We start from the raw sequence: 106,753 nt of genomic DNA on the forward strand, positions 1-106,753 counted from the left end.
AAATGTTAGAAGTCCAATCTTCCATTTTCTCGAAAATGATGGAATGGTTTGTAGGTTGAAGAGCTCAAAAAGATCGGGTGTCATCCTTAGTTTCGAGGTTTTCAACTATGGAGAAAGAAAGTAAAAATTGTCTATTACCATTGCAAATAAACTTGCTTCATATTTTATTAGAATTAATTAGGACTTTTTAGTTTATTCTTATTTGATATTTTCTATATGATTAGCATTTTTCCTTCTATATTTCTTTCCATTGTTAGATTTCTCGGATCTATTTATTAGGTCTTTTGATGTATCCAACCGTGAGATATGATTATTCAATACAAATTCAACAACTAAATATTATACAAAACTAAAACTTATTTTCTTGCATATTTCTCGCAATAATTTGTATGTTTTTGAAGTATAAGAGTTGAATCTTTTAATCATATTCAAAAAAGAAATTAAAACTATCTTTGTCAAGACGTCAAAAAGTTAGCTTGATCTTTGAAAACATGGATAAACAAATAGATAAGAAAGCAAATATTTTAGAGGCGAAAGAGATGTTCGTGGACTTAATGTTTAAAAAAATAATAAAGAAAAAAGAAAAGAAAAGATCCAAATCAAATTGTTATCAAATGATAAATTTATACAGAGAGAAAAGCATTCTTGTTTTTGAAGACCTTTTCCTAAGTAAGAAGGTTTGAAATGGGAAGCGAAGGAAATGGGTGAAGTATAATTAAGAAGAATATATGATTAAAGAGGAGAGGAGGGCAAAAAGAGAATGAAGGGTATTTCTTTAATTGCAAGAAGATCACGTGACTGTCACTTTCTAAAGTGATTTTGGATATAAAAAGAAATACATAATTATATATATATATAAATAAAACTACTAAATGTGGCTTTAACCATGCAGCTGCAGGCCACACTGTGGGAAAGAAACAATAAATTAAAATCTCCTAAACTCTTCAAAAAAAAGAAAAAGAAAAAGAAAGAAGAAGAAAAAGCATTTATGAGATATGATAAAAGTTGATATAAGGTTTATGAATTTCGAGCGGGAGAATCTCCATTTAAAATATAATTTATCTTTTTAGTATAAATAAGATTCGAGAGAAGGGAATTAAACTTTTTGATATTCAAATAATGCTAGTAATAATTAGTTAAACTTTTTGTTTATCTTAATAAAGACGTATTTTTAAATACTATTAATTAGTTTTTATTTGAATTAATTATTTTAATTTTATAATGATAGCAAAGTATGATATATAACTCTAAAAACTGTGTTAATTATTGTTCACACATAAACACATGTACGGAAGTAGTGAAATATAAAAATAAAACAAAACTTTATCCTTATGCATGTTTATACTGACTTTCTAAATACTATTGATAAAAACAAAAGAGCTATTTAACCTACTGAGTATTATAATAGCTAATTTAATTTTATATCCTTTTAAAAAGTGTATATGTGTGTATATATATATATATATATATATATATATATATATATTTTCATTCACAATTATTGAATAGAGGGGGACCTTCATCTTAGCTCCAAAGAAACTGGGATACAATATAATCATATTAAGAAAAAAACCCCATTTGTGTGCTAACAAAATTGAGAGAAGCACTTCAAGAGAAGGGAGAATTAATATATATTTCTAGAAATGAAAATTGAAGTCATGACAATAATAATAATATATTTTTAATAGCTCTAGCTCTGAGAAACATAAACAAAATTAAACAGAACTGAGCTAATATAAACTTGATTTTGTCAAACCCCCATTCTTTATTCCATCGCTGTACACAAAAACTTGGAAAAAGAAAAAAAAACAGAAGAAAAAACAAACCCATTCATCATATATGGATGCTGTCTGTTCTTCATGATCATAAATTCATAATGGATATATATAAATATATATATATATTATATATATATATATATATATATCAACGATATTCATGGCCAAGTCGAAGCTCCAAGTCGAGTTCTTCATTGTTCCAGACACCTCTGTTTTGATCAATTTGAAGGCTGAGATTAGCTCCGAGGAGTTCTTGATTAACGACGGCGGGGGATGTGATCTGTGGATGAATAGGGAAGTTAGTGGCGGCTGTGTCGAAGTACATCCGGTAAGAGGGGGGAGGGGGGTGGTGGTAATAAGAAGGCGTTGTTGGTTGAGTTGGAATAATAGGAGGGAAAAATTGGTCATGATTAGAATGAGTTGAAGAAGAGGAATGAATAAAATTACGATGTTTGGCTTTGGCTCGGTCTTTGCGATGGATGTTCATATGACCACCAAGAGCTTGAGCATTAGTGAACCCACGCTTACAAAATGTGCACTCGTAAGGACGTTTTGTTGGGTCATTTTCATTGTCGTCGTCTTTGAGATGAATATGATGATCTTGTGGTTCATATTCATCACTTGAACTGTCCCAACTCCCCTGTTTTCCAAAATCCATGCAGAAACCAAAAAAAAAAAAAAAAAAAAAAAAATTAAAAAAAAAGGAAAAAAGAAAAAAAAAAAAGTATAATAATGTGTGTGTGTTTTGTGGTTTTGTTTTGATGCGAAATATTTAAAAAGGTGTGTTTGGTTTGTGTAGAGAAGAAATCGAAAGAAAGGAATAAGGTGGTAAAAGGAATACTTAGAAAGTGGAGATTTTATACAGAAAGCAAAAAGTGGAAGGACGTAAAATGACAAACACAAAACATCTGTAAATTTCCATTGTGGCATTTATGGATGTTAGTGAAAGAGGCTTATATGGGATTTCAGTTTGTCTATGGAAGAAAAGAAACCAATTTATTATTGTTTTTCTTTGTTTGATGATGATGATGATGAGCCGGCTGGTGTGTTTGAAGAGAGAGAGAGAGAGAGAGAGAGAGAGAGAGATAGTAAACAATAAATGTGTAAGAAGAGATCATTAAAAAAGGGAGTCAGATTAAGAGGAAAAAGAATTGAATGAGGGATTGGAAAAAATGTGAAGAGTGGGAAGGAACGTGGGCCAATATGATAGATTATTATTTTGGGGTTTTGAGCTGGTCACAGTGAAGGTCACGAGAGATACCCCTTCTAAACAGCAATCCCTTACTCTCTTTCATCTTTTACATGTGATTATAATACTCGCAATTAAGGCCCATACCAATCTCCCTATCTCCCTCCATTCCAAAATCCAAAATATATAACAACAACAACACTATTCAACTACACTTTCCGCCCCCCCTTCTACCGCACACCTCACTAAACTCCTTCCTAATAATATATATGAATCTCCATCCATCCATCCATCCATCCATCCATTCACCTCCTACATATGTCCTTAAATGGTGCAGAAATTTTACTAATTAATTGACTTTGTTGCATTGCATTTATGGGTTTGCAAGTTAATGAGAAAGGATGTAGGATATGTAGAATGTAGAATGTAGGATGTAGGATGTAGGGTAGTTAGAATCTTGTTAGTTGGGATTGTTTATTGTGGGAGGGGGTTTTTTACTTTTTTTTTTTAATTAACTTTTTTCATTCATCTAGGTGATATGTTGTCCAAAGTAACAAATTCTTAATCTCAATATGCATCCTTGTTATACATATGCACATTGGATTTGAGGTTGTTGTATACATTTAATCACTTGTAACTCCTCCCTTCAAATGTGGTGTTGACTTTCTTTCTCATTTATAAGTTCAAGTTCAACCAGATTAAACTTAGAATATTGCTCACTAATCCACTTCGAAAATAGATTCAGATCGAGGTCTAATCAATCTTGGCAATTAACTCCCCATGAGTAGATATAACGAAAATCCGATCAAACAACTAATTAATTGATATTTGTCGTTAAAAAAGGATAGATATTCATACCTTCCCCGATTGGACTTCTTCCTCTCGGGTTGGATCTTGAAAGGAGCAAATACGAATCGAGTCGAAGTTCCTGGACCGTCAGTTTGGATCGGAATAGAGGGACGAAGCGTGAACCTACCTAAAGGAAAAAGACTCGAAAAATAGGGAGTACAATGGTGTTTAAATTTTGCGCCTAGGAGAGTTTTTTACATCAATATTTAAAAAAAGAATTGTCAATCATCCATCAGATATAAAATTGAATGTTTTGTCTTACAAGACTATAAATTTTTTTATTGGGTTCATTAAGTCATGAATTTTAAAAATGGTGAATATATATGGTGATGAATTATTAGATACAAAATTAAAAATTAAAAAATATATTTATATAAAATCGAAACTTTACAAACCCGTTTATTCGATAATTTTTAAAGTTTAGGAATAAAATACATACAAATCTTACTTTTAGATGGGATAAACTTGTTGAAATGTTAAAATCCAAATAAATACTCATTAGAAAGTTCGTAGGATTAAATATACAAGGTAAAATTTTTTTTTGGGTCAACCAAGTTTTGACCTTTTGGTCAATAATGATATCTCAATCAACAGTGTTATATTCCAACTGTTTAAGTTAACTATTAGATTGAAAAATAGATTATTTAAATTAAGAAAATGGACTTGGCCAATATATATTTATAAGAGTATTTTTAACAACGATATAATATTCTTTATATTTTACTTTCAAAACTATCAAAAACAAAATTTTCTTATATATATTGATAGGCACCTATCTTATTTTATGATCAAAGTAGAACTTTGTTTCCATTCATGAATATGAGCATAACTCAATATTGACATAAAGTGCATATATTTTCGATCAATGATAATTTAAAAGTTTGAATGTTTCCCTCCATATCGTTGAACTAACATTAAATAAAAAAAGAAAAAAGAAAAAAAAAAGAAGAAGGTAATTGTGGAGTTGATGTTGATGTTAGAGGAAGTAATTAATAGTTTGAGAAAATTGAAGGAGGAATAGGTCAAGGGAAGAAAAAGGATTCCAAAGGGAAACATCCATTAATGTAATAAATAAAAAGGTAGAGGTAAGCTTCCATCAATGTGTTTTTAGAATGGGAGCGTGGGGTCTACAAAGAAAGGGGAGCAGTTTAAAAGAGAATAACATGATTGTAACTTACCTATTATTTAATTATGCCAAAAATATAATATCAAATATCAAATAAAAATAAAATACCTTACCTTACCTTACCATATGTCTTCTTTCATTGCTCTTTTCTAATTTTGTTATTATTATTTTTCTATTTAATTAATTCTCCTATGTTAGACGGCTAAAACGCGTTTGGACTTCCACATGCAATTCCCCCTTTAAATGGCTAAATTTGTCTTCTTTTGTTTCCGTATTTTCATACTACGATACAAACCTAATTTTGTCTTAAAATACCATATTATTAATTTTTATTTTTTAAATTGTATTTTATCCGTACAATGACTCCAACTTTTTTTTTTATTCAGTTAAATATAATACTCAATTTAATTACTATATTGAGTGACTTTATCCGATATGTATTAGGATAGACACATACTATATGAAAATTATTTGTAGTTCTTTGTGATGTTATAGTTGATAAATATCACTAGGGTCTTGTCAAAGTTGTGTCCATATCTTAGAGAGTCTTTTAATAACGTTGTTCATATTCTCATCACTCAATCGCAAAATTTAGTTTGAAAATCACCTCAACTTGGATTCTATTTTTGTTTCACGATTCTTGTATGTTAGTCCTTTTTAATATGTGTGACTAAATCTACTAATAAAGTTTTTTAAACAAACATTTTTTAAAATAGCAAAATATTAAAACTATTTACAAAACATAACAAAATTCATCAAATTCTCTATGGTTCCTTCGAAATTTTTGTTCTATTTTGTAAATAATTTAATTTTGTGTACTATTTAAAACAATTTTTATATTTTAAATGACAATTTTTTTTTAAAGAAATTGAATTATTGAACTATTTACAAAATATAGCAAAATCAATCTATAGTCTATCTAAGTTCTTTTTGCTATATTTTATTTATAGTTTCAATATTTTGTCATTCATTTATTTGGAAGAGTTAAGAAAGCTTCCAATTTTATTTTGCGGAAAAAGGAAAAAAGGAAAAGAAAAGAAAAAGAAAAAGAAAAAAGAGAGTGGGATAATGGGCCTGTTTGAAAGAAAAAGATACGGCCCAGTAAACTAAAAAATGTATGGCCCAAAAAAGATACAATTCATTGGGCTTCCATTAACCTGGTGTTGTACGAGGACTATAGCACTTTATGGTGGGGTTATGATTAACGTTTTAAAAAAGTCAAACGTATATCAATGTATTTTCTACATTTCCTCAAAAACATATTCACGATTAAAAGGCTTAAACATATGTTAAATTACAAAATACACACAAAAATTATGGTAGTGGTGTGGAATGAAAACTTGAACTCAAACTCAACCACACCACATTGATTTAGATATCCTTGCCCATATAGTTCAAGTTCTTAATTGTATAATAGCTCAAAGATAATAATAATAATAAAAAAAAAGTTCAAAACTTTTTACGATAAACTATAGTAAATTTAGATTTTGAGAGAGAGAGAATGAAAGTAGGGATTAAGAGTAGGAGAGAGAGGGTAAAAGGCAATGGATGGTGATGTGTTTCCTTTATGCCATTCTCCATTACTATTTCACTTTCACCAAAATACACATTTTATTGATCACTCCCTCTCCTTTCCTTCCCTTTTGTCCATTCCTCCACTTGTCTCTTCTCTTTTCACCCATTCTCTCTTTTCTATCAATATTATTATTATTATTATTATTATTATTATTATTATTATTATTATTTTCATTTTTAATAAATATTTTAATATTTGGTCATGCCTCTCTCTCTCTCTCTCTCTCTCTCTCTCTCTCTATATATATATATATATATATATATATATATATATATATATATATATATATATGTATGTATATATATATATATATATAACTATACATCTACATCACATTATTTGAAACCCTACCCACTACACTATCCTATCATGTTTCACTAATTAACTTAACGTTGCTTTTGTAATATACCTATCTCTAGTTCTACTCTCTATACCTTCCACAGTTTAAATATAATTACTTACTTTTTTTTAGAAACACTTTTAATTCTCTTTTACACTTCTTTGAAAGAAAAACGAAAAATTGTTTCTTATACATTGATATAATGTCCTTACACCACTTAGTATACAGATACACTTATTACTTTACCTAATTTAATGCTATCATATATATATATAATATTAGTAACAATCCGTAATTAAAAATAAAAAGTTTTAATTCTTTTTTCTTTGATAGTTATGCATTCATTCAAGGCCACAGATCAAGAGCATTAAAAGTCAACTCTTCAATACAATAATCTATTATTGTACATTATTGTTTTGTAGTTAAATCATAAATCATATATAATAGTGGGATTATTGATATTAGTTAATTGGCTGTTATTATATATCTTTTGTCACCTCCTTAATAACTCTCTAATCCAACAAAGATTCACCTTTCATTTTCTGAATTCCATTAAGGTATGTTGCTTATTTAATCAAGAGAGCTATAGAAATCATATTAATTAGTTAGTTTTTTTGGTCAATATATTAACATAGATTCGCCTCCTTTTGTTGGACATCCAAGAAATTCATCCACAATTTTGAGTCCTAAGGCTATCTTTATCGTTTTGTTTGACATTTATCCATAAAAATAAAGCTTTACTTTAAAAGTAAGATATGCCCTAAGTTGGTACATCATAATTAGCACACTAAGGATACAATTAACAAACTAAATTACATTAAAAAAAAAAAAGCTTAGAAAATTTGAAATTTATCGTATGTCGTTAATTACATATTCACCGTAAGATGATAAGACATTCATTTAACATTTCAACGATTTGTAGTTTGGTCCTCATCAACCGTACATATTGTTAAACTAAAAAAAAAGAATTCACGTTTTTTATTGTTGTAATGTCTTAAATTTTTTATATTTAACCCTTTAAATAACCAAACGTGAGGTTTTCCTAAACAATACCAAAAACCTAATTTGTATTCATATGTTAATTTACGTTACTTACGATTTTGAATATCTCAGACTTTATAACAAATATTTGTAATATTTTGTCTGGGTTTAATAAGCTTTTATCTCTCCCATATATTAATAATTTGGATTCTGAAGCATCGTTTTTCGAATGATTACTTATAAAATGATAGAGACATTACATTACACCACTTTGACATGCGACATAAAATAATTAGATTAAAGAAGAACAAACCCTGAGTATTGATAATATATACGTATGATTCTTAAAACAAGCTAAGTGATTTGAATAATAAAATTGAAAAAAGAAAGAAAAGAAAAGAAAAGAAAAGTAAGAAGAGTTATATTTAAATTTATGATGAGATTTGAATTGATGATGACGTAAATGAAGAAGAATAATTTGTGGAAGCAGAGAGTGAAAGAGATGGCAGAAGGTGGTTTCTATTCCCAGTTCTGATGCATTTACTTCATTCACTTTATAAATGTGTGAGCAACTTCAAATCCAATACACAAACTAACAACTTCATTTATTGCCCTTTTTGCCTTTTCAACTCAATACTTTTTCTCATCATCATCTCACATACTTCCTTCCCATAACACCGATCAAAACAAACAAATCTATTTATAATCTACACTTCCTTCTATCTATTTAAACCCTAAACTTATATATATATATATTTGATTTTATCTATTGGGTTTTAAATTTATGGAAGTTACTTTTGGAAATAAAAATAAATTGAAAGTTTTGAATTTAAACGACAGGTTAGAAAATGTAAATAAAATAGGGTATATTAATGGAAAGATTGATTAAAAATGTCAAAGTGTTGTATTTGGGTTTGGTAACCCTAACCCTAATGTTAAGTCAAGTGATGCTGCAATTGCAATTAATGAGGAACTTATATTACCAATGAGCGCTCTTCTGATATGTATCTAAATCAAATAATTCATCCACAATCTTTTCCATTAAAAATGAAAAATTGCTCACTTTCAAAGATAGAAATTATATGGGATTTGTCTTTAAATTAATTCACAATAAAAGTACCTAATATATATATCTTTTAAACATTAGGAAGTCTTTTAATCTATCTAACATAAATGCACTACATAAATCACTAGTTATTAAAAATAATAATCAAGTGAGACTATGTTACATACTCTGAAAATAGTAGTTTTTCAATCTTCCTCATACTTGTTATAGTTATAAAACTGATTTGAACATGCATTCACATAGCTGTAGTTTGTTTAGAAGCTAGGTCAAATTATATGTATTGGCAAGACTTAAGTTATACATTAGATATACATATAAAATGGAATTCATGTGTCTAATAATATATAGGACCATCAACTTTCAACCTAAGGAAACTTAAACGAAAATACACTTCAAAGACAAAAATTATAAATATTTAACCTAAAATTTAAACAAGACATACATTGTTGTTCGCTTCTCTTTCTTCAAAGCTTAAGAAACCAATCAAAACAAACTAAGAGGTTTTCAAGTGGATCGTCGTTATCTAAGTTAATACTACTCGTGAATGGACAAAACCCAAAGTTAAAAAACTGTAATTAAAAGAGAAAAAGAAATTAAAAATATGAATAATGGATTATTATGAAGGGGAAGAAAAGTAGAGAGTAGCGATAGGTATAAAAATTAAATTTTATAGTTGTAGAGATATAAATTGAAGAGGGATCAGTTGATTTAATTTATAGTAATAGTAGATTGGTAATTGGGTGTGGTGTTGTAAGAGAGAAATGAAATAATGGAGAGTGTTGAGGATGAGAAAAGGGAATTGAAAATTGAAAGAAGAGGGTATCACAGTTAGTCTGAAATACTTTGGACAGACCAAAGCATTTCCATCTAAATATGGAAAACCCATCATACCATTTGACGCCCAGACATTGTCGGGAACATGCAAAACCAAAACACACACACAAACACACAAACATTTTCTTTTTCTTTCTTCTTTTCTTTCTTTTTTGGAAATATAATTAAAGCATCCTATGAACAAACACACAAACAAACCTCTAATTTTCTTTAACCCCTCTTCCTAATTCCACACTTCACTTCCCATGCAATTTCACACTTCAATCAACCTCCTCATTTCAAAACCACACTGTCATTACTTTAACAATATTATCCAAAATTTTTGTTTTGTTTTTTTAATTTTAATTTTAAAGTAGGTTTCATACCAATTGAGATATTGTCTTTTTTTCTTACTATTAGAATGCCTTGCATTTGTTAATTGGTACTTCCAATAATTGATCATGGGGCATGTTTTGAGTTTAGGGTTTAGAGAGGTGTGATATATGTATATAAATATCCTACTAATTGCCCATGAACATTGCCAATACACTATAAATTAATCACTATGTTTACAATTTTCTTTCTCTTTCGACTTCATGATTAACCATCCACTTTTAATTTCCACCCAATAATTCAGAACCTTGGTCACATTTTCAATTAGCGTAGTTGTTAAGAAAAGCGAAGTTAGTCAAATATAAACCACATATATCTCCATATATTATCCAAAATCTTCAAGATCTAGACGATATCATTAAGGTTTTGTGATTGATGGGTATGTAACGATAAGATATAACATAAAAAAGAATGACTCCTTAAAAAACATTAAAATGAGTGATAAAGAGAGAAAGGGAAAGAAGTAAACTACACACACTATATATGCATTAAATATAATGTGAGAATTTAATCACATTTCTTCTCATTTTCTTGGAACTAAATCAAGAAACTAACACACAAGTTTGATTAGAAAAGAAATTAAATCCTTTTTCAAATCAGACAGAAAAAAAGAAGATAAAGTTACCAATGAAATTAAAACATACAAATAGTGAAAGATAGAAACAATAATGTCTTAAGCTTGGTTTTAAAACATTACAAAAATATAACAACAGATGATGGTGAGTAAATTTTTTGAAGAACATGTTACAGGGGTCAAATATCATCACCGAAAAATCCCACATCTTGATCTCTAAGTCGAGTACCCTAATCGAAGCTCCAAATCAATATCCATCTTGGAGTCGTTAAGTACATTGGTAGAAGAAGTAGTACTAATTTCAATATCCAACCCAATATTGAATTTCTCACCCTTCTTCCAATGACCTCTCTCAAACATATTAGGTTTCGCGGCAATCTCGGCCGTCATGGACGACAACTTCAAATCCGAAGCTTTCCGACCGACGAATGTGACTTCGTCGTAAGACGAGATATTAGGGTTAGGGTTAGGGTTATGGAGAAGGTTAAGGTTGAGATTAGTGAACTGACCATCAGCTGGAGGAGAATAAAGCAAGGCTCTATCTCTCCTATGAACATTCATATGACCACCAAGAGCTTGAGCTGATCTAAATTCCCTTTTGCAAAAGTTGCAAGTGTAACTCCTTGGAGGCCATGAAATCCCATTGATGAAATCTTCCTCGGTCGCCGCCCGACACACCTTGTTCCTCTGGCTTTTCACGCTGGGGTTGGCTCCTCCACCAATCGTCGACGTGTTCATTGATGTTAAACTTGTACGATACACCGTGCGTAAACAGTTCTTCTCCATGGATGATGCTTTAGAAAAAGTAACAAAAAAGAAAAGAAAAGATTCAAAGTGATAGCTAGTAGTGTTGACAATGAGAGATAGAAAGTGGGAAAAAGGAGTAGTTGAAGAAATAGATTTAATTAGTTATATTGTCTATATGGAGAAGAGTGAAATAATGTTTAAGACTTAAAGAGAGAGAGGAAGAGAAAAGGGGAGAAGGCCCTGAAAATGTCCTTCATGTGTTTAGGTTTATGAGATGTTTATTTTAGGGAAGAGAGAGTAATGGGGTTTGCCATTTATGGGAATTTGGGTTTATGATATATTCTTTTATTATATTACACCTCCCCTTCTCTTAAATTTATATAACACTGTTTTGGTGTTGTGTTTTTGTTGGTTTTTGTGTCATCATTCACATTTTGTTGTATACATGGACTGCTCAATTATGTTCATTCTTTCAATCACCATTTTGCTTCTCTTCATGTTATCAGATGTCTGAGCCAAACACTACACTTCTATCATTGAATTTTCCTTCTCATTTGGTGTTTTGTTTAATTTCTTCTACTTCTTTATTTAAAGGTTAAATTTTCTCTCCTTTGTACTTGTCTTTTGAGTTCCTCTCTAGCTAACTTGTCTTTTGTATTGACTTATATCCATAACCATTTCTTTCCTAATTAATGTAAAAGATCGGAAGTTAGAGAAACTCTTAGGCGATTTTAGATTTTACTGCAATGTTCATCCTAAATTAACTGCATTCTTCTATATTAACAATCCGTGTCTTGGTGTTTTGGAACCACATAAAATTCTCATATCAAATGAGATAAAATTGATTTCACTTTTATATCCAAATCATTTTTTCATAACCCATATGTGGAACTTTGTTTGTACCTAACAAAATGATAGGTTTTCATATCACATTTAAAATTAGAAAACAATATACAAAGAGGTTGTTTGATTTAAGTTTCAATTCACCTGAGATGCTAATTGTTTCCTGAAGTGTTAGAATAGGACTTTATTTTTATTTTTTTTAATTTTTCAATATGTTATACCCCTAATTATTTATGACAAAAATAAATTATTATGTACTAAGTCAATCCATGGCGTCTTATAGGTAGTAGATTTTTATGGAATCCGAACTCTCATATTTATAATGTAATATTTCTATGAAAAAATACCTAAGAAATTGGATATTTAAAAGTACTTTTATGTTTGGGATAAATAAAAATCATTTGGGCCAGGAATGATTGACATTGGACTTCTTTCTCGGACAGAGAGAGTCCATTCACTATTCAAGGGTTTGATCTAAAAATGAAATGAAATTCATCACCATTTTCAAAATTTAAGCATTTACAGGCTAAATTCTATCTTATGTTTTTCATATTCAGCTAAACAATCAGTATTAATTAAAGGGTAATAATAATTGATAGTAATTTAGGAATAAATAATTAAATTGATAGCAAACTTTTAAAAATTTGCAAACTTCGATCATTAAAGAAAAAACTAATCTAATCAAGTGAGATCATGATCTTATGCATTATGGTTGATTTGGATGATTTCACACTGATTTATGACTTTAAGCAAAATCAAAGTCCGATCAAACTTTCGAAACCTAAAATTTTAGAACAAAATTAATACAAAGATTGAACTCAATCTTGTACTCAATACAAAAAATCCACACAAATAGTAACATAAGGTAGATTTTTGAAGCTATGAAATCAGTTGTTAAGGGTGGCCGAAGCACCACCATCGTTATTATTATGAGCAGCAGAAATTTGAAGCCTGAGAAATTCCAACTCCATCTCTAATTCAAAGTTCCTCCTCCTCTCATTCTCCAATTCCCTCGTCATCTTCTCCATCAATCTCCCCATTTGCTCCTCTCTGCTCATCTCTCCCCCTTTCTCCCCTTCCATCAATTCTATCAAACTCCCCACCGCCCTCCTCTGCTCATCTAAACTCTTTTTCAGCGCCATCAATCCTCCCACTATTGATTCTCTGTCAACAACCTCCTCCTCCCCTCCACCCCCGCCGCCGCCGCCCCTTTCATTCCCCACTGGTGAACTCAGATCCGACAGCCCTGAACAGCACTCGCTCGAATCCCCTGAACCCTTCTCCTCCATGATCGAACATTCTTCCCCTGGAAAAACTGGGTCTAGCTCTAACCCATCCTCGTTGAAATTCCACCCACTTATCCTCCTCTGTTTTATAATCTCTTTCTCTAATTCTTCTTCCTCTTCTTCCTCGGTTTTCATCGATGGCAATCGCTGTAATTTTCCCAATTTGAATCGCTCTTCAACGCTCGGCAATCCTTGTAATATAGTTTTTACGAGAAGATCAGGCCCCTTGCTATTTTTGAAGAATGGATGTTTGAGCAATTTCTCGGCGCAGGGTCTTCTCGATGGCTCCGGATCTAGGCAAGACGCTACCAATTCCTTAAACCCTTTTGAGAATTTGTTCTTGTTTTTGCTGTTATGGTGATTTTCGTAATCGGAAAATCGAAACCTCCGCGTGATTTTCAGAAGCAGGGATTTGGAAGGAGGGAGATGAGACAGGGGAGGTCGTCCATGGGCTAATTCCAACGCCGTGATTCCAAAAGACCATATATCTGCTTTTAAACTATACCCATTGTGCGAGTGAATCACCTCCGGTGCCATCCAATACGGCGTTCCGGCGACTTCCTTCAGCATCATAGACGTCGATAATGGAGAAATCGACACCCCCTGTTTTGAATTCGACTCGAAAATAGACGTGGAAACTCCAAAATCAGCAAGCTTGATCGACCCATTTGAGTCTATCAGAATGTTGCCGGCTTTAATATCGCGGTGGAGATGACCTTGGTCGTGGAGGTAAGAAAGTGCGTGTAGAATTTCTCGAAGAACAATGGCAATGCAGGGCTCCGGCAAGCCATCGGGAAACGAAGACGTAATAATGGACTGTAAAGATCCAGCGGACATGAACGGCATGACGACCCAAAGACGACGATCGACGGTGAAAGAACAATGAGCATTTAGAATGTTGGGGTGAGAGAGAAGTGAGAGAATTTTGGCTTCTCTTCGGATGTCATCGAAATCCGCTCGTGATCGATCGAGGTCAATGGCTTTAATGGCCACAACTACAGAGTTCATAGGAATGCAGATGGCTTTGTACACGACGGCGCTGACACCGACACCAATTTCGTCGATGATTTTGTAAGAGGTGGAATCAAGAGGGAATTGGGGCCGTTTGGAATCATCGTGGTCGTCGGTGAGCTTCATGACAAGCTCACCGGACTGGACTCGCCGAAGGGAATTAAGACGAGAAAGTTTCATGGCGAAAAATGGGATGTGGATGAGAGAGTTAGAAGGTTTAGAAGGGGATAAGTAAGGGAAAGAAAGTGAGAGTTTTGAGCAGTTTTCTTGTGAAAGGTTAGAGGGGGAAGGTGGAGTTTTTAAAAATGGAGATGAAGCATGTGAAACCTTCAACAATAAATTTACTTCCTTTTTTGAGAGGGCATTGTTAATGGTGGATTTTATTTCAAATATTAATTCATGTGGGCAACAAATTTAGTGTTGATTATTAGCTCATGAACACCAAATTTAGTATTGTGTGCTAAAGAAATCCACTAATTATGTTCCTTTTTTCTTTCAAGTTCAACCATACAACACATTTTTGTGTCAAAGTTATATAATTTTGTACCATCAATTGACTTATGTTTAAAGTTAGCCAAGCAGTTGATTGAATTGAAATTATGAACAATCTTAGATTGATCAATATTTAAAAAGATGTATGGCTAGGATTTTCAATATATACCATGCTACTTAAGCTTTCATATTCTCCATCATTTCCATCAATTACGTAGAGTTTGTATGAGTTAAACAATTATGTATTAAATTTTGTTTAATTATAAAAACAATATTTTACGTAAAGATTATATCGACCGTTGACATTGATATAAGCCTTTATAGATATAGAAAGGATATGAAAAATTCCTATATTTTTGTAAATATTATGATTCATTATTCTATATTTGAAAATGTTATCGCGTGCCTTTTCTTTTTTTTTAGTTGAACAACATATACAAAAGTTGGGAATTTCAATAATATGACACAAACGAGCAAAATTATTCTTCAAAACGAAAAAAGCAAAACCAATATAAAAAAGAAAAAGTTGAAAGATTTGGAAAGTTCGAAATGTAAAGTAGAAGTTTGACTTTTGAACATTATGACCTACAATTTCAATTCCTTTTGTATATATAATAGAAAGCATATGCAACATGAGTTTTGACTAATAGCTTAGTTAATCTAAAGTTTTTGATCAATTTTTAATCATCGAATTTGAAGGTTGGTTGGAAATATCAATTTAAGTGTTTCATTTCGAAACATTTTAAAACATTTTGGAAGTTAATCACATATATTATTAACTCATTTGTAGAAGAATATTTTTTTTGATTTTAAATAGATAATAATGTCATTGAAAACAAAGAAACTTATTCCCTTTCCATCACATTGGGTTAATAACTTAAGCAAGATCCTACTTGTCCTCCATTGAACATTACACAAACAAAATAGACAGAAAATACAAAAATAGCAACACAACCAATGAGGATCCTAAAGTGACTTTAAATGGAATGCAGGCTTTATCAGTTCTTAAAACCATGGCCTCAATGATAGGGAAACTCATCAACAATGTATAGAAGCAAAGAAAAAGCTGCCCAAATGTTTCCTCCCAATCTTCAAGACTCCCTACAATTCTCCCGAATCCAATTGCGAAGGCAACGAGATTCAAGACGACGAGGCCCACCATTGGAGCAAGAAATAGGATTGAAGCTTGAAAATCATACACGTCCATATCGTACCTCTTCATTTGGTCATCATCTATCCCTTTGTTTGTTGGAACAAAGCTAACATTTCTTACCCCAATTTTGTCCATCAAAACATCTAAACTTCCATAGGAACGAGCTGTGATTCCCTTCATCATCCATATCCTCTGTTCGTTTAGCCATTTTTTAACTGAGCCTCCGGAAATTAGAACCTCGTGCAAGTGAAAGAATGATGCTGAGATGAAGATGAAGCAATATACTACGAAGAAGGGACTTGAAACCTGCAGGTGCCACCAAGTGTGTGATAAATTAACAAACTCACTCAAGATTACGTTCAAACAAAAACTTACAGAGTTTAGAAAGATAAACACAGACATTAAAACCAAAGACTAAACTTGTAATCTAACATTTACTATATCCAAACTTCAACTAGATCTAAAATAACAATCACACTATTAGGATTAATATGAGCATGTAATTTATGCAAGGAGGTTCCACCTTTAACCTCTTTGTCGAGAATACACATACTTATAATATCTCCGATGATATATATGTATATGCATTAGAATATGTTTGAATTATACTCCCACTTACACAAAAAACTTGAAGAATGGTAGCCTTAATTTAATTAGGTGATGCAAAAAAAAGGGAGGTTAGAAGGGGATATATATCATATATATATATACGTATACCTCGGGGAAAATAGGTATCCCATGGAGCAAACAGAGGGGAGGGATGGTAGCTAAGATCCATATGGAGAATGAACAAAGAGGATAAAAGGCAAGTTCAGCATAGCACATTCTCTGCAACAGACTCATCATCGATCTTTGACCCCCGTAAAACAGAGGGCAAAATCTCGAAAGGGCGACTTCGAACAACCCAGAGCTCCATCTTGTTCCTTGAAACAACACCTGGTTTAGACTTGTAGTCCCACTCCCTAAGAACTGTGGCCTCTCTGGATTGCTAAACACCGATTTCCACCCTTGACTATGTAAAACCAAACTTGTCAAGAAATCCTCCACCAATGAATCGTAGAGAAACCCAACTTGTGAATTGAATCCTATATATATTTATATATTATTTCACAATAACAAAACTGAGTGCCTCCAAATAATTAAAGTTGTGACCTTTTGACCCCATTTACTTCCATTTTCGTAGGTGCATGAAGCTAAATGTTGAGCCTCTTCCACTGCAAAATCTCTTGATCTGTTATTCTCTTTCATGGATTCGATGAACTTCTCGAAATCTTGAATATGCTTTGAAGAATCCTTATCTGAGACATTCATGATTAAAATTAAACATTAACTAGATTTTAAATGGTTAAACAAATGATGAATAATGATTTTAAATATTAACACATTTGTGAAGTTGATCATTTCAGAAATTACCATCAGAATATATGTTTCAAAGACAACTATAAACATACATAAAATTGAAAGTCTTTTAGGTGGTTTCAAATTAAGCATAGCTAGTTAGAGGTTCAAATCACACTCTTCGCTATTCAACTCACAAAGATAGAATTAGGTGGTGGTGAAGACTTGTCAATTATCAGGTGACTTTTCTATCATAATTCAAAAATGAAAAACACTGCCCCATATAATAATAGTTTCTGGTTTTTTAAATTCTGTTTTTAAATTTTTGTTTATTAAAAACAAAAACAATTCTTCCTTTACATTTTCAGTTTTCTTTCCTAATCTAAAAACCAAAGTTATTGTTTTAAAAAAAGAAAAAAGAAAAAAGAAAAAGTGATTTAGATATTTAGCTCAATTGCATAAACACTGGTGCCAACTTGAAATTCACTAAAGTTTTTTTACATATAAATATAAATAAAATGTAGGTACCATGTGGGGAAATTCCGAACAAGGAAAGCCTCTTGATGTAAAAGCATGTGCCGGAGAGAATAGGACCCTGAAGATTGTTCATGCCGGACCATTCCACCTGCAACACACATCAATAAATTCCTACCACTACCAACATGGACCCATATAGATATATATAGATGGCAGTCTAAACGCCGGCCGAGATTGATATGATTTACTATTAGTATACGTTAGCAATAGATCGAGGAGAAAACAATCTTATAATTATTAGAATCAAAAGTAGGCCTTTTTTTTTTTCCTTTGTAGGTGTGTGTACCGTGAAGAAAGATCTGAGTTGGCTGTCGTAGATGTCGTTTCTGGTGACATTGTAGAACTTTTGAGGGAACTGAACGAAAGAGAGAGAGTTGGAGAAATGGGGATGAAGATGAAAGTGCATCGCTTGACGGGCTGAAGTTGAGTCATTGCAGTACATGTCGCAATCCAACACTAATATGTATGGTGAATTGCTCATCGCTCCTGACACTCGCAGCTGCAAATTAACATTTAATGTATATTTCTAAAATTCTAAAATTTAACATTGCGATGAAGCAACAATCTATGATCTTTCATTTCTTTGAAAAAATATAGGAAAATCTCACAATGTTTATAGATAAAAATCAACTTAACAAAAAGAGAAACTGAAGATATATAAAAGAGAAGGAGGTGACATACAAGAACATTAAGGGCCCCAGCCTTGAAATGGTGTGGATGTGAAGGTTTTTTCTCACGAGATACGTACACAAGTAGAGGTAGTTCTATTTCATTTCTTGATTTCACTTCACCTTCATCATCATTATTACACCTTATTCTATTTCATTTCTTGATTTCACTTCACCTTCATCATCATTATTACACCTTATTATCTGAAAAAAGAATACGATAACATTTTTAAACTAAAATAAACTAAAATATTTACGATACATAACAAATTTTGAATTTTATCTATGATAGAAATCAATAAACTTTTAATAATTTCTATCAATAATATCATTAAGAAGTATATCAATATCTATTATCGATAGAACATGAAATTGTTATATTTTATAAATAGTTTGTGAAATTTGTCATTTTTATAACTTTCTTTTCTAACTTTTTTATTATTTGATTTTTTTTAGTTTTTTTCTTTTTTAGTTATTCGCTAAATTTTATATATATTTTTACATGTACTCCTAATGAACTTTTGTAGAATGAACAACTTAGTCTCTAATGCACTACAAATCATTTTTACTTCAACTTTAGTTTGTAACGATTTCATCTTTGAACTTTTAATTTTGTAACAATCTACTTATGTTGCTTTAAAATTTACAACAATTTAGTTTCTGCATTACAATTTGAGTGCGAAAATTTAGTGAGATTTTTTAAAACACATGGACTCCATAATTTTATAAAATTCGATGCCTACATCTAAAATTCAAAAAATTGAATCAAATTTTGATAAATTTTGTTTATATTATGACTCGATTATTACAAATTTTGAAATACGAAAACTAAATTATTGTATATAACTAAATTAATATGAAATTAAAAATACATTGACTAAATCCTTGCAACTCAAAGTTCAAAACCTAAATTATTACATTTATCGTTCTTTTATCTTCGATATTTTAATCTTTCAGAATGTTGGTACTTTTTAAGGAATATCATACCTTAGAAAGTATAAGAGGTTTTATATTGGAATGAGGGTTGTCTCATATTGTTTTGAGGCCTTACATCTCGTCTCTCTATGAAAAAACGCTTCGTTCAAACCTGGACTAATGCAGGGTGATCAACGCGAGACCTAATGGCGGCTTCCCCAGCCCACTTTTTCGTTCCATCCCTAATCCCATCCTTAAATTCTTCATATTTTTCTCTCTGCCATTACACAAAATCATAATCACAATCAATAATATTAGTTCCCTTTTATTTTTAAGAGACACAAATATTTTATAATTAAATATATCACCACAATTAGCTTCTGCTCCATAAATCCATCATCCCTCGAAATATCATGGCGGTGATCCTCTCGGGCAGGCGAGAAATAAGCCTGGGGACATGGCTGTGTAATTCCATACTTTCTGCAGAAGGGAACCCACCAGCGTGAAAACCGTCGCGCTTCTCTGACCCCATGTAGAGTGAGCGGAGAGCCAGCGTCGTCGGAAAAGTAAATGTGAAGTTTATCGGGTGGGTAGTCCAAAGTCATGGCCGAAATCAGAGTGTTCATGACTTCGAGAGTGGGCTCCTTCTCCGGGTCGGCAGTGCAAATAAAAACGTCTATGGCGGGAGGCGGGAGCTGCGGCCTCAGTTTCTCCGGGGGAAGTAGGATATGTTTGGGAATTTGGGGGCGCCATCGAGAGGCTCGGCCAAGTAGCCAAATGAAAGCAAGAAGAAGCTCAGAAGTGAAAACCAAAAGCCATGGAAAGAAGTACTGTTTGGATTGTTGATTTAGGAAGAAAAAGGAAAGTCTGTAGAAAATCAAGAGAAGCAGAGCAATGGAGTGAAGCAGAATTTGGGCTCTGTTTATTAGAGTTTGAAGTGGTCGGACATGGCTAACATACACACCTTGCCATGCTTCTGAATCCATTCTGTTTTCTTTTTCATACGTAACCCAGTCGGGTAGAAAGGGTTTATTTATGCTTCTTTCTTCTTTTTTTTTTTTTTGGCCTTTTGAGTCAAACAAAAAACTAGGTAGTGGAGTGTAGAATCTCAACTTCATAGTTTTGAGATTGATTAACTTTTTCTAGTAAATTAAGTTCAATTAAAGTGATTAAAGGTTGTTTGGAATTGATTTTTGATGGGGCTAATTAATTAAAATTAAATTACTTTTAATTTGCTATTGTCAAAATCATCAACATCACCTTTGTTCACTAGTTATGAATGTGAAGAAGAATTCTCGATATGATTAAGACTCGTTAGCTACATTGGGAACAAGGAAGAGAATTTAAAATTGGATACAATGTCTTGTAAGATAGTCTAACTAGTCAAACTCATTAAAATACTATTACAACCCCCACAGAGGATAATATTCATACAAACTATTCCTTCTACACCTCACACAACCTCTAAAATTAACTATGTAAATTAATTTCATCAAGAAATTATACGTCATATAAATTAACAAAATATTAATAATCCACGTATCTTAATTTTACTCAAATATTTTCATGCAACTATCTATTGTTTTTTATAGATGTTTTTGAGGAAATTATAAAAAATTCAAAAAATAAATTTATATTAAGAAGTAAGTATTTTATTATTTTTAAATAAGTAAACATGTCTATTGTTTTGATAAAATTTATATTAATGACATATTTGACAATTATTTTTTATATTTTGTCAATTTTTCTACATGTAATAAGTAAACTCCTCGTATTGATATAAAAATCTATGAATTAAATGTGAAAATATCTTACAGAGGAAAAGAAAGCACAACAATAGTAATGGTAATAAATAAAAAATGTCATACTTTGAAAATTCTTTGGTTAGGCCAATATAATAATAGTTGAAAAATAAGAATGAGTTTCAAGCAAAGTAAAATGACGGTTACCGAAAATCGGTAAAGACTTCTTAAATGGAAAGAAGAGTCTTTACATAATTGATTTGTCATCGTTAGGAAATGACAAATTAGTAGAACTTTTTTCTTAAAAAGAAAAGAATAGTAGATTACTTTTTAAATAAGAGATTACTAAAGAAAATAACTTGAAATTTATTTAAAGTGACCATGTTCTTTCAAACCCTGCTCGTAAACTAAAAAAAAACTCCAATAATCTTTTGACTGACTTTTTTCAAAATAATATTATTTAAATAATTATTATCAAAATAGTGTGGTGAAGAATATTGTAAAAAATAGGTGGAAAAGTCGTATGTGTACCAATATACAAATACCTTAAATTGCGGACTGAGTATACGACTTAACATTGAAGTTGTGTATTGTACTTGATACACAACTAGCTTATATAACTCGGCACATCTACGATTGGCTTGAAAATCAAGACTGTCATGTTGTTCAACATATTGCACGAAGTTGTGGATTGGGTATGCATCAATGCCAAGTCGTATGTCAGTCCATGAGTCAAAAGCGAAGTCGTGTATCGTGTAGACAGTTTTATTCGCTTCAAAACCTACTCCATTCTGCCATTTTACTATCCCCTTGCCTCCTTCTCTAACAACAGAAAAAAAAAACCCATCCCCTTTACTGTCGCGACCGCCGTCTTCAGCTCTACCACCGCCAAAGTCGTGTATGTATTGGTTGTTTAAGTTTGGGCCAGCTTGATGTATTTATAAATTAATTGTTTTATAATTTTCTATAATAAAATATTTGAACTATTTATAATTTATTACTTTTTATTTTAATTATATGGAGATGAAGTAGCGTCATATTCTATCTTAATAGTTAATGGTTAACAAATATGTGTTTTAACATATTGACACATATTTGACCGACTGATGCACACGTAGGTAACAAGTTATTATACAAATAATTACTACATATTTTTGTTGTTGTCTACTTATATACGTTTTTAACATATTAATTGTACAGATTACACTCATGATATATTATGACATTATTGCTTGATTGATGTTATAGTATGGTCTAGAAGTTTGGACTTACTTTGGCCCTCTGATATGTTTCCATATCGTAGAATAACATTTACTAGATTGTGTGTTGCGAAGGTTTGTGATATATGGCAAATTGTACCATGCATCATTGAACTAAACACGATCAAAATTGACGTATGCTACATGATGGATATATCACGATTTGACACACACATCATGATCATTGTGCACAAAAAGAAGCAACACCTGACCCAATTATATTGTATGACTATTTTTCTTGGTATAATTCAATTATGAGAGACGGTTTATCACACATGACGATACTTGAAATTATTTTGCATGATGTGAATTTTAATATGATATGTTTTAAAGTATATGATAGGAACACTATTTAATGATTCAATGCAATTGCGGCAACCTTATGGACAATTTGGTTGGAAAGAAACAACCAAATCTTCAATGCAAAGTCCTCCACACATTTTGGAATAACTGGGAGAATATCTCCAACCTGATTGGCATATGGTCATCCAGAAGCCCTTTTTTCAAAAACTACACTCAAAGTACTATAGCTCTCAACCTCAATGTCTTCTCTAACTAAACTTGTTGCCAGGCTATCCTCCATCCTTTTGTAACTTCGGTTTGGACTTCTGTTATTAATGAAATATTGTTATGGTTGTTCCTTTAACCATAACAAAGTATCTTTCTCTAAAACAAAAAAAGAGTTTATACAAGTACTCGGATGAACACAATTTAAGAGATTTAACTTCAATGTGTGATCAAATCTTGATAAATGTAGAACGTATTATTTAGCAGGCAAGATGACTTTTGTTGACATGGGTCGAACATGTATTCGACGTAGATGATAATGACAGACGAGGATGGTGCAGAGAGAGATGTGGATCGTGCTTAAATTAAATTTGTATTTCAAAATTTTAATTTATACAAACTTCAATTTTTAATAAAAAAATGATAGAAATTTACATTATTCTTTAAACCAAAACCATAGTTCATATCAGAAACTTAAGAAAAAAAATAACAAAATTAGAGGAATAGTATATTTCCTGCTAGAAAGAAAACGGTTAGAAGCTTAAAAGAAGAAAAGAACCAAATAGAAAGAATATATTCATTCTGTCTTTTTCTGGTTGCTTATTCGCTCTTATCAAACAAGAATGATATCCTTCTTGGTCATGTCCCTCTCAATGTTGGTTGCCATTCAATTTCCTTTTCCTACTCCATTTTTCATTCAAATGTGGATGGTGAAGGGAAAAAAAATAAGCATGTCATTTAGAAAAGAACATGCATTAGTACTTCAATTTAATAATTAAAACAATTAAACGAAATATCAAAGTCATGTCCATGTTTTGATCATAACATTTGACCTTTCTTTGACCTTTCTTCAGTCACGCAGTTAGGCTGTGACTAGATTAAAGAAAAGGAAGTTGTGTATCATATACATAACTATCCTTCCCAACAACTACACCCTACTTTTTTACAATAGTTTCAACTTTAACTATTCATTTTTATTTATTCTTTTATGGCTACCATATTTTTCTAAGTTTGACAAAAAAGATATCATTCTTAAAATCACTTTAATACTCCAAATGTCTTTAGGCCTTCAAAGTCGCATAGCCATTTATATTCAATATTCTTTTAAATTTTGCTAGTTTTATAAAATTATAAGCATCGGTGGAAAGATCACAACAAAATGAACAAAACGTATTGCCTTTTGAAAAAACAAAAGTATGATTTGACTAAGAAAACACGATGTTAAATCTAATGTTATAATTATAATATATCTGACAAGATGATAGTTATGAAAACATGTAGAAAAATAATGATACAATAATAGTTGTTAATATAGTTCGGTACAAAATCGCCTACAACTGAGACAGTGTGTTTGATGGAATGAAACTTTATTACATAAAGAGTTTCGAAATTAAAACAAAACTACTTATATGACAAACTCTTATTTAGTGACTCTTGTATATAGCTTTCTCTTCAAAGTTTCAACTTAGGCTCCTCCTAAATTTGAGCTTCCCTTACTTCCACAATAATGCTTTTCTAAGTGTTTTTGTATAAGATCTCAATACAACATGCATAGGCTCCTCCTAAGAGTGAAATCCCCTCACATTCCCTATATTTAAGCTAGCTCCCCCTAAATACAATATCAATATCGAACTCCTCCCGAGAGGTGCTATTGAACCAATAGTCTTAGCGACAAGCAGTTCAAAGATTTTCACTATCAATACATGGAGGTTGAAACTTAAATAAACCCTAAGCTCAAAAAGTTCAAGCACACCCCTTTCTAATAAGATAGCTAAACCCTAAATGAATAAGGAGAGCACATATAAAATATGGCTTGCTTAGAATAAAGAAAGGAACACGAAACAAGATCCAACAAAATTTGCAAAATAATCTTTCACATATGGAAAGAATATTTTGTTGAACGTATTGCTTGACGATCATCCCAAAGCCGTTACCAATATCTTTGACATGTTGTCCGATGTAATGCTCAATTTTATCTTTAATAAACTTGAACAACCAAAACAGTAGCACCTTATATTCCATTCGAACTCAGATAATGGTAAATATAATCAGACCCTTGGAGCAAACCAAACTACAACAGGTGGGAACTAAATTAGTTGATTATTCTAAGGTTTGAAACATCCGTGTGAGTCAAAGAATGCTTATCTTAATACGTACCTGCAGATCATAATATATTATAATATATTTCAACCTGAGTCAAAGACTGCTTATTTTAATACGTAACTGCAGATAATATATTATAATACATATAGGACTGCGTTTATTTACGTAATCTACGAAGGATTGTGAATTGGGAATGGACGGCCAAGCCAGCCAGCCACCGCTAAAGTCCACAACGTGGGCTGCCAAAGATGCCAACTTGCAATTTTCGGATAGGGTTTTGAAACTCACAAATGTTGGCTATAAAATGGCACATTCCATTGCTTATAAAATACCCAAATCAAAATTAAAAGGACAGAAAGAGTCTTCCATACCATACACATATCTACCCAACCTTCAACATGGCTGAAGAATCTGCTCAAAGTAAGTCCATTATATATATTCACCCTACCAACTTGCTTTTAATTTTTCGAAAGTATTTGTTCCAAAGTAGTTTCAATTTCAAAACAATCTTCTTTTTTAGAAACTAGTTTCGATTAAATACATGGGTTGTAAACTAACATGAAATTTGATCAACTATCACAAGTATTGGAAGTAAAATCAATTCAATACACACACAAAAACTATACCCCTATACCTGTTTATATTAATTTTATCAATTATCCCAACTATTTTATGTTCTATAGGATTTGCCTTTATTCAATTTGATGTTTGTATATCTTGTGTTTGTTTATTTATGTAATTTCGAGTTATTTTTTATGGAAGGTATACTTTGGTTGGAATTTAGATCGTATATTTTTGCATAATTTAATATATAATCAATATATAATTCTTAAATAGGAAAAACTCGATGGCCAGAGCTTGTGTTTGTAGAATTTTCTACTGCTGCTAGGATAATAGAAAAAGAGAATCCCGATGTGAAGGCCATCAAAATTCTAGCTGATAGTCCCAGAATTGAGAATTTTGATCCTAGTCGAGTTTGGGTTGATTGCAATGTAGAAGACAGGGTTGTTAAAGTGCCCAGCGTCGGTTAAAGATTGGATGGTGTTTATAAGGTCAATGATATGTATAAAGTCTATATGCATTATGTCCAGGTGAATTATATGCTTAATTAAGTCATTCCAATATTGTACTAATAAGTGGTATTTTTACCATTTCAACTCTCATTCAAGTGTGTTTATTTGTAATAAATTGTTGAGTTAATTGTTCCAATAAACATCAACAAAGACCTATCTTTAGATATTGCTCCTGCAAGTGTTATAATCTTAATGTAAATTGTGGGCATCTCATCTGATCTTTTCGGTACCCACAAACAGAATTTAAATCCTAAAGGATTTTCTCTCATCTCTTCCATTTCTTTCTTTCAACTCATCGGAGATAAAAAGTTCACTTCAAAGATGCTTTCTCAACGGCTTTACCGACCTCGTCACCGGCAGAACACGAGGCATCGGGTTAACGACTTTACTTCCCTTTCACTATCTAACACACACACAATGACAAAAATTCTCACTTCCCAGTTCCCACCTTCGGGTTTTTTCCTCTCTCAAGGCAAAGGCAGTAACAGATGATGGAGATGGAGAGAGAAAAAAGTTAAATATAAAATAAAAACATAAAAGAAAATGACTTAGTTCCCATCTTACAAAAATTTAAGTTTTCTTTTTTTATTATCTAATAGTATATCTCATAATATTATTCTCTAATTATCTGTATAAATTAGAAAGAAACCATATTTTTATTGGTTTATAACTTGACTTTACAACCGAGTTTCAAAGCCTAAGAATGGAAGAAAGGGGGAAGGGATAGAGAAGAAGATAAAGAAAAATAAGAAGAAAAAAACTAATAGCAAGAATACCCTAAATTTGACGGTTTAATGGGGAATAAAAATTTCTTTTTTCTAGTCTGTATTAAAACTATAACAGCCAAAGCCATCAAATCTCTAATTTACTGATCTCCGACAAGAGTCCATGGTCCTTCAGATTTGTAAGTTTACGGTAAGGAAGAGAGGTTAAGGGCAAAAATTCATGAGGAAGAAAAACAGCTATATGGAAATGGAGATTGAGAAAGGAATCAAGAAAGAAAGGCCCAAAAAAAATAGAGAGACAGAAGAGAAAAAGAACAAAGAACGATTAGGATATGAAGGAAAAATAAGTGAAATTTGAAATTTGAATGAAGGAAAAAGTCAAGAAGGAAGAAGAAAGATAATACAATTTTATACCAAAAAAAGAAAAAATGAAACGTGGCTCGGTGACACCAAGTGTGACCCAAGTTTTGCTCTTTTGAAAAAGAACCATAATTAGGTGCAACTTAAATTCTTATTTATAAAAGAACACAAAAGAGACTTCATCAAACTTTTTTTTTTTAAACAAAGAAGAAACATAATTTTTAGTAGAGACAGTGAAATACTCATTTTGTTCACAATCTTAAAATACCACTTCTCTTTCGATTTTTGGATTTCTGTGTTTTTCTTTCATATATATATTCAAAACATCACATACCAAAAATAATATGAAGTCATTTTTCTTTGACATTTTACCCAACTTATATTCATGCTGAAAAAAACACGAAAAAGTGTATCAACACGAGTGGTGATATTAGCTAGAAAGTCGAATGGATTATGGATATATGACAAACTAAATTACCGTTTGAGTAACAAAAAAACTGCATGCAACAACTCAATCAACTTGTTTAATTGTTTTGGTCATATCTTTGTTTTTTAAATTTGGTTTTAGCTAAATAAGCACTCATTTTTACATGCATTTTTGTGTTCTATCTAACCATAATCGTAAACGGAGTAAAAACACAAACAATCATTAACTTTAATACTCCAAAAATGTAAAATGTTTATCCTTGGACATCGTAAAAGCCATTTGATTTGTATTGAATTCTGTTAAATTATGCTCTTTTTATAAGCTTTGCTTCTAAGACAACGCTAATGTAGGGAAAGTTTTGTCAGACTTAATTCAAAATTTTAATTTATACAAAACTTCAATTTTTAATAAAAAATTATAGGAAATTGGATTTTCCTTTAAACCAAAGCCATCCTATTAGGGTCTGTTTGTTAATGTTCCTATTCTCAGTTTCTTGTTTCTTATTTCCCGTTTCTTCTGTTTTTAGAAAACAGAATAAACAAGTAATGCGTTTGATAACGGTTTCTATTTCTTGTTTCTTGAAAAAAAAAAAGAAACTGAAAAAAAAATGTGTTTGATAACTGTTTATTGTTTACTGATTTTCTTCTAGATTTATTTTTTATTTTTCACATCTACTTCAATTAAATATTAAACAAAAATATATGTCTATTCATCAAACATAAAAAATAAAATTATCAAAAGTTTATTCATTTAATACAAAAAAATATCAATGCATGAATAAAAATAATAACATAAGCATAAAATTGTATTTATCCTTCAAATGTTGCCAAATTTGATTGGCAATATCATCCCTTACTCGGGCCATTTCTCTTAGATGATGTCGATTCACTTCTTAATCCATCAATTTCAACAATGTCATCGTTATTTCGTGACATCTAGAATTTAATATTAATTTTAAAGTAAGTTCTTATGTCTTCAATATTCATAATTGAAAGAAACAAAACAAAATTTAACCTTTAACTCTACTATCTATGATGCTTTAGAGAAAAACCCACAACGAAAACTCAGATTTGCACAAAGCGGAAGACGAAAACTATGGATCTGACGAAGAGGAACAATCAGGCAAAAACTATGGATTTGACGAAGAGAAACAGTCCAACGAAGAGGAAGAGTTCGGGTTGTCGAGGAAGACGATGAGAGGTGAAGAGGAAAACGATGAGTGAAAGAGGAAGAGGATGATTATTTGGGGAAGACGATGGAGAAAGGAAAAAGAAACCAATTAATAAAAATAATTAAGAAAAAGAAAAAAGAAGCAAATAAAAATAATTGAGAAAAATGAAAAGGAAACCAATAAAAATAATTGAAAAAGGAAAATGAACCAATAAAAATAATTGAGAAAAAGGAAAAGAAAAGAAATAAAAATAATTGAGAAAAATGAAAAGGAAACCAATAAAAATAATGAAGAAAAAGAAAAAAAATCAATAAAAATAATGAAGAAAAAGAAAAAAACCAATAAAAATAATGGAGAAAAATGAAAAGAAATAAAAATAATTGAGAGAAAGGGAAAAAAACAAATAGAAATAAATTGAGAAAAATGAAACCAATAGAAGTAATTGAGAAACGGAGCGGAAGAAACTATTTTATCAAACACCTCTATTTCTTAAAAAATGGAAACAAAAACAGAAAACAGGGAACAAAAACGTTATCAAACTTACCAAACGAGTCCTTATAGAAACTTAATGGAGAAAAATAACAAAATTAGAGAAGTAATCTATTTTCTGTCGGAAAAAAAACCTTTAGAAGCTTAAAAGATGAAAAGAACAAAATAGAAAGAATATATTCATTTGTCTTTTTCTAGTTGCTTATTCGCTCTTATCAAACAAAAATGATATCCCTTTTGATCATGTTTGTCTGAATGTTGGTTGCCATTCAATTTCCTTTTCCTACTCCATTTTGATTTAAATGTGGATGGTGAAAGGAAAAACATAAACATGTCGAACATGCATTACTTCAATTTAATAATTAAAAAAATTAACAAAATATCATGGTCGTGTACTGCATACCATTTAACCAGCTAGACTATGACTCGATCAAAGGAAGGAAGTGGTATACCAAGTACATGACTCTCCTTCACAACAAGTGTACACCCTACTTTTGACTATAGTTTCAACTTTAACCCTTTTTTTTTCATTTCTTTTGTTTATTCTTCTATAACTATCATGTTTTTCTCCTTAGTTTGAAAAATAGAAACATCATTCTTGAAATCGATACTCTCCAAAAGTGAAATATCTATAGGCTTAAAAGTCGCAAAGCCTTTTATTTCTAATATTCTTTTAAATTTTGCTAGTTTTATAAAATTATAAGCATCCGTACAAAGATCACAACAAAATGAATAAAATGAATAAGAAAGCACCATATAAATATGACATGGTTTGGAAAAATATTTTAGGAAACATATCCGGGTGGAGAAACAACATCCAACGGAATCTATAAAATAATCTTTCATATATGGAAATAACATTTTATTGCAGCCCAATGATCATCCCAAAACTGTTACCAATGTCTTTGACAACATGTCGTCGGACATTGATGCTCAATTTTACCTTTAATAAACTTAAACAACCGAAACAGTAGCACTTTATATTCCATTCGAACTCAAATAAATGGTAAATATAATCAGACCCTTCGAGCAAACCAAACTACAGCAGGTGGGAACTAACATAGTTAAGTATTCTAAGGCTTGAAACGTCCCTGAGTCGAAGAATGCTTATTTTAATACGTACCTGCAGATCACAATATATTATATAATATGTTTAAACCTTATAGGACAGTGCGTTAATTTACGTAATGTACGGAAGGAATGTGAATTGGGAATCGACGACCAGCCACCACTAAAGTCCACAACGTGGGCTGGCAAAGATGCCAAGGAATTTTCTGATGAGGGTTTTGTGAGTTTGGCTATAAAATGGACATTCCATTGCCTATAAAATACCCAAATCAAAATTTTTGAAAAGGGAAACTGCCAATTTGACCTTAGGACAAGCCTAAGACCAAACTAGAATATTATTAAAGAAGGGCTAGAGAAAAGCCCAAACACTAATTACATAGTGCATTAAGATTAAGAGCTATGGTAGATGCTGAATAATTTTTAAAAGTAGGATCCCTACTACTCCAATTTCCTATGAGAATTTTGCAATCTTCCCATAAATTAATAATAGTTTTTTGATAACTTAAATTATCAAAAGTTCTATTATTTCTCTCTGACCAGATGCACCAAAGGACAGCGATCACACCGCAATTAACGATCTTGTGCTTCGGGAGGGACTGATTTAGGGAGAGGAAGAAGGAGATCAACGCTTCAAAATCATCGGAAAAATGGGCGAAGTTGAGAGCTTGCTGGAGCAGAGACCACAGGGGTTTCACCATATCGCATTGAAGGAACAGGTGAGCTCCCGATTCACTATCTTTTTTGCAGAGGACGCACCAATTTGGTTGAAGAGCCAAATTTGGCATTCTTTGCTGGATAACTTCCGATGTGTTTAGCTTTCTTTGAATCAGGCACCACATGAAGAATTTTATCTTCATAGGAATGAAAGATTTCCAAATAAGATCCAGCAGCTTAGATAGAGGAGACGCTACCGAAAGCTCCGGCTGGTGGGAGATACAGCGTTTTGCAGAGGCGATAGAGAAAGATTTCTTGCTGTCGGGAATCCAGGTAGGTTTGCTTGAACCTCTGTTTGTTCTAGGAACTGGAAGATTCCCTAAAATTCTCTGCCAAGTACTTAATTCTCTATCATTCAAATTTCTTCGAAAAGCAATTTCCCATTGATTGTTAATTGAGTTCCACACATCTTTGATTGAGGATTCTTTGTCGATAGAGAGAGCAAATAGTCTGGGATAGGCAGTAGATAGACAGCCTTCTGTAGACCAGTTAGAAAACCAGAATGAAATTTGATCTCCATTTTTTAAATCCCAACCTTGATTTCTTTTGAACCATTCACTGTTGTTAATGATAGATCGCCACGGGGCTTTAGAGGAACTAGAGGAAATATTTGAAGGTAAGTCCCCAGGGTGTTTACTTTGATATTTTAGCTGGATTAGTTTCCTCCAAAGGGAATTAGGCTCCGAATGGTAACGCCAAAGCCACTTCGGTAATAGAGCTTGATTTGTAATTTGGAGTCTCGAAATGCCCAGCCCACCCTCTTCTTTAGGCTTTGTAACTATTGACCATTTGATTAGGTGAGACCCTTTTGGATTGCAGCTACCTTTCCAAAGGAATCTTCTCCAAAGTTTTTCAATGTTCTTATACGTGGAGAGAGGAGCTTGAAAAACAGAAAGCTGATAGATCGGAATACTAGTGAGAGTAGACTTGATTAGCGTGAGTCTTCCACCTTTTGAGATGTGCGCGTATTTCCAGTTGCTAAGTTTTTTATGAATTCTGTCCTCAATATTCCTCCAGAAAGGTTTGGATTTTGGGTTTCCACCGAGAGGGACTCCTAAGTAGGATAGCGGAAGCGACTGGCAAGGAATATCCCAAGAAGAAGCACAATCCAAAGCTCTAGGCCAAGGGACATTAACTGGAACCATTGCTGACTTAGACAAATTGATTTTGAGCCCCGAGGCCTTTTCGAACAAAGAAATAGCCATTCTAAGATTGTTCAGATAAAAGGCATTATCTTCAACAAAAAGAAGAATGTCATCAGCGAAGAGGATATGAGATATGTTGCAATCCTTTCCAAGGCACACACCTTTGATGGCACCAGTGGACTCCAAATGGCTCAAGAGTCTACTAAGATAGTCCATAGCTATAACGAAAAGGAAAGGGGAGAGAGGATCACCTTGTCTTAGTCCCCTATTTGCCTTAATTCTCCCTTGGGGCTTTCCATTGACTATGATGGAATAGGTTACATTGCTTATGCAGCCTCTAATCCACTGCCTCCAGGAAGGAGGGTAATTCTTTTTCTTAAGAACGAAATCAATGAAATCCCAGCTCAGATTATCAAAAGCCTTTTCAATATCCAGCTTCAAGATAAATCCTTTGATTTTTTTCACTTTCCAATAGTCTAAAGCTTCATTTGCCATTAAGATGGCATCTGTGATTTGACGATTTTTGATAAAAGCCAGTTGATTACCTGAGATAGTATCAGGAAGGGTGAGCTTTAACTTGTTGGAAAGAGTCTTAGCAATAATCTTGTAGATAGATGTTGTTAGGCTGATAGGTCTGAAGTCCTTTGGATGAGAATAATTCTTCTTCTTTGCAATTAACGCTATGAAAGTGTTGTTCATATTCTTATTGATCACTCCCTTCTCGTAGAAATCCTTGAAAATGGCTAGAATGTCCTCTTTTAGAAGTTTCCAATAGGACTTAAAGAAGGAAATTGGGAATCCGTCTGGACCAGGGGCCTTATTTCCTTCAAAGGAGTTGATGACCCCTTTTATTTCTTCCTCCAAGAAGGGGGCACAAAGAGGGGACCACTCCGAGTAATCAATTGGCTTCCATTTGAGGTTATCAATGAAGAGGGGATTGGTTTTGGTTGAACTCCTGTAGAGCTTTGTAAAATAATTGACAAAGGCGAGGGAAATGCTAATGTTTGTATTCTGATTGGAGCCATCTTCGTCCTGAATTTCGTGAATTATATTTCTCTTCTGTCTGGAAGAACAAATTCGGTGAAAGAAGGCAAAATTTTCGTCTCCCTCTTTAAGCCAAATCTTTTTTGCTCTTTGGAACTAGAATTGAGATTCCTTAAGAGTAAGATCATTCAGCTCAGCTTTTAGAGCAAGTCTTCGATCACTGTCCTCCTGACACAACAGGGTGTCCAGTTCCTTCTTATCAATGGCATCCACTTCCTTGATTATGTTTTCTTTAGCAGAAGAGATGGAATGAAATTTCTCTTTTTGCCAAGGTTTGATGAAATTAGCTAAGGACTTGAGCCTTTGAATGAAAGCAAAACCGGGATGGCCCTCTTGGGCTGATAATTCCCACCATCTTTCCATATTTCTTTTGAATTCAGGGTCGTTTAAGACTATGGAGTTTAATCTAAATGGAGCAGGGCCCCAACTCACAGTGGGGGATGAATCTTCACAGACTAAAGGAAAGTGGTCCGAGGTAGGTCGAGGAAGAGTTCTAGTGATATGAGGGTTGAAGAGGACTTCCCAATTAGGATTGTATAGGAATCTGTCAAGACGGGAAAAGGTTGGAGGAATTCTCAAGTTGGACCAAGTGTATCTGTTGTTGGACAGGGGAGGGTCAATCAGGGAATTGATTGATATGAAGTTGTTAAGCATGTTGGAACTATGAGTAGAGGAAGTGACTGCTGTTGATTCCTCTCTCATTCTGATTGCATTCAGATCTCCCCCTAATATCCAAGGAAAAGAATTAAGGTGAAGGAGATTATGTAAATCAGTCCAGAAATTTAATCTTTCCCTTCTTTGGACCGGACCATATAAGCCTGTTAACCACCATGAATTATTAGAGGACAGAAAGTTTGCAGTAAGGCTGAACATCCCTTCCTCTTGACTCAAAAGAGAATGATGAAGATCATCCCATAAAATCAGAATCCCTCCTGAACTGTCTATAGCATTTTTCACAATCCACTTTATGCTGTTTGAAGGCCAAAGTGACTTAACAATTTTCTTATTTATGAATTTGAGCCTCGTTTCAGTGAGGATCACAAAGTCGGGGGAATAGGAAATTAAAGTATTTTTTATTAAGGCTCTTTTTGAAGGAGAGCCTAAACCTCTTACATTCCAAGTAAGAAGCTTCATTTTACATTTGATGTCCCCGGAGCCCCATCCCCCTTTGGATCTAACCTGTCACCCAATTGAGAATACAAGGCATTTGTGGAAGTTGTTGCACCCGAGCTGTCTGAGTCTATTGAGAGTTTCAACCCATTTTCCTTTAGCCAAGCAACCAGTTGATTTTTGAAGACTTCTGAATTTGAATCCTTCTCAGTGTCTTCCTTTTTTCTATAGTAGTGTCTTCTTCGATGAGAGTGTTTTTGCTTTCTATGGTTGACTTCCGGAGGGGACTTTGGTTTCTCTGGATCTGTCATCTTCAATTCAGGTGTCTCTGGAACCATCTCTGTGTTCGTGATGTCTATGACTTCTGCATTGTCAGAGCTGTGGTGATCTTCGAAGGATTTACTCGGATCTAAAACTGGTAGATTTCCCAGGTCCACTGTGAGAGAGAGACCTTTTTTAGAAGCATTCATATCATGAGCTATAATTTTAAGAGGTTGAGTGTTAGAAGCATCTTGGCCCTGATTGGCTCTTGATTTAGGCGGAGTAATTGTTGATTTCTTCTTAACACTTCTCTCTTTGCTGACTCTTTGTTTTTTCTCCGGGGAGCTAACAGAAGGGGAATGATTGGCTGGAGCAGAGTTCGGATTAAAAAAATTGGTTTTATTACCGGGGGAATTAAAGGATACTTTTCTTTTTGGCTTATCCAAAATAAATGCAGGAGTTAGTTGGGATGGAATGTCAACCTTCTGCTTCCCTTTATCCAAAGAGCAATCATTTGATATCCTATATGAAATCTTTCCCTTCGATTTAATAGCCGTTGCATGCAAACTGTTATCATTAACTACCTCTTCATTTAAAGAAGGTGGCGACGTGGCATCTCTGGCAGGTTTAATAATGACTGATTTTAATGTAGATGGCTGCTCCGGTGATATGCTTTTACGGCTGCCGGAGAAGGTGTTCTGAAGATCCGGTGAAATGGCCTCCATGCCATCGAACAGGAATTGCTCTGAATCGGGATTGAATTCATCGAAAGAAGCCGCAGCTTGCCTCTTGAAGGTACCGTGCAATCTAACATTCCTTTCCATTAGCCATTTTCCTTCTGAGTGAGTGATAGTTTGAACAACAAATTTGTTACCTTCTTGATCGAAGATCTTCACATAAGCTGGTAAAAAGCCTGAATAGTTGTATCTAATTTTTAATTTAGCTTCAATCAGGTTGCTTGCTGTCTTTGTTTCCTCGGCTACTTTAATCAAACCTCCACATGCTTTCCCGATTTGTTGAAAGGTCTTCATGTTCCATAAGTTAAGAGGAATTCCCCTGAAGGTTGTCCACCCCCCATAGCTAGGAATGAGTTTTGGAGAGGCATGGGAAGCAGGATTCCATTTTTCAAACCTGACCGTGTACTTCCCAACGGTTGTCCACCCTCTGTTTTGACAGAGAAGATTCGCTGGTACATTTGAGTTGAAGTGCACCAGGGCCTTTTCAGCATGGAAAGCGTTGTAGGTAAAAGATTCCTCGATTTGCTTCCTCAAATTTTGAAGGATTTTGTACCAGTCATCATGAAAAAAACGTCTTACTAACACCACTGTATTTTCTAGTGAGACAGGGGATGGGAAGTTGCGTGGGCTGTTACCTGAAGAATGGCTTGAATCACTTGAATCACTTGATGCATAAGATTCACTTGAGTCGCTTGAAATGGAAGGTCTTCCTTCAGTGACTGCTTTGGCATATGAACGTTTGTGGTAATCGATGGGAGATGAAGAGTGGATTTCAGGGCTGCTTCTTGGTAAGAATGATGGTCTTATCTTTGCTTTTGTTTCTACTTTTGGAGTGATCATTGATAAAAAGGAAACCCACCCACTTTTCTCCGGACCTTCCGGAACTAGGATGCAAGATTTTCTATTTTTGTTATCCACTCTGAAAATTTCTGCAATACATCCTTTACCATTTCTTGTTTTCCTAATCCAGATGCAATGCTCGGAATCACGATTTTCAAGGAAGAAGCGATTCGAGCTTGGAGTTTCAATCAGTGATTTAAGAGTGCTTCTTATCCAATCTAAATCTCTTGGGGAAACTTCAATGGAAAAGGCTTTGTGAGCTCCTGTTTCGGTAAGCCAATAATGAGTGTGTTTTGCATACTTGTCAAGGAGAAGGACAAATTCTTTTCTTTCTATTTTGCAGGATCTAGGAAGTGATTTGAAGTAGGCCATTTTTTGTGAAGTTGTAGGTAGAAGACAAAAAGGGTAAGTGAATAAAGTTGAAAAGAACTGGTGTTGAAGGGGACCTTTTAACGGCAAAAAGGAGGAAGTATTTGGATTTAATGCAACTGTTGTGATCAGGTGGGATTGAATTAAATTGGCAAGCCGCCATTTTGAGTGGTAGTAGCAGGTGACTCTGTAAATTCCGGCAAGGGTAGTAGCTGTTGGTGATGGTGAAAAGGAAGAGGAGAGAGAACGGAGGAGAGCATCTCTCTTCTTTTACCCAAATCAAAATTAAAAGGACAGAAAGAGTCTTCCATACCATACACACATACACTCAACCTTCAACATGGCTGAAGAATGTTCTCAAAGTAAGTGCATTATATATATTCACCCTACCAACTTGCTTTTAATTTTTCAAAAATATTTGTTCCAAAGTAGTTTCAATTTCAAAACAATCTTCTTTTTGAGAAACTAGATTAGATTAAATATATGGTTTGTAAACTAACATGAAATTTGATCAACTATCTCAAGTATTGGAAGTCGAATCAATTCAATACACACACAAAAACAATACCCCTATACCTGTTTATATTAATTTTATCAATTATCACAACTATTTTATGTTCCGTAGGATTTGACTTTATTCAATTTGAAGTTTTGTATATTTTGTGTTCATTTATTTATGTAATTCGATTTATTTTATGTGGAAGGTCCAAATTTGGTTGGATTTTAGATTATATCTATTTGTAAAATTTAACATGTAATAATTAATATATAATTCTTAATAGGAAAAACTCAATGGCCAGAGCTTGTCGGCGAAAAATTTTCTACTGCTGCTAGGATAATAGAAAAAGAAAATCCTTATGTGACGGCTATCAAGATTCTAGTTGGTAGTCCCAGAAGTCTGAATTTCAATGATACCCGAGTTTGGGTCGATTGCGATGAAGAAGACGTGGTTGTTAAAGTGCCCATCGTCGGTTAAAGATTGGGTGACGTGTACAAAGTGAATCATATGCAACATCCTCATCTATCATTATAATAATATGTGGTATTTCTACCGTTTCAACTCTCTATCTCATAAGTGCATTTATATGTAATAAATTGTTGAATAACAAAAAGAAAAACTATGGAAGCACATAAAAGCATAGAAAACATAACAAAAATTAGTAACCTAGTTCGATGACACAACATCTATATCTAAAAAAGTCTTAGATCCATGATAAAAGGTTATATTGCAGTAATTGATTATTACAATGTTATGATCATTTAGGGTACAACAATCTAAACATAAACATGAACCAACGTGCTGATCATGGACCGACTCAACAATTAGAACTCTGTATTGTACAAAACCAATAATTATAACATTAATAGGATTACTCCCCGTTAATTAATTAATGACCAGTTGCAATCCCGGCCTCAAACATCCTTAAATAGCTTATCAATCTCTTATGTTGTTTTATCGTCACCCCAGTAGTTCTCAAAATTACACCTTAAACGTTTACCACTCATCATAATATATTTTTCAATAATGCATAATCACACCAGAATTCCATTCCATTTTCTGTTAATCATCACACAACCATATATAATAATCTAAACAAAATTGAACTCCAAACCTCTCCAGAACAGTGATATATGATAACAAACTGTCCAAACAATCTCAACAACCAAATCTCAACCAAATTAAATTAATTAAAACAAATAAAGGAAGTTGGGTCAACATAAACAAAGATCAATCTTTAGATATTGCTCATGCAAGTGTTATAATCTTAATGTAAATTGTGGGCGTCTCATCTGATCTTTTGGTACCCACAAACAGAATCTATTTCTCTTTATGTCTTCCATTTCTTTCTTCAATTCATCGGAGATAAAATTTTCACTTCAAAGATGGTTTTCTCGACGGCTTTACAGACCTCGTCACCGGCAGAACCCGAGGGCGTCGGGTTAACGACTTTTACTTCCCTTTCACTATCTAACACACACAATGACAAAAATCCTCACTTCCCACCTTCGGATTTTCCTCTCTCAAGGCAAAGGCAGTAAAAGATGATGGAGATGGAGAGAAGAAAAAGTTAAATATAAAATGAAAACTAAAAGGAAAATGACTTAGTTCCCATCTTACAAAATTAATTTTTCTTTTTTATTATCTAATAGTATATCTCATAATATTATATTCTCTAATTATCTGTATAAATTAGCAAGAAAAACCATATTTTTATTGGTTTATAACTTGACTTTACAACCGAGTTTCAAAGCCTAAGAATGGAAGCTAGAAAGGGGGAAGGAATAAAGAAGAAGATAAAGAAAAATAAGAAGAAAAAAACTAATAGCAAGAATACCCTAAATGTGACGGTTTAATGGGGAATAAAAATTTCTTTTTTCTAGTCTGTATTAAAACTATAACAGCCAAAGCCATAAAATCTCTTACTGATCTCCGACAAGAGTCCAACGGTCCTTTAGATTTGCAAGTTTATGGTAAAGAAGAGAGGTTAAAGGCCAAAATTCATGATGAAGAAAAACAGCTATATGAAAATGGAGATTGAGAAAGGAATAAGAAAGAAAGGCGTAAAAAGATTAGAGAGAAACCGAGAAGAAAAAGAACAATAGGAAATGAAGGAAGGAAAAAAAGGGTGAAATTGAAAGAGAGGAGATGGACAAAGGAAGAAGAAAGACGCCCCAGCACCACGTTTTACTCTTTTTGAAAAAGGACGTGTAACCTTAATTCTTATTTTTAAAAAAACTCATAATAAATTCCTTAAACTTTTTTTAAAAAAGAAACATAATTTTTAAATACTCATTTTGTTCACAATTTTAAACGAACAAAAGATCATGATGTGAAGTCATTTAAAAAGTAAACTTTCTTTGACATTTTGTTCAACTTATACTCATGCCAACAAAAAAAAAGAAAATTATAAAAACGAGTGGTCATATTAGCTAGAAAGTTGAATGGATTATGGATATATAACAAACAAAATTACTGTTTGAGTAACAAAAATGTGTATGCAACCACACAACGATTCATTTAATTGTTTTGGTCATATCTCTCTGTTTTTAAGATTTGGTTTTAGCTAAGTGAGCACTCGTTTTTATACATATTTTCTTTTAAAAAAGGAAACAGCTAGTTGGGACTTAGGACTGTGCCTAAGACCAAACTAGACACGCAATTTTATTGATGAAGGGCTAGAGAAAAGCCCAAGTTCTAAATATTTTCATGTTCTATCTAACCATGATCGTAAACAAAATAATAACTCAAACAATCATTGACTTTATAATTGATGTAATAAGATTAAGGGTTAATTGGGTAATTAGGTAATATTCTAAGTTAATTTCCTTTTTAACCCAATTATTGTAATAGAACTCTATAAATAGGAGTGTTCTCTTCTTGTATAAAGCATATTATTGATTCTAACAAAAGATCCACAACCTTGATTCTTGGAGGATTTTTCTTGAGGTTACTTAGGCTATATCAATAATACTCCAAAAAAAAAGTAAAATGTATTTATCCTCAAACATCGTAAAAGCTATTTAATTTTTATTCGATTCAGTTAAATTATGCTCTTTTTATAAGCTTTGCTTCTAAGACAACGAAATGTAGGGAAAGTTTAGTCCGTTAACCCATTAGAACTCAAATAACGGTGAAATCTTAATATTAATTTGACCATTCTATTAAATTACCGAACTATATAACAGGTATGAACTAAATTAATTAATTCTAAGGTTGAAACACCCACGAGTCAAAGAATACCAATGCCATGTGTTATACGTAATCTACGAAGGCTTATGAATGGGTTATCAACAACGAGGGCTGCCAAAGATCAAAGATATGGAACACAACTTGGCAACTTGGAATTTTCAGATCAGGGTGTCCAATCTCACAAATACCATTTTGGCTATAAAATGAGACATTCCATTGACCATCAAAACCCAAATCATAACTAAAAGGACAGAAAGAGTCTGCAAATCCATACATTATATATAACAAACCTTCAACATGGCAGAAGAACCTGCTCAAAGTAAGTTCATCATATCTTATGCTTATTTATAATAATCTAACATGTATTTGATCAATTATAATAAGTATTTTATGTTATAAGATTTGGCTTTTGTTAATTAATTTGAAGTTTTGTATATTTATTTTGTTTGATCATGTATGTAATATGTAATTTAGAGTTATATTCAATCAATAAGGGTATACTTTGATCGGATTATCTTTGATATCTATGATAACATTTAACATAAATATAATTCTTCAAATAGGGAAAATGGAATGGCGAGAGCTTGTTTTTGTAAAATTTTCTATTGCTGCTGCGATCATAGAAAAAGAAAACCCTGATGTGAAGGCTATCAAAATCCTAGCTGGTACTCCTAGACTTCATAGTTTTGATGCTACACGAGTTTGGGTTGATTGCAATATAGAAGATGTGGTTGTTCTAATCCCTATAGTTGGTTAGAGATTAGGTAATGTATAAGGTCAATCATATATGTACGATGTTTACGTGTATGTTAAGTGAATTGTATACTTATCGATGCCCTTCAATTGTACTAATTAATAAAGTATTTCAACTGATCATCGTTTCAACAATAAAATTATAATCATTATCAAGTTTGTTTATTTGTAAGAAACGGTTGAATTATTTGTTTCAATCAGCCTATCAACCAAGAATAATTGCTCATGATCTATTCAGTAATTGTTTAGCCTTTCAAGTTATATAGATTAGTTAACTAACCAAATCTTTTCCTGATCTCAATCTCCCTGGTCTTCTACTCCTCTCTCAATTACTCCTCTTACTTTTCCGATTATTTAAAATGTGTTAAAAAACAATAGATTTGGCTCTAAATCTTGTCCTACGTGATCTTAATTAATGTACTCTTAGAAGTAGACGAGCTAAAGGTAATCCAACGTTTAAATTCAAAAGAAACTTTCTCTCATCTCTTCCATTTCTCCCCTTCAAAAATGGTATCTAAACACCTTCACCGCCCTCGTCACCGCCACAACCCGAGGCAGTGGGTCAACGGCTTCACTTCCCTTTAACAAGTGCATGCAAAAAAATTCTCACTGCCCATCTTTGGGATTTCCTCTCTCAAGGCGAAGGCAATAAAAGACGAGGGAGACAGAGAAAAAAGTGAAATATGAAATCAAATGAACTTAGTTACCATCTTACAAAGAAAATTAAAAAATTCTACTTTATTATCTAATACTATATTATTCTTCAATTATTTGTATAGATTAGCCAGAGACCATATTTATTGATTTATAACTTGATCGCTCAACCGACTTTCAAAGCCTAAGAATGGGAGAAAAGCAGGATGGGATAGAAAAGAATGAAAGAAAAAAAAAAAGCAATAGCAAAAATACCTAATTGTAAGGGTTTGGGCTAATGAAAACAAAAGGAATGAAAGATGAGAAAAAAATGGCTATATTTACAATTATTTAAAAATATTATTATGTTCTTAATTAATTAGGCTAAAAGATATTAGCGATTGTTATTACTCTTAAAACAAAATTAACCAATGGGAGAGATATATGACTTAAAAGGATAATGGTTGGGTCCAATCTTAACTTTCTAAAAAACTAAAATATTTTCTAAGATAATGGTTGGGTCCAATCTTAACTTTCTAAAATAATTAAAATATTTTCTATCGAACTTTTCTTTTCAAAAAAATTAGAAAAATATTTTTTTAAAAAAAAAATGTGAAATGTCCATTTTACTCACATACTTCAACGAATAACTTCTATCTCCATGTTTGAGATTCTTCGATCTTTGTTTTTTCTTGTATATTAAAAACATCATACTAAAAATGAAGTGAAGTTATTTATAAAAGTAAGTAATTTTAACATTTTGTACAACTTATAAGTATGCTTGAAAAAAACACAAAAATGTATATAAATGAAAATAAACAATCATTTAGCTAAAAAGTTGTATACACAAAGATATAAGAAAAACATGCATACATATACTTATAATTCACATAGCAAAAAGTGCGTAATCACACAACCCAATCATGTTTTATTTTATGGTCGTATCTTAGTCTATAAAACTATGTTTTAGCTAAATGACAACTCATTTTTCTATGTCTTTTTTGTGTTTCTTCTAACCATGTTAGTACACTAAACAAAAACTCAAACAAGTTTTTGACTTTAATGCTCCAAAATAAGATGTATCTAAAGCATAAACGTTGAAAAGCTATTAATATAAAAAAAAAATATTCTTTTTCTATAAACATGGATGGATTTATTATTTTACAAACACGGATTAGAAAGACCACGAAAAAACGTATGAAAAGTCTTGCCTTTTATACCATTCGAAATCAAATAATGGTGAATATAATCAGACCCTTGGAGCAAACCAAACTACAACAGGTGGGAACTAAATTAGTTAATTATTCTAAGGTCTGAAACATCCCTGAGCCGTCAAAGAATGCTTATCTTAATACGTACCTGCAGATAATATATTATAATACATATAGGACAGTGCGTTAATTTACTTAATCTACGAAAGGATTGTGAATTGGGAATGGACGGCCAGCTAGCCAGCCACCGCTAAAGTCCACAACGTGGGCTGCCAAAGATGCCAACTTGCAATTTTCGGATCAGGGTTTTGAAACTCACAAATGTTGGCTATAAAATGGCACATTCCATATTGCTTATAAAATACCCAAATCAAAATTAAAAGGACAGAAAGAGTCTTCTATACCATACACATATATACCCAACCTTCAACATGGCTGAAGAATCTGCTCAAAGTAAGTCCATTACTTTGTTCCAAAGTAGTTTCAATTTCAAAACAATCTTCTTTCTTAGAAACTAGTTTCGATTAAATATATGGTTTGTAAACTAACATGATTTGATCGACTATCACAAGTATTGGAAGTCAAATCAATTCAATACACACACAAAAGCAATACCCCTATACCTGCTTATATTAACTTTATCAATTATCACAAGTATTTCATGTTCTATAGGATTTGACTTTATTCCATTTGAAGTTTTGTATATTTTGTGTTTTTGTTTATTTATGTAATTCGAGTTATTTTCTATCGAAAGGTATACTTTGGTTGGATTTTAGAGTATATCTATTTGCAAAATTTAACATATGATCGATATATAATTCTTAAATAGGAAAAACTCAATGGCCAGAGCTTGTCGGCGTAGAATTTTCTACTGCTGCTATGATAATAGAAAATGAAAATCCTGATGTGAAGGCTATCAAGATTCTAGCAGGTAGTTTCAGAATTATGGATTTTGATACTAGTCGAGTTTGGGTTGATTGCAATATAGAAGACAGGGTTGTTGAAATGCCCAGTGTCGGTTAGAGATTGGGTTATATGTATAAAGTCAATCATATATATATATATATATATATAATGTCTATGCATATATCTAAGTGAATTATATGCTTAATCATGTCATTCCAATATTGTACTAATAAGTGGTATTTCTACCGTTTCAATTCTCATCTCATAAGAGTGTATATTTGTAATAAATAGTTGAATTATATGTTACAATGAACATCAACAAAGGCCGATCTTTAGATATTACTCAGGCAAGTGTTATCTTGATCTATTTATGGTAATTATTTGGTTTTTAAGTTTTACAAATTAGGACAAAATACATTCTTAGTTCATAAAATTTGGGCTAAATATTTATTTAGTTTTTAGTTCTTGATATTTGAGTCGAACAATTTTGATTAATCTTGTATTAATTTACGTGTTGATGGGTCATTTTCTTTTAGTATATTTTCTTTTGTCTCCATCTCCTCCGTCTTCCATTCCTCTTATACTCTGCCTGCTTGCTTCACCGGTTCTGTAAGAAATGTGTCAAAAAGAAAAAAAGATTTGGCTCTAAATCTTGTACATATAATCTTAATTGTGGGCATCTCATCTGATCTTTTGGTACCCACAAACAGAATTTAAATCCAAAAGGATTTTCTCTTATCTCTTCCATTTCTTTCTTTCAATTCATCGGAAATAAAAAGTTCACTTCAAAAGATGGTTTCTCAACGGCTTTACCGACCTCGTCACCGGCAGAACCCGAGGCATCGGGTTAACGACTTTACTTTCCTTTCACTATCTAACACATACACAATGGCAAACATCCTCACTTCCCACCTTCGGATTTTCCTCTCGTATATATGGAAAGGCTGTAAAAGATGAGGGAGATGGAGAGAAAAAAGAGTTAAATATAAAATAAAAAGAAAAAGAAAAAGACTTGGTTTCTGTCTCACAAAAATTTAATTTTTTTTTCTATTATCTAATAGTATATCTCATAATATTATTTTCTAATTATTTGTATAAATTAGAAAAAACCATATTTTTATTGGTTTATATCTTGACTCTACCACCGAGTTTCAAAGCCTAATAATGGAAGAAAGAGGGAAGGGATAGCCAAGAAGATAAAAGAAATCTTTTACCGATCTTCGACAAGAGTCCATGGTCATTTAGATTTGCAAGTTTACGGTGAAGAACAATGACTGATCCAAAAATTTTATATAGAGGATATCAGACACTATATAATAAATATACTAAAATATTGTTTAAAAAAATATCTCGACGTTTCATTAATATTCCAATAACATTCACTATATTTGTAGCAATAAAGAAAAAAAAGAAAGAAAGAGGTTAGGATTTTATCTTAGTTAGGTTTTTTTTCGCTTTTTAAAAATTTGATATTTGGGATAATTTAAGAAGAAATTTGATATATGAGAAAAGAAAATTATTGACATTGGAATAAAAACTATTTTGTGCAAATAGTTGCAAAAAGTAAGATTTGAATGGTCAACATTAGAGTTTAAATGTGAAGACACAGCCAATACAACAAAACTAGAATTTAGCTTTATTTAATATATATTTTAATCTGACATCTCGAAATTAATACTAGAATACAAAAATCGATAATGTGTGAGGAGAATACGTCCCTTGGCCCCTTTAATAAATCTGCCCTTAGCGAAGAAGACAGGTCACAAGGCAAAAATTCACGATGAAGAGAAACAGCTATATGAAAATGGAGATCGAGAAAGAAATCAAGAAAGAAAGGCCCAAAAGGATTAGAGAGAAACTGAGGAGAAAAAGAACAAAGAACGATTATGAGATGAAGGAAGGAAAAAGTAATGAAATTGAGATTTGGATGACGGAAAAAGAGAAGAAGAAGAAGAAGAAAATTAAAGAAAACTGAGAGACGAAATGATGTATGAAGAAGAGTGGTGATATTAGCTCTAGAAAGTTGAATGGATTATGGATATATTACAAACAAAATTATCTTTGAGCAGCAAAAAAGGTGCGAGCAACCACACAACTCAATCAACTTGTTTAATTGTTTGTGGTCATGTCTCTGTTTTTTAAATATGGTTTTAGCTAAATGAACACTCATTTTTATACACATTTTCATGTTCTATCGAGCCATGATCCTCAACTGAGTAAAAACTCAAACAATCATTGACTTTATAATACTCCAAAAAAAGTAAAATATATTTATCGTCAGACATCATAAAGGCCATTTAATTTGCATTCACTTCTGTTAAAATTATGCTCTTTTTATAAGCTTTGCTTCTTAGACCACGAAACCTAGGGAAAGTTTAGTCTTTTATCCCATTAGAACTCAAATAACGATGAATTAATTTGACCCTTCTAGCAAATTACCGAACTATAACAGGTATGAGCTAAATTAAGTAACTAAGGTTGAAACACCCACGAGCCAAAAAATACAAGAATGCCATGTGTTATACGAAATGTACGAAGGCTTATGAATTGATTATCAACGACGAGGGCTGCCAGAGATCAAAGATATGGAAGCACAACTTGGAATTTTCAGATCAGGGTATCCAACCTCACAAAATATTGTATTGGCTATAAAATGAGAGACATTTCCATTGACCACATCAAAACCCAAATCATAATTAAAAGGACAGAAAGAGTCTGAAAATCCATACATTATATATAACAAACCTTCAACATGGTAGAAGAACCTGCTCAAAGTAAGTTCATCCCATACTTATTTATGTCAAATGATCTAACATGTATTTGATCAATTTTCATAATTAAGTATTTTATGTAATATGTAATTTAGAGTTATATTCAGTATACTTTGATCGGATCATATATGATATCTATGACAAAATTTAACATAAATATAATTCTTTAAATAGGAAAAATGGAATGACGAGAGCTTGTATTCGTAAAATTTTCTATTGCTACCGCAATCATAGAAAAAGCCTAGCTGGTATACCTTTTCTTTTTCTAAAGAAAAAACCATCAGAGTCGGAAACCTAGGACTTCACAAGGAATCCCAAGACCGAATAATCCGCCACAAATCTATTGATATAATAACAAGGGCTAGAGTAAAGCCCGAGAGATTAATTACAAATGGCGTTTAAATTTAAGGCTATGGTTGCAGCCGAATAGTTTTTGAATGAAAGATCTCTACTGCATCAACTAGTACACTTAGATTTCAAAGTTTTGATGTTACACGAGTTTGGGTTGATTGCAATATAGAAGATGTGGTTGTTCTAATCCTCCAAATTGGTTAGAAATTGGGTGATGTATAAGGTCAATCATCATGATTTATTCAGTAATTAGTAGTCTCTCAAATTCTATTAATTAGAGAAAAATATACTTGTGATCTTTAAAACTTAAGTTACATGTTTTAGTTAAACTTTTAGAATGATACTTTTAATCCATAAATTTCGAAAAAAATATTTAAAATGGTTATTTAACCATTACTTAACAAACGAAAGTCAGATAATATGGCATAATTAAATTTACACCTTTGAGATGATTTTTTTTTTTTTTTACTAATTTTATATTATCAATGAAAAAAAGTCATTTAGCTAGGAAGTTCTATAGACATAGATACGACAAAAACATACATCCTTAATTCCTATAGTTCACGTAGCAAAAGGTGCATAATCACACAACCCACATATCTTAGTGTATAAAACTCTATTTTAGCAAACCGAACTACAACAGGTGGGAATTATCCCATGGTCAAAGAATGCTTATCTTAATACGTACTTGCAGATAATATATTATAATACATATAGGCCATTTCATTTGATATATAAGTAATAATCTATGAAGGCTTATGAGACTTGGTAATCGCCGTCCGGTCACCGCTAAATCCACAACGTGTCCTGCCAAAGGTCAAAGATGCCTGACAACTTGGCAACTTGGAATTTTCAGAGGCTTTCGAAGCTCACAAATATTGGCTATAAAATGAGACATTTCATTGGCCATCAAATTCCAAATCAAAATTAGAGTCTGCAGATCCATACGTTCATACTAACCTTCAACATGGCTGAAGATCAATCTGCTCCAAGTAAGTTCATCCTATCAAAACTATCTTCACTTTTGAGAAACTAGTTTTGATTCAATGGTTTGTAAACTAACATGAACTTGATCGGCTATCACAAGTATGGGAAGTCAAATCAATTTAAGACACAGAAAACCAATACCCCTGTACTTGTTTATGTTAACCTAAAATGTATTAATTTGGTTTTATTCGATTTGAAGTTTTGTATATTTTGTGTTTGCGAGAGGGTATATTTTGATTGGATTTTACTTGATATCTATCGCAAAATTTAACATAAATATATAATTTTTAAATAGGGAAAACTCAATGGCCAGAGCTTGTCTTTGTAAAATACTCTACTGCTGCTGCAATCATAGAAAAAGAGAATCCTGATGTGAAAGCCGTCAAGATTCTATCCGGTAGATTTAGAATTCAGAATTTTGATACTAAACGAGTTTGGTGTGATGTCAATGTGGAAGACGTAGTTGTGAAAACGCCCAAGGTTGGTTAGAGAATGGATGATGTATCTATGCTATTTCAAATGCTTAATTATGCCCCTCAATTGTACTAATAAGTGGTATTTTTACCATTTCAAATCATTGTTCCAACATTATTATTATTAAGTGGTATTTTTTTTTAAAACTTAACTCCATTTCCTTTATATGTGTCACAATGACTTACATCTCTCAACTTATTTATTTTTTCTTAGGTAATTTTGGTATACCATTATATTATAATTTAGATATCTGGAATGAAATATTATTTTTGTTATTTATATGCGATGCTTTATGTGGAAATCAAGGCCTACTGTTTCTTCATTATAATGTTCACGAACTGAAAGTTCCTTTACATACAAACTTAGAATAAGCTACCTTTGTATCAACTCCACTTAAGGGTCTTTTTGGAATGACTAGGAAACAAAGTTTATTATAAACTAGATATCACAACAAGAAAGAGGATATACGGAAATCATTCTTCATAATATAATGAATATGAACAGAGGACCATCTTATCTTCCAAGGAGGTAAATCAAACACTCGAACCATTTTTAGATTAAGAGCAAACATCTAATACACAAGCCCAAGCTTTTCTTTCGTAGCTTCACATGATTTACACTGCTTGTTGTGGCTAGATGGAGAGTTTCAAATCCATGAAATCAACATGCCATTTCATTGTTTCCATGAGTTTCTATCTTTTCCTGATCTCAATCTCCCTGGTCTTCTACTCCTCTCTCAATTACTCCTCTTAATTTCCCGATTCTTTAAAATGTGTTAAAAACAATAGATTTGGCTCTAAATCTTGTCCTACGCAATCTTAGTTGATGAAATCTTAGAAGTAGACAAAGCTAAAGGTATTCCAAGGTTTAAATTCATAAGAAAATTTCTCTCATCTCTTCCAGTTCTCCACTTCAAAGATGTTATCTCAACTACTTTACCGCCCTCGTCACCGCCACAGCCCGAGCCAGTGGGTCAACGGCTTCACTTCCCTTTAACAAAAGCAAGAAGATCCTCACTGCCCATCTTTGGGTTTTCCTCTCTCAAAGGCGAAGGCAATAAAGGATGGAGGTAGAGAAACACATAGATAAATATAAAATCGAATGAACTTGTGATACACCTTGGATTATCTATATGAAAAAAAGTTGGTAAAAGAATACATTTTCTTTTAAACATTTTCTTATATGTATAATTTTGTTTGGTTTATCATGTTTAAGAAAATATTTAAACTTATCAAAATACCATAAAGGACTACTATTATGATCTAATTTCATAAAGAAATACATATATTTTGATTTTTAGAAATAAATATATTTTTGAAATTTATCGCACTATATCTTGAAAACATTGATTATTTTAGAAATTTAATTTCTTGCATGCTTAATACCTTTAATCCACTCCACCGAATACTTATTCAGCGCTCTTGACTGAAATTGGCTTGAGATCACCTTGAGAAACCTAGGTGAAACTTTGAAAAGAAAAAAACTCTTTTGTCTCCAGTCTCACCCGAACACATCCCGAAATAGCCCCGAGAACCCTTTACTTTCCTTCCCTATCTTCTATCTTGGCTAAACTCGACCCCAGGATTGTCCAAGATCCCTCAATATTTCATTTTTTTTCTTCCAATCTCAGCCAAGCAAGGTCATAGAATTGCTTGAGAATGGATTTCCAATCAATCAATTGATAATTCATTTTGTAAAACGTTCGTTTTGATTGATTTCTCTAAAATGAATTATCTTGTAAACTCATTTTTAAAAATACATTTTGTAAACTTATCAAACACTACAATTTTTTTTCAAAAGAATTTTTTGCAAATTTAAACAATTCAAAATGCAAACCAAGCGCACCCTTAGTTATCTTTGTAACTAAAAAAATTCTACTTTATTAACTAATACTATATCTCACAATATTATTCTTCAATTATTTGTATAAATCAATATTATTCTTCAATTAATTGTATAAATTTGGGAGAGACCATATTTATTAATTTCTTGGATCACACAACCGACTTTCAAACACTAAGAATTGTGGAAAAGCAGGATCGGATAGAAAAAAAGAGAAAAACAAAGGGTAGCAAAAACACCTAATTGTAAGGGTTTAATGGGCTAATGAAAACAAAACGAACGAATGATTAGAAAAATTGCTATATTTATGATTATCATAAAATATTATTATATCCTTAATTGATTAGTCTAAAAATATTACCAATTGTAATTACTTTTAAGACAAAATTGATCAATGATAGATATATAATTTAAAAAGATAATGGTTGGATGCAACCTTAATCTTCTAAAATAACTCAAAACTTTTATATCCAATATTTAAAAAGATAAAAAAGAAAAAACTTTTTTTTTTAATAAAGATGTGAAATGCGCACTTTACCCACATACTTAAATGAATAACTTTTATCTTGATGTTTGAGTTTCTTCAATCTCTGTTTCTTCTTATATATTGAAAACATCACATACTAAAAATGATGTAAAGTTATTTAGAAGGTGAGCAAATTTTAACATCGTGCTCAATTTATAAGCATGACTAAAAAAAGACACAAATATCTGTAAATAAAAATAAGCAGTCATATAGCTAGTAAGTTGTAGCAAAAGGTGCTTAATCACACAACCCAATCATGTTTATTTGTTATGGCTGTATCTTAGTCTATAGAACTCTGTTTTAGCTAAATAATCACTCGATTTTATCCATAATTTTTTATTTCTTCTAACCATGCTAGTGCACTAAACAAAAACTCAAACAAGCTTAAGCTTTGACTTTAATACTTCAAAAGTAAAATATATCTAAGCATAAACATTGAAAAGCCATTAATATATATATATATATATATATATATATATATAGACATGGATAGATTATTCTTTACAAACATGTATAGAAAGGCCACGAAAAATGAAAAGTCTTGCCTTCTATCCCTTTCGAAATCAAACAATGCTGTGAATTTAATCTGACACTTCAAGCAAACCAAACTACGACAGGTGGGAACTAAATTAGTTAATTATTCTAAGGTTTGAAACATCCAAGAGTCAAAGAATGCTTATCTTAATACGTACCTGCAGATAATATATTATAATACATATAGGCCATTTGATATATACGTAATAATCTATGAAGGCTTATCAATTGGTAATCGCCGTCGACCGCTAAATCCACAACGTGGGCTGCCAAAGGTCAAAGATGCCTGACAACTTGGCAACTTGGAATTTTCCGAGGGTTTCAAAGCTCACAAATATTGGCTATAAAATGAGACATTTCATTGGCCATCAAAACCCAAATCAAAATTAAAGTCTGCAGATCCATACACTCATACTAACCGAAACATGGCTGAAGATCAATCTGCTCCAAGTAAGTTCATCCTATCAAAACGATCTTCATTTTTGAGAAACTAGTTTCGATTGAATGGTTTGTAAACTAACATGAATTTGATCAACTATCGCAAGTGTGATAGTCTTGGAAGTCAAATCAATTCACAGAAAACCAACTATCACAAGTATTTTATGTTCTATAGGATTTAACTTTATTCATATTGAAGTTTTGTATATTTTGAGTCTGTCAGAGTATACACTTTGAATGGATTTAAGTTAATATCTATGGCAAAATTTAACATAAATATATAATTTTTAAATAGGAAAAACTCAATGGCCAGAGCTTGTCTTCATAAAATATTCTATTGCTGCCGCGATCATAGAAAGAGAGAATCCTGATGTGGAAGCTGTCAAGATTCTATCTGGTACACCTAGAATTCTGAATTTTGATACCAAACGAGTTTGGTGTGATGTCAATGTGGAAGATGTAATTGTGGAAATGCCCAAAGTTGGTTAGAGACCGGATGATGTATAAGGTCAATCGTATGTATAGTGTCTATGCATATGTCAAATGCTTAATTATGCCCCACAATTGTACTAATAAGTGGTATTTCTACTATTTCAACTCATCGTTCCAACACTATTATTATTATTAAGTATGCTGATATGTAATAAATTGTCGAATTAATTGTTACCATCATTGTCAACAAAGATCAATTCTTAGATACCATCCATGCAAGTTCCATGATAATTATTTGGTTTTCAAGTTTTCCAAATTAAGTTTATAGGCTAACATTCACACCTCTACATTAATCTATTTTCTACTTTGCTACAAGTAAAGTTTTGTAATTTCTTTTGGTGACCATTTCGTTCTTTTTTTTCTTTTTTAAAATATTTTTCTTGTTATTTACATGCCATGCTTTATTTGAAAATCAGGGCCCATCGTTTCCTCATTATAATTTTCACGGACTCAAAGTTCCTTTACACGCAAACCCAGAATAAGCTACCTTCTCATCAACCCCGCTTAAAGGTCTTTTTGGAATGACTGTCTGAGCTTAAAATTTTACACCAAATACATTTGTAAGACATTCGTAAGCACTAATGATTCTAAACACCTAAGTTTGCTTTGGCTTTGCTCTCTCAAAATGGAACCTACAAGAATTGGATCAAATTTATTTTAAGTTTCACACTTTTGAACTTTTTCATGCACGGAAAGAGTTGATGGGCCTTTCCGTTGCCTGGATCATCAACACATAAGAGAAATTGTTAGAGAATATTGGCCACATGTTTAACAGATAAACTATCACAATCGCTCATATCTCTCAACCACTCCTAATATAAGGGTAGGTGATTAGGGATGAAGCTTATATAAAGAAGGCTTCAAGGTTGTGGAAGATGCACATGGAGGGATAAGAGAGATCCCAACACACACTTCCATCAGACTCATCCGAATCAACATGTAGTTGAGGGATTCCATAGATGATAGTCTCCTCTATGAAGAGGGCTGGTTGTGTAGTCAAGTTCCAGTGGGAAATGTGAGGTTTGTCAAGAGATATCTTGATGAGAGACTTCAACTGGTTGTTGGAGTGAAGCCATCAACAGGCTTAGCCAAGCTTAGTGTGAGGCAGGCTTGTTACTTAGGGTCAATGCCACAGGGAGCGTGCATGTAAGAGTTACATGCAATGCAATGATATTCATGTATACGAGATTGGCAATGCTGGTTGTGTGTGTGTTTGTTTGTGTTTCCTTTTGTGTTCAATGATAGTGAGGAAAAAGATAGTATAAAGATAAACGGTCAAGGTTCGATTTATTTTCGATGGTTTATAAATTTTTTGAATTATAGTAGGAAAACGGATCTGTAACATTACCTAATTAACAAATTGTCTGAAATCTATTATTGAGACTTTTCATTGTCCTTGAATCTTCTATGAGTTTATTTTGGACAATATTATCAATACTTGTTTAATTTCTTCTTTAGAACAGAAGAATACAGATTAATATAAACGAGATATCACAAAAAGAAAGAGGATATACGGAAATCATTCATTATACAATGGATATGAACAGAGGACCAAATTATCTTCCAAGGAGGTAAATCAAACACTCGAAGCATTTTTAGATTAATGAACAAACATCTAATACACAAGCCCAAGCTTTTTTCGTAGCTTCACATAATTTACACTGCTTATTGTGGCTAGATGGAGAGTTTCAAATCCATGAAATCAACGTGCCATTTCATTGTTTCCATGAAGGAAAACTTTCATCGGCTCTAAAAGATAATCAACCAGGTTACATTCCCTAAGCCAACTAAAACTATATGCTCAAGTCATACACAGCAAGTCCATGCCATTTGGATTGATTGACATGTGAGAGTAATTTACTCTGGACATCGTAAATGATATGATATATTAAAAGCTCAGAACGGTGTGTTGAACAAACAAGGATATATACACAATTTTAAATTAAATAAGGAAGCAAAAGGGTTACCTCGTACACCAGTGTTTTCCTTCCACTAATCGCCCTGGCAATTCTCAATCTTCTGCCGAGCAACATACTCCTGTACTTGTTTAGATTTAATTTTCATACCAGAAATTACCTCTTCGGTTGCATCAATAATTTGTCTAGGCAAATGAGTCTCCAAATAATCAAACCAATCCCCAAGTGTCATCTTCTTCAGATCCGGCGCCTTCTCAGACTTACAAAGGAAGTCCTCATCATGTGAAGCTCGCCCATCAGCAACCTCTTCGCAACCTTCTGAAATAATACACACATCTTGGTTTCCATCTCGATCACAAATCTCATGAGGGCTCGACCCACAACATCTTTCTTCAACATTAGCATTTTTCTTACCTTCACCCACGTCAACAAGTTTATTTTCTCCTAAGCTCTTCTCCTCGACGTTTTCACTATGTTCCAATTTGATAACTGTACTAATCTCCAGTGGTGGCTCATTTTGCAATTTCTTCCTTCCCCTAGTTCCAGCTCTCGTTTTCTTTGCCTCAGCCTTTACTTCACCACCCACACGTGAATCTTCGGGGACGTTCTCGAGAACTGAATCTGTGGCCACAGACACAGTGTTCTTCGTTCGCCTGGTACTTCTTTTAGCAATTTTTGGGCCGGGTTCGTTTACCGCATTGTTCATATTCTGGGACTCCCTTCCCACATCTAATTTGTCCCCAATTTTCTTGCAATCCGGTACTTGGTTATCAATTTCATCTTTCACGCCCCTGCCCTTTCTCGACCTTAAACATCTTCCACTATCACCCATCGCATCATTACATCCCCCAACTACGCTAACCTCTTCCACAACCTTTCCTCTACGACCCCGAGTTCCGGCAACTGATCCCACAACATCGGAACTTGTACACTTCTCGGCAGCTTTCCGCCTAGGATTTCGCCTTGACCGAGGCTCTTCATTACTGTTTATCCTAACAAAAATCGAAGTCAATTCACCGCATTTAATGGTGTCGCCATCATTTAAAGCGAAGGCATCGTGTGGAGGAAGCTTGATATCGTTAACGAATGTGCCATTTGAAGAATCAAGGTCCCGAAGCATCCAGTTGCCTGATACGGACTCGAATTCGATAGAGAGGTGCTTGGTGGAGATCCCGGCGTCTTTGATGGCGACGGAATTACCCCGAACGGTGCGACCGATCCGAATCGTGGCTCCAGGTGGAAAATCTAGGGTTTCACCCTCGCGAGGGCCTTTAACCATGATGAGAGTAATTGCAGAGGATTCCATTGAGAGGAAGTAAAGAGATAAGTCGGAATTTCGAATTCTTAGGATTGGATTGACGATTGTAAGATGGGGAAAGTGGGAATGGAATCGTGAAAGACGGCGTTCCTCAGTTTGAAGTTTTGTTTCCCTCCACTAACTCCACTTCTAGTCTATTTCCTTTGCTTTTGGGCGCGGTGTTTGAATCTCATCGAAGTTGAATAGGAAGTGAAACGATGCAGTCCCTAATACAGTTTTGAATTATTTTGAAAATTCAAGGATAGCTATGTATCTATTTAGCCCATAATCCAACCCAATTGAGCCCAAGATAACTGAAGGCCCATAATGACAAAACCCTAATAGGAAACGAAGCCGCCCAAATAAAAAGTGAAGAAAAATGGGTTTCACTTGAGGAAGTCCACTCCACAAATGCAAACCCATATTTTCTTCTCTTTGCCCTTCACCGACCCTTATTTAGGAACCGCATCCGCCACCCTAATTTTATCAATAATTATAATTAATTAATAATATTCCTCTTTCTTTTTTTTTCTTTTTACTTGTTTTCTCTCTAATAAAGAAAAAACCAACCAGTAACCTATTCCTAAACAACGAATCGTTTATTTTTTTAAAAAAAAAACACCCCAATCGCTTCATCTCTTTTCATTTTATTAAAATAAAAAATTATATATAAACTCACATTTAATTAATTACCCTAATTCTTTAAAGAAAAAAAAAACCAATAATTACTTAATATAAATATATATTTCATTTATTAAAAGCCGATTTTATTTTATTTTTATTTTTATTTTTATTATTATTATTTTTGGGTTCGGCTCTCTCTATCTCTATTCTCTTCTCTTCCCTTGCTGCTCTCTTGTTTGTTCTTCGTTCGACCTTCTTCCCTTCTTTTTCTATTTCTCTAATTCTTTTTTCCGTCTCTGTCTTCTTCCTTTTTCTCTCCCACAATACACTCTCAGCTTCCATTGCCCTTTCTCCAACCTCCGCCAGTTCTTTAAGGTTTGTATGCTCAGTTGATCTGCACGATGTCGTATCGAATATCGTCCATTTGGATTTTCCCTTTTTCCCCCCAATTTCTTTCTCTCTTCCTGTAGGGTTTTAATTTGATCGGGGTTTTTGCTCCGGATTCCCTATCTGCGATCATCGCCTTTAATATGGATTGTTACTTCCTTCGCTTTCTGGGTTTATGTTTTTTTTTTCTGCGGCTATCGTTTTTCTTGAGGTTTTGATTGATGCATTTTCTTTCCCTCTCGAGGGATTGTTTTTCTTTTGAGATTCGTGTCTCGCTTAATTCTTGATTATCTTTCCGAATCTTTTGACTTTTACACTCTAATGGTCTCTCGTTTCTATCAGATAGGTTTTTTTTTTCTTTTCTCTTTTTTTTTTTTTTTTTTTTTCATTTTGGTTTACACAGCTGTTACAAGTTGGGCCTGTTTGGTTTCATTTGAAATTAGCAATTATGGCAAACGATTATGATTTTTTGGAATTTGCATTGGCTGAAGGACGGAATAACTGATATCGGTTTTATACAATACAGTCCATTCCTTTTCAATTTTTAATGAATGACCAGCTATATCAATTTTACATTCATTACATCTGTTATGTGTTGGTGTCTAATTGGTCTTTATTGGGAAAGGTTTAACTCTATATGTTAATTTTCCTTGCTCTTTTGTTGCCTGGTTTTGACCTTTTTGGTGTGTTTTGCATCATTTAGTGAGAGGAGAGGAGAGGAGCTGATTCTGAACAAAGGTAATTTTTTTTTGAGAGGAAGATGGCTGGTGTTGTTAGTGAAGATGCTGTAGGGGTGAGGTCTGTGGAGAGTTTTGCAAATGGGCATCACAGTCAGTCTGGAGAAGCATTGGCTGAATGGAGGTCATCTGAACAAGTGGAAAATGGAACACCGTCAACTTCACCACCATACTGGGATACTGATGACGATGACGACGATGCTGGTATGCTTGAGTTTCTTTTTTTTTTTTTTTTTCCTTTCCATACTTCCGTATTTGTGTTCTTAGGGTGTTTTCGCTGGCAGTGACATTCTCCTAGAAGCGCTTAAGCAAGCTGAACTAATGTATAGAACAGGGAGGACATTTTTTTTAGGAAAAATATGTAAAATATCATGGGCTTTTTAAACTCCTAAAGATGGCTTAATGGATTTTGACAATACTAATCTGCATGAAAGTGCACCAACTGGTGTTTCATATCAGTCATGTACATGACCTAAACCTGAGGTTGGCTTATAATTATTGGAGTAAAATTGGAAATTTTAACTGGGGTGGTGGATTATTTTATTTCACCTTTATTGTTTTTCATATTTATTTCATGTATCATGCTCTATCATGCTCTCTATTCTCTAATGATAGCTGTTCTGGGTCTATTGGATCTACCACTTGTCTTTGTACTATGAAAATATGTACTTATCTTTCTATCCTATATCTTTGTAGGACCAAAACCTTCAGATTTGTATGGAAAACATACATGGAAAATAGAGAAATTTTCTCAACTTACCAAACGAGAACTTCGAAGTAATGCTTTTGAGGTTGGAGGCTATAAATGGTACGTGGATGGGTATATCTTTGAAATAAATTCTGTCCCTTCTAATATTTTTAACATTTTTTGATCTCCTTGTCTCCAAGTCTCGTGCATTTTTTCCATGGAATTCCTAGCCAATATCTTCACATCTTTCTGCTTACATTATCGGTTTTATCCTTTCTGGAATTATCTTTTACTCTGGGGATGATATGTTGATATTTATCTTCAATTATTGATTTATGTTCCATCTTAGTTCCTCTTTCTGGTGTTCAATCTGACTACTTTGGTAGTGGTGGTGGAAATTTTTCCTGAAAACTAAGTACTTTTTTGGTGGGGGTTATTGATGAGAAAGTTTTGACGTCTAGGTTTTTCATTTTCTTTTTATTATTATTATTTTCTTCTAGATGTTCTTTTCTTCCACGTGATAATGGTTGGGGATAGATCCATTAGTATTTTCAAAATTGCGTATGCATTTTTTTTTCTTGTTTCTTGTAGGAATTAGGATCATGAATTATTTTGAAACGTAGGTTTTGATAAGCTGAAGAATCTTGTTGCAGGTACATTTTAATTTATCCTCAGGGGTGTGATGTCTGCAATCATCTCTCCCTGTTTCTTTGTGTCGCAAATCATGACAAGCTCCTTCCAGGTACTATCCTGTTTAAACTGTATTTTATCAAGTACTACCCTTGTTTTCAAGTTGATTAATCGCTGTTGATATCTTTTCTTGCAAAATAGGTTGGAGCCATTTTGCACAGTTTACAATAGCAGTGGTGAATAAGGATCCAAAGAAATCAAAATATTCTGGTTGGTTTCGTTATCATTGCTTTTCAAGTTGTTCTTGGTACAACTTAGCATAACTTGTGAAATAAAATTTTTTGTACAGATACATTACATCGGTTCTGGAAGAAAGAACATGACTGGGGATGGAAAAAATTCATGGAGCTATCAAAAGTGTTAGATGGTTTTATTGACGCTGACACTCTCATAATAAAGGCACAAGTTCAAGTGATTAGGTACTTTCTGATCAAGATTCATAATCCTTGATTGCTGATATACTCTTGCAATTTCTGTGTAATGTTCTATTTTTCTTGTTTGCCGGTTTGTCATGTTATGATTTCCATTTGTAATTATTGACCTTGACCCTTCTGTTTTATCAATGGAGTTTTGACTAGCTCAATGTCCGTGTACATTAAATATTCAAAATGAAGAAGTCTTATTTCTATGAATGAATTTTAGGCTACCTTATTACCAGCACACTTGTTATTTTCATCTGTTCAGTTACATAATTGAATTTGTTTACTTATTTATTTGTTAAAATTTTAAATTTTGGAAGACTGAAACTACATTGTGTGCTGGTTTTTTGTCTAAACCCTAAACAGGCCTCAGTTCGGTGGGGATGTCTAAGTTTTCGGTGGCTTTGCTTTTTCAAAAGGAAACCTATGAGTATTAAGTTGTCAATTATGTTTGGAATTTCATGATTTTGAATTTTGTCTTGCAGGGAGAGAGCTGACCGGCCTTTTCGTTGCCTTGATTGTCAGTATAGGAGAGAACTTGTTAGGGTATATTTGACTAATGTTGAGCAGATATGTCGACGTTTTGTGGAGGAGAGAAGAAGCAAGCTGGGAAAGCTGATAGAGGATAAAGCTAGATGGTCAAGGTAGTATTTGTTCTCCATGGATTATCAACTTTCCAGTTTCCAAATCATATTATGAGAAATGATTGGCGGTACCCTCTAGTAAGCATAGTGTCTGGAATCTGTTCTTGAGATTTTTCATTACTCTTGGATCTTCTTTTGTTTTTTTTTCTTAAGAAAAAAAATCCCAAAAGCAGTAACAACTGATTAATATATAAACCAGGCATCTGTTACATAAGAAAGCAATAGATAACTGAATGATATTACACTGGAAGATTTACATTATCATTTAACTTAGTAATCCATGCTTAAAAGAGTATATTGGTGGAAAAACTCCAATCTAGCAACACTCCAAATGAATTTTGTTAAACCTCGACTTTGAATTCTGCTTTTTGGCCTTCTAAAAGGAAGAAAAGAGCTCTCTTTGTTTTTGTTAATTTAGCTCTCCTGCAGCAGCATTGGCCGGCAGGAAATAACCTTTCTTTTCTTGGAGGTCAGATATCAATGTAAATATGACGATAGCTCATTGATCTTGTAAAAAAGAGGAAGCGTTGGATTAAATCTTTGTTACTTGTTCCTTTACTTTGACCTAGTGTAACACTTGTCTTCAAGCTGCTAACGTCAATTAGGGTCTCACCCCTCTGTAAGGGACTTCTTTGTGCAAACTATCTTTCATATGGAGATTCTTAAGATGAGGAAGAGATCTTCTGGAGGTGCTTGGTGGACGTGTTTCTCTGGGCTATTGGTTGGAAAAGAATGAAATAACCTTTTGAAGATATGTTTTCCTCTGCACTTAGATTTCTGACAAGATCATTTTGAGTTTCTAGACGATATAGTCTCTCTCAGAGCTTTTGGGAGAGTTTCTGTTACTAATATGGTTATGAAGGTTGCCACTCTTTTTCCTGTGTAGTACCTTCATTTTGAATGAAATGCTTATTTTCTTTCTCCAAAGGGGAAAGAAAAGAAGAAAATATATTTATTAGAAATCTTTCACCAAAGTTTCTGAGAAGTTTTTATGACAGGAACTTCCTCAGTCATACAAAAAGTAGTGTTTCCATGGCCCTTTATATCTCTGTGTGTGTGTGTGTTTTGCAAATAAAAGTGTAGCATATCCACATCATTATTGTTATCTTATCATCATTGGCATTGACATTGGCTTTCTAAACAACTCTCATTTTTATTTGTTACAGTTTTCGGGCTTTCTGGTTGGGAATTGACCAGAATGCTAGGAGGCGAATGTCTAGGGAAAAGACAGATGCAATTCTAAAAGTTGTTGTAAAACACTTCTTTATAGAGAAGGAGGTGACGTCTACTTTAGTGATGGACTCATTATACAGTGGATTGAAGGCTCTCGAAGGACATACCAAGAGTAAAAAAGGGAAAGCAAAACTATTAGATACTGAAGAGATAACAGCTCCAATAGTTCACATAGAGAAAGACACCTTCGTTTTGGTGGATGATGTTCTACTGCTGCTCGAGAGGGCTGCTGTGGAACCATTACCACCAAAAGATGAGAAGGGTCCTCAAAATCGTACTAAGGTGAGTGCCTGATTAATAATTTAAGTGGGAAGAAAGATTGTTTGATTGGAAGTTTTAACTATGGATAGGTCTGGGGTAAGAGTATGCTATTAACCAGTCATCTGATTTCTTTGGTACCTATTTCTATGACTACAACGTTTAAATTAATTGTGATAACACACTTGTGGGCTGAATTGTAAATAGGCACCCCACTTAGTGAGGGACGTCATTGATTTCATTGTCAGTTATGACAAGGGTTTTCTGAAGTCATAATTTGTACACCCAGTAATGTTGGAGTTGGTTGTAAAAATCCTGAACTCTTGTCTGCAGGATGGTAGCTCCGGAGAAGACTTCAATAAAGACTCCATTGAACGCGACGAAAGGCGGCTTACCGAATTGGGACGTAGGACTGTGGAAATATTTGTCCTTGCCCATATATTTAGGTATTGTGTTTTTATAATCTCTGAAAAGCTGGTAAATTTTCTAGTTGGGAAGCTTCTACTCTTGAACTTTTTATGCAAGCATGCATAATATTTTTCTTTTGCTTCATTTAACAAATGTGATACTGATGTCAAATAGTACACATTTTTATTCTTGTCAGTCGTATTATGGATATCTTGTTTCAACTAGTATACTAGCCTGGCTCAATGGCGTCATAGGTTTCCACAATCTCTTCTGGTACCTTTACTTGTCATTTGTGATGATATTCTTCAATTATCTTGCTGCTTTCTGGAGAAAAGTTTATGTTACCAAGTCTCTTTCTCAAGTTTATTGAAACAGGAAGTTCTACATGATTCTCAGTTTCTCACATCAGATATGATTCAATTGCTAACCGGAAGTTGAATGGTATATTTATTTTCTCTCTTTACTCGCAGCAGTAAAGTTGAAGTTGCCTATCAGGAGGCTATTGCTTTGAAGAGGCAAGAGGAACTCATTCGTGAAGAAGAGGCAGCATGGCAGGCTGAAAGTGAACAAAAGGCTAGGCGATTAGCTTCAGAAAAGGATAAGAAATCAAAGAAAAAACAGGTGTTACATTGATTGAATTATTAACTGCCTCTTTTTTTTTTCCCTTCATTCTCTTTCTTCCTACATCAACTCATCTTGTTATCAATAATTTATTCACCATGTTAGGTCGTTTCTTTCAACAGGCTAAACAAAAACGTAACAACCGCAAAAGTAAGGATAAAGGGAGAGAAGAGAAGGCAAATTTGACTGCGCTGATCAGGGAACAAGTAAACCCTAGCAATGGGAAGGAGGAAGACACCATTGTGGATGAGGTCCAGCCCGTGGTTGAAAAGTCTGACATGCCCGAGGGTGGGTCAGATGTCTCTGATTCTGTTGAAGGCGCTAGTGAATTACTTCAGCCTGATTCAGAGGACAGAGATGCCAGTCCTGTCAATTGGGACACTGACACATCAGAAGTTCATCCCTTAATGGAAGCGAGTAGCAGTGGCATTAGCAGTCTATCTTCTGCCCAAACACCCTTATCTGACAAGAAGAGCTTGTCTGTTATGGATGATAGCTCTTCTACATGTTCTACTGATTCTGTTCCATCTGTAGTCATGAACGGTCCTTATAAGGAGAATTCTTTTCACAACTATAAGAAGCAAAAATCACCTAGCGGGTAAGTGATCAAACTATATTTCTTTGAAAGTGCATATAGGATGTATAGTGATTTGCATCTCTGATTTTGTAGTGGAAAGAATCAGCAAAAGGATGCAGCATATGATCGTAACAGTTGTACCAACGAGATGGATAATCAGTCATCAGAGCTTCCAGCTGACATAGAGGACAGAAGTGATGTTTGCGGCAGTAACAAGCCTAAAGAGTCTGATCCTGTGGTCATTAATCATTCCGTCCGGGGTAAAATAAAAAGGGTTGAACAGCAGGGAGTTAAGAAGGTGCTCATCTAATCTGTTTCATATGCATAAATGTTTTGAATAAAATGAAAGAGCTTCAAACTGAAAAGAAAGGAAAAAAAATCTGAAAAGAAGAGTGTCAGTAGATATCGCAAACTTCTGGTTGCACTCTTTTATTTATTATCGGCATGGTGTGCTATTTTACCTTTTCATTTTGATTCTTCAGAAATCTCATTAGCCTTCCTTTTTTTCTTCGGACTAACATCTTGATACTATTATGTTTCATTGGCTTCAAGTATGGACTATATTAGTCTTAGAGTTTTGAAACACTCTGTATATGTATAAATCATATTTCATGTATGATAATGTTAGTTGAATATTTATATCATTGATGTCAAAATTAGGTGTCCATTTTAACTTTTAGTTTGTTCATTGTGATAGGAAGAAAAGGTCGTTTCATTGCCAAAAGAGCGAAGCTCTAAAAACCAGGTTGATATGGAAAGGATACTTAGAGATGCATCAACAGCTGTGCCATCCTCCCTTCAGAATCACCAGGATCATATACCACCAACTGTTGAACATAAGTCGAGCAATCTGAGTGTTGCTGCTCTTGATTCCACTCCAATTAAAGCATCATCGTCAACTAGTGGACATCAGATGGAGAAGACTGTGCCTGTAGTTACCTCATCCTATGTTGTAAGTGCAGTAAAAGCAGAGGCTCAGAAGTCTACAATTCCAAAACCAACTGAAAAGGCTTCGGCACAGCAAGCTCCTATGATGTCAAGGCCTTCTAGTGCACCTCTAATTCCTGGTCCAAGAGCTACAGCACCTGTTGTTAATGTAGTCCATACATCCCCATTGCTTGCCCGTTCAGTGAGTGCAGCTGGCCGGTTGGGTCCAGACCCTGCTCCAGCCACACATAGTTATGCTCCCCAGTCCTATAGAAACGCCATAATGGGCAACCATGTAGCTCCGAGCACTGCTGGATATGTTCATCTGAGCACCTCAACTTCAGGCGTCAGTCCATCAACTGCCTTCTCTTTGGCATCTGCTATGGTTTCTTCACCCATGTATGTACCACACAGCTCTGAGAGGTTAGATCCAAATGCTGTTAGATCTACTTATCCTTTCAGCATGGTAACTCGAGATGTCTTACCAAACAGTCCCCAGTGGGTGGAGGGTTCACAAAGGGAAACTGTTAGGAGCATGCACTACAATTCTTCCCTTCTCAATGATGTTCAAGATTTATACAAGAAGCCGATTCGTGGTTCAACCCCTGATGTCCTATCCGCAGAGTTCCCGGCCTGTACGTCTGGTCGCCAGCTCCAAGGTTTTGCAGAGGAGTTCCCTCACCTTGATATAATTAACGACCTCCTTGATGATGAAAATATTGTTGGGATTTCTGCCAGAGACAACTCAATGTTCCAGTCTCTGGGAAATGGACCTACTCTGTTGAACCGGCAGTTCTCACTACCTGGTGATATGGGTGGGATGGCTGGCGATGTAGGGTCCTCAACAAGCTCTTGCAGGTTTGAGCGCACACGGAGTTACCATGATGGTGGTTTTCAACGGGGATATACATCTTCCATCAGTCATTATGAACCAACCATGGATTTTATTCCACCATCCAGTCAACAGCAACACTTGAACGGCCAGATCGATGGGTTGGTTCCAAATTGGCGAGCAACGTCTGATCTCTCTTTACTTGGGACAAGAACTTTAGACTTCGATGGTTACCAATATCTGAATGCAGAATATTCAAATATGGCACATGGGATGAACGGCTACAACATCTTTCGACCTTCAGATGGGCATTGATTAAGACAAGAAAAACAATCATGGATGGAATTTGCGTTCCCCTGTCTTAGAGTTGGTGGGTATTGTCCACTGTAATAACGTACCAGGAAGTTGTTGGGGTCTTGGTTGGATTTGGAGTGGGGTTGTAATCCTTCTCATAAGAAAAACAATTTGTAAAGAGTGTCTTCTTCGCCTTCTCTTTGCTTAGCCTTTAATGCAAAATTTAGTTTTATCTTTGAGGTTTTTGATTATTTTCACGTTTCAGAGTTTCCTCTGCTTATTTAGTTATTGGTTAAAAGCATATTTGCGTATACAACAATATCCTCATCTCTCGCCACTGCTAAATAGAGCTCAAGTATTTTTCTTTATTATTTCTTTTCCATCCATTCAAAGATATTACCATTCTGTGCAATTAATTCAAAAACAAACTAATATTTAATCTAAATCCCATTTGCTAAAGCAAGCGAAACAAAGTTCTTCCCTTTTGACTCTCTCTTTTTGTCCGCTTTGCTGGAAACTTCCTCGCATGAACCCCATTGAGAAAATCGATAGCTTTCTTATAATGCTACACATCATGGCTGATACATACATATCTCTTGAACTCCTCTAGTTTTCAAATAGGTAAACAAATTATCAAAAGAAATTTCCAGTTCAAAAAAAGAGTTTCCACTATGAGTTGTTAGGAGAGGACGCATTCAATTGTGTCGAGGCTTTGGTCAAAACCTTGCAGCTTATAGAATAATCCAAAAGTTGACACTGTTCCTTTTTACTATAAATATCATTGCAATCTCATCAACAAACTCAAACATTTTCTTTCATTAAACTTGTCGAAAAGGAAAGAAAAAGAAAACAGAAACAAAAGGTGGCAAGAAATATGAAATTTCTCCATACAGCTCTAGCAATGGCTATCCTTCTTCTTTTGCAGCTTCAGCCAAACTTAGCTGGTAGGACTCTGCATGAGAAGCCACCAATGGTGAGAAGAATGGAGCTGAACCTGAAGCTGCAGTCTCTTCAGAGAGTCAGCGTACCGCCCTCTGGCCCTTCCGGTTGCACCTTCATTCCTGGCACCAACGGCCCTGGATGTCCCCTAAAAGAGAGGCACTATGTTGCCGGCCGTTCCACTCGACGTCCTAGCACTCACCGACGCCATGCTGCCCCTGCTCGTGTCGTGCAGGCTCTGGTCTGAAGTTTTGATATTCATCTTTTTCCTACTTCCATTCATAATCCAAAAAGTTGGTTTATTTTGGCCCTTGGATTCTTGGAAGCTAGAAGGCAGTTAGCTGTTTTGTAACATATTGAATTCATTGCAAGATTGTTTTGTTATTTGTGTCCTTATTTGTAAATAATGTAGTAAGCCCAAAATGGCAAAGTCTCCAATGTCTATGGAAATTGAATTATATCGTTTCAACTAAAATAAGTCATTTATATGACAAGCATTTGAACATACCATCTACATCAAAATTATTCTGTCATTTGTCTCCTTATCAATGTAACTAATGTGTACTTGTCAAAATGCCAAAATCTCTATGTTCATACGTACTTGAATCATGTTGTTTCAATAACTCAAAATAAAAAGCCATTTATGAGGCCAGTATCCTGCAACTCCATACGATATTTTGAATGAATACGCGCGCGCACACACATATATATTACAATATAAATTCCATCTTTTATATAATAATCAATTTGAAGGCATGTTTGGGAGTTAGGAAACTGGAGAGAAATTACAAGGAATGTTTTGAATTAATTAATATGGAAGTAAGATGTTTGAATTGAATTTCATTGGGGGTTGGAGATTAAGAGTCAGCAAATGGACAACACATATGGGGTTTGAAATAGAGAATAATTACGTATTGGAATTGTGAAGTTTGGTTATTTTAGGCAGAAGAAAAGATATATATTGGTGCAGTAGCCTTCCATGCAATTCTGAAGTGCAGCATTATTATTATTATTATTATTATTATTATTATTATTATTATTATTATTACTACTTTTGGCAACACACACAATATTATTTATTAATTTTTGGATATAAAAAGTTTTCTTTTTGGAAATTTGGTTTGCAAGTTCATGCGTGTACGCATTCATCCTGTTTTGTTTATGGTCACAAATTCTATTTAAATGTATATACGTTTGGACTTTGGAGTTTGTAATATTTCTCACTATTTTATTTGTTCACTATATCAGTTTTTTACCATTTGATTACTTTTTGGTTTGAAGAATAAAACGTTAAAAGAAGTCTTATTTTTAGATAAACAAATGTGTCACGTTTAAACAATGTTGAGAATTGGAAATAATTTATATATTTTGGTCCATCAAATATTCAAATTAATTAATTGTGATATATTAATCTTTAAGGTTTGAAAAAATATTTCAATTTTAAGTTTATTATTCTGGCCTTTGACATGATTAAGTAGGTTTGTTTATTATATGATTGTGTATATCTTTTTTTTTTCTTCTTTTTTAATATTTTACTTGTTTTGACTTGTAAATTTTAAAAGAATGAATACATTTTTAGTTAAATAAACATATCAAGTAGGTGTCACTAATTAAAATAAAACAGTGGCACCTAATTTATTTTCCTTTTAATGGATAATATTTTCTTATTTTTAATGGTCCAATTTGATTGGAAAACTCTAGGTGAGATATCAATAAAGAGTTGGGCGCAAAGCAATTGAGTTGCTTCGATCTCAAGATCAACTCACCTTTTGACGAAGGCGAAGAATGTGAAGCAATTGCGTCACTTGGGCCAATTGACCTGCCTCGCCCTTAAAGGCATAGGTCGATACCAACTTGAATATTTCCTTTAGACGAATGCCAAAGAAAAGAGGGTAAAACAATTAAGTTGTTGGTCCCAAGGGAAAAACGTGATCTTCACTCAATTTTTTAGAGTCTGCTATTGGTAAGCAGTATCTAGCACTCTCGTATGATTTGATTCAACTCTCAAAAGTTCTGTATCTAAAAGGGTAAAGGGAATATGAATAATTTTCCTAAAAAGATGAACAAAACCCTAGGTTTAATTTTATTATATATCTATAGAGCATGACAATTCCATATAAGTAAGTTTATGTTCTTTTCTAAATTACATACTCTCATCCTTCTACTAAAAAACAACATAAGCATTAATGGAGTATCTGTAATAAGTACTAATCAGTGTGTTACATCGATTATTTCATAGGTGACCTCTTTCCTAAAATACAAATTCATTGTTATTGCTACCGACGGATTTAGCATAGGCCTAGGGGGCTCGAATCCCACTCCCCTCTCAACTTTATTGTCTTTATATAATATATATATATATATATATAAAGAAAACTACTTAATTATTAATATTTATCATTAGCTTAGTGGTTAACTATTAGCCCCTTTTTCTACCTAGGTTCAAATTCTACCTCTGTAATTTATTTTACAATTCAATATTGATTCATAAAAAACCAAGAGTAATATTGTAAATATAAAAATGCTAAATCTAAGGATAAACTCTTTTTTTCTCTTGTAGAGAACAATTTTTTCAAAGTTGCTCTACGATATCAACTATTGAGGTACAAGTGATATGTTAATTATTCAAAAAATAATAAAACCGAAACTCAATTTATTTCTCAATGAGTTTTCACTCGGGCACAATAAAATAAGATATGATCAATTATATATACATCAAAGACAAATATACCTCTACTTCCTTAGTTTAACCATGTATGAGATTGTACATATATAATACGAAATTAAAATATAACAAGTTCAAAATTCATAGAAGTGGAAAGGAAAGGAAAGGAAAGGAAAGGAAGTGAAGTGGATTTTATTATTATATAAATAAAAGGTTTATTTTATTTAGTAATTGGAGTGATGTAGATCCACACAATTGTCAATCATAGAATTCTGTGAATTGGGCTTGGGCCTTAGCCAATTGTAGGTGGGCTTGCAACAAGTCCGTTCTTATTGACCCAAACCCGAACCCGATTGCATCGAAAGTCCTTAGTGACCGGAGTTCCCACCTCCAACACCACGGCTCTTACGTTCGGATTCTCCCTCTCGATGATTGCCTTCGCAACTGAGCCTCCAACCCCCACCAGCTGCGGCCATGACCTTTTTCCTGTTCACCCAACCCTCAATTCACAATCTTAAATGCTCTATTATTATAATTAACACACATCAAATTCCACTTATATTTTAGGTTAACAGTATAGATTTCGTTTAACAATCCTATATATGTTTTTAAATATAAAAAATACTAAAAGGAAAATCAAGTTAAAAACATACGAGTATTGAAACCAAAATTAAACAGAAACACAAAAGAGAGAGAGAGAGAGAGAGAGTTATGAAGTTATACTTACCTTGGCATTGAGACATATTTTTCTACTCTTAAGAGTATATGTGTTTTGGTGTTTCCCCTGCATGAGATTTGGGAGATCATGAGGCTATATATATATATATATATATATATATATATATATATATATATATTTGTTCTTGTTTATGGTGGTAGTGGGTATACTTCAATTTTCATAGCCTTCAAACATATATCAATGTATAAATAAAACACATGTACCCACTCTTACTTATTAGTCAACAACTTCTTCTTTTTGTTCCAAGTGTTTATAAAATATCTATCATCTTTTGTTCAAGTGTTTACGATAAAATAATTTGAATATTTGTACAAGTTATTACTAAATTCAGTCCATCAAATTTGATGGTATGAATAGAATATATTAATGTTTAGTTAAAATTAAATGCGGTAGAAATAAGAATTAAATTATTTATCTATTTCTAGGAGATTATCTGATGTATAATTTGCATTATGTATTATTTATTTGACCTAAATTTTGATTGTTTGTAAAGAAAAAATACAATTTTGAGTTCTTTATCCTTATCTTTAAAAGCGGTGAAGTGTGGTTGTACATAACCTTTATTTTCGGATGACCTACAAATTTTGGGGCATTCATTATTTTGTTGTTTGAATTCAAATATTTTGACAAAATATCCCATTGAATTGTATGGTATATGACAAAAAAAATAATGTTATCAATTTCAAATTTAGGGTTTGATTTTTTGGCTTTCCCATGCCCCTAAATGAAGTTAGTATTCAACAATTCAACAACTCAAGCTTTGCCGACAATGATAATTAATTAATAAATAAATATTCAACTTTTCTTTTCACATTATTACTCATATACTTGTGCATCTTATATCATCGTCGGAATGTAATTAGTATCAAATTTAATACTGATACTTGTGTATACTTGAGAACACTTGAAGAACAACAAGTTCTAAATTCAAATTCTTTATCACATGTCGTATTACAATATATTGAAAAATTATGATGGTCTAGGTTATAATGATTTAGAATTTCCTTTCCTAGATTTGAAGTCGAATATGGTTATTTACCATACTTTTCCTTTCCTAGAATGAGAATTTTATTAGTTTTTAAAACAAAAATATAATAAAATATCACAATCTATTGGTGATAGATCAAAGTAAACTATTATTTGTGTTTATATTTAGATAGATTATGATATTTTGTAAATTTTTTGTATGCTATATTTAAAAATACTCATTTAGAAAACTAATTTATTATCATGGAGAGTTGTAAGTATTATAATTATATCCAAAATAATTAAATATATAACCACATTTAAAATTTTTGCAAGTATAACAAAATTTGTCAAACTCTATTAATGATAGACCATGTTGCAAATATTGATCTATTATTGATAGAGACCATAAAACTATCAACGGTAGAAGCCTATCACTAATAGATTTTGCTATCATTGTAATTTTTTTTAAAATGTTACTATATATTTAATTATTGTTAAAACTGTCCCACGAATTATAATCACCCTCCTTGTTAATCTTACAACTTAACTAAATAAGAAATGAGAAAAGCTACTCTTTCTCAACTAATTTCTTGAAAAAACAAAAATTAGAAGCGGAAAACAAGAAGAAAAAAACATGGATCAAAACGGACTCTTTAGAACGCGAAGGAAGCAGCTACCAGACGTGTAAGAGAGAGAACAAAACAAACCTAACGTTAGAAACTACGGTGGTGTCCGGCCAGCCGGACCGGCCGGCAGTTGGATTTAAATTCAAAACCCAAAGTACAAATATACCTATAAATTAAATCACACGTCTTCCAATAATTACTATAAAAACTCACTCCCCTCTTAAGTTTTTCAATCCACATTACACTCCCTAATCACTAATTAATATAACCTAATTCCCCAAGTCCCAACATGCCAAACTCATGCAAAGGTATATTATTATATCTTCAATATATACAAAAATTTAGCCTCTTTCTCTTTATCTTAATGGTTAGTTTTTATTTATTTGATGTGTGACACACAGGAAAGAGCTCATGGCCAGAGCTTGTTAATGCTCCAGCAGAAATTGCAGTCAAAATTATAGAGAAACAAAATAGTTCGGTTAAAGCCATTGTCGTTGAAGAAGGATCTTCTGTCGTCACCAACTTCGAGTGTGGTCGAGTTTTTGTTTTCGTCCACAAGAAGACCAATAACGTTACTAAGACCCCTCGCATCGGCTAATCGCTATCGTATGCATTATAATTAGACGCTCTGGGATGTTTATTTTCTTTAGTTATTCAGTTAAATCGATGTTCAAATGGATCAATGCGTCGTTAATTTGCTTTTCATATTTTACGTTCAATAAAAAAGTTTCCACTGTGTCATTGTATTTGTGTTGTTTTCTTTGACATTATTATGTATTGATTTATAAAACTTTGGTTTTACAATTATGGTTGTCAAATTGTTTATTTTATTAGTTATTTTATTTATTGTTTCAAGGTCTTCTCCATTTTTTTTAAATAAATAATAATAAATCTTTTGGTCATTGATTAAATATTAATCATAATTCATAGTTTGAATGGGAGACATACCGTTTGCAATCGCAACCTTAATCATATTTGTAATTAAATTTAATTCATTGTTTCAATTAAATCAAATTTACTTTATAAATTTGTATTACTTTAAATACATATGTAATGACTATATTAACGTAAAACAAAGAGTTTATTATTATGTACACATATGGAACTACAGATTAAAATATCATTTATTTATTTCTTAATACTTTGAAACTTTTTCCATGTATTTTTAAATTTTATTGAAATTGATTAATTAATAATAATAATATTTTTCTTAACATAAAGAATTATAATAAAGATGTTATTAATTAGGCAATAATTTTTTGTGTAAACAAAACCGACAATAGCTGGCATTAGACCTAAACTTAAAAAGTAATTAGAATTAGCATTTAGATTAACCTAACGTATAATTATATGGCGAAAGATGAAGATGTGTGGATAAAAGATATATAGTGGTTAAGATCTTAAGAAATATCGACAATAATATTAGGGCATATGGATTTGAAATTGGAGAAAAACAAATTTGAATTCAACTATTTTGATCAAAAGCCCATTTTATGTTCTGACTTCTAACCTTATATGTATATCAGTTTTTCTTTGTTCAAATTTTCTCTTTGATACAATGTGTACTCTTTCTGTTCTTCTTTTTCTTTTGCAAATTCATATTTGTTAGATGATATATAAAATTAAATTTACATTCATTCATCAAACTTAAATCTATGAATCAATCAATAATCAATAATCAATAATCAATCATGAAGGCTAGGCATATAACTTATAAGGAAGCGATCAAAATTTTGAAACGAAAAAAGGCAACATTTGAAATTTAAATAAAATTCCAACTCTTTTATTTAAGAAACCTCAAAACTTTCAAAAAAGAAAAAACAAAAAAAAAAACAAATGGTACTACTTATTAAATACAATTTTATTTTAGGTCCAATTTTCATCCTTCCCTTGTTTATTTTAAAGAAAATTTCATAAGTATTTTTATTAATTTAAGATTTAATTGTTGAGGTAGAGTAAACAAGATTATTTGTGAAATGGCATGTATACTAAAAATACATATCGAAATTAATATGCATTAAAATATTAATTATCTTAAATAATATATAGATTATGGAAAATATATTGACAAAAACAACCCTTTCATGTTTTGACTTTTTACTTTATCCAAACAATTTTAGTTAATTACTTTGCATACAAATAAAATTTAAAAATGCCAAAGAAATAATGTTCATTCTTCTCTAAGAAAAAAGAAACAATGTTCAACCACGTCGTAAGTCTGCTAATAAATAGGTACAAGAGTAGAGCAAAATTGTCTCATATAATTAGCTTAATTAATAAACAAAACAATAAGTTAATTAATGGTAATGTTATATGTGTTTAAATTTTTGTAAATTTAAATATTCTTAAAACGATATTTTTAAAGAAATTGTTGGGATAACAATGGTTAGAAGACGGATTTTGAGCATTCAAATAGGTGTGTTTAATGATTAAAAAGAAATTATAGAAAATGACAAAGTTTACACTTCATGACATAGTGGGTTTTTGTCCTTTCATACGTTTTTGCCGATGTATTATTCTTAAAAGAAAAAAAAAAAAACTCTTTTTTTACAAACTATTAGGATAACTACGTACTTTAAAAATCTTCACCAACTACTTTTTTTATAAAAAATAATAATACACAAGTTATTGAAAAAATAAATCAAAATATTTAAAAATCATCTCAAAATTTAAGATTTTATTTATGATAAATATTGATATAAACATTATATTTTGAAATTTTACTAAATTACTAAGAATAAATAGAAAGGGGGAGCAAAAACAAACTTAAAATTGAAGTATAGAAGGTAAAATTTGAATGCTAGTATTACATCACATTGGTTAACCATAAGGTCGCTCTATATTTATTTTTACGTGGGACAAAAGAAATAATTTATTGCACAAAAGTTAAATTAAATCAGCCAAATAAATCAAACCAAACCTCTATATAAACCCACTTCCCCAATACAAAAACTATCACAAGATCAGTTTCCCTAACAGATAAAGAAAGAAAAAAAGTTTCCTAAGAAAAAACCCTATCAACATTGCCAAAGATGCGTAATCCATGCAAAGGTACATGATGTGTAAATAACATCATTATTGCCTGCGTCCTTTTGAAATTAGGTCTATGAACACTATTTTTATCTTTTGTTCACTTTTCATTAATACTTTTATAAAATCAAGTATAGATTCAAAGCGACAAGTTTTCAAAATAATAGTTTTTGTTTTTAAAGTTTGACTAAGAACAATTTAGGTATTTTTTTTAAAAAAAGTACGAGAACCTTCCTATGAAATTTAGAATGAAAATCAAACAAACACATATCTTCCATAACTGAAAACCAAAAAAAGAAATCTCTAAAACTATGTTTGGTGATAGTTTGGGTTTTTTATTTTTTTGTTTTTGAAAAGTATGTCTATCAACACTTATTCCGCCTATAAATTTTTTTGTTAGGACACTTTGTAAATACAAACACCATGCACATATCAACGAAATATTTATATTCAAACTTTTAGAATCTATTATCGTTAAAATATAGACGGGAAATATTTTGGAATATATAATATTTAGAATATAAAATATAAACGTATGGGTATTGTGTGTGTTTGAAATGTTTAGGGAAGAGTTCATGGCCGGAGTTGGTTGGTAAGGCAGGAAAAGAAGCAGAGAGGATAATTGAGAAAGAGAATCCATGGGTGAATGCTGATATTGTTGAGGAAGGTTCAGTGGTGGGTCAAGACTTTAGGTGCGACAGGGTTTGGGTTTGGGTGGATCCACAAACAGCCATTGTCACTAGGACTCCTGTCGTTGGTTAAAATTAAATATATATGTTTTAAATTATGTGTTCGTTTCAATACTATTACTCAAATGCCAATTCATGTTTGTTCCTAACCACATGAATTATATTATTTCAATAAGGTGTTTGTGATCTTTTCTTCCTTTTCTTTTCAAAGATGTCTGTACTGATATAATGTACTACTTGTGTTACGTGGTTTGCCGGAAAATAAAAATATTTGTTATGTGTTATGGTACTTTCATTTATTTTTTATGATATTTGATTATTATTTTATATAATTGTCGGTGTGCGATGTATAATTAAATTCAACTTTATCCCACCAAGTTTTTGAATCAATTGATAACGTGTATAAAAAATTTATTAGACAGTCGCTATATATATATATATATAATGCAATGGATTGTTTTTTATAGGGTTGAATTGGATGTGAGAGAAAATATAAAAGAAGTAGTTTGAATATTTATTCAATGGTTTATTGGAGATCTCTTACGAATCTTATTATGAGACAAAAACATATATTGGCATGCAATTAAGAAAAATATCCCAAAAAAAATCTTAATTAGGGCAAGGACGTCTCGTTGAATATTATAATTCAAAGACAACAATAATTTTGTATGGACGTCTAATTGAATTAAGTTTTGGATAATGGATTGAGTTAAGGGAGAAATATATTAGGTAAAAAAGAAAAAAAATCCAATTGTTAAGAACAATGAATAAAATCTTAAATTCTATTTTCTTTTATTTTTTTACATATAAGATGTGTCGAGAAAAATAGGAATCACACGAGGGATGGGTAGGAATTGGTAAGTTTTAGTTTTTATATTTGAACGTTTCGACTAGATTAATATATTCTTAGCACCTCGACATATCCTAACTCAATATTTTTATATTATAGAGGCATAAGAATAACTCGACAATTCAAATGAGACTATTTAACCCATTTTATAAGAGTTTGGTTGGGTTATTTTAAAATTTGGGTTGGGTTAAGTTTTTTTTTGAGTTGAATTAAGTCTCGTATTAAGGTTTGAAAAATTCATTTCAACGCAACCCAACCTGAATTAATGATATATTACATGTTTCAGTACTTTTTGTTAATTATTATTATATTAATGTTGTAGTTAGTGATGTTTTTGGATGTCTGCTCGATGTAATATCATAATGTTTTCGAAATTTAATAAATATTAAAAATATAAAAAAAAATGCAACCCAATAATCCAACCTATTTGGGTTGAAACTGCTTTTCGGTTCATTCGAGTTGCCAACCCAATTAATCCAAAAATTCAGATCGGTCCCGAAACATGTTCAACCCAATCCCAAATTCAATTTGTTACACCCCTGCTTCAATGTCCCTTCATTCCTTGCTTACATCAGGCAGCCACTTATAGAATCAAGACGCATGACTGCAGAGGCAAAGGCTCGCATCAGGATGAATCTCTTTGCTCTACGGCCATGCCAAAAGCCTAACTCAAGATGCGGACTTAAAGCCAAGGCCTCTGCAGTCCGCAGCTGAGTTGAAAGACGCATGGAGTGTTAACTGTCATATGATAGACATAGGCGAAACATCCACTGTTATGCAGTCTAACTGAAATCCTTTCGCAAACTCGACAACTTCGAGGATGAAATATGCAAGATTAGATCAGAAAGAAAAAGATAGAGATTATCTTATTTGTTTCTTATTGTTTCTGAACCGTAGGCATTAACCTGCGGCAAGGAATCTCCCTCGAAGTCTTCGGAGGGAGTGCAAGTTCGTAGAAGAAGTCCAGAACTACGAAAAAAAGCCTATCCTTTTGTGCCATCTTTTTTGTTTCGAAATGGAGTGTTTAATTGATAATTTACACTACTAATTTAAAATATTATACATGAATGGATGTGAAATTCTTTGCAAGAGATTGAACAAAGAAAAACTATTTTGACAAGTAAAAACCCTTTTTCTATTTTGAACATTTCACTTACAATGAACAATTTTAATACTCTACATATAAAAGAAACTTTTATCTCTCTTCCATTTTTCTAATATTAGTTTCCCCATTGTGTCTATACAAATTAAAATACAAATTGTGTACTTCCTTTGTTATACATGTTTTTTCTCATATTCATCAAGTGTGAACATGTTGTTTGTAGCACTTGCTTCGAGAATATTTATTATTGTTCAACCACGTTGTTTTGAAACCCATCGATGGCTAAAATCTCATGTCCACAAAAAAGGAGATCTAAGTCAAAGTTAAACATGGTTTAACCTATCAATTTCATATTTATATCTTTAATCCTTTATATTATCCATTTTCCATTAATATGAAATTTCAAACAGTATACCACAAATAAATATATATATATATGTATAGAGAGAGAGAGTGAACACGCAATGTTTCTCACTTTTTCATCACACAAATATAAATTTTGAAAATTTTATTTTTTTTATTTTAAGACATCATTGCATATACAGCTTAGGATACATAAAAAATGAGTACATCCAATTTGCACCTATGTTTTTTTCCATGTATATGTATTTTGAAGGAAAGTCAAAGTCAAGATTTTTTAGGGGCACGTAGGTGGATTGGTTCACTTTCCAAATATCCTACTTGATACAAAGAGAGAACAATATAATTAATTAAAATCCCAAGTCTTATGAAACCCCACTTCTCCATGCAGGGAGACCATACAAAAGTTGGAGGAAAGGAAAAAACAAAAATTGTTTATATATGAATTAAATCCAAAGTATTAGAAATGAATTATATTCAAATATAGAAACATTTTAAAAATTTGTATATAACAAATTTTTGTCGAAGTTTATATAACAATAATTGATGCCAATGTGAACTTACTCAACTAACAATGGTATATATTTGTGGAAAAAGAAAATATCTATTATTGATAGATTATACTATATTTATAATTTATTAAAAATATTATTATATATTCGATTATAATATTTTAAATTTGTTATTCAAACTAATAACCTAAAAACAAAACCACTTTAAGCGACATAGAAGGTGTAAAATTAGTTGGGGTCATGGAATCTAAATTCAATTCAACTATTTTGACAAAAACAACCCTTTCGTGTTTTGACTTTTTACTTTATCCAAACAATTTTAGTTAATTACTTTGCATACAAATAAAATTTAAAAGTTGCCAAAGAAAAGAACGTTCATTCTTCGTCTCTCTGTTTTTTTTTTTCAAAAGAAAAGAAAAAAGGAAACATTGTTCAACCACGTAAGTCTGCTAATAAATGGGTATAATAGTAGGGCAGAATTTTCTCATATAATTAGCTTAATAAACAAAACAATAATTTAATGGTAACAGTCATATGTGTTTAGATTTGTAAATTTAAATATTCTTTAAACATTATTTTTTACATTATAAAATTTGAAATTTTACTATATTTTGTAAATATTTTTTAATAATTTTTTTATTTATTAGTTTGAAATGTTGGAGGTAAGAATAAATAGAGAGTGGGGAACAAAAACTTTAAAATTGAAGTATATATAGAAGTAAAATTTGAATGTTAGTGTTATATGTGTAGACACATCACATTGGTTAGCCATTAAGCTCTCTTATGTATATTCTTATTGCGTGGGATAGAAGAAATAATTTATTGTGCACAAAAGTCAAATTAAATCAAACCCCAACCTCTATATAAACCCACTTCCCCCATACAAAAACTATCACAAGACTTTCCCAAATAGATAAAGAGAAAAAAAAAAGTTCCCAAAGAAAAATCTCGCGAAAGATGTCTACAACATGCAAAGGTACGTGATGAGTAAATAATTCCATTAATTACTATCAAGTGTAGATTTGAAAGAGACGAATTTTCAAAATAATTGTTTTTGTTTTTAAAGCATTCAAGTATTTATATGAAATTTTGAATGAAAATCAAAACAAACACATAACTTCAAATAGCTGAAAACTAAAAGCAAAATCTCTAAAAAGTTGATTAGTAATTATTTGATTTTTTATTTTTGAAAAGTATGTCTATTAACACTTATTTTACTTCTAAACTTTTTGTTTTGTGCTAGACTTTGGAAAAAATTAACTTTTAAAAACATTTTAGTACACTCCTAAATATAACAATAATATCAACATCATACAAAAAGGAACCGTACGTATAAAAAAATATTATATTAAACCTTTAGAATCTATATCATTAAAACACAGACAGGAAAACATTTTGGATTATAATTTTTAGAATCTAAAATATAAACATTTGGGTTTTGTGTGTGTTTGAAATGTTTAGGGAAGAGTTCATGGCCGGAGTTGGTTGGTAAAGCAGGAAAAGAAGCAGAGAAGACAATTGAGAGAGAGAATCCATTGGTGGATGCTATTATTGTTGATGAAGGTTCAGTGGTGATTCAAGACTTTAGGTGCGACAGGGTTTGGGTTTGGGTTGATCCTAAGACAGCCATTGTCACTAGGACTCCCTTCATTGGTTAAAATTGAATATATATATATATATATATATATATATATATATATATGTTTTAAATTATGTATTATTTCAATATTATAATTCAAATGCCAATTCATGTTTGTTCCTACCACATGAATAATATTATTTCAATAAGGCATTTATGATCTTTTTTTCTTTTTTCTTTTTCCTTTCAAAGATGTCTGATATAATGTAATACTTGTGTTTGCCGTAATAAAAATATTTGTGATGTGTTATGTTACTTTCATTTACTATTTATTATATTTAATTATTCTTTTACTAGCTAAATTCACCTTTATCTATTAATTAAGTTTTTGAATCAATTGATGATATATATATCATAACGATGAAAGGATATGCATAAGAAACTTATTAGAGGTCATTGTATGTATATATAATATGATGGATTGTTTTTCATAGGGTTGAATAAATGTGGGAGAAATTCTAAAAGAAAGTAGTTTGAATATTTTTTTCAATGGTTTATTGGAGATCTCTTACAAATATTATTATCAGACAAATACATATATTGGCATGCATGCAATTAAGAAAAATATCCCCAAAAAAAGAAAAATCTTGATTAGGGCAAGATTGTCTCCTTGAATATTATAATTCAAAGACAACAATAATTTTGTGTGGATGCATCTAATTGAATTAAGTTAAGAAGAATGAATCAAATCTTAACTTTTTATATAATTTTCTTTTTATTTTTTTATATAAAAAATGTGTTGAGAAAAATAGGAATCACATGAGGAATTGTAGGATCAGTAAGTTTTAGAAACCTTTGAACAATTTTATTACTCTACATAAAATAAACTTTTCTCTGTTCAATTTTTCTAATACCCCATTGTGTCTATACAAATTAAAATACAAATTGTCTACTTCCTTTGTTACATATTTTTTCTCATATTCGTCAAGTGTGAACATGTTGTTTGTAGCAGTAGCTTGGAGAATATTCATTTTGAAACCTATTGCAGCTATCTCACGTCCACTAAAAAAGAGATCTAAGTCAAAGTTGAACATGACTTTAACCTATTAATTTCATACTTATATCTTTAATCGTTTTTATTATCCATTTTCAATTTGTAAGAAATTTCAGTAATATATAGTTTGGGATGCATATAGAAAATGAATACATTAATTTATCCAATTTCATCTACGGTTTTTAATCAACCGACTATCAAATATTGACTTTCAAGTTGGTTGAACATTATAAAAATACGTACTTTTATTTAAAAATTTTAAAATCACTTATAAACATCTTAATTTGTCAATTATGCACATTTGTGTGTTTTTAGGTAAGAGTTCATAGTCGGTTGATTAAAAAGGATGCCGAAAAAGTTATAATGTATTTCAATAATCTGTAGAAAGTAAAGTAATTGTTTCTTTTTTTCAATTTACATCATAGTAATGATAAATATATACTAAAATTATGATAATAATTTGGATTTTCAATCTATAATCTTTGTAATTGACGAATTTAGAAAAAAAAACTAATAATTAAGGAGAGAAGGAGAAAAAGAGAGAGATTTATAATATTATTGAAGGGGTATTATTAAAATTAATTAACCAATAATGGGAATTCTAGTAACAAAGCCATGTTTATTAACCCAAACCCAAACCCTATTACAATTATAATCAGCAGTAACAAAAGTGGTTCCTTCTTGTACAACCTTAGCATTTACCCATGGAACCTCTCTCTCTATCATCTCCTCCGCCACCTTTCCATGTTTTCCGATCAGTTCCGGCCACGATGTTTTACCTTATGATTTTCATCACAACAAGAAGTTAAAATTAAAACAAATTAACGAATAATATTAATTATTATATATATCATTTACATAAATAAAAGACATGGTTAGTGTGAAGAACATTTATTTACCATCACATAGAGACATCCTTAGTTATGTGCACAGCTGCCTTCTTGATGAAATGAACCGTAGTGGAGTAGAGGAAGAAGATGATCATGAGGTTATTTATTTATGTTATTGAAGTGTCGTGTCTTTGGTTTTTATTTTGTTTTATATTTTTCCTTGTTGTGTTGTGTGGAATTTAACTTTTCTACTTTTGTTGCCTAAACTTTATTCATCTTAAATTAATCCAGCCATCTTGAGGTGGACAATGCAGCTCTAACTCTTATACTTCCCACTTTTCTATCTTTACACAAAGTATTTTTTAAATAAAAATACATTCAATTAAATTGCAGTTCGATGCAGTCTTAAGATAGATGCGTCTAAGAAAACATTCAAAATTTTCTTCTTTTGGAGTATGCAAAATTTTTAGGTAAATATTTTTATATAGCAAAAGAAAGAAAAATGTTGATATGGTTTTTCTAAAACAACCAACCCATCATAATTTCATAGTTTATTATATACTTCATCCATTACCCCGTCAGCATCTACCAGATAAATTAAATTCATTTTCTTATTTAGGAAATCGTTTCTTAAACTAAAAGTTTCTTTGACACATCAGATATTTAATTTAATTTGTACTTCAACAATATATTAATTAGTCTTGAAATCATGGGTTTTTATTTGAAGATAGTCCATCATGATTACTATTATTATTCATAAAACATGACACGTTATCTTAATTAGTCAATTATCACACTCTAATATAGATTACATTACGATAAAATTATAATTTTGTTATAATTATAACACAGACTCCTTCAATATAATTTTAATAATTTTATTAACATCAAATTCAAAGTTAGTTATATTATATATAATGAAGAAGATAATAAAATAAATAGTGATAGTGTTAGGGTAAATAGGAATGGCAGTGGTACGGAATATCACTGAAGTATAAAAAAAGCTTATCTAAATTTTATAAATATGTATTCTACTTAAGAGGTTATTAGTCAAATTTTGATTTCATTGATTAATGTTGTTGATTTGATATTTTCTACAAACTAAACATTCTTAATTAATTAATTAATAAACAATCAAAAGATAGGGTTTTGAAAATGTCAAAGATACCCTATCCGCCATTATTATATTTTCTTTGCTTAGAATTGATAAATAACACCAAAGTCAAATAAACTACAAACCCAAACAATCTCAAAATCTCGACATTTATATAAATCCAACATCTCCCTAACCAATAAGCTCATCATACACAGCTTTAACATATCTTTCGTTATTAAAATTATTCAAACCAAAGATGTCCGACGATTGCAAAGGTACGAAAGTTGTCTTGTCGTTTCATAGTTGTTTTTAGTTATTTGTGTATGTATATTTTGAAGATCAAAGGCGAGATAATTTTAATTTTTTCCTACTCAAATGGTTAATTAATTATTTGTTCCTTGGCCATTGATACAGGCAAGAGCTCTTGGCCGGAGTTGGTTTTAGTTTCGGGTAACATAGCTGAAAAGATTATTGAAAAAGAGAACCATTATGTTAATGCGATCATTGTTGAGCAAGGAAAATTTGTTACACAAGATTTCAGGTGTGATAGGGTTTGGGTTTGGGTCGATAAGTACACCCGCATTGTTGTTAAGACTCCCATAATTGGTTAAGTTATATATTAGTGAGACATGTGTATGTATATGTCTCCGAATTAAACGTTAAATGTTATGAAAATAAGAAAGGAAAATGTAGTTTCCTTATGTTTGTGTTATGTAATCTAAAATAAAGTTTATGTGCATGGCCTACGTATGAATTTGTTTTTGTAATCTATTATATTCCTTTGACTTTGTTGCATCGGTTGCTCTTTTGTCAACACCTTTTTTTTTTTAATGAAGATTTGAATTTTGTTGTACAAGCTAAGCACGGTTAATATAAATGAAAAAAAATCAAAATAATTGATTCAACGTTCAAATGGCAATTTGACCAAAAAAATAAAGATTAGTTATTCGAAATACAATCTATTTAGTTATTACATTTACGCAATTCAATTAAGATAAATTGATTTTCTTTTTATTGAGACATCGAAACAAAAAGATAAATAAAAGAAAAAAAAAAGTAGACACTTAATTTGATGATGTTATTTTAACTTTTATGTTTTCTAATAAAATTTAGAATATATATTTTACTTGTTAACAAATTTATTTAAGTTGGGTTTAAGACTAATATTAACAATCAAAACGAGTATCAATTGAAACTAAATATAAATTATCGACTTTATCCAACAATTTTTCGTCTTGTGTATAACTTTCTTCAGCTAACGACAAAAAATCAAAATTAACATCGTGCAACTAACTTTACATATAAATGTATTTGCTATCCATAACTTTGTGATCCAATCTCCCTACCTACTGCACTTGTGAAAAAGAAACGAAAATGAGAAGATTTGATGCACTAAATGCAAAATTAAAAGAGAAATTTAAAGGGGAAGACAAAAGCATTCATCGGACCAATGAAGGTGCAGTGTCACATCACAGAAAGTATATTCGAACCGGAAAAGCGAGCGTCGATTTTGCACTATCCAGATAGCGAGTCACGGCTCACGGGCCCCTTTGGCCGTTTATCTCTTCGATTCAATTCGCTCTTTCTCCCCCCACAATCATCACTCACCATGCTTCCATTGCTGCAGCTCATCGCCCTCCTCCTTCCTTTCATCTTCATTTCTTCTTTTTCTGCCGCCTTAGCTCATAATCATGATGACCCAGCAATCAGAACCATGGAGGCTTTCTCCGGGTACCCAGTTCATGAACCTTCCCCACATGGCTTCTCAAACCCCATTACTTCTCTGTCCGTCGATGCTGACACCTTAGTGAAACAGGTACGGAAAAATGGATGTCGAACTTACAGGGTTCTTTTTTTATCGGTTGTAATTATATGTTAGCTTAATGAGTCCATTTTGAGGGCTTCTGATTACTTGTCTTGCGGATTTGGGTATTTAGATTGAGGAGCTTTCTACTTTCTCGGATTCACCAGCCCCATCAGTTACAAGGATTCTTTACACCGAGAAGGATGTATTGGCAAGAAGGTAGGGACTGTGTTTTGTCTATTTAGCAAATTGTGTATCTAACCCATTTTTACATTTATTGTAGAGAGGACATTTCCGTTAGGTGAACTCTATCTGGTATACTTTTGTCCATCGTTTCTCAAATGTAGAAGCTAGGTGTGTATGTTGATTAATGGTGTCTACTTTTGAAAATGATATATGTATGTGTGTTTGTTAGCTAATTGGAAGATCACATTTCTTGCGTTATGGCTAATATTGAATTTCCATCACAAATCCCAGAATCTCATGTTATTCTTAGCTTGATCTTTGGTGAACCTATTTTGCATTTCTCATATCCAGCATGTAACTGCACTAATGAACAGGATTCAAAGTTCTCTTTCCAAATATATTCAAGACTGATGGGAATGTGCTGTGTGCACTCATTTGAGAAAAATGCAACGGTGATGGGTTTGTTCCATTTTGTGCTTTGCCCTTACTGTTTAGTCTCCTTGCAGGTTTGTCAAAAACTTAATGGGACTCTCTGGTCTCTCTGTTCGAGAGGATGCCGTTGGTAACATATTTGGCAGATGGTGAGTGAATCTGCAGTAGTCACCCATGTCATTTTGTAGTATCATGGATACGATCAATGTTGTCAAAGGGATTTAGTCTTATTTTTGTAGGTTTGATGGACTATTTTCTTGTTTAGGGATGGTTCTGAACCAGACCTTCCCGCCGTTGCCACAGGTTCTCATGCTGATGCAATTCCATTCTCTGGGAAGTATGATGGAGTTGTTGGTGTTTTAGGTGCTTTAGAAGCCATCAACGTCTTGAAAAGGTTAGCTACCTTAAAAAAGTTCTATAGGGTTTTTAAAGCTACAGGTTTGGTTGTTTACCAAGGACAAGAGAGTAGAGCTTTGAAGCACTGAGTTCTCATTCTTTCAAGTTATTAAAAATGCGCTGATTTCTTTTTAGTCCTGACTTACACATAACTTATGCTTCAAGTTCAAAATTATTCACTGGTATTAGAGAAGAATGTGGAAAGACACTAGTAAAACAAATAGTCAAATACTGACGATTATAATAAAATCTTTGTAGTTTTCAAAGTGCTGAGCTAGATTTTTGCAGGTCCGGGTTTAAACCTAAGAGGTCTCTGGAAATTATCTTCTTCACCTCTGAGGAACCTACACGCTTTGGAATCAGCTGCTTGGGTAGGTGAGAATCATTACCAATCCAATCCTGTTAACTAAAAATGAAGATTATATTCAAATAGCAATCTTCTACTCACTCGCACTTTCTTTTGTTCTTAGCCGCTTGTTGGCAGGGAGTGATGCACTTGCTAAAGCCTTGGAAACAACTGTTGATGGTCAGAATATATCTTTTATCAGTGCTGCTAGTTTTGCTGGCTACTTAACTGATCCAGCTCGGATATCTACTGTGTTTTTAAAGAAAGGAAGTTACTCTGCTTTCCTTGAATTGCACATAGAGCAAGGTCCCATTCTGGAGGAAGAAGGTATGTCCTTTTGGTTTTAGCTCCTAAAATCATCTGATTTATGTTAAACATCACATATGTGCTAGCATACCTCCTAACAAGAACACACTCAAGAACACATAGAAACTTAAGAACACTGAAGTATGGAAATATATGGAAATTTTGGCATAATATTACCATAAGAAAAGTAACAAGGCATCCATTAACCTTTTGAGAGGGCTAGACTCACCTAATTCTCCAAAGGAAATCCCACAAAATTCTATTCCACCCTAGCCATACTCCCTCCCACTATTTATAACCGAAAAACCTAACAAACTTAATGTCTAACTACTAGAATACCCTTTACTACAATCATACTAATATTCTTAGTACATCTCTAACTAGGACTCACAATATGATTTATAAGTTAGATACATCTTTAGAAATTGCGAACTCTTGTGAGTGACATTAAGCTTCAATCCAGGTATATCAATAGGAGTTGTGACTGCAATTGCAGCCCCTGCTAGTCTGAAGGTTGAGTTTGAAGGCACTGGTGGTCACGCCGGTGCTGTACTGATGCCATATAGGTGATGAATTGTATGGAGATCAATATTTCTTATCCAGACTAATTATAATGCCTACACATCATTATATTAAACCGTATGTTGAAGAGTTCCCAACATGTATTATTTTTTCTCTTTAAATTTAATATTCTTTCATTCATTCCAAAGTCTTCGACAATAGAAGGGGTTTATTTCTTTTATTGCCCAAGAGCCCCGCTATTATTGAGCCAATTTGACAATGAAAATTTCGATGCAAGCAGAAATGATGCAGGACTGGCAGCAGCTGAGCTAGCACTAGCAGTTGAGAAGCATGTATTGGACTCTGGATCCATTGACACTGTCGGTACCGTTGGTAATTCTTCTGAACCAGGAGTGAATTATTTCATATCCTAGCATACTGTATCTATTCACCTGGCAAAACATGACATTCACAACTTTCATGCTATACTACTCATGTTGCAAAACTTGATATTGATTAAAACTTCTGTACAAGGTATCTTGGAGCTTCATCCTGGAGCAATTAACAGCATCCCAAGCAAATCACATCTGGAAATAGGTTGATGTTTTGCTGTGATGCTTAATAATAATTGGTCATTTTAAGCCATATGATGATTGTATATTTTATTTTCATTTTAGTTCTGTTCTCTCATAAACAGACACTAGAGACATTGATGAAGAGCGTAGAAACATAGTCATTAAGAAGATTCATGAATCTGCCAATGAAATAAGTAAAAGGCGACAGGTCAAACTATCAGAATTCAAAATTATAAACCAGGATCCGCCAGCACATTCTGATAAATCAATTGTAGAGGCTATGGTTTCAGCAGCAAAAGATCTCAATCTCTCACACAAACTAATGATTAGTAGAGCATATCATGATTCACTGTTTATGGCCAGGTAACAGATTTTGATATCAATTCTTTAAGAACATAATTTTTAGTTTCTCAGGGTCCTATAATCTGAAAAGCACATTTCTTCTAAATGATTCTGAAGGTGGAAGTACCCTCTTTTGATTATTTTTAAGGGTGCAATTTAAACTGAAAAATTGAAGAAGATAATTTCTAATTCAAACTGAATACATTAGTGTTCAAAGTCCGGAGAAAGTTACATAGGAGAGATTAAAATAACACTCTTATTTGTCATCTAAACGCTTAGTAATGAATTTTGAGTACTTAGCTTCAACAGATTCACAGTTTGTTTAAGGTATACTTCTCTGTCTCCTTAAGCAATTCAGAAGATTAACAATGGCTAGCAAAACTACAGGCAGAGTGTTTTTTTTATGTGGTAATGTTTCTTTTTCTCAGTTGAACCCAATGCTGAATTTGCATTTGCACTATTTTGCAGGGTATCCCCAATGGGTATGATTTTCATTCCTTGCTATAAAGGTAAAAGTCTACTTTGTTATCCTCTAGGAAGCACAAATTCTAGTTTATCATTTCAAGTTACCGGCAGATAACACTTCTGAAACTATCTCGCCCTTATTAGTCGTGCTCGTGCCATCAAGAAATTTTGAGCCTAATTGCATGCTACTACTTTTGCAGGGTACAGCCACAAGCCAGAAGAATTCGCCTCTCCTATGGATATGTCAAACGGAGTCAAGGTATTGGCCCTTACCCTTGCCAAATTGTCGCTGCAGTGATATCCTTATTCCCGATTCCTGTAAAGTTTGATCAATCTGAAATATACTTCATTTCAAGTCTTTAATTTATAATCGAGCCCTGTCCTTGTGAATTAGTTTGCAATAAAGTTTGAATCTTTCTCCCATTACTGAACTTGCGTATGGACACCTTGTGGGTGGCTTCAAACTTATAGATGATTAGTGTGATTTCAAATTGAATATAATTAGTGTGTTAATTGAATTAATTGAAAATTAGTGTGTGTGATTGCGAAAGAGAGAGAGAGACCAGGGATCAGGATGTTTATCCAATTTTATATGCAATTAGAAGTTGGTAGTTCAATTACAAATAAAGCTTCTCTACATCCAATCCTTAAGAATCTCACTGGGAGAAGAAAAGGAACTCCTCTCTTTAGGTTCTATCAGAATTGAATCTGCTTCGACTAAAAGATCTGCAATTCACTCTCCTATTTCCTAGCAGATCTCTAATCTCTTATAGAAACTTTGGGCAAAGTAGGCAAACAAGAAGTAAAGCCAGATTCGAGAATGATACTTCACTACTAACAAAATTTGTTTCAAGAATCTTCACTGGTTGGAGCAGTCGAAATGTTCTTGATCTTTTCTGCATTTACCAATGCAATCTCAATCTAGGAAAACAGATAAAAGAATACATCATTAAGCCAACGAAACATCTAAAAATTGCACAATAGATCAGACATAATTTCCATTAGTAAGCAGTAACCTTAGGTTTCATAACCAGCTTGCCGTTTTCCCCATTCTTCAAACTGACAGAAGATATCGTCAAATCTGCAGAAATTTCCAAATAATAGATCATGTTTAGAGAGTGCCTTACTCACCAAAAAAAAGAAACTAATTAAAATTGCCAATAGGTTGGAAAAAATTTCTTACTCTTTTGAAATGCCAACCCGTTCCTCTTCAGAATCTCGGCGATCGTCACTACAGTAGGTATAGCTGTACAATGAACGAATGAATGGAACTCATCCCAGTAATGAACATCCAACTATAACCAATTATGAAAAGAAAAAAAAGGATTCAAGAACTCATACCCATTCCTAATGCAGAAAGCTCAACTTCATTGTACTGCTTAATGTGCCTCTGCAACATATTAAAACATCAAAGCAATCATGATTTTGAAACCTTAACTAAGAAGTTGATTCAACAGAAGACCTTCAGGAATAAGAATACCTTAGAAAGATTGTAGTAGTAAAAGAAGGGCTTCTTGACATTGGAAACCTGAATTTGATTCCTCTTCTTCTTGAACTCGGTCAAAACAGCAATCTCCTTAACCTCACTATCAGGGGCAGTGACGAGGAGCTTTTCTTCCTCATTTTGGATTTCATTCTTGACCTCAGGGGTGGCTTCTGAAACGACCGTGCCTGAATCCATTGCCTAATCTCGAAGAAGGAATGAAAAGATTCTACTTCTAATTGTGAACTTGATAAAATGAATCGAACTGCAGGAGTAATTTATAAAGAATGTGAAGGAAATCAGAAGCTGGCGGAGGCAATTTTTGTTACGACGGAGACGTTTGAGCGGTTAAGGTATCAACGGTATCGTTTAGCATCCGTTCACCGGCAGTTACTGCGTTTTCCGGTGACGGGTGCGCCCCTTAAGAAATGAAAGCGATGGAAAATTAATTTCAGGATTAAACCATGGTTACAAATAAATATAAAATAACTTTTGGTTTAACAATGGTTTTGTTTAATTGTTCAGTGGGTTTTACACTTTTGGTTTCCATAGATAACTATAATAATCAACAGGTTTGATATTAATTTAAGGTTTACTTGAGTTGTTCAAACCTCCGCCCTTAACCTTATTACACATGATCTTGGGTGTTCTTTGGTGTATAAATGTGATTTAAACCATGGAGATATGATACATCACCATCAAATAGTGAAGATGTGTTTGAGTGGTTGTCTTGTCTACAATTATTTTGGTAGATGTGGTCTTTCTCTTTTGTATACTAGTGGGATGTCTAGAGCATAGATATGAAACATCATGATCTTAGGATGAAAATATATTTAAACAATCACATAACACATTTTAGGTTGAATAGTTACATGACAAAGTGATATATTCTTGTGTGTATCGAGAAGATTTCAAATACATATATGAAATTCACAATCAAACAATGGATATATATTTGAATAAACAATCACGTTTCCTAGCATTTTAAGCTATATGATAGAGAAATTATAATTTTGAGGTAAAATGTAGAATGTATAGGAAGAATATTATTATAAGATAGTTTGAACGTGAGAAATGATATGGCCTCTCAATATCAAAGAGTAGGAGTATGGTCCCATTGATGTTTATTTGTTATGCTTTTGTTTGGGATAGGATTTTTCTTTTTCCATGATTACGTTACGCCTCATTATGAAAAATCTTTTGAAGCAAAAGAAGAAAAAGGGATTACCATAAGAGCGTAAAGTGCCCTGCTTGTTCAACTCTCTTTTTTGTCCAATTAATCAGCTCAACATGTCTTTTCAAACAATTTGATTTGATGATACATTTATTGGTTGAGACACATCCCCATATTAATATTGGATTACCATCTTTTAGTTACTTTCACTTCTATAGGTTAAAAGAATAATGTCATGATCTTATCAACACAAGTGTAACTCAATTTATTTAGGTATACGACATTCTCGACTCAAGAAATCACGATTTAAAATCTCTCAACATCACAAAAGATGTATTTCGATTGATGTCGACTAGTTGAGTTATAGTTAGTCGATTCTAATTTATACATTTCAAAAATAATTTTACAAGTATTGCTACTATAATAATTTAGGAAACTTGATAGTTAAATGGGAAAAAAAATCCTTTTTAATAAACATTTGATTATTTTATTTTGATTTTATTTTTTAAATCTAGTTTATAAAAACGACTTTTATCCGTAAGTATATACGTTTTATTTCAATTTTAGCGGTGTTAACAAAAACCAAGTTTTGAGATTTAATAAAACAAGTTTTCAAATTGTTATTTTGTTTTTAAATTTTAACTTAGAAATTTTAATGTTTATTTAACAGAAAGTAGAACAATGGGAGGAAAAAAAAGCATACTTTCTTTAGACTAAAAATGAATGTTAAAAGGAGTTTTAACAAAAAAAAAAATATATTGAAAATTAAGATGATTGTTTTTAAATATAATAAAATATCACTGATAGTTGTTATTAAACAGGAATAGACTACTATCATTTGTGTACGTGTTGATAAACTTTCATCAATGTCAAAAATTTGTTAATTACGATAATTTTTTAAGATATTAAAATGGTAATGTTATTCACTTATATTTTATTATAAGTTAAAAAAAAAACGTTTTGCAAAACTGTTCATGTAAACAAATATAAACTTCCTATAAAAACCATTACCAAAAAACAAAAACTAACAATAATTTGTTTGTTTGTTCATAGCACTTCTACTAAAAATAATCTTCAAGAAAAAAAAAAACTAATAAAACTCGTTTCAAAGTATATACGAGGATCCAGAGATTAATTTTTAGAACCTAAACCCTAAACAAAGTCATAAACTCAACTCAAGTTAATTAGTGACATAAATTCAGGCTTATAATGCCCACAAACTTTATAAATTAAAAACCATAAAAAACAATCACAAGGCAAAATATGTCCTAAATAAAAATATATATCGTTGAGAAGAGATGAAATATTGATGAATGGTGATACCAATTAAATGGCACACTTCACTCTTTTGTACCAAAAATAACCTTCATTGGCAAAACCAAACATTATTGTTTCGATGCAAAGCTTCTCAAAATTGCAAACAGTGTGGCATGTGGGATTATTTATTTAGCCTTAACTTAATTAAGGTGACTATAATAAGGTCTTGCTCTTTACCACAATATTACACCCATTCCTTCCTCTATTTGTACCACTTTTCATTATCCTTTAATTTTGATAGAGATGGTTTTTAATTTCCTCACCAAACTCTGTTTCACTGTTTCGTGTTTATTCTGAATTTGATGACTGGGTTATTATCTATTTTTCTTTATTTTCCCATATATTTATAAACATATCCACTAATAATGAAAAAAAAAATAACATATCAAATAAGTATACTTCTCGTCGGTAATTAAATGGCATTTTCAATCCTAAAGATGAGAGGAGATAGAACATGAATCACAATTATGGTTGTACTAATATATACAACGCTTGGTTTGTTTTGTTCAAATTTGAACATGAATTTAAATGTTTCATGATAAGAAAATGAAAACATATACATGATTTTAAAAAGGGAATAATTTGCATCTGAAGAATTCATACATGCGTTACCTTAGGAATAAAGATATGAAAATCAATGTAAATGAGACAGAATAGTTATCAAAAGAAGTAAAAATAATCAGTAAACCTAATCTCTCAAGCAATGTTGATTCTTTGATGAGTTGATTCACAATGAAAATTTTAGTTTAGATCTAGTGAATTGATTTAAGAAAGAGCTCATACTTAACTCTCTAGATCTCAAAGAGCACTTTTTAGTGATTCGTGTTCATACAAATATTATATTAATAATAAGTAAAAAAATGAAGTAGATCTCATAATTAAATAACAATAGTAAACTATATATCAAAAAGCTGTAAAAATAGAAGCTACTTAATTCTTTTTCAAGTACAAAGAGAGAGACAAGAGCTATTTTTCTTCTTTTTCTCTTTTCTTTTTGGGTTATGATAAAAGTGATTGTCTATTTAACCTTAAGAGAAGGAACACAAGCAAAGACAATTGATTTAGTTAATTCATTGCTTTAGAGTGAGTGTTTGTTTTGTGTGTGAAAAGCTGAGATTTGTTTAAACCCTTTTCTCTCCCTTTCACCTATATATATAAGAAGGCCCCATCACTAACTCTCTCTCTCTCTCTCTCTCTCTCTCTCTCTCTCTATGCATGGCCATCCTCACAATATCAAATAGTTTCAATATCTTTTCTCTTCCTCTTCATGTCGAAATTGTTGAGGGGAATGCTGTCTGGTTCGAGACCGTTTATCTGATATCTGTCATGTTTCCATGGTGAGAACGATCTCGGACCAGGCTTCATTCCCCCCAACTCGAAGTTTCATCAATACAAGAGGCAATGTTCTTCTTTGATAATTATGGGTAGGTATGAATGTGTAAAGGCTTTTCTAAGTTGTGATATTTATACTATATATATATTTTCTTAAATTTATCAGCTTTTTGCTTTATCTTTGCCTTCAAGTTGGAGAAACCCACAATGCGTGTTAGGTGTGTGTGGATCCATTTTAATTCCTCTTGTTTTGTGTCTCTTTTTTTAATCCATTATTGATTCTATGGAACAAGAAATGAAAACCCCAGTTTTTGTTTTTAAAGAAGAGATCAGAAGGATATTCTAATTAAGAGTTTTGTGTTTTTTCAAAAACTTTTTTTTTTTTTATCTTAAGTTAACAAACAAATTAGATTAGAAAGTTTGGAAAAACACAACTGAAAAAGATGTTATAATTTTAGAAAAGAATAACATATGGGGGAATCGATCATCTTTTGTGTGTTGAAATGTTGCTTCCAAATAAATTAGCTTTGCTTGCAGAGAGTTACAAAGAATAATATGAGCTGATATGAGGAAGAAGAGAAGAAGCTTTGAGGACCCCTTTCACTTTATGTTGCATGAGAGAGAGAGAGAGATAGACAGAAAGAAAGTCTTTTTTTTTTTTTTTTTTTTTCCTTTTAAGTTTAGAAATAGGCAATCAAAGTAGAGGTTTGAATTCAATTTTATCCTTTATTGGTTTATAAGCTCAAGACTATCATGATAGCCCATTTTGCTTGGTTTCTTGCTCACTCACCACTTTCTCAAACACCCCTTTGTGGGTCAGATTTGGGCTTCAAAATCCTCCATTTCTATTGTGGTTCTCTTTTAATTTTCTTGCCTCATAATTACTACGTACCCTTTGGATCTTGAAAATGGACATCATCCTCATCTATATTTCTACTAAGTTTAATTCTTTTAGCGACATCTCAACTTACCATTTCATATATATGTTTATATATAAGTATGCTTTCTTCTAATTTCAATCCCTCATCCTTCGGAAACGTGAGGAGAGAAATGGTAGAACATTTTAAGATAAGTATATGCTTTATGTTTTTATTCTTTTTGGATTGTTGTCGTTAAACATATACCTCTTCTTGGTGGTGCACAATTCACACTAAACTCTTCTGTAATTGTAGTCTTTCAAAGGTTTTTAACAATTGAAAGGCTATTATTCATTTGTTTTTTTGGGGGATCTTCTCATCCTCTTACCCTTTACATTGTTCTCTTTTGATTATAAACAATCACATATTTCTTATCAAAATATATATGATATTTGGAAAAATTCATAATGTTAAAATGAGAGAGGTTTAATTTTTTGCAAACGAGTTCATTTTGTCACGGAGTATGGAAAAATTGACTAACCTCCAACCTTGGATTTATAATATAAGTTTCTATGTCAAGTACTGAATATAACTACGTTCCATATGATTCTTTTTTTTTTTTTTTTTTTTTTTCTAGCTAGTGATTTTATGAGTTTTGTGATAGAGATTCAAAAGAAGTTGGACACTAAGACCATTTTAATTATGAGTTAGAGAAATGTAAATATATGTAGCGGTCCAAAAACACTCTTTTTCCATACCATTTTAAGAAACCCAATAAAACTTATATCTTAAGATTACTCATGGTTTTCTTACCGCAAAATGAAAAGTTTTCTTTTCTTAATTATCTTGAATGAATGATTCAAATCTCAAACGCAATGGTTACCCTTTGTTCATAGAGAATCGAAAGAAATATGGATGTAGGTGATCAATAATGCAACCTCTACATACTTTCATTCAACATCAGTTAAATGCTATTTGAAAAAAGAAAAAAAAAAAGAAGTCTCTAAAAGAAAGCTTTGAAGAAAATGTTGATGAAATAAACCAAATGTAACTTCTAAAAAAAAGGGAGAGAGAAAAAGGTTTAGATCGAAAGAAATTTGAGAAGTGGAAAAGGAAGCCAAAACTATACTTCACTGATTCTTCTTTGGCTACATATTATTATTTATTTTTTTCTTTCTATAAGTTGGTTTTTCCTTTTGCATATTTACTCATATTTTGTTAGTAAATAAATAAGATGGCCACATGGGATTCTCAATAATATATAGGTAGGGGGAATAGAAACCTCTATGTACTTTCATAATTCTCTTAGAGGTCAAAAAGAATGAAGGGAGAGAGATGATGGTGAGAAATATATAGTTCCATATGCTCTCTGATCATAAAAGCTATTACTTGGGAAATTCCTTCTCAAAAAATTAGGAAATGGGTTTCTTTTCCCCCAAACACTCCTTTCTGTGAGATGCTTTAATTTTCCTTTTTCTTTCATGATTTGACCAACTTGAAAATTCTCACAAAAAAGCATTCTCATTCAACATGGAAAATATCAAGACAAAAGCTTAGAAAAGATTGTTTTAAAGAATGGGTTGGAAAGAAAGAAGAAAGAAAGATTGGGATTTTATGTTTGGCATCAAAACAAAAAAAGAATATATTTTTCTTTTCTTTGTGTATGGGAATTTGCCCATTAAAAAGGTTCATGGTGGAGATAACTTGTTCTCTTTAGGGCCTTATATATTGTATGCTTTGAAGAAAAGATTATTCTTTTTAATTATGAAAAAATATATGCTAAAGAAAGAGTAATGTAGATTTGTAAGGATTTTTTTAATTAAGTTTTCTTATTCTCAAACTTCTAATAAATATATAGTATTTGAAAAATAATCGAGTTGATTTCCACCTTGAGAGCTGCAAGCACCTTGATATCACCACTGTCATGTAACCACATACAAATTTTAGAGGAAGGACACTGCAAATAACCTCATTCGACATCGAAAACTCCTAAAAGAAAAGTAAATAAAAAACTTCACATTATTCTTGCTTAGTTAAACTAAAGTTTATATACTAATTTAGTGAACAAAGCACAACACCCCACTCATATAAATGATTGTCACGCATTAGCTTGAAGAATAAGACCAAGCTAAGAGAAGCGTGTATAAACAAGCCTATGAAAGGGCCATGACATTAACTTAAAGTGTCTAAGTTTTCACGTGTATATATTGGAACAAATTTTCTTTCTAAACCTAATTATAAACTTTATTGTAAGATAAATAAGATCAAAGAAATTGGATGTGGTAGACTTTTTTTTTCTATTGACGGAGAATAAATGATGTATTTAATACTTTCCCAAATCAAAACTAAATTATAAAATTCTTAAGCCAAGAAGGAGATCTAATGAGACATTAGAAAATTAGAGATTAAAAAACAAAATCAGATAAATAATCTAAAAATATAGTCCAACTTTAAAAATTTGTAAATATAGTAAATATTAGGCAAACAACTTGTAATTTTTTTAGAATAAAAAGTTTATAGCAGCTAACCAGTTAGTTAAACAAAAAATCAAAATAACTCAATTGGTATAGGAATAATTTATTATCTAAGTTGGAAGTGAGGTTTTGTATTTGTCAAGAAAAAGAAAAACCACAATAATGTTAATAGCTCACTCTGACACAGAAAAGGGAAATATTTTTAAAATTTCAATCCGACCTTAAATTCAAATTCAAGAAGAATGTAATTCAGATTTAAATACCTTTTTCAACTCAAAAATTTGTTTTATGATTAATTATAACGAGTGAAAATTTTAAAAATAATAATTAAGTATATAACAATATTTTTAAAAAATCGTAAATATAACAAAATTTAAATGATAAACTTCTATCGTTAATCGATTCTTATGGTGTATTAGTAATAAATCAATATTTACAACAAAATTTATGATTAATAGAATTTAGCCGACGTTACTATACTGTAAATTATTTAAAATATTTGAAAAAATAAGAAGGGTAAATTTGTAAGTTTGTTTCATTCTGCGTTGAAAGGCCTGCACTAGCACTACAGAAAAGTGCAAAAGACCTGGACTTTGGGCCCAAGGCGGCCCAAGAAGTTAAAAAATCTTCCCCACGTGTGAAAACTCTCTCAACCCAACCATGTTCCTTTACACTAAACCCACCACGCGCCACTCATGAGCATATACATCACAAGTCCAACCAACGGTTCCGATTAATATCCCCAACTTCCTAATCAACGGTTTTGATTAAATTCAACCCTTTCGACCACGCGCCACACTTCCCATACAAACAACTAATAAAAAAATTCGCACTCATCAACGATTATAACGTCGCCACGTCATACAAACGAATTGCCGACCTGACACTTCCTTTCTCTCTCTAACTTTCCCTCTTCTCTCTCTCTCTCTCTCTGAATGCGAATTCCTTCGGGAATCTGTCTCGGAGAGGGCAGAGCCTGGTGGAATTCGATTGCTTAGAGAGAATCAAAGAAGAAGAAGACGGATTATAGAATTTCATTATCAGTTTTGGATGTAGTACTTCTCATTCCATTCCAATCGTTTTGGAATTCGTCTCTTCCTCTTGTCTGAAAATGGAAGAAACTTTCTTTGATCTTGTGGAGTTTCTCAAGAAGCCCTCAATCGCCGAAACATTTGTCGACATTTTGTTATGTGCAGTTCCGATCTGGCTTGCTGTCATGATCGGCCTCGTTATCGGTTGGTCCTGGCGTCCTCGTTGGACTGGATTGGTTTTCCTCGGCTTTCGGAGTAAGTTTAGATTGTTGTGGACTGCTCCTCCTGGATTTGGAGCTCGGCGGCTTTGGTTGGCCTTCACGGCTTTATCTGCCTTCTCAGTTTGCCGTACTCTTTGGTCCAATTTTTATGGGAAGAGGAAGGCACCGCCGGTACCGCCGACCCCGGATTCTCCGGTGTCATCCACGTTGGTGCACTCGGCAGAAGGAAGCGGGGATGTAATTGCGTGAGTATGAATGTACTTGGTTGCGTATAATGTATAAATATTTGTGGTTGGTTAACTTAGGTGGCAGGCTTTGAATTCTATGTGTAACTGATGGTATTTCAGCATGTTGAATTTGGAAACTTTGACATTCGTCCTGACTCCATTATTGATATTAATGGTGTGCTCGTTGATTTTTCTGGAGAACTCCTTTTCTTGTTGACTGATGAAGGCTGAGTCATGAATTTTCATTAATAGAAACAAAATCTTACATTATAACTTCTTATATGGAAACATTTCAATTCGATTTAGAAAGAAAAAAAATTGAAGGGAGCAAATTAGAGTAGAGTACTTTAGCATTAGAATTTTTGCAACAACTTTTTAATCTTAGACGAGAAACAAGAATGGGGCATTTTCTCTCTTCCCTTCTGTATTTGCTCCACCCTGGTTAAATGGTTTAATATGAATGCTTTGGATTTCGTTGGACAATGTTTAATTGATCCCTTAGCTAAAAGAAAAAGATAAGTAAGTTGTAATCATCGTATAGATGCCATTGGATAAAACTGTTTCTCATGAGAAATTATTTTTTTCACTGCTCCAGCAATAAAGATGAGGGAAAAGAGCAGGATATTGTTACGGAGAATGATTTAGATCACCTATTGCAACTTCTTGAAGGAAGGCATGGGGAGGCAGAATGGCAAAGTATGATGCAAAGGTCGACCCCAAACTTTGCATATGAAGCCTGGCGCCTTGAGCCTGAGGTATTTAGACTATGAGGATGGTACCTGGCCTTTCCTATCTTTCACATTGTTGAAAATCTGAAGTGCTTTGTTTTTCATTTTTGCTACACTTCGTTTAGCCTTTTGTCATTTTTCAAAGATTTTGACTTTCTAGATTTTTCTTATATTTGCTTTTTCCTTCTGGAACATTTTCCATTAATCGTTTTTCCATCTCAGGAACTCTTTTAATTTTTCATTAAATATATAAGATGAGAAAATGGAGAGCCCCTCGAACCTAGGGATCTTACAAAAAGGACTCCAGCTGGTCCAAGTCGAAATAGAAGGGCAATCTCATAATTTCAAACTTGTATGCCAATTGGAGGCTACAATAGTAGTTTTAATGGGATAGCATCTCGTGATAGAATCTTGCCATGGTTTTTAATCTGACGAGTATTTTAACCTAAAGCTTTGCTTGCAAACCCAATGTCAAGAACGAGGTGGTTTGGGTTGGTACACCAGTTTGGAGCAGCTGCATTATGGGAAAATTTTCTACACTTGATCATCTCTGTTATTTACTCTGAAGCTATGGTCCAAAGTTCAAAACTATCTTTGATCCCTGTTTCAAATCACAAATTTGGTTTTGAAATCTGAATATTACAACATTTTCATGTTTGAACTCTACCATGGGTCCTTTTCTACCTTTTGTATGCACACATCACATATAGCACTCAACCGTTATCTGTGGGGAAAAGGTATTTGTATCAAATAATTGTTGTTAGCTTTATCTGGTGCTAGCAATGGAAATCATAACCCAGCACGTTTTTGTGCTTGTTGGATTTTTTTTTCCATACCATGCATCCTCTTTTTTCTCACTTCAGCATCAAATTTGTATTTCTATTGTTTTAGATGTATATTAAGTTTCAATGTCTTTCTTTTTCCTCTCACCAGAACAGACCAACTGTTTATCGCAGTAGAACTGTCTTTGAAGATGCAACCCCAGAGATGGTTAGAGACTTTTTCTGGGATGATGAGTTTCGGACTAAATGGGATCCCATGCTTACGTATTTCAAGATATTGGATGAATGTCCTCATTCGGGGACCATGATTGTTCACTGGATTAAGAAGGTTTGTAGGACATCAGAGATGCCTGAATATATTTGTTGTATAATACCATTAATATTTTAGCATTTATGAGGGTCGATGCCTCATTATATATTCCTTTTCTGCAGTTCCCCTTTTTCTGCAGTGATAGAGAATATGTCTACGGTCGAAGAATATGGGAAGCTGCAAAGACTTACTATTGCGTTACAAAGGTAGATATTACAACTTGTTCCAGGAATTTTGTCTCTACTCCATATTAGCTACACTTTCTTTACTTGCTCTAGCCAACGTCTGTTGCATATTTCAAATATGATTTTGATAGGCTCTATTATTTATGCACTATCGTTTAGTGGCATTGTTGTATATCTGGACTGCCATGTTCTGAACTTTGGAGGGTATGCAGATAATACGGGAAATATGTTGTCAGCGGGAAGGAACATATCAGGGAAATTAATAGTAATTAGCACCCAGTTTTTAATGGTCAAGTTCAGCCATTATCTACCAGATTTTATCTGACTATGACTTGGTTGTATGTCTGGTCAAATTCATTTATACCAAGGGTTTTAGTAGAGAATATTAATGTAATCTTCCTCAAGTCCTCTCTGATTTTTTTTCTATTATTCATGGTAGGCTCATCTCTGATTTCTAAGAATTTCTTGATGACTTGCATTATTGAAATATGATTATTTGCTTCCTGTCCATTTAGACGTTTTCTTGTATTATTACGTGGCTGAGTTGTAATATGAAAATTTACTTCCGCAGGGCGTACAATATCCAAGTTTACCCAGACGTGACAAACCCAGGCGTGTGGATCTTTGTTTTTCAAGTTGGATCATCAGGGCAGGTGAGGAAAGATTAAGAATTAAGATAGTGTTTTACTTCCTCTTTATGAGAATAACAAGATTTCATTTGAAAATTTGTTATGCTTAATATCCTAACCCGTTGAATTTGAAAATGAATTCAGTGGAGTCTCGTAAAGGAGATGGTTTAAGGTCTGCTTGCGAGGTCATCCTTGTGCATTATGAAGATATGGGAATCCCCAATGATGTGGCCAAGTTGGGAGTCCGTCATGGAATGTGGGGAACTGTCAAGAAGATCCACTCTGGTTTCAGAGCATACCAGAACGCTAGGAAATCAGATATTTCTGTTTCCAGAAGCGCACTAATGGCCAGAATCACCACAAAGATTTCTTTCGACAGAAACATGGATTCCTCAGAGCCAGAATCAGGTGAAGTACGAACTCAAGTGATGAGGAGAAAGCTCCAGAATGATGGTGGCATAGATTGGAAATGGATAGTCATTGGTGGGACAGTGGCTGTAGTGTGTGGACTTCGAACAGGTGCGATTGGGAAAGCCTTGTTACTTGGAGCAGGACAGAGAATGGCTCGAAGGTGAGAGATATCTAAATTAGGCGCTGGCACTGGATTACTATGCATTTTGAAGCTCAAGAAGTTTCTTATAATAGGCCGACACATCAACCATTATTGAGATTAACAACATAAGACCAATTTTTCGGAATGGCTATGATAGAGTGATCCTCTTCCATGGATAACTTCCATATTTCTGACCTTCCAGCTTTTACATCTCTCTTTTGCTTAAATGATTTAGTATATGATTTACATTGGAATTCAGTTGAGACTTCAATCAACAACAGCTAATCAGATCTTGCATGTGTTAAACTTCAAACTAAGTCAGGCTTCTCTTTCTTGAAGCATGATTTAGGATTGTGGATATGTAAATTAATGAGAGGATTTGGTTTATGTATTAATATACCTAATAAAGATTGTTGGACACCGTTCATTTGTTCATTTTATTTAGCAGGCATGTGGCAATGTATTCCTGGGCTCATTTTTGGGCCTATTATATTATTGTCAGTTCTGATTCAAGATATCAAAATTCAGCTCGTAATTTCTTGAACGTACTGACAAGAAAGTGAGTAGGAAAGAACAAATATTCTGACAGGCAATAGACAAGGCAATGAACAAACGTAGTACTCGTTTGTCTGATTGGATCGGGACACGGCTCAATCAGTTGGGGATGATTTTTGCTTCAATTATTGTAATCATTAAATTGATGAAACATAAATTACTAAAAACTGACGCTTATGTATTCTATTTCTAGCAAATCTATATGAGGTTAAGTTCAGATTTATCTTGTATTTGGATCATGCAGAAGAGTGAGCTGTATTAAAATTAGAGTCTATGAATCCTAAATTATAAATCATTGTTTGTTGGCATCAATAATTAATTTTCTTTTATTGATTGACAATCATTATAAGAATCTTTCAAAAAGAAGAATGCTACAAGTTATAACAAGGCAATATATCTCTATTAGCTTTACTTTTTGATTGGCTTATTAGTGATAATGTCTCAACTAGATTTGAATATGTTTCACGTTAATGATAAGAGAAGGAAAAGAAAGGAAGATTGAATTACTCTGACCAATGATACTAGCAAGGCACATGAATGATTAGGTCGAATGGATCTATCTGCGTTCCAACCGACTTTACAATAAGATGTGTGTGTGCAGTATCAAGTTATGGTGTATAACAATAATTCTTTTTTTCTTTTTTTTCTGCGTGCATCTCTCAAACATGGATACCACATATTTAATAACTTGATTCTTCGCAATTTGGGATTAGATCGAAGCTTTGCCACTAGGCACAATTGAAAGAGTGTCATCAAATCAAAGTGGTCATAATCTTGACAACTAGGGAATGACCCAAGAATTTAATATGATAGGAGGAAAAGAAAATGGTGTCTTTGTGGAGCCATTAAACAAAGACAAAAGTTATTAGTCCCAAGGTGTCTGCAGTGTCCCATTTGATAGACAAGGTTGAAAGAGACAGTTGCTCCCATTATTTCTTCTTTCAATCTGCAAAAGTGTACAAGAAAAATGGACCTCATAGGTGGTTGCCATTGTTATAATCCATGGCGGCTATGCCTCTAAACCAACCAAAAACCTAATAAATGGGGCTTTGGATTTTGTGCTAAAATGAAATAAAAGGGTCCCAACTCCCAATTTCATCACTTAGATCAACATCTCATTTCCTTTTGTCAAATTGCCTCTTTCCTTATCTTTTCTTTTCCACTTCTCTTATTATCACATTTAGAGAGCCTAATCCAATCATTTTGCTTTCACATATCTCACCAGTGGTTTTTGTTGCTAGATATTGTCTCTTCCAATAACTCAATACCCATTTTACCAACAATATTTTACTTCCTTCTTTTCAGCAAAACTTCCATTTTTTGTGCGTTAATCAATTGGAAAAGGAGGGCAGAAAACTACCTAAAGTGAGGATCTTCAAGCCAAGTTACTGAGAAGCTATGTCTACTAGAATGAAATGTCTTAACCGCATGAGTATCTAAGTTACAAGAGTGTGATTGGGGAAAATATTTAATTGTTGAACTTCATTAGCATATTTAGTTTTTCCTTTTAATACATCTCAAGAGATTTTATAATTATTTGTTCTTATCCATGGAAAAAATATGTCATTTTCAAGAGCTTTACATCAAATGCTTTTGTGAAAAGTTATTGTCTCAACAAGTTGGCCTAAACACTAACAAGGAAGAAATAGTAAACATTATAGTAGTTTGCGTTTGGATCGTAGATTATTTAATTTGTATTACAATGATATGTATGTTTGAGATGTAAACTAATTTAGTTTGAGAAATAAATAGTAAACATTACAACAAATGATAAAGGTAAAATAGTAGAACAATAGAACTCATTTATTGGATTTCAACCTTATCCACTTCATGAGATAACCAGAGAGACAACTACTAAACCAATTAATGCAAATTGGAATGTTGAAACCTTCTGAAATTCAGCCCACCCATTTGCATACTCACATTTATTCTCAACTCAATAAATTCTCAAGTAATTCCCTTATCTTAAATGTTATAAGAAAGCTTCCCTGCTTAAGTGCAACCATGACAAATAAAAAACAAAGTTCACTATATATATTATTATAAATGGATAAGAGAGTTAACCACACACCTTCATCCTTAACACATATTTGTTAATATGTTAAAACATTGATGTTTCTAATACATTTTGTGTTGTCACTCATGCCAAACCTATTGTTAAATTTTGGTTAGATTGAACTATTATATATTTAGTATCTTTAGGTAGATTTGTTAATTTCACCATTCAATTCTTAGTTTATATTCTAAAATAAATATGGACACCCAATCGCATTAGTCAACTTGACTTTTAATCATATGTTTTTGTTTTACTTCAATTCACTTAAACACCACGTAGGATTCTAAATTTAGTTGGATGTTTGAAACTTGAAAAAATCGGTATACTATTTTGGATTCAACTTCTTGTTTCTCTGAAGTTGTATTAATGGATTTTGCTATCAATAAATTAAATTAAAAAAAAAAACTTTTGGGTCTATTGAATAGGACTTGAGATTAAAAATAGTGATCAAAACATGTATGTGGTCTATATTAAATCCTTTCGGTTTCTAAGTTGTTGAATTCGAACCAACCCATCATAAAAAGTCTTCCTCTAATTCCTCATCATTGGTCCATCCCCTCCTCAATTTGTCACATTCCACTTCACCCTTCTCATTACCCTATGCCCAACCGTTTTATTTCTTAGGTTTAATATTGTGTTATTTTACGGGATATTTTTAAATATAACAAAATAAATAAAAATATTTATAAAATATAACAAAATTCCATAGTTTATTAATGATAAACAATAATAGACTTTTATAAATATTTATGACTGACATTGATGAATACTGATAGAAGTCTGTTAATGTCTATTGTTAATAGAATCTTATAATTTACTTTTTTTTTTTTTTTGAAATAGTTTAACTTGTCTTGACGTTTGCAATATTTTCTTTATTTTTATTTTATTTAGCCTTTATACTTTTATTCATTCAAAATTTATTTTTTAGATTAGAAAAACGATTAAGAGTAGGATTGATTTAACATCGATTAAAAGTAGAGAAATTAAAGCTAGACAAATTTGTCATATTATAACATATTGAATTTCTTGAAAATCGTACTAATTATAATTTTCCGCAATGATTTCCATCTATTTTAAAAGAAATATTTAAATTCCTTACTAAATTAAAAAAAAACATTTACAAAATTCTAATTTTGAAACAAAAACTAAAAGAAAATAACTAAGAGAAATCATAGGTATAAACTAACTTTATTAAATTTCTTCTTAAAAAAATTTATTTAAAAGAAAAGGAAAGAAAGAAAGAAAGAAAAGCTTTATTTTGGGTGAGAAAAAATGGGGAGAAGATGATGAATGGGAAATATAGGATAATGATCACCAAACACAATATCATAAAATTTTAGAAGTGGTACCCAAAGAAAAAAAGCCTTAGCAAATAAGTGGTTGTCAAATGTATCATCCAATCCCACATTTGTTTCATATTATCTAGTTTTTTCTTTAACTAGACAGAGACATTATTTCAAAATTCAAATGATAATAACTTAGACAAAGACGGATAAGATAATTGACATTAAAAACAAAAATAAATAAGACCTACTTCAAAACAATATAAATTTTGTATATATCATATAACATCATTTCTTTATTTAATTTCACTAGTGTTATTAAAAACTAATCAAATTAATGAGAAATTCTTATAGACAAACAAACAAAAAAAAAACTACTTATAAAATGTAGGGGAAAAAAATTTGATCGGTTTTGTTATAGTCGCTAAATAGTTAAAATAAATTTTATTATGTTTAAAAATTTTGTAACCTTCTGCAAAAATTTTGTAACCATGCACTATAGGGGTTATCAAGGTAGAGACTTGATAATTGACATTGATCTTCCACTTTGACATCCTAACTCATCAAGTCCATGATAGCCATTAAAGTCAACTTTTTGTTTTTGGACTTATCAACCATTGTTGAAATCACGAATCATGATATTATCTAAACTGGTGCAATTACCTCTACACCAAACATATATAGCTTAAATTGAATCTATATTATTGCGTTCAACTATTTGATAGACCATAAATGACATGTAATGAAGAATATATATGATTGAATGTCTATCTAAAGCTACATCTATACTATTTGAACCGTACTGTTTATAATTCAACAAAATAAATGACTACTACTTTTTGTTTCACTCTCAACTCAACCTAAGAGCTTAGATACTACATTTACCTCATCATTTCCCAATCCTTTTGAGTTCCTCTCTGGAATCTTTCCGTACTCACTTCGAAAATGACCTATCTCTTATGACAATAAAATTACTCCATCTTCTTATTCGAGTTTTTCTATTTCTCTTACTTTGTGTACTCAATTTATTCTTTTCATATTGACTTCTTTCTTTATCTTATCGGTACATCCATTGAAACTAGATTGCGAACTCATTTTCTAACAATAACTAAAATCACAAATCGTATTTTAGAATAGATTTTAAAATCTAAGAAGGTATATGTAAAGTTATCAAATATCAATATGAATAATAAATATAATTGAAACATATCTCTGTTTTTTAATATTTAAACAAACTTATTTTATTTTATTCTATCAATTCGATCCAATCCCTAAACCATAATAGCATAGTATGAATGGAATCCATATAATGGATGGCAACAATAACAACAAGAAAGTTGGAAATATTTGTTTTCACCATTTTTAGCATTTCAAGATGAAAGTTTTGTTCATGTTCGAATCATTTGTGAAATTCGATGAAGAAGTCGGTTTGTTAATATGATATTAAACTTATTAATTGGCCAAAATAACATGCTATTCCAATTTTGATTAAAAATATGATTATTGGTTAGAAATTTTTACCCAAAGACAACATGCCACTATTTTTCATATATGACCTCAAAATAATATAATACAACCAAATATCTCTCTCTCTTTCTTTTTTCCCTTTACCTAAGTAATTAAGAGGTAAATTATTTTAAAAATATTTACAAATTTAACAAAAAAAATATTACCATGTATACAAATATATCCCAAAATAACAATTTTTTAAAAGTATAAATTTCATTTTCAAAATTGCATTTCTATCTATCAATCAATTTTCATATTTTATTTTAGTTTTAAAAAGTTTCAAAAGAAAACATTTTGTCGATATCATCAACTTTTTATTTATCATTTAACAAACAACCCAATTGTAGTTGATAATTGTGTGTTTCACTTACTACTACACGTGACTCTAAACATTATTCAAATAGAGACATTGATTTGATAAATATATGTGTGTCCTGTCAATTCCATACCAAACAAATTATTAAAATTAATGATAAGAAAAAATTGTAAAACTAAACCTCAATAAGACTTTAATTTGTTTAATAATACATTTCAATGTCAAAATTCTTTCACCTAAACTGCTTCAGAAAAAGATAAGATATTATAGTTAACATGGGAGTAATCTTTCTATTATTGGTTAGAAAACAAGGTTACCTTTTTGGAACTACAAATTTTCTTTGACTTTAAAGTTCATT

The 106,753-nt window shown here is 32.3% G+C and overlaps 9 protein-coding genes, 7 long non-coding RNA genes and 1 other non-coding gene across 22 annotated transcripts; 10 read left to right on the top strand and 7 right to left on the bottom strand.

Moving 5' to 3' along the window:
* Positions 1-1,926: 1,926 nt before the first annotated feature.
* LOC103484178 (zinc finger protein 7) lies at positions 1,927-2,458 on the bottom strand. The gene has a single exon (XM_008441141.2). The coding sequence runs from the start codon at positions 2,434-2,436 to the stop codon at positions 1,927-1,929; it is 510 nt and encodes a 169-aa protein (XP_008439363.1). The 5' UTR covers positions 2,437-2,458.
* An 8,443-nt stretch (positions 2,459-10,901) lies between these two features.
* On the bottom strand, positions 10,902-11,484 carry LOC103483626 (transcriptional regulator SUPERMAN-like). The gene has a single exon (XM_008440338.3). It carries the CDS (start codon positions 11,469-11,471, stop codon positions 10,902-10,904), a length of 570 nt encoding a protein of 189 aa, XP_008438560.1. The 5' UTR covers positions 11,472-11,484.
* Positions 11,485-12,909: 1,425 nt separating this feature from the next.
* Positions 12,910-14,879, bottom strand: LOC103483627 (serine/threonine-protein kinase BLUS1). The gene has a single exon (XM_008440339.3). The coding sequence runs from the start codon at positions 14,750-14,752 to the stop codon at positions 13,163-13,165; it is 1,590 nt and encodes a 529-aa protein (XP_008438561.1). The 5' UTR covers positions 14,753-14,879; the 3' UTR covers positions 12,910-13,162.
* Positions 14,880-15,893: 1,014 nt separating this feature from the next.
* On the bottom strand, positions 15,894-20,750 carry LOC103483628 (cellulose synthase-like protein D4). Of its 2 annotated transcripts, none has more exons than XM_051086073.1 (9): positions 20,047-20,750; positions 19,848-19,952; positions 18,937-18,964; positions 18,774-18,883; positions 18,379-18,591; positions 18,084-18,180; positions 17,370-17,515; positions 16,935-17,302; positions 15,894-16,523 (listed from the first exon to the last, which is right to left on the bottom strand). In XM_051086073.1, the coding sequence occupies exons 1-8, from the start codon at positions 20,659-20,661 to the stop codon at positions 17,249-17,251; spliced, it is 1,368 nt and encodes a 455-aa protein (XP_050942030.1). In that variant the 5' UTR covers positions 20,662-20,750; the 3' UTR covers positions 15,894-16,523; positions 16,935-17,248. The 2 variants fall into 2 exon arrangements, with proteins under 2 accessions (XP_050942030.1, XP_050942029.1); XM_051086072.1 differs by having other exon boundaries at positions 20,044-20,748.
* Positions 20,751-25,408: 4,658 nt separating this feature from the next.
* On the top strand, positions 25,409-26,523 carry LOC103483629 (uncharacterized). Its single transcript, XR_536593.2, has 2 exons — positions 25,409-25,706; positions 26,124-26,523. It is a non-coding gene; the product is annotated as an uncharacterized LOC103483629 (long non-coding RNA).
* Positions 26,524-40,667: 14,144 nt separating this feature from the next.
* On the top strand, positions 40,668-41,419 carry LOC103483631 (uncharacterized). The gene is made up of 2 exons (XR_536595.2): positions 40,668-40,829; positions 41,074-41,419. It is a non-coding gene; the product is annotated as an uncharacterized LOC103483631 (long non-coding RNA).
* A 1,913-nt stretch (positions 41,420-43,332) lies between these two features.
* LOC103483632 (uncharacterized) lies at positions 43,333-44,355 on the top strand. The gene is made up of 2 exons (XR_536596.3): positions 43,333-43,560; positions 43,937-44,355. It is a non-coding gene; the product is annotated as an uncharacterized LOC103483632 (long non-coding RNA).
* A 9,582-nt stretch (positions 44,356-53,937) lies between these two features.
* On the bottom strand, positions 53,938-55,856 carry LOC103483633 (FHA domain-containing protein At4g14490-like). 2 transcript variants are annotated; one of them, XM_051086074.1, is made up of 2 exons: positions 54,759-55,856; positions 53,938-54,662 (listed from the first exon to the last, which is right to left on the bottom strand). In XM_051086074.1, exons 1-2 carry the CDS (start codon positions 55,648-55,650, stop codon positions 54,421-54,423), a joined length of 1,134 nt encoding a protein of 377 aa, XP_050942031.1. In that variant the 5' UTR covers positions 55,651-55,856; the 3' UTR covers positions 53,938-54,420. The 2 variants fall into 2 exon arrangements, with proteins under 2 accessions (XP_050942031.1, XP_008438563.2); XM_008440341.3 differs by having other exon boundaries at positions 53,938-54,290; positions 54,396-55,855.
* A 573-nt stretch (positions 55,857-56,429) lies between these two features.
* LOC103483634 (TNF receptor-associated factor homolog 1a) lies at positions 56,430-65,231 on the top strand. Of its 4 annotated transcripts, none has more exons than XM_008440344.2 (13): positions 56,430-56,640; positions 57,356-57,593; positions 58,086-58,197; positions 58,731-58,819; positions 58,909-58,977; positions 59,057-59,186; positions 59,672-59,830; positions 60,997-61,345; positions 61,655-61,767; positions 62,203-62,350; positions 62,473-62,948; positions 63,021-63,225; positions 63,625-65,231. In XM_008440344.2, exons 2-13 carry the CDS (start codon positions 57,413-57,415, stop codon positions 64,999-65,001), a joined length of 3,408 nt encoding a protein of 1,135 aa, XP_008438566.1. In that variant the 5' UTR covers positions 56,430-56,640; positions 57,356-57,412; the 3' UTR covers positions 65,002-65,231. The 4 variants fall into 4 exon arrangements, with proteins under 4 accessions (XP_008438566.1, XP_008438564.1, XP_008438565.1 ...); XM_008440342.2 differs by having other exon boundaries at positions 56,456-56,640; positions 62,200-62,350; XM_008440343.3 differs by having other exon boundaries at positions 56,456-56,640; positions 57,413-57,593; positions 62,200-62,350.
* Positions 65,232-73,864: 8,633 nt separating this feature from the next.
* Positions 73,865-74,926, top strand: LOC127149850 (uncharacterized). The gene is made up of 2 exons (XR_007821638.1): positions 73,865-73,969; positions 74,514-74,926. It is a non-coding gene; the product is annotated as an uncharacterized LOC127149850 (long non-coding RNA).
* A 2,841-nt stretch (positions 74,927-77,767) lies between these two features.
* Positions 77,768-79,350, top strand: LOC103483637 (uncharacterized). Its single transcript, XR_001761863.2, has 2 exons — positions 77,768-78,437; positions 78,923-79,350. It is a non-coding gene; the product is annotated as an uncharacterized LOC103483637 (long non-coding RNA).
* Positions 79,351-80,672: 1,322 nt separating this feature from the next.
* LOC107990381 (uncharacterized) lies at positions 80,673-81,269 on the bottom strand. Its single transcript, XR_001761864.2, has 2 exons — positions 80,994-81,269; positions 80,673-80,873 (listed from the first exon to the last, which is right to left on the bottom strand). It is a non-coding gene; the product is annotated as an uncharacterized LOC107990381 (long non-coding RNA).
* Positions 81,270-82,150: 881 nt separating this feature from the next.
* Positions 82,151-82,815, top strand: LOC103483638 (uncharacterized). Its single transcript, XR_007821639.1, has 2 exons — positions 82,151-82,295; positions 82,435-82,815. It is a non-coding gene; the product is annotated as an uncharacterized LOC103483638 (long non-coding RNA).
* A 542-nt stretch (positions 82,816-83,357) lies between these two features.
* LOC103483639 (ureidoglycolate hydrolase) lies at positions 83,358-87,799 on the top strand. The gene is made up of 12 exons (XM_008440349.3): positions 83,358-83,836; positions 83,958-84,043; positions 84,517-84,591; positions 84,708-84,836; positions 85,127-85,213; positions 85,309-85,511; positions 85,954-86,056; positions 86,293-86,384; positions 86,526-86,588; positions 86,689-86,929; positions 87,377-87,417; positions 87,574-87,799. Exons 1-12 carry the CDS (start codon positions 83,471-83,473, stop codon positions 87,669-87,671), a joined length of 1,584 nt encoding a protein of 527 aa, XP_008438571.2. The 5' UTR covers positions 83,358-83,470; the 3' UTR covers positions 87,672-87,799.
* A 143-nt stretch (positions 87,800-87,942) lies between these two features.
* LOC103483640 (uncharacterized protein At2g34160-like) lies at positions 87,943-89,456 on the bottom strand. The gene is made up of 5 exons (XM_008440351.3): positions 88,854-89,456; positions 88,715-88,763; positions 88,557-88,619; positions 88,390-88,454; positions 87,943-88,294 (listed from the first exon to the last, which is right to left on the bottom strand). The coding sequence occupies exons 1-5, from the start codon at positions 89,052-89,054 to the stop codon at positions 88,223-88,225; spliced, it is 450 nt and encodes a 149-aa protein (XP_008438573.1). The 5' UTR covers positions 89,055-89,456; the 3' UTR covers positions 87,943-88,222.
* A 3,170-nt stretch (positions 89,457-92,626) lies between these two features.
* Positions 92,627-92,727, top strand: MIR166A (microRNA MIR166a). Its single transcript, NR_120728.1, has one exon. It is a non-coding gene; the product is annotated as a microRNA MIR166a (primary transcript).
* Positions 92,728-96,864: 4,137 nt separating this feature from the next.
* On the top strand, positions 96,865-101,111 carry LOC103483641 (uncharacterized). Its single transcript, XM_008440352.3, has 6 exons — positions 96,865-97,507; positions 98,085-98,244; positions 99,151-99,327; positions 99,432-99,515; positions 100,066-100,147; positions 100,268-101,111. The coding sequence occupies exons 1-6, from the start codon at positions 97,122-97,124 to the stop codon at positions 100,696-100,698; spliced, it is 1,320 nt and encodes a 439-aa protein (XP_008438574.1). The 5' UTR covers positions 96,865-97,121; the 3' UTR covers positions 100,699-101,111.
* Positions 101,112-106,753: the final 5,642 nt, after the last annotated feature.

Source organism: Cucumis melo, chromosome 6 (assembly GCF_025177605.1).
Source record: "Cucumis melo cultivar AY chromosome 6, USDA_Cmelo_AY_1.0, whole genome shotgun sequence".
NCBI classification, from domain to species: domain Eukaryota; kingdom Viridiplantae; phylum Streptophyta; class Magnoliopsida; order Cucurbitales; family Cucurbitaceae; genus Cucumis; species Cucumis melo.

Bases quoted from the DNA above. Each gene is read 5' to 3' on its own strand.
- LOC103483641 (XM_008440352.3), top strand. From the start codon at position 97,122: ATGGAAGAAACTTTCTTTGATCTTGTGGAGTTTCTCAAGAAGCCCTCA. The intron at 97,508-98,084 runs GTGAGTATGAAT...TCACTGCTCCAG, and splicing joins GGAAGCGGGGATGTAATTGC to CAATAAAGATGAGGGAAAAG. The intron at 99,328-99,431 runs GTTTGTAGGACA...CCTTTTCTGCAG, and splicing joins TTGTTCACTGGATTAAGAAG to TTCCCCTTTTTCTGCAGTGA.
- LOC103484178 (XM_008441141.2), bottom strand. From the start codon at position 2,436: ATGGATTTTGGAAAACAGGGGAGTTGGGACAGTTCAAGTGATGAATAT.
- LOC103483633 (XM_008440341.3), bottom strand. From the start codon at position 55,650: ATGGAATCCTCTGCAATTACTCTCATCATGGTTAAAGGCCCTCGCGAG.
- LOC103483640 (XM_008440351.3), bottom strand. From the start codon at position 89,054: ATGGATTCAGGCACGGTCGTTTCAGAAGCCACCCCTGAGGTCAAGAAT. The intron at 88,764-88,853 runs GTATTCTTATTC...AATATGTTGCAG, and splicing joins ACTACTACAATCTTTCTAAG to AGGCACATTAAGCAGTACAA. The intron at 88,295-88,389 runs GTTACTGCTTAC...CTGTTTTCCTAG, and splicing joins AGCTGGTTATGAAACCTAAG to ATTGAGATTGCATTGGTAAA.
- LOC103483634 (XM_008440342.2), top strand. From the start codon at position 57,413: ATGGCTGGTGTTGTTAGTGAAGATGCTGTAGGGGTGAGGTCTGTGGAG. The intron at 58,198-58,730 runs GTACGTGGATGG...ATCTTGTTGCAG, and splicing joins GAGGTTGGAGGCTATAAATG to GTACATTTTAATTTATCCTC. The intron at 58,978-59,056 runs GTTGGTTTCGTT...TTTTTTGTACAG, and splicing joins AAAGAAATCAAAATATTCTG to ATACATTACATCGGTTCTGG.
- LOC103483627 (XM_008440339.3), bottom strand. From the start codon at position 14,752: ATGAAACTTTCTCGTCTTAATTCCCTTCGGCGAGTCCAGTCCGGTGAG.
- LOC103483639 (XM_008440349.3), top strand. From the start codon at position 83,471: ATGAAGGTGCAGTGTCACATCACAGAAAGTATATTCGAACCGGAAAAG. The intron at 86,930-87,376 runs GTAACAGATTTT...ACTATTTTGCAG, and splicing joins GATTCACTGTTTATGGCCAG to GGTATCCCCAATGGGTATGA. The intron at 87,418-87,573 runs GTAAAAGTCTAC...CTACTTTTGCAG, and splicing joins TTTCATTCCTTGCTATAAAG to GGTACAGCCACAAGCCAGAA.
- LOC103483626 (XM_008440338.3), bottom strand. From the start codon at position 11,471: ATGGAGAAGAACTGTTTACGCACGGTGTATCGTACAAGTTTAACATCA.
- LOC103483628 (XM_051086072.1), bottom strand. From the start codon at position 20,661: ATGGATTCAGAAGCATGGCAAGGTGTGTATGTTAGCCATGTCCGACCA. The intron at 18,884-18,936 runs GTGAAGTGAAAT...ATGATGATGAAG, and splicing joins GTGTAATAATGATGATGAAG to GTGAAGTGAAATCAAGAAAT. The intron at 17,303-17,369 runs GTCACAACTTTA...AAATATATATAG, and splicing joins GAAGTAAATGGGGTCAAAAG to GATTCAATTCACAAGTTGGG.